The following is a 144,179-nucleotide window of genomic DNA, read 5'->3' as shown; positions in this document are numbered from 1 at the left end:
GGTTCTCATTTGTTGGATGCTTACTGTACACCACACCGTCTTCTGGATATTTGTTCACTCATGTTCACTCAACTGGTCCTCAGAACATCCTTGTAAGTGGGCACTAGTGTGATTTCCATTTTTGTGAATGAAGAAGCTACACACTGAGAAGTTGAGAAGCTTTCCCAGGACAGTGACAGAGACGTCACCAAAAAGGCTGAGACCTGTGGCTCTGAGTGTATAACATATGTTTTTTATTAAAGTACAGTTAATTTACAATGTTGTGTTAGTTTCAAGTATACAGCAAAATGATTCAGTTATGCATATATATATTCTTTTTTCAGATTCATTTCCATTATAGTTTATTACAAGTTATTGAATATAGTTCCCTGTGCTATACAGGAGGTCCTTGTTGGTTATCTGTTTTATGTATAGTAGTGTGTATATGTTAATCCCAAACTCCTAATTTATCTCCTTGCCCCACCTCACTATCCCCTTTGGTAGCCATAGAATATAACATTTTTTAAATTACTTTTATTACAGTAATAATAACTTGCTTATATGAAACAATAAGGTTAATAAAATGCTTTTTATGTTAATAATTGTAGCAGGTAACACAATGCTTACTATACCAAGAGCTGTTCCAAATGCTTTACATATGTTAGCTCTCTTAGCATTCACAACACTAGGAAATGGATTACTGTTATTTAACCCAATTTGTAGATGAGGAAACGCAGGCACAAAGAAAGCTAAGTGACTTCCCAAGGTGTATACATGTCGGGGAGAGGAAAAGGGTCAGGTCACACCAGAAATCTGCATCCAAGAGGAATACTGCCTCTTACTATGAAAAAACTAGTCTTTCTACTTTAAAATGTTAAATGATAAATACATAGTATATATCTGAAAATAATGAAAAAAGGCTAATTATGGGGAAAATAGCTTAGTTCAAATGCTTGTTCATAAATTCATATTTTCAACTAACTCCTTTCAAATGTGTACTAATATTGTTCTCCTTACTGACAATCCTGGCCTGAGTCACTAAGATTTATACAACCGAATTAGGTGCAAAGAAAAATCTGTTGCTTAAAGGCAGAGCCTTAGAAATATTTCTCTATTTGAACTAGATATTAAATAGATCCCTGAAACTTTCATTGCCAATGTGTATAGAACATCATTTCCTTTTAATACTTTGTTTTTACATTATCTGGGCCAAGCAAAATAGTATATTATCTGGATTAAATGTCTTTGAGACATTTATAAGCTTCATCATTTGCAGGGAGATCCATCTTACTAAATTAAAAAATGATATCGAGACACTAAAGTGTTATAATTTTCTACTATTTTACTCTTTTATTATTTCAAATATTTCTATTTTATTGCTTTTCTATTTCAGGTATAAATCTGGTTATGTAAGGATGGTCTTCATAAACTATAACAGAAACCATCTGAATGAACTTATTTACAGAACAAAAACAGACTCAGACTTTGAAAACAAATTTATAGTTACCAAAGGGGAAAGGTGAGGGGGGCCACTAATTAGGAGTTTGGGATTAACATATACACACTACTATATATAAAATAGGTAATCCACAAGGATGTACCATATAGCACAGGGAACTCTACTCAATATTCTGTAATAACCTATATAGGAAAAGAATCTGAAAAAGAATGGATATATGTATATGTGTAACTGAATCCATTTGCTGTATACCTGAAACTAACACAACATTGTAAATCAACTATACTCCAATATAAAATAAAAATTAAATTAAAAAACAGAAATAATCTGGCATCATACCCAGACCTCACTGACATTTCAAGCAATGCGGAAAAATAATATGGCTTAGGTAGTTTGGCTTGAGGCCACAGCTTCTGTAGCTTCTGAATTGTTTAGCAAAAAAATTGAAGTTTGAATTCTCCTCTCCTACATTCTTTCATAAAAGAAGAGAGGGATATTAAATGAGTGATACTAATCAAAGAAAAATATATATTTTCAGAGTTAGTCAACATGCGTCAGAAGTTCAGATACCAGGAGTCTGGAAGAAGTGAGAGGTGAGAGAGTGATCTTCAAACTAAAAGTTGATGTGTGATACCCAAACTCCAGCAAGACTGTGAGGTTCCCACATCCCTGCACATACAGAGCCTGTACACAGCCAAGCTGGCAGAACCAATTTAAAAAGAGAGCGTCAGAGAAAAACTGAAGAAACGAAGCAGTGCCCAAGAGTGAGAGAGGCAGATGCAGGCTAGAATGAGTAATTGTGATTAGCCTCATGGAAAAGCAGATCATCTCTCCTGCAGGTAGATGGACAGTAAGACCAGGGGTCTGCCCCATTCACCTAGAAAGACAAAGTGGCCCTTCCTGAAATTGATAGTATGAGGCTTAGAGATGAGATCACTTAAACCTTATGTAATGTTACCCTATCTGCAGACATGTGCTATTTAGACTTGCAAAACAAGAAACTAAGAATTACTATCTCCAAACAAATAATTTAGGATAGTTAAGCTCCTGGAAATCACATCCTTAGGGGTAGCCCTAAAAAGCCCAGGCAGTGGAAAATGCCCACATTCAAAGGGTCAATGGAAATGAAGAGGTTTTGGATATTCTTGTTGAGGCAAAAATAGAGATCCACAAAAGACCTGGTAACTGGGATTGCAACCATTGAAATGCCTGCATTCTTGAGATAGAACATAGTATACGCAGGTGGATTTTTTTCCCTCAGGTGCAAACACACAGCAGCATAATAAGCTCTGGTGACTTGACATTGACAAACCATGGAATGCAAACAACTTACTTGCATGGACCGGCATCCTGATGAGCCCGAAATCAAGGTTTTCTCTTTTCCATTGATGTCTTTCATTCAGTTACCACACAGTTCCCATCTTTGGAGTTTACCAAGTACTAGGTTTGGGGAACACCATTTTGCTTGGGATAGCTCTTCTCTATGAACTTGGGATTTTAAAAAAATGTTACGGTGGGGTAAGTGTGGGGGCTGAAACTGTGATTATCTCGTGTAGCCTGTTATTTAAACATGAGGCATATGTAACTTTCTGAGATCCTGAAAGAACCACACCCATATCCGCTAAAGACAGTACCTGCTGAAGATTTTTCAGTGGTTCTCAGCCTTGGCTGGCATTAAAATCAACTCAGAGCTTTTAAAAACTGCCAGTTCCACAGCCCAGTGATTATCAGAGTGCGGTTCCCAGACCATTACCAGAATCATCAACATCACCTGGGAACTTGCTACAAAAGCAAACCAGGGTGTAGGGTCCAGCAATCTCTGTTTTACTAAGCCTTCCAGGGGATTCTAAGGCAAACAAAGGTTTGAGAACCACTGCCCTAGCTTATCTCAAGCAAATGAAGTTAGAAATTCTGGAGGAGAAGACTGAACATCAGAGTAAGGACCACTGTATTAAAAAAAACAAAAAACACTAAATCTACTTAAGCAATTGGAGTGAGATTCACCTGGCTGAGACTAAGCAGAAAAATGACTGGGAAATTTGGGGGTTTAATTTAAGAAATTTGGATTATAATTTCTTTGGACTTTCAAAGATCAAGAAAATTTGATTAGGACTTAATTTTTTTTTATTATTTATAACTCACAAAAGCAAAATAATTTGGTTTCAGATTTTAAATCCCTTGGACTTAAGTAATTTGCAACAATTAAAAGAAAAACCTGTTAAGATGAAAGTTCTCAAGCATACACAAAAGTACAGATAATAGTATAACTGACCTGCATATTCCTCCGATTAAACAATTACCAACATTTTAAAAAATATTCTTTTCAACTGATCTTTCTTTTCTTCTTTCTTTCATTCCTCTTTGTTTTGTTTTGGTTTGGTCTGGTTTGGTTTGGTTTGGTTTGGCCAAACCAAACATTTTGTTTTGTTTTGGTTTGTCCAGGGGGCGGGGGGGATGGAGTTGGTGCTATAGTATTTTTGAGAAAATCCCTGGTATTATTTTATTTCAGATCACAGGTACTTCCATAGGTGTCACTTAAAAATAGGAGCATTGTCTTACATAACCACAATCCTATTTTCTTTTGTAACAGAATTAATAATAATTCTTTGGTATTATCTAATACCTTGTTTGTAATAATATTTCCTCAATTTTCTTAAAAATATCTTTTGCAGATTCATTTGAAACAGGAACAAAACAAGGTCCACACATGGCATTTGATGGTTACATTACATTTCTTAGGTCTCTGTTAGTTTAGAACAGTCACCCCTCCCTTTTATATTCATGTCATTGACATATGGATGAAATAAGATGGTTCTTCTGTAGAATGCCCCCCTTCTGAATGTTCCTAATTGCTTCCCCCTGGTGCCATTTAACTTTTCCCCTATTCCTCTTGTCCCATTAAACCGGAAGTTAGATTGATAACCTCAGTTACAGTCAGGTTCAAGCTTTTTTGCAAGAATACTTCATATTTTGGGCTGTGTACAATACTTCATAAAGTCTGCTTGTTTAGCTGTGTTGCTGTTAAGACTAACAAGTAAATTCAAGAGTGGCTGTCTGATCCTTCTATTATAATCATCAACATTCCTCTTGATGTTTTGACATCTATTAATGATTACTGTTTGAATCAGTTATTACTTTAGAAGTCATAAAATGGTGCATCTATTATGCTATCACCCTTCCTATGTTTTCATCTGGAATTCTTCTATAAAACCAACTACTTTTGTTACCGAGTCCAAACTCGTACTGCTCACTGCACCACAGGCCAATAAATCGAGAGACGAGTTGTTGGCGCAAGGAATAGCGACTTTTTGGAAAGCCAGCAGACTGAGAAGATAATGGACTAGTGTCCCAAATACCCATCTTACCCAAGTTAGAATTCAGGCGTCTTTTATACTAAAGAGGGAGCGGGTGTGGCTAGTTGCTGCGAACATTTTGGTGCTGTTCTTGCAGCTGTCCATGTAGGTCTGGTCACAATGTTCCTGTAAACCTCCAACAAGATAATTGTTATTTTCTGTTCTGCAACTTTTTATCACTATATGAATGGAAAAGTGTTTACATTTAAATGTCAGAGTCTTGAGAATGGGCTATCATGTATATTTCAGGCTATAGGCAACATTCTTTTGCAGAGCCAGCATGACTAAGCGCAGGCAGCAGAGCTCAAAGAGATAAAGGAATAGATACAATATGAGTCAGGTTTGTTTTTCTCTGTTACACTCTCATCAACTAAGGCTCTTTAGTTAGCTTGAAATGGTGCACAGAACAAGATGAATGAATGCTTAACTCTTTCTCTCTTTGATAACATTTATCAAAAAGTTTAAGGAACATATCCTTCTACTCAGCAATTATGCCTCTAGAAATTTTTTCTACACATATACAAATCTGGAAAGAAATATGTACAAATATTTTTGATGTGGCATTTTTTTGTAATAGAAAAAATAAAATTCTGAAAATAACCCAAACGTTTCTCAATAAGGGATTGCTTAAATGGATTATGATGTATTTTTGCAAAAGAATAGTATGCAGCCATTAATAAGTGTGCTTCTCTTAGAAAACTAAGGAAAGGAACTTCCTTAAGTTAACAGAATCTGCCTACTGCAAGGCCACAGCAATCATATAATTTCATGAAGAAAATTTAGATATGTTCTGTTTAAAATTGTGACTAAGACACCATCTAGTATCCCATCTATTTGTTAAAATGGTATTAGAAGTCCTGGCCAACATAATGAGACAAGAAAAAGAAATAGTAGGTATAAGAATTGGAAGGAAAGAGACAAAATAACCAATATTGATACAGAGAATCTTATTAGAATAAGGAAGCCAGTTTGCTCAATACAAGGTCAACAAATAAGAATCAACAACATTCCTCTACAGCAGCAATAAACAACTAGAAAATGTACAAGGAAATATGATACCCTAAACAATAACAATAAAACTATAAGATGTCTAGCAAAGAATAAATCTAACAAAGAATATATAGAATTACATGAAGAACAACTTTAAACTCTATTAAGGACTTAGAAAAGGAACAAAATAAATGAAGATATAACCAAGTTCGTCTTGAAAAACATGAGATTGAAAAGATATTTTTCCTTACACACAAGCACATAAAGAAAAATAATCCATAAATTCCTTATGGTCCCAAACAAAATCCAGGTGGACTTTGAGAAAATATGACAAACGAATTCTCAAATTTAAGTGAAGGAATAAACGTTTAAGGATAACTGACACAATTTTGAAAAAAGGAGGGTAAAATTATAACTGATATATTTAGTTGCCTACACAGCAACCATTTCCCCATTCTTTCTTATTAGCAGAGCTCCAACTGTGTTCACCTCCTTCTATGTGACTGAAGGAATGCCCCATTCTCATGTCATTCCTAGGGTACATTGTAAATGGTCTTAGGCAATCACTGTGGTCCCACTCTCTTTGCTTAGATGTGGGCATTTGGTGTGATCTGGCCAATGATGTATGAGGGGGAACCTACTACAGGCCTTGGGTGAAAAGTTTCTTTACTCTTTTTTTTTAAACTGAAGTACAGGTAATTTCTTCACTCTTAAAGAGACAAGAAAAGACAGTCCCTCTTCTAATTCTCTGCTTTGCTATATCAGAATACGTTTCCAGCTACTACTACTGCCATTGTGTAACCTGGAGGGGAAAGCCAACTTGCCAATGATAGCTGAGTAAAGTCTTAGAGATTTCTTATCTCAGGATTTCTGGTTTGCATAACATAATAAATATCTCTCATTGTATAAAAATGGGGTAATATTTTACGTATTAATTCAGAAAGATCATGAAACATATTTTAAGTAGGGAAGTAATCCAAAATAGTACATAGAGTATGATTCTGTTTGTAGAAAACAAAACACATATGTATTATTTACACTGTAATATGCATAGAAAATTTATCCAAGGAAACAAAAGAACCTATTATCGATATTTACCTCTTTTGCATAATATCAGGCTTTTGCTTTATAATACTTTTCTAATGTTTGAATGTTTTTTATCATGAGCATGTATTATTTCTGAAAAAAAAAATGAGATGGAAAGAAGAAAATGGTGATTTGTCAGGTCAGGGAAGAGATAAAAGGAATAGAGCACAGAGCAATGGAAAGAGCTATGAATAAAGAATGAGAAAACAAAGGTACTACCAAATAACAATAAAGTCTGACGTCAACATCTGGATGATGACATAGGTTGGGCTGGGCTCATACTGCTGCTAAGTTTCAGTTTCAGTTTCAGTTATAGTCAAATTCTAGCTGTTGCCCCATGTTCCAGGACAATGAATGGAGAAGAATAAATTCCAGGTGGCAAGGGCTCTTCATATATCTGTTCTCAGCTGGCTGAGGAAGACTTTATGTTCAAAACCTTGACTCATCTCATGGAATACCCACCTGCCTTATCTGCCAAGCAATGGATTTTGTGCTAAAAGAGGCAAGTTTCACAAGTCATTAATTATACCAGATGGTGGTGGAAGACTTAATAGACAACATAAATCTTCTGGGGAAACAAACATCAACCAATCACTTCAGGAAATAGCATCCATCCATACATCAGTACAGACAGTCACTAGTTTTGCCACAGCAGGTATCTATCATGGAAGTTGGTTAGATCATCATAAATTACGTCATCCAGAAATACAGGTAGGAAATTCCTATCTTCATAAAACATCAAATCCCAGAATGATCAATTCTAGGAGAAAAAAATATATATATTATGCCTCTATATTTGAACAGAAATATAACTCAGTGTGATAGAGTCATAGTGCAGCCTGCATGGAACCCTGTGGAAACAGAAAATTGATAAAGAACATACTTGTTACAGTGGCAGGGACCTTGAATCTGTGACAAGGGTTGCTCTTTTGAGTAGAAAATGGTGGTAATGCACCAGCATTGAGGCCAAAGTTCTGTGTTCAATCCCTGGTGGGCCAATTTTCTTTGTTTTCAGTCTACATTGTGCAATTTGCCCTTAAATAGGACCAAAAATGGGGGGCACTGGGAATGTAAGAATCTATCTCTATTACTGGAAAGCTATTCAAATGGCTTACTCTGTAGGTGGCAGGTCAGCAGACTCACCTTTACAACAAGAGAGAACCAATCATTATGAACACAGCAGATACTTGTAACTCATATCAGTGTTGGAAAATGTTAAATATTATTTCAAGAAATATAACTTTTACTTTTGATATGAGATAAGGTACTTTTATTGGGTTGGCCAAAAAGTTCCTTCAGGTTTTTGTTTTTTGTTTTTTTAATTTATTTATTTTTGGCTGTGTTGGGTCTTCGTTTCTGCGCGAGGGCTTTCTCTAGTTGCGGCGAGCGGGGGCCACTCTTCATCGCGGTGCGCGGGCCTCTCACTATCGCGGCCTCTCTTGTTGCGGAGCACAGGCTCCAGACGCGCAGGCTCAGTAGTTGTGGCTCACGGGCCCAGTTGCTCCGCGGCATGTGGGATCTTCCCAGACCAGGGCTCAAACCCGTGTCCCCTGCATTGGCAGGCAGATTCTCAACCACTGCACCACCAGGGAAGCCCCCTTCAGTTTTTAAGTAAAAATAAAAGACACATTTTTCATTTTCACCAAGATTTTTATTGAACAACGTATTTACCGTTTTGTTCCACTACCTTCTGCCATCTTTCAGGCAACTTCATAATTCCATCTTTCCAAAACCTTTTATCTTTTTGAGCAAGAACTGTTCCAGGTGCATTTTACAGTCTTCCAGGGAATTGAAAATTTTTCCATTAAGATAATTTTGTCAAGACCGAAATCAGTGGAAATCCGAAGGTACAATGTCTGGTGCATACAGTGGATGAATCAGAACTTCCCAGCCAAGCTGTAACATTTTTTGCCTGGTCATCAAAAAAACATGCAGTCTTGCATGTTCCCAATGGAAGATTACGCATTTTCAGTTGACTAATTCCAGATGCTTTTTGTCTAGTGCTGTTTCAGCTTTTTGTCTAGTGCTGTTTCTAATTGGGAGCAGTACTTGGTGGAATGAATCATTTGGTTTTCCAGAAGGAGCTCATAATAGAGGACTCCCTTCCAATCCCACCATTTACACAACATCACGTTCTTTGTATAAAGACTGGCTTTTTGTGTAGTTGGTGGTGGTTCATTTCACTTGTCCCATGATCTCTTTCATTCCACATTATTGTACAGTATCCACTTTTCATCGCCCGTCACAATTTGTTTTAAAAATGGAACGTTTTTGTTATGTTTAAGTAGAGAATCTCATGTGGAAACATGGTCAAGAAGGTTTTTTTTGCTTAACTTATGTGGAACCTAAACATCAAAGCGATTAACATAATCAAGCAGGTGAAAATGATTTTCAACACTTGATTTGGATATTTTGAGTATGTCGGCTATCTCTTGTGTGGTATAACATTGACTGTTCTCAGTTAATGTCTCAATTTGATCACTATCAACTTGAACTGCTCTGCCCAATCGTGGAGCATCGTCCAGAGAAAAATCTCCACCACAAAACTTCGCAATCGACTTTTGCCACGTTTGATCAGTCACAGCACCTTCTCCATACACTGAACAAATCTTTTGCGTTTCAGTTGGGTTTTTACTTTTCTTGAAATAATAAAGCATAATATGCTGAAAATGTTGCTTTTTTCTTCCATCTTCAATATTAAAATGGCTACACAAAAATTCACCAATTTTGATGTTTTTTTAAAATTCATACTGATATGACAACTGTCACAATACAATCTAACAAAATTGTTTCCAATGAGGTTAAAGACAACTAAGTGCTACTAGAGCCATGTTATGGAAAAAAAAACGAATGAAGGCTTTGGCCAACCCAATATGTCATGTGGAAACTAGTAACAACTTAACTCACACAGAAAACTGTGTATTCTTTGGAATTTCCCTAGCTCAACATTAAACATTAAAAGAACTCACCATAGTAGCTCATGGAGAAGAAATATATTCTAATGACTTTGCCCTTGATATTACAAAATGTCATTCTGTCAGTACTTTTCCATAACACTTGTCATTACAATATTTTTAGCACTTGACTTTTCCTTTGTGAGTTAAAGAAATAACTATTAAAAAGTTAATAACAGGGCTTCCCTGGTGGTGCAGTGGTTGAGAATCTGCCTGCCAATGCAGGGGACACGGGTTCGAGCCCTGGTCTGGGAAGATCCCACATGCCGCGGAGCAACTGGGCCCGTGAGCCACAACTACTGAGCCTGCGCGTCTGGAGCCTGTGCTCCGCAACAAGAGAGGCCGCGATAGTGAGAGGCCCGCACACCGCGATGAAGAGTGGCCCCCGCTTGCCGCAACTAGAGAAAGCCCTTGCACAGAAACAAGGACCCAATGCAGCCAAAAATAAATAAATTTAAAAAAATAAGTTAATAACAAAAAAATTAATAAAAATAGTAATAGTGTAAATACTATTACCACTAGTATATAAATATCAGTATAATAAAAGTAATAGAATTTATTTATTATCTTTTGTGATGGCTCATTAACTGGGATACCTTGAAAACCTTTGCCAATTTGTCCAAATTGCTACTAATCAAATTTTTCAAATGTAGATGTTTAAATAAAAAAATGAACACTGAATCTAATTAAACTGAAACCTTGATACTTGTATTCTAGTCATAATTTTTGAGAAAAAAAAATTACCTTAGAAAAAATGGATACTTTCTTTAGTCTAAAAAATCTAGCCCCTGGCTGCTTATCAGATGTAGATAGAGAAAATGAAGCATATGGAAAGAGGCAGAAAAAGAGGAATTACTGCTAAATTTCTGGGATGAGCAAGGAAGGTTCTTTCCAGGTGAATCCATGTACCAAGTAGAATAGGCTAACTGCAACAGCAACCCCAGGCCTCAGTGGCTTAACCTTGCAGAAGTTTGTTTACTACCCAGTCCTGCCTGGATTGTGAGCATTATTGCAAGTTTCAGCTAGTCATGTCAAGACCCTGACATTCTTTACCAGGGCCGTTCCCAGGGTTATAGTTACTGTGATCAGCCTTGAAGGGTGAAGTAACGTCTTCCCCATGGGCAAGGACAGGCTTGCTTCTGCTTACAATAAAAGTGGTGAATTCCCCAAGCTCAGTGGTCCTCTCCTGTAGTATAGCCCACTGCATGTGGAGACATCTCTCCTGTGTCCTGAGTTGACTGAATGGAACTTGGGAGACAAGACGAATAGATGCAAACCAACATGAAGCTCTGGCTACCACTTTTGTCAGGAATAATAAAGTCTTCTGTTTCTGACTCAGGAATTTTGTGTCTTCTTCCAAGATCCATGAAACAGTAACAGTAACAGATAACACTTGTTATCTTATGAGTAGAGTAAAATCCCAGATCCTTCATAATTCTTGACAGGTGGAAGTTGGGGCTCTGTTCCACACAATCATTCAGGGATCCAGGCATATACTAGCTATTAGCTCTTCCAGCCAGAGTCCTCACCCACCTATTTGGCATCTAACTGACAGGTGAGGGAAGGACCAAGAGGGACTGTATAGGAGGTTCTAGGGCCCAGGCCTGGAAGCAGCATAAATCACTTCCATCCACATTCCATTGACTCAAGTGTAGTTGTATGACCCCACCTTACTAACAGGAAATTGAGAATTATTTAACTGTGTGCTCAGGAGAAAAGGAAACAGGTCTTGAAAAGGATATAGGGATCTGCTTGTCAGGGTCCACCAGCCTGGAGTGATAATGAAAAATATGAAATCATTTTTGGAATTTTAGAATTTACTCAGTTGGAGTTAGTGCCTGGACCAAATAAGGTTAACAAGTACATCTAGAGCTTTGTTTTTGTGTGTGTGGAGGAATCAGCATTTCTACATTACTGTCAAATGAGGGGAAAAAACAAGAAAGGTGTCGCATTCACTATTTTTCTAGAGAATGAAGAAGGCTTTCCCATCTTGATCTGCAAAGACTTGAAACAAAAGGACAATTAAACTTGCCAATTAAAGATAACTTGGGCTCCCCTAATTTTTAAAAGTCTACTTGGGTTTAACTTCTTTTATTTCATGTAATTGCTCAGGCATTCAGAGTGTCTCCCCTATCAGAGGATGCATGGGTGTGGAGGTGAGGAGAAAAGGATCCTGGGGTCTGAGAATGGGTCCTGCACTGTGCCCCTGGCCCTCCTTGACTTCTCTGAGGCTGTTTCTCATCCTGCCTGGACACTGGGCATTTTTCTGGTATCTTCTGTTAAAAGTCACAGGGAGGAAATCTTGCAGTCTTTTCTCTTTCCTGACCAGATCCTTGTGCTGGTGCCTCCACGATGACTGAACTTGGCCTTGGTTGGAGAGAAGAAAAGTCAACAGAGCTCCCCTCAACTGTTCTAACCTGTCACCTGGATGCACCTTTCTAGTTGCTCTCCTTCTGTAAGGGGACTTGAAATTCCAGCCTGTGCCCAGGAAAATGGAGAGAAAGCCTCCCTCCTCCCATATGCCCAAACCTTGTCTGGTTGTTTTTAACACCTCACTCTCAGGCCTTGACGTGAAGCAAGGAGGAAGAAGTTATAGATCTGACCATGTCCTCTTTGTTTCCTCTTCTCCGTTCACCCCTGGAGATCTCCCATTCTTCCCTATGCGATCAACATCCTTCCTATATCACAGTCTGTCTGCCCCCTCTTCCTGCGATCCCTAGTAAAAGTTGAAGTTCAGACGACAAAGCTTTAAGGAGTTTGCAAATGTAGAAAGGCTCTCTCTCTCTCTCTCTCTACAAAACTTGCTTCTAAGGAGCCTGCTTTTACAAGAGTCCTAAATGCATCTGAGCAATAAAGTGTGTTCTGTCCTTTCTCCGAAGCACTGAAACCCACTGGTTCATTAGGTGGAAAGTCCCAGGACACCACAATTTAAAGGGAAGAAAAATACATCACTTTACTATTTCAAGTGTGTATCTGTTACACTCTCACTCTTGAAGGAAAACAGCTAAAAATATTGATAATGTTTCCTTCCAATACATATTCTTTCAGGACCACTTGTAACAAATATTACCTTGTGGTATTTGGGGCTATCATAACTTTCCATTCCAGGACAACACTCACATCTTGGATGATTTTCAAATCCAATATTACACAATCAACTTCTAGTAATTACTTCTCCAGCTCTTTTTCCCAGACGAGTGTTGAGTAGTATCCATTGTCATGGAGCCACACTGGGAACTTCAACGTGGCTATTTTATTTTTAAAAAGATAACTCTTGTTTCATTCGAGTTTTAACTTGTTCGTGTCAGTATATAATTAAAAGGGGAAGTTTTCTTGTTTACCAGTACAGTTTTTCAATGCAATTTTGAAACAACGTTGCCCTTTGTGCTAGAGGTCTGGCTCTTCAAGTCAGAAAAATTAAAAGCTGTCTCAAGTAGAAAATTAGGAAATAGAATCGCAGAGGTTTGCTATTCTAAACATTCTACTGGAAGAATTGCTCTATGCCAGAACTCAGCCGGGTGGTGTCGCCGAGTACGGAACTGCAGTAAAACGTGTGGCAACCACGGGGCCAGACACGGATTGGGGAGATAAGGAAGAGCTGAGGAGTCCTTTAAACTGGTAAAGACCCCAAACAACATTCTGACTACACCTCTGTCAGATGGACGTTTTCTCAGCCACAGACCATGAGGAATATTTTGTACTTACACATCATGAAAACATTTTCTGACAATTACCGATTGTCAATATCAATGTTCTCATACTTTGAGTTGTTTTTCTTAAAATAGAATAAGCTGTCTTGTGAGTAGTACCACTCTTGTCACAGGAAGTATTTAAACAGAGGCTGTTGAGGCTTATTATTGAAATGTGAAAATAGATTCCCCTTTTCCAAGACCTACAGTCCAAAGAGCAAAAAGACAAAATAAGTCTTTTGGATCTGCGGAAGAAAAATCATGTCATTCAGAAAACAGTTTTGTCCATAAGAATGGGAATATGTTCCATATTAGGAAGTGGTCTTGTTGATTCACTTCTACAATTCTTCCACTTCTTTATTTTTATAACCTCAACAACATAAATATCAAAGCACCTCAGTCTCCACAAGGAGTATCAGCAAGACACGGCTTTATATGTAGCCAGTAAAAGGCCATCGGAAGATTCTTTCCACATTTGCTGAGCATTTGCAGTTATTTCTATTTTAGCAGCTTCCAATAATCTAGAGTGGAATAGAAGAAGATGTGCATCTTTCTTTTTCTAAGGATTATAAATACCTAAAATACCGCTGACTTGGGAGAAGCCCTCAAAACACTCCGACCCTCTCACATGCCCCTCCCCTGGCTCCCACGCCAGCCACCCCCCTGCCCTCCAGCACCTCCTTGATGCCCCTGGGGTAGCAGCAGTAGTTTCTTGTTTTTACTGTCTTTGGGAATCATAAGAAGTACCCAGGGGAGAAGCACTTCCTTGTTCTAGAGTATCACTTGCCCTTTTTGTTCTTCTCTTGTGGCAAAAGAGGAAGTGATATAAAAAAGGTATTAAAAGAAAAACAGAAACAGCTGTCGTCGCTCATATTGGGGAAGTGGATTCAGAGAGTTTTGTCCAGGTTTATTGCAATGTTGTGCTCAGAGAGTTTAAATTGAAATGACAGTTTTGCCACTGTTAGCTGTGTGACTTTGGGGGAAAGAGTTCATTATTCTGTGTTTCATGGAGCCCACAAAATAAAAAATGAGGAGAGTACAATTTGTCCTTCACAGGATTGTTGCATGAAGATTAAAAAGTTAATAGATGTAAAGCTTTCGAAGTAGTATCTGTATATAAGAAGCATGATATAAATGTCAGCTGTTTATACTGTGGTTTGTTCAAGTGGAAATGAAGAACAACACAGATGGAGCTGGTGTCCTACCTTCTCTTATGATTTCAGTGTATTTCTTCCTGTTTGGTCTTCAGGAAAACTACTGGCTCATCCTATTTACCTCGAGGCATTCACACCCCCTTTTGTTGATTGCACTTTCTTTACAGCAACCCATTAGCCAGTTGAGGCAGTGGTTATATAACCCCTTAGCTTCCTCTATACTTGATAGTTTGACATCCCTAAACTATCATATATTTTCATAGCAGATGGTGGATTACAAAATGTATCCCCTAAGCTTACAGCCCACAAATTTAACACCAATGACACTGTATAAGCCAGGAACTGTTGAAATCACAGTCAATAAATAATAACCAGAGGAGTTAATGCTAATAGAATTAGTTTGCCCCCCAAAATATATAAAATAACATAGATTTTATATGTCCAACCTACATGAAGTGACTAAATTCTGAGAAATATTTATATTTTCCTGTAATTGAAAAATAACTTCTACATGAAATGTGATGATGCCCAGTTAGGCAAGATTTTTTTTTTTTAATTGGCCATATATAAGTTCCCAACTTCTTTTATGTCTAGGTAAACCCACTTTTTCAACTAGGTCAGCATTTTCTTTGTTCACGGAAGAGAACTGAAGGCTCCACGTCTCATGGGTTTTCCACACTAACGCTGAGAGGCAGTGACAGACATAATAGCAGCTGAAAAACTGGTTTCCCAATGGGTTGATCAGAGTCTTTAGCTCTTTCTTCACCTGACACTTCATGGGACTGGCCCCTTTGGACTAAGTGCAGGTTCTTCCACATTTGATTGGAGAATATGAGAAAAATACACAAAGTCTTATTGATATGAGCAAATGGATGACTGAGCAATTATAAATATTAAGGGGATATGTGTTATAAGAAGAGTGCCATGGACGCCAAAAGAAGAGAGGCGTTCAAGCAGAGTAGAGTGGTGAGCACTGTCTAGAGCTACAGAGATTTGAACAAGATTGCTGAAGATGCTTTCTAGTCATCTCTTGGATCCATGCTTTAGGTCATCAACCTTGTGAGTGCAGTTTCAGTGGAAAGGTTGAGGTAGAAGTCAGATTTTAGTGCATGGAAGAGTGAATGACAAGTGAGGATGTAAAAAGAGCAAATCATATGCTTTTCTCAAGAACTTTGAATTATAAGATGAATAATTTCTGGGGATCAAAGTACAGCATAGTGATTATAGTCAATGCTGTATTAAATACTTGAAAGCTGCTAAGAGAGGAAATCTTAAATGTTCTCACTGGAAGAAAGAATAGTAATTAGGTAACATGATGAAAGTGTATGCTAACCCCTGGTGGTAATCATTTTGCAATGTATCAAATCAACATGTGCATACCTTAAACTTACCTAATGTTAATGTTATATGTCAGTTGTAGCTCAATAAAGCTGGGAGAAAAAGAACTTTGTTTGACAAAGGAAGCCCCAGTAGCTAAAGCCCGACGTAGGGAAGAGTAGGAACACGTTTATATTTTAAGATCAAGAACAAGCAGAGTGAAAAGCTTGAAAATAAGAGATGGACTAGAATTTGGAGAAGTTTTAGGGGGAAACTGCACAGATGTGACTTAAAACTGAGGTACAGAAACGAGCCTGAAAAAAAGAGACGGGATTTCCCTTCCTCTGACAAAGTAGAGAGGAGGAGACAAGGTTGGAAATAGCTACTGGGAGGAAGGGGAGAGAGAGCAGACCTGAGACTGGATGAGGCCTCCTACACATGGTTTACTGTCAAACAGAGATTGTTCCAGCACCAATTTGCAAGAAAAGGGTAAATGGCTAGAGTGGCCTAGGATTGGGATCTGGTCAGCTGGTGTGGCAAGAAAACAGACTTTGGGCTTGCCCAGCCAAAACCACACAGTCGTGTAATTCCTTGAAAGAAATCTGTGTGTGTGTGGGGGGGGTGGGTGTGTATCTCCCAGTGGTTCTGTTTCTCTAGTAGAACCCTGACTGATACAGACAGTAAGTAGTTTATTCTAGGCACACTGCTGGTAAGTGGTAGAGCCACTATCCTGACCTGGGTGGTTTGGGTCTGGAACCAATGCTCTCAACCTACCACACCACACAGCCCCTCCAGTAAATTCCAGTCATTAGCAGTCTAATTGAATATTCACAATATTCAGGACTTGACTCTGTGGGAGAAAGCAAAGAGAAAGAAAAACAAAACAAACGTGAATGAAAATACAGTCTAAAGGAGATCATTGTGCGTAGGGATATGCAGAATAAAGAGAATAGCAATAGTCCCTATAGTCTCAAAAGAGATTTTGAGTTATGTTAGGGAACAAAAATGAAGAATGCATATTTCCTCAGAAGAAGAGCACTCCATGTGAAGTGTATGACATGTGCAGAAGCCAAAGAAAACCACGTAGAATTTGAACATGATGAGCCTCCAAAATGAAACTCAGTGAGCAAAGAACTTGAAATCTGTATTACTTATCAATTGCTGCATAACAAAGTGAGGGCTGGAATCAGCTTAAAACTCACTCATATGTCTGGCAGTAATGCTGGCTGTTGGGGTTGATGGCTTCTTTATGTGGTCTCCTCACATTTAATCTTCAAACTATGGTGGCTAGGTTGACAGATGAATGGATAAAGAAGATGTGGTTCATGTATACAATGGAATACTACTCAGCCATAAAAAAGAACGAAATAATGCCATTTGCAGCAACATGTATGCAACTAGAGATTATCATACTAAGTGAAGTAAGTCAGAAAGAGAAAGACAAATACCATGATATCACTTATATGTGGAATCTCAAATATGACAAAAATGAACCTATCTACAAAATAGAAACAGACTCACAGACATAGAGAACAGACTTGTGGTTGCCAAGGTGGGGGGGTGGGGAAGGCATAGATGTGAGTTTGGGGTTAGTAGATGCAAACTATTATATACAGAATGAATAAACAATAAGGTCCTACTGTATAGCACAGGGAACTATATTCAATATCCTGAGATAAACCATGTGTGTATGTATTTATAACTGAGTCACTTTTCTGTACAGCAGAAATTAACACAACATTGTAAATCAACTATACTTCAAATAAAAAAAAAAAACATAGTGGCTAGATTCCAAGACCTAGTATTGAGAGAGAGATGGGGCGGGGCGGTGGGGGGGGGACTGACTGTATCACCTTTTTATAATGTAGCCTCAGAAGTTGGCCAACATCTCTTCTACTTTCTTTATTCCTTGGATTCTATTTCCAATTTCAAGCGGAAAAGAATTACCCCATTTCTTGGTGGGGAAAGGCAAAGTTCTGAAAAGCATGTGGAACTGGAGATACAGTCTGCCATACCATAGCTCATGGCAGGAGGTTCCCATTGTGAGCCAGGCCAGTGTCTCTTTGAAAAGCTTACTGGGGGAGGGAGAAGGGTGTATCACCCTCCCTTTTGCTTACAGCGCTTTTATTCAACATTCTTCAGTGGTCTGGCTTTTAAACCAAACCATTTAGCTTCACACCTCAAAACCTCGGAGATTTGTCAAATACACATGAGTACTTTCTGTCGATGTTTTGTCATATCCTCAATAAAGGAGGGGAAAGCTCAGAGCTGAGCAAGTGAGCACAGCCCATTCGGTCAATACCCAGTTCTCAGTGGCTGGAATTGGAGCTAGGATGAGGCAGGTAAGAGTGTTTTCATTCAAATGGAAAAAACAAAAACACTAATTCAAAAAGATACAGGCACCCCAATGTTCTTAGCAGCATCATTTACAGTTGCCAAGATATGGAACCAACCTAAGTGTCCATCAACAGATGAATGGATAAAGATGTGGTACATATACACAATGGAATAGTACTCAGTCATAAAAAAAGAATGAAATTTTGCTATTTGCAGCAACATGGATGGACCTGGAGGGCATAATGCTATGTGAAGTAAGTCAGACAGAGAAAGACAAATACCATATGATATCACCCGCACGCAGAATCTAAAAAATACAACAAACTAATGACTATAAGGAAAAAGAAGCAGACTCACAGATATAGAGAACAAACTAGTAGTTACCAGTGGGGAGAGGGAAAGGAGGGAAGGGCAATATAGGGTTAGGGGAGGAAGAGGTACAAACTATTAGGTATAAAAGTAAGTTACAAGGATATATTGTACAACACAGGGAATGTAGCCAATAATTTATAATAACTATAAATGGAGTATAACCTTTGAAAATAGTGAATCACTATATTGTACACCTGTAACTTGGATAATATTGCAGAGCAACTATACTCCAATTTTTAAAAAATATTGTTTTCATTCAACCTAGAAGATGACTTCCATTCATGGCAGAAGCATAAACAGAATCTGAACACACGTATTAATTATTCTTGCTGTTGAGGGCACGTGAGCCCAGGTTTTCTACTCTCGTTAAGTGGCACCATGATGGAAAGAGCTATTATCACCTTCATACAAGAGAGGCATAAAAACAGGACAGATTTTCCAATCTAAGGATGCGTGACTTTTCACTCTGGTTTGAGGCTGGTGTCTATGATTCACAGGTTTTCCCCTAAACGCAGCTTCTTTACCTTCCACTAATTGAATCCTAGCTCACTGAGTCACTCTGTTCTGCATCTGTACACCTTATGCTACCTTGCTTCCAGAAGGACTGGGCTAAAATTCTTTCTTCTAGTCTGCCTTCTCTAACTGGAGCCACTGATTTTTTAAAACATTTTCATTGGAGTATAGTTGCTTTACAATATTGTGTTACTTTATACTGTACAGCAAAGTGAATCAGCTATACGTATACATATATCCCCTTCTCATTTAGGTCACCACAGAGCACTGAGTAGAGTTCCCTGTGCTATACAGTAGGTTCTCATTAGTTATCTATTTTATTTTTTATTTTTTATTTTTATTTTATTTTTTAATATTTATTTATTTATTTGGTTGCATCCAGTCTTAGTTGCAGCATGTGGGATCTTTCATTGTGGCACACAGGCTCTTTGTTGCAGCACACAGACTTCTCTCTGGTTGTGGCACATGGGCTCCAGAGCACATGGGCTCAGTAGTTGTGGCGTATGGGCTGTCTATTTGTGGTGTGCAGGCTCAGTAGTTGCAGTGCTCGGGCTTAGTTGCCCCACCGCATGTGGGATCTTAGTTCCCCCACCAGGGATCAAACCCACGTCCCTTGCATTGGAAGACGGATTCTTAACCACTAGACCACCAGGGAAGCCCCAATTATCTATTTTATACATAATATCAATAGTGTATATATGTCAATCTCAATCTCCGAATTCATCTCACCCACTCCTTTCCCCCTTGGTATCCATACATTTGTTCTCTACTTCTGTGTCTCTATTTCTGCTTTGTAAATAAGATTGCCTATACCAATTTTTTTCAAATTCCACATATATGCATTAATATACGATATTTGTTTTTCTCTTTCTGACTTACTTCACTCTGTATGACAGTCTCTAGGTCCATCCATATCTCTACAAATGACCAAATTTCATTTCTTTTTATGGCTGAGTAATAAGCCATTGTATATATGTACCACACCTTCTTTATCCATTCCTCTTGATGGACATTTAGGTTGCTTCCATGTCCTGGTTATTGTAAGCAGTGCTGCAATGAGCACTGGGGTTCATGTGCCTTTTTGCCTCTTTGATTTCTTCAGTGATCTCTTGGTTATTTAGTAGTATATTGTTTAGCCTCCATGTGTTTGTGTTTTTTACAGTTTTTTTCCTGTAATTGATTTCTAATCTCACAGCATTGTGGTTGGAAAAGATGCTTGATACTATTTCAATTTTCTTAAATTTACTGAGGCTTGATTTGTGACCCAAGATGTGATCTATCCTGGAGAATGTTCCATGTGCACTTGAGAAGAAAATGTATTCTGCTGCTTTCAGATCGAATGTCCTATAAATATCATTTAAGTCTATCTGCTCTAATGTATCATTTAAGGCTTGTGTTTCCTAATTAATTTTCTGCCCAGATGACCTGTCCATTGGTGTAAGTGGAGTGCTAAGGTCCTCCACTATTATTGTGTTACTGTCAATTTCCCCTTTTATGACTGTTAGCATTTGCCATATGTATTGAGGTGCTCCTATGTTGGGTGCATATATATTGATAATTGTTATATCTTCTTCTTGGATTGATCCGTTGATCACTATGTAGTGTCCTTCCTTGTCACTTATGACAGTCTTTATTTTAAAGTCTATTTTGTCTGATATGAGTATTGCTACTACTCCAGCTTTCTTTTGATTTCCATTTGCATGGAATATCATTTTCCATCCCCTCACTTTCATTCTGTATGTGTCCCTGGGTCTGAAGTGCCACTGACTTTTTCATGTATTTCCTGACAGCAAATAAACATGCTTTTCCCATCTTTTGCTGTACTTTTTCAGTGGCACCAACATGCCACACTGATTCACTCGTTTACATTATCAATTACTTCTACTGAAAATAATTGATATACTTTATATATCAATATCTTAATAATCTAATATCAAGTATAGGAGAGTTTTTAGAAAACTGGTAGAAACTGATAGAAAGTTTCTAGAAACAAAATAGAAATCAAAGAAAAAAGGTAAAGGTACTTTGAAAACTATAAAGCACTGCTATTTAAATAATTACATATATATATGTACACCTATATATATATTTTTTGTAGACCTGTATAAATACTTATGAAACACTGAACAAGAGACATTGTAGCGCCCTTAAAGCAGAGGAAGCTGGGATGTCTGGGAGACAGCGGTAAGAGCTGCCATCGGAGAGGGTGGCAGAGGACAATTCACAAAGAATCTTGCAGGAATTTAATTGCATTCTAAATGAATGAGACTTCAATGCAGAGTGATGGGGTTAATGGAGAGAGCTTGACTTGAAAAGCTCTGTGTTCTAGGTGTCACTAATACAGTCGTGCCTGGTTTGTTGTTATTGTTGAAGTTTTCTCTATGGTTGTTCTGTATGTGATAATATGCCAGGCCTTCCCAGGGTTTTTGAACACTTATACATGAGACGAGTTTTGAATATCCTTCCCTAAAAACTGTAGCAAAGAATAAACTTAATGGACAGCAGACTGGCCTGGGTACAGTAAGTCCCCTACATAGGAACAAGTTCCATTCTGAGAGCAGGTTCATAAGTCCAATTTGTTTGTTAAGTCCAACAAAGTTAGCCTAGGTACCCAACTAACACAATCAGCTATACAGTACTGTACCGTAGTAGGTTTATAATACTTTTCACACAAATAATACATAAAAAACAAACAAACACAAAAAATAAGAAAACATTTTTAATCTTACAGTACAGTACCTTGAAAAGTACAGTAGTACAGTACAACAGCTGGCATACAGGGGCTGGCAGCGAGTGAACAGGCAAGAAGAGTTACTGACTGGAGGAGGGAGAGGAGGTGGGAGATGGTAGAGCTGAAGGATCGTTAGCAATAGGAGACGGAGGGCAAGCTGCAATTTCACTCACGCCTGACTTTGATGGCACAGGGTCTGGTTCCTTGCTGAATTCAATTCTATCTACCCTCTTGAAAAAATGATCCAGTGATGTCTGGGTAGTAGCTCTTTTTTTTTTTTTTCTTCATCATAGATGACACAGTAGCACTGGATTGCATTCTGAACAGCTGCTGCAACCTTCGTGTACCGTTCTACATTTGGGTCCTGTGCCTCAAAACCTAACAGCGCTTCCTCAAATGAAGAAAATCCACTTGCCATTTTCTGCATCATGAATCTCTTCTGTTCTTCAGTTACTTCTTCCTCTTGTCTCTCTTCTTCCTTTCTCTGGGCCTCCAATTCTATCAGGTCTTCAATAGTAAGTTCCTCGTGTTGCACACAAAGAGTTCAGTGAAGTTGTCCTCTTGCAGATCTAGCTCCAGCTCCTCACTGAGGGTCACTAAGTTGCTGAAGACCTCTTTGGACTCCTCATTCACCTTCTCAAATCCACAAAAATCGTGAACAAACAGCAAGCAAAGTTTCTTCCAAACTCCATTCACGGTGATGGCCATAACCTCATGCCAAACAAAGTCAATGTTTTTTATGGCATTGTAGATGTTATAGTCCTTCCAAAACTGTCAAAAGGTTGTTCCTGATTCGTCACTCGCCTTTACTGCCTGATGAAAAGTGTGACATAAATATTTCTTGAAAGTCGCTATAACTCCCTGGTCCACAGGTTGGATGAGGGACATAGTATTCGGTGGCAGATGCACTACTTTGATATTGGGATGAAAGTCATCCTTGAATGGGGAGTGGTCCAGAGCACTGTCGAGCAGCAAAAGAATGTTGAATGGGATGTCCTTCTCCAAGCAATATTTCTCTACCTCTGGGATAAAGTGGTGGAAAAACCAGTACTGGAAAATGGTCTGTGTAACCCAGGTTTTGGGGTTACTCTTCCACTCAACAGGAAGAGAACCCTTGGCTATGATTTTAAGGGTTCTTGTGAACTCTGAAAAACTAAGAGAGGCTTCAGCTTCATATCGCCGGAAGCATTGCCACCAAGCAAGAGCTAGCCTATCCTTTGTTGCTTTATAGCCTGGCAACAACTTTTCCTCCTTACTGATGTAACTTCGGTATGGCATCCTCTTCCAGTACAGTCCTGTCTCAACCACACTGAAAACCTGCTCAGGTAAATACGCGCCTTCATCAATAATTTCTCAAAGCATTTCAGGAAATTCCCAGGCAGCTACCATATCTGCACTCTCTACCTCACCACTTACTTTTATGTTGTAAAGGTTGGCTCTAGCCTTGAACCAATGAAACCAGCCGCATTAAAAAGATGCGCCCTCTGATTCTTTGCCCTGTTTCTTATTCAAGTCTTCATAAAGGCTTTAACTTTCTCTTGAATCAGCATTAAGCTGAGTGGGACTCGATGCTGATGCTGATCCTGCATCCACACACTGAGAAGTTTCTCCATCTCCTCCATCACTTTTCCACGCTTCTTCAATATTACTGTCGACATCATTGGCACAGGAGACTTCACATGTTCCATGATTTTGTCTTCAGAATCGTGCTGATGGTTGAACAATTCTTGCTACAAGCAATGTCTACCTCTTTTCGCCTCGCCCCACTCTCTCAATTATTTTCATTTTTGTTTCCATTGTTATAGCTTGGCGCTTCTTAACAGTACCAGCTACATCACGGCTGCTTTTATGCTTGCTTCCAGACATCCTGGCCTTGAAATAAAGATACTGTACTACTGTGCTCTATACAATACTGTACAGTAAAGTACACAAAAGCACAACCATTTGTAGAGGATGCACGCACGTGACAATGCACGCCAGACACTTGAGCTAACGTACGTGATTGGACATGTGAACGCACATTCGCATCTTTGAAAGTTAGAAACTTGAAGGTTCGTATGTAGAGGACTTACTGTAAACCCAAATTTATCAGGCATATAATTCCATATACTATCCTTTGGGAAGCTTCCATGTATGGGAAGCAGGGCACCTAGAAAAAGCATCCTACCTCATCCTCTCCGAGGTGTGGCCTGCAAACGGATAAGTGGTGTCTTTCACATCCTCAATAGGTAGACACATCTCTTATCACCTCCATTTCAGGCCTTAGCATCTGTACAGAATCATAAAGCAATAAAGACTTATATTTAAACAGTTGTCCCAGAACATAAATCTCTTACCCATCTTCCAATATACTTGTTTATCATGCATTTAATAATGAATTCTGTCAAATTCTTTGCTAATCAAATTTCCCTAATTTGTTTTCTTTTATTTTTTTAAGCTTTACCAAAAAATGTTCAGTGCCTTTATTATTAAAAAAAAAAAAAAAAAAGTTGACCTGGAGTGAAAGATTGTTCAAAATGCTCATAATGTAAATTAGCATAAGGTGGTTTAAAATGTAGCAGGTAATTAGTTTTCTATAATGTAGGATTCTTGAGAGCTAGTCTATAATGAATAATGTACCTGGAAGAGTGTGGCCATTATAGTCTGAACCTCTGGAGCTTTGCAGTTTCAAAGGAGAAAATATATTCTGTATATAGTTACTTGGCATTTTCAGTGGCTACAGAAATACCAATAACTAAATACTTTTGATTATAATATTAAGAAAAAATTTGGCAGGGTACTTAGCAAATTTTAGTAAATGTAATATATTCATAACTGGCAGGATATTATAAGTATTCTTGAAGTGGTCTTTAAATGTTGAGATGGACTTCTTTCTAATCCTTCTTTGATTCTGACCTGGAAGGAGAATTTCAAATTACGCTGAGAAGGAACAAATCCCGCGGCAGTAGGAGGCGTTAGCACCATGCCAAGTATATGAAGGGGTCTGTGAGGCAAGTTTAAGACAGCCTCTTTCTGTGTCTTGTAACCAAAATGGAATGTTTCCTGAGGCATCAAACTACGATAAATTATCTATTCCAGGATGGTAAAAAAAAAAAAAAGGAATGTGCTGATTTTAGTTAATAATGTACTCCTTTGTTCTTCCTCAGTTCTCTGGGGAGTACCTCATAACCTAGGGAAAGAAACAGGCAGGAAGCAATTAATTACAATAGTCGGATACTTTCAGTAAGAGAAGAAACAAAGGAGAAACCAATCCCAGTTTTCCTTATTCTAGTTTCAATCCTCTCACTGACGTGCAGGAGGTCACTGTGTCTAAGATAGGGCCTCCTGAAACATAGCGAGGTATATAGCAAGTTCAAGGCCATAGAGATTAATTGGTGTAGGTAGTCATGTCGGGCAGCGCCTATAGATATTTTTAGCTGGATGTTGTGCATACATACACGGGTTATCTGGTGGTTCATGGAGTTGCTCCCCAAATCTGTAGGCATTGACTTCAGGCTTATGAAGGAACAATTCTGTATTCACAAAGTGTCCATTCAGCCACATCTGGAGATACAAGACTCTGAGGGCTGTGTATGGAGAGAACCAAGACAAAACTTGACAACCAAGATTTTTAAAATTCTGCCCAGTTGGGTCACCTGCAGTTGGGCCAGATAGTCTGCTTACCACAGCTGCAACCTGAGTCCTGCTCTCTGCTTGGCCCTTCCAAGTACTTTCTAACCTTGGCAAAGGGTCCAAAGGTCATCCCTTCCTTACATCCTGAGCCATATAGAGGTTAAGCATACATTTCTTCCTGTCTGTAAATCCTCTCAATGATTAGTTTTTCTCTCTCTGATGGCAGTGCTCTGTGTGCTTTGTACTCACTCACCAGCCACAACCAGGCACATAAAGAAAGGGGCCAGCAAAGTGTGGTGAGAATGCCCACACTCCACAGACCTTATACCTTCTGAGCTGAGCTCTTGCATCTCCCATCAATTATCTGAAAGGACAGATGGGTGGGATTCTTATTGTTTGAACTGGAACCTTGAACCTTTGAAGACCCTGTTGGACAGAGTATTTTTTAATGGTTCACCAACACTATATTGTCTTATACAACTACAGCTACTTACAAAGCACTTACAATTTTTCTTTTAGCAAAAATGATCTTAGAGGGCTTCTAGTCTAACACCTTAATTTTCTAAATGAGAAAAGTAAGGCTCAAGGAATAAACTGGCTTGCCCAAGGACAGAGAGTGTTGACAACAGTCATTTCTTTAAGTATTCAAAAATTATTTATTTATTATCTACAACCCTATTCCTGCAATTCGTGGATGTACAGTTTCTCACATTTTGACATCTCTGAAATCTGGGTGAGTCTTAGAGTTGCTGTCTGCCAGGCATTGACTTCCCACAAGCATCAAAACTTGCAGAGCGAGTATCACCATCTGGGAAGAAAATCACAAAGACAATAATGGAGCAATCTTTTAAGAAATACTGCTTCACTGATGCACTTGATGACACAGACCATGATATTGTATGGAAAAATGTGTGTACTGGCAACTTTCATTGAAAATAAATTTATACTGGAGATTTGGATTCTGAGTGAGAAGTTGTTTCAGGAATAGCTTAACCAAGTTATTTTTGCTACGTATGATAAATGTATGTTCTTTCTAAATAAATCTAAAAGAGCTCTTCAATATATTAAAATTAAAAGCCTAAAGTGACAAGAAGGCATTGTCCCATAGCATAAATGGTGGCATTTTTTTTCAGATGTAAAATGTAAAATGATGGTATATCTTACAGTTGATGTCATGCTAGTCAGTGAGATATGGTATATTCCTGGCTCTCTTCTAGACGCCGGATATTCAACAAAGAAAAAAAGACATAAAGCTTCTGAAGCTTAAATTCCAGGAGGATAATCAAAAGAAACAAACAAGGAAAATATCAAGTAGTGAGTAGTAAGGACTATGTGGAGAATTAGCATTAGGTGATGTTCAAGAGAGAGATTGGGTGGCTTCTTTAAATGATCAAGTTTCTCACCCCATGGAGGTGACTTTAAGCAGAAGAAGTAATGATACTAGGTGGGTGGAAGATCCAGGACTAGAAGAGTCTCCTGAACACCAGCACCTTTGCCAACATACCTCTGCAGGCTGATAGTATAATTACTGTGCCAAAGCCTATTCACAGTTCTTTTTCACTCTGGAGGCACAATTCTTATTTCAAAGTGAATGTGGACTTTAGAGCAAACTACTCCTTCATCTCGTCATTTTAAAAGAACTGTCCTAGATGGCTGGTGTTTTATGTATTAAAATACATTGGGAACTTCCCTGGTGGTCCAGTGGTTAAGACTCCGTACTCCCAATGCAGGGGACCCGGGTTCGATCCCTGGTCGGGGAACTAGATCCCACATGCATGCCGCAACTAAAGGAGCCGCATGCCGCAACTAAGACCTGGCACAGCCAAATAAATAAATAAATATTTTTAAAATAATAATAATTAAAAAATAAACACATTGAACTTTTTATGCAATAAGTGACCTTAGGAGAATGAATCTTGAAAATCCCTGTGAAATGCAGGAAGAAAGGAGGGAAGGAAAGAAGGAAGGAAGAATGGTGGGAGATGGAGAGAGAAAGAGAAAGAAAGAAAAAGAGGGAAGGAAGGAGGAAGGGAGAATAACACACTTAACATCAAATTTCCTGTCAAAACGTTTGCCAAAGCTTTAAATAATTAGACAAAACCGATATCAGAATTGAAGACTATCAATTTGGAGTCTGGACAGAAGAATAATTGACCTCATTGGCTTTTTATTCTTTTCTTGATTGATTGCTGTTTAGATGGTAGGTATTTAAAACCAGAATGTTTATAAAAGAATGACTGAAAGGCTCTTGGCCAGTAATTTAGTTTTAAAATATCAGAGATTCTGAAAACTGAAATCCCAAAAACAAGCCTACAAAAAAACTTGATAAAATAAAAGCTCCTGAAACACTGGGATTAAAAAATAATAAAATGTTAATAAAAAAGACAAGGTAACTCCTAGGATAGATTAAAACTCAGAGAGCATGACACTAAAATGGTAAAAGCTATTAGAGATTTATAAGCACTAAGAGAATTAACTGGTTTTTATCTTAAACAGCTTTATGCTTAAAAGTTTATCTTGAACCCTAAACAATGGCATTTCAATTTTTTTAAAGAAAAAACAAAAGCTTTCATTCATGTTACCTGTAATAAATATTTACTCTGCCCTTATTATGTGCTAAGAACTCTTCGTAATATACCAAGAACTCTTGGTTGGTTGTGGAACTCTTTGTAATATGCCAAGTTCAGCTGACGCAAAATAAAAGCAATTGCAAACAGGTTATTAATAATTTAAGACCTAAAATCTGAGGGATAAAGTGGTACCTATGTCCATCCCATTGAGCATCCAAGAAAATTGGTCTCGAGTTTCCCAACTACAGACATTAAGTGGCAGTCCCTTAGGGTCATGCCTCTGAAACATGATAAGAATAAATATGAAAGAGCTTTCTGGAAAATGCCCAAGGGTACAAATAGCAATCAATCCACTGAACACAGCTGCTCCCCACCTCCTTCCACCCATTACAAATTGATGCTTCAGCTTTTATTTCCATCATTATAACCACTTTGGGGAATGAGATGTTTGTGCCAATGTGTGGAGGACAACCTTACGGGCCAATAAATATTTCTGGGAGCCAATAATGGCTGAGTACTTTATATCAAAGTGGAGGATTAGGAGACTGATCAATTTATATTCTGATGAAGGCCCATCAAACATAACTGAGTGTGTCCAAGCAAACATAGAAAGGATTTTTCCTCAATTTCCTCGATTTCAGAGAGTGAGAAAGAGATGGGAGTGTCTGTAAATAGATCCGTTTCTCTAAATACGCCTAGCAAATACCACCCAAGGCAGACAAGAATAATTCAACTAGATGACTCTGTTGTTAAAACATATATGTGTGCCTTTGTCTTATAAGGTACGAAATAGTTACCTTCATCCATATGCCAAAAAGAATCCTTCTTGTTCCCTCAATCTGAAGTCTAGCAGTTTCCTTGAAAATCTTATCTGGGAGAATAAAATGCTATGTGTGACTGACTGCAATGTAAATGGAGAAAAAGTTTTCTAACCACTCTCTGGGTCATCATTCATTCTAAGCTTCATCTGTCATCTTGTCTACAGATGTACTCAATTCCCTTAATCTCAGATAAATAATTTCCTGTCAAGAAAACATTACTGCTAGGAGTATCAAGTTTTCCAATTAACCTTGTAAATGTAAAGTTACTTCAAAGATCATCACAATGAAAGCGTACATTGATATACTGAAGGAGAATCTTCAACGATATAATATTTTTTGCTGTGGCAGTATACTTTTTGCTAATTGATGTAATTAAATCTCACAGGTAAAAGTTACATCTGTGAGACATTATAAAATGATTCTCTTGTTTAGCAATGAAAAATAAACCAACCTTATCAAAAATTCTGAATCATTTGCAAGAGACATTATCAAGTTCAATAAGTGGATATAGATTTAAATCAGCATTTTGGAAATGTTCTCAATTGATATTAATTCTTTTACAATAATTAATTGATTGCTCAGAAACTGTAAAATTTTGCATTAACAAAGAATTTTTCAAATCCATTATTTTCTTTTTATTTTGAAACTCACAAGACTATTGTGATTTAGGGTACAGATTACTATTCCCATTTTCAAGTGAGATTGTTATGTTAAGTGGCTTTGCCAAAGCCAAACGGTGATAAGTAGAAGATCTGGCATTACTTCTGACCCCTAGTCCAGGATGATTTTCACTATTCTGTTCTCCTAATATCTGTAAAGTTCATTCATTCATTCATGCCTAGGTGTCTGGTGCTCTGCTAGGAACTATGGCACTCTTCTGAGGAAAAAATATTGTGAATCTAGAATTATATAGTCAACTAAACTACATAGTGAAGGTGGAATAAAAACAATTCTGGATACAAATCTTTAGACATACTCAGAACCTGAGTAAACTAAATTCTAATAAATATACTTGCGATGCAAGACGGAAAAGGAACCCAAAAGAAAGGGATGGTACACAGAAAGTAATGCTATGCAGAAATCAGAAAAGTACATTGTTAATCTAAATAAGTACCTACAATACAAAAACAACCACAACACATGGAGGGGGAGTGGCAGCACGTCCAAAGGAGGGCCTCCGGAGTGTGGAGTTCTGGAGTTTGGAGACAAAACTGAGGACTTAAGCCCGGAACACAGCATCTCCTCTGAGAGACTGCTCCAAAGACATATTAATAATTTGAGACCTCTATTTCTGGAAAAAGACTGCCGTGTGGCTGACAGGGTCTTGGTGCTCTGGCCAGGTGTCAGGCTTGTACCTCTGAGGTGGGAGAGCCGAGTTCAGGACATTGGTCCACCAGAGACCTCCCAGCTCCACATAACATCAAATGACAAAATCTCTCCCAGAGACCTCCATCTCAACGCTAAGACCCAGCTCCACTCAATGACCAGCAAGCTACAGTCCTGGACACCCTATGCCAAACAGCTGGCAAGACAGGAACACAGCACCACCCATTAGCAGAGAGGCTGCCTAAAATCATAATAAGGTCACAGACACCCCAAAATACATCACCAGGCATGGTCCTGCCACCAGAAAGACAAGATCCAGCCTCAACCACCATAACACAGGCACTAGTCCCCTCCACCAGGAAGCCTACACAACACTCTGAACCAACCTTAGCCAGTGGGGGCAGACTCCAAAAACAATGGGAACTACGAACTTGTAGCCTGCAAAAAGGACACCCCAAACACAGTAAGTTAAGTAAAATGAGAAGACAGAGAAACACACAGCAGTTGAAGGAGCAAGGCAAAAACCCACCAGACCAAACAAATGAAGAGGAAATAGGCAGTCTACCTGAAAAAGAATTCAGAGTAATGATAGTAAAGCTGATCCAAAATCTTGGAAATAGAATGGAGAAAATACAAGAAAGGTTTAACAAGGACCTAGAGGAACTAAAGAGCAAACAAATAATGCTGAACAACACAATAAATGAAATTTAAAATTCTCTAGAAGGAATCAATAGCAGAATAACTGAGGAAGAACAATGGATAAGTGACCTGGAAGATAAAATAGTGGAAATAACTACCACAGAGCAGAATAAAGAAAAAGAATGAAAACAACTGAGGACAGTCTCAGAGACCTCTGGGACAACATTAAACACACCAACATTCGAATTATAGGGGTCCAAGAAGAAGAAGAGAAAAAGAAAGGGACTAAGAAAATATTTGAAGAGATTATAGTGGAAAACTTCCCTAATATGGGAAAGGAAATAGTCAATCAATTCCAGGAAGCACAGAGAGTCCATTCCAGGACTCTCTGGAATACAAGATATTCCAGATAAAAAATACAAGGAGAAACATGCCAAGACACATATTAATCAAACTATCAAAAATTAAATATAAGGAAAAAATATTAAAAGCAGCAAGGGAAAAACAACAAATAACATACAAGGGAATCCCCATAAGGTTAACAGCTGATCTTTCAGCAGAAACTCTGCAAGCCAGAAGGGAGTGGCAGGACATATTTAAAATGATGAAAGGGAAAAAACTACAACCAAGATTACTCTACCCAGCAAGGATCTCATTCATATTTGACGGAGAAATTAAAACATTTACAGACAAGCAAAAGTTAAGAGAATTCAGCACAACAAAACCAGCTTTATAACAAATGCTAAAGGAACTTCTCTAAGCAGGAAACATAAAAGAAGGAAAAGATCTACAATAACAAATCCAAAACACTTAAGAAAATGGTAATAGGAACATACATATCAATAACTACCTTAAATGTAAATGGATTAAATGTTCCAACAAAAAGACATAGACTGGCTGAATGGATACAAAAACAAACCCATATATATGCTGTCTACAACAGACCCACTTCAGACCTAGGGACACAACACACTGAAAGTGAGGGGATGGAAAAAGATATTCCATGCAAATGGAAATCAAAAGAAAGCTGGAGTAGCAATTCTCATATCAGACAAAATAGACTTTAAAACAAAGACTATTACAAGAGACAAAGAAGGACACTACATAATGATCAAGGGATCAACCCAAGAAGAAGCTATAACAATTGTAAATATTTATGCACCCAACATAGGAGCACCTAAATACATAAGGCAAATGCTAACAGCCATAAAAGGGGAAATTGACAGTAACACAATAATAGTAGGGGACTTTAACACCCTGCTTTCACCAATGGACAGATCATCCAAAACGAAAATAAATAACGAAACACAAGCTTTAAATGATACATTAAACAAGATGGACTTAATTGATATTTACAGGACATTCCATCCAAAAATAACAGAATTCACTTTCTTCTCAAGTGCTCATGGAACATTCTCCAGGATAGATCATATCTTGGGTCACAAATCAAGCCTTGGTAAATTTAAGAAAATTGAAACCATATCAGGTATCTTTTCTGACCACACCGCTATGAGACTAGATATCAATTACAGGAAAAAATCTGTAAAAAATACAAACACATGGAGGCTAAACAATACACTACTTAATAACCAAGAGATCACTGAATAAATCAAAGAGGAAATCAGAAAATACCTAGAAACAAATGACAATGAAAACACGACAACCCGAAACCTATGGGATGCAGCAAAAGCAGTTCTAAGAGGGAAGTTTATAGCAATACAATCCTACCTCAAGAAACAAGAAGCATCTCAAATAAACAACCTAAACTTACACCTAAAGCAATTAGAGAAAGAAGAACAAAAATCCCCAAAGCTAGCAGAAGGAAAGAAATCATAAAGATCAGATCAGAAATAAATGAAAAAGAAATGAAGGAAACAATAGCAAAGATCAATAAAACTAAAAGCTGGTTCTTTAAGAAGATGAACAAAACTGATAAACCATTAGCCAGACTCATCAAGAAAAAAAGGGGGAAGACTCAAATCAAGAGAATTAGAAATGAAAAAGGAGAAGTAACAACTGACCCTGCAGAAATACAAAGGATCATGAGAGATTACTACAAGCAACTCTCTGCCAATAAAATGGACAACTTGGAAGAAATGGACACATTCTTAGAAAAGCACATCCTTCCCATACTGAACCAGGAAGAAATAGAAAATATAAACAGACCAATCACAACCACTGAAATTGAGACTATGTTTAAAATTCTTCCAACAAACAAAATCCCAGGACCAGATGGCTTCTCAGGCAAATTCTACCAAACATTTAGAGAAAGCTAACACCTATCCTTATCAAACTCTTCCAAAATATAGCAGAGGGAGGAACACTCCCAAACTCATTTTACAAGGCCACCATCACCCTGATACCAAAACCAGAGTAAGATGTCACAAAGAAAGGAAACTAAGGGCCAATATATCTGATGAACACAGATGCAAAAATCCTCAACAAAATACTAGCAAACAGAATCCAACAGCACATTAAAAGGATCATACACCATGATCAAGTGGGGTTTATTCCAGGAATGCAAGGATTCTTCACTATATGCAAATCAATCAATGTGATAAACCATATTAACAAATTGAAGGAGACAAGCCATATGATCATCTCAATAGATGCAGAAAATGCTTTTGACAAAATTCAACACTGATTTATGATAAAAACCCTCCAGAAAGTAGGCATAAAGGGAACTTACCTCAACATAATAAAGGCCATATATGACAAATCCACAGCCAACATCATTCTCAATGGTGAAAAACTGAAATCATTTCCTCTAAGATCAGGAACAAGACAAGGTTGCCCACTCTCGCCACTATTATTCAAAACAGTTTTGGAAGTTTTAGCCATGGCAATCAGAGAAGAAAAAGAAATAAATGGAGGTTGCTGGTCGTTGTGGCCGAGAGGTCTGAGGTTGGGCTGAGACGTGGGGAGCAATGGCGACCTTTGTGAGCGAGCTGGAGGTGGCCAAGAAGAACTTGAGTGAGGCCCTGGGGGACAACGTGAAACAATACTGGGCTAACTTAAAGTTGTGGTTCAAGCAGAAGATCAGCAAAGAAGAGTTTGACCTTGAAGCTCATAGACTTCTCACACCGGATAATGTCCATTCTCACAACGATTTCCTCCTGGCTATTCTCACGCGTTGTCAGATTTTGGTGTCTACACCAGAGGGTGCTGGATCTTTACCCTGGACAGGGGGTTCTGCAGCCAAACCTGGAAAACCAAAGGGAAAGAAAAAGCTTTCTTCTGTTCGTCAGAAATTTGATCATAGATTCCAGCCTCAAAATCCTCTCTCGGGAGCCCAGCAGTTTGTGGCCAAGGATCCCCAAGATGATGATGACTTGAAACTTTGTTCCCACACAATGATGCTTCCCACCCGGGGTCAGCTTGAAGGGAGAATGATAGTGACTGCTTACGAGCATGGACTGGACAACGTCACCGAGGAGGCTGTCTCAGCTGTGGTCTATGCGGTGGAGAATCACCTTAAAGATATACTGACATCAGTTGTGTCAAGAAGGAAAGCTTATCGACTACGTGATGGTCATTTTAAATATGCCTTTGGTAGTAATGTGACCCCACAACCATACCTGAAGAATAGTGTAGTAGCTTACAACAACTTAATAGAAAGCCCTCCAGCCTTTTCTGCTCCTTGTGCCGGCCAGAATCCAGCGTCTCACCTGCCCCCTGACGACGCCGAGCAGCAGGCTGCACTCCTGCTGGCGTGCTCGGGGGACACGCTGCCCACATCTTTGCCTCCGGTGAACATGTACGACCTTTTTGAAGCTTTGCAGGTACACAGGGAAGTCATTCCTACACACACTGTATATGCTCTCAACATTGAAAGGATCATTATGAAACTCTGGCATCCAAATCATGAAGAGCTGCAGCAAGACAAAGTCCACTGCCAGCGCTTGGCAGCCAAGGAGGGGCTTTTGCTCTGCTGAATTAGGATTTGAGGGTGTGGGACCCTCTTCAAATTCATTGATTATTGAGAATTGAATGTTTTGGGGGTCCACATTTCAAGACTGAAGTGTGTAGAGTAAACATAACCTTTCCTATGGAAATGTGATAGTACATTTTGTGTTGCTACTGTGAAGCCATTAACAAATCTGATTTTAATAATGACCCATATCTCTGTATGTGTGTGTGTGTGTGTGTTCCCAGTTATGGGAATAGGCACTGAGAAAGTCTGTGCCTGGAATGGTGCTGTTCAGACATCTGAGGCCTAGTATCCTGTGGTCTGCATGTGAGGTAGGTGACATTCTAGAACAAAGAAGCTGTTATAACTTAGTCCCCACGATCAGCAGGACATCTGTGTGTTCAGAGACGTCACGTATTCTGTATCTGGCAAGTCTAAAATTTCTGCTTTCCTCCTGAAGAAAGAACTGTGCTTTTAACACAGTGTTAAAAATTGGTTATCATTTTTAGTGACCAGTTTTATATATATATATATATATATATATATATATATATATATATATATATATATATATATATACACTTTGTGACCAGTTTAATTTTTAACAGGTATAGGTAGTTGCCTAAAGATTCATTACAACTCCATAGAAAATAAGAGTTAGAAATGCTGTGCTATTAGACAAAATAAAGTCCTTTCTTTAAATTAAAAACCAAATCAAAACAATCTTAGAATGTAATTAACCTTATAAAATATCTTCTCATAACTCGTTTCTTTTATAGAGTTGTTATGCCCAAAGACTTTGATTGGCAGGTTCATCTATTAATTATTCCTATAGACTGTTTTAAGAAGTCCATGTAAACATACTGGATTTATACTTGGTAATTCTCCTATTCCTATGAAATACCTTTTTCTATACTTTCAAATGGCAGTGTTATTAATAACTGTTTGTTTCTTTAGAGATATGTTGCTTTTTAGTCAAGAGGTGTTATTGGTGGATACATTAGAATGTACAGATGGGTTTAAGTAGGTCTGAATAATATATGTATAGATATGTATATATGGTTCAATATCTGGATCTGTGTATTTGGTTTTGTACTTTAAATGCAACAAATAAACCTTTTGGGAGAAAAAAAAAAAAAAAAAGAAATAAATGGAATCCAAATCAGAAAAGAAGAAGTAAAACTGTCACTGTTTGCAGATGACATGATACTATACATAGAGAATCCTAAAGATGCTACCAGAAAACTACTAGATTTAATCAATGAATTTGGTAAAGTAGCAGGATACAAAATTAATGCACAGAAATCTCTTGCATTCCTATATACTAATGATGAAAAATCTGAAAGAGAAATTAAGGAAACACTCCCATTTACCATTGCAACAAAAAGAATAATATACTTAAGAATAAACCTACCTAAGGAGACAAAAGACCTGTATGCAGAAAACTATAAGACACTGACGTAAGAAATTAAAGATGATACAAACAGATGGAGAGATATATCATGATCTTGGATTGGAAGAATCAACATTGTGAAAATGACTCTACTACCCAAAGCCATCTACAGATTCAATGCAATCCCTATCAAACTACCACTGGCATTTTTCACAGAACTAGAACAAAACATTTCACAATTTGTATGGAAACACAAAACACCCCAAATAGCCAAAGCAATCTTGAGAACGAAAAACGGAGCTGGAGGAATCAGGCTCCCTGACTTCAGACTATACTACAAAGCTACAGTAATCAAGACAGTATGGTACTGGCACAAAAACAGAAACATAGATCAATGGAACAGGATAGAAAGCCCAGAGATAAACCCATGCACATATGGTCACCTTATCTTTGATAAAGGAGGCAAGCATATACAGTGGAGAAAAGACAGCCTCTTCAATAAGTGGTGCTGGGAAAACTGGACAGGTAAATGTAAAAGTATGAAATTAGAACACTCCTTAATACCATACACAAAAATAAACTCAAATGGATTAAAGACCTAAATGTGACCTACTAGAGAATGGACTTGAGGATATGGGGAGGGGGAAGGGTAAGATGTGACAAAGTGAGAGAGTGGCATGGACATATATACACTACCAAACGTAAAATAGATAGCTAGTGGGAAGCAACCGCATAGCACAGGGAGATCAACTCTGTGTTTTGTGACCGCCTGGTGGGGGTGGGATGTGGAGGGTGGGAGGGAGGGAGATGCAGGAGGGAGGAGATGTGGGAACACATGTATATGTATGACTGATTCACTTTGTTATAGAGCAGAAACTAACACACCATTGTAAAGCAATTATACTCCAATAAAGATGTTTAAAAAAAAAAAAAAGACCTAAATGTAAGGCCAGACACTATAAAACTCTTAGAGGAAAACGTAGGCAGAACGCTCTATGACATAAATCACAGCAAGATCCTTTTTGACCCACCTCCTAGAGAAATGGAAATAAAAACAAAAATAAAAAAATGGGACCTAATGAAACTTAAAAGCTTTTGCACAGCAAAGGAAACCATAAACAAGACGAAAAGACAATCCTCAGAATGGGAGAAAATATTTGCCAATGAAGCAACTGACAAAGGATTAATCTCCAAAATTTACAAGCAGCTCATGCAGCTCAATATCAAGAAAACAAACAACCCAATCCAAAACTGGGCAGAAGACCTAAATAGACATTTTTCCAAAGAAGATATACTGATTGCCAACAAACACATGAAAGGATGCTCAACATCACTAATCATTAGAGAAGTGCAAATCAAAACTACAATGAGGTATCACCTCACACCAGTCAGAATGGCCATCATCAAAAATCTACAAACAGTAAATGCTGGAGAGAGTGTGGAGAAAAGGGAACCCTCTTGCACTGTTGGTGGGAATGTAAATTGATACAGCCACTATGGAGAACAGTATGGTGGTTCCTTAAAAAACTAAAAATAGAAATATCATATGACCCAGCAATTCCACTACTGGGCATATACCCTGAGAAAACCATAATTCAAAAAGAGTCATGTACCACAATGTTCATTGCAGCTCTATTTACAATAGCCAGGACATGGAAGCAACCTAAGTGTCCATCGACAGATGAATGGATAAAGAAGATGTGACACATATACACAATGGAATATTACTCAGCCATAAAAAGAAACGAAATTGAGTTATTTGTAGTGAGGTGGATCGACCTAGAGACTGTCATACAGAGTGAAGTAAGTCAGAAAGAGAAAAGCAAATACCGTATGCTAACACATATATATGGAATCTAAAAAAAAAAAAAAAACTGGTTATGAAGAACCTAGGGGCAGGACAGGAATAAAGATGCAGATGTAGAGAATGGACTTGAGGACACGGGGAGGGGAAAGAGTAAGCTGGGACAAAGTGAGAGAGTGTCATGGACATATATACACTACCAAATGTAATATAGATAGCTAGTGGGAAGCAGCCACATAGCACAGGGAGATCAGCTCAGTGCTTTGTGACCACCTAGAGGGGTGGGATGGAGATGCAAGAGGGAGGAGATATGGGGCTATATGTATATATATAGCTGATTCACTTTGTTATAAAGCAGAAACTAACACACCATTGTAAAGCAATTATACTCCAATAAAGATGTCAAAAAAAAGAAAAACCACAAGTTGTATATATTTTAAAATGTGAGAATTAAAAATCATAGACAACAACATTAACTCTTTGCTTATTTGGGAGAAGGATAGAGACACTTTAAGCTTAGACTTGTTAGAGAAATCACATATTAAGAACATATATGTAGTAGGTTGAATAATGGCCCCCAGAGATAGCCACGTCCTAATCTCCAGACCTGTGAATATTATTTTATATCGCAAAGGGACTTTGCAGATGGGATTAAGGATCTTGAGACTGGAAGATTATCCTGGGTTATCCAGGTGGGTCCTAAATGTAACCACAAGTGTCCACATAAAAGATTTGATGGTAGCACAGCCAGAGGATAATGTGATGACTGAAGCAAGATGCTAAATTTCTGGCTTTGAAGATGGAGGAAGGGGCCACAGCCAAGAAATGTAACGAATGCAGCTCTAGATGCTGAAAAAAAAAGGAAGCAGATTTACGCCCTAGAGCGCTTGGAAGGAGCTCAGCCCTGCCGTCACCTCGACCTCAGCCCAGTGATCCTCTCAGACTTCTGGCCTCCAGAACTGAAGAAGAATAAATGTGTGTTGTTTAAAACCACCTAATCTGTGCTAATTGTTACAGCAGCTGTAGGAAATGGATATATGAAGAATGTGAGGGTAATCACTAAAAGAATAAATATGGAATATATGACTTATTTGGGGAGAATACTTATGCCTCTCCTTCTTCTTCTTCTAGGGGTGATTTTTATTAAAATAATACTCCCGGGCACTTAGGCCACACCTTCTCACTCTTGTCCAGTAGAAACAAAATTACCTCTCTGAATGATGGTTGGGAGAGGCAACTTGTTGGTTCTCAAACTGACCCTGCACACAGAGGGCAAGGAGAGACCAAAGAAAGAGGCAGACCACTCCAGAGTGTTAGGTGGCAGGTGTAATCAGCATGGAACTTATTTACTTAGGAGGCTCATCTTGGGACCACAAGTTGAGTAGATCTCTGCACCCGCCCAACAGAATCTTAAAAGTCTATGCAGAGACGTTAATTGGGTTCAGTCACAGATAGACTCCAGATGGTCTCAACAACACCTCACTCTCTCAAGGCTGCATCCTTGAAAATGGCTTTGGCTGTGGGAAAGGTGGGCAGAACATACATTCCAAGGGGAGGGGAGGGGGAGAGGAGCTTCTGATTGCCCTGGTCCAGCTTGGGGGTCAAACGGTGGTCACATCCTCTTGATGATCTCTTCCAATAACTGAACACTCAGCTCAGTCCTTTCTAATCTCCTACCTGTCTTGGGATCAGCTTATCAGCAGAGACCCATTCTGCTCTGCTCTGCTTTGCTCCTCCATAAGGAAGGGGTCCTGTGGTCCTTCAACACTGTTAGGGACCAGGTAAGTCTGTCTAACGCAGAGATGGTAGACTTAAAGTCACACTCTCCAAAACCGTCATTAGTAATAAAGGTGGCATTTGATCGCCATCTGCCTTCCTCCTGTCCATCTCTCAATTGCTTCTGAACACACATAGAGGAAAGCAGGATATTAAACATTTGCTTTTGAAATCTCAATTATCTAGCTCATAAGGACAAAAAAAGTGAGAGGACTTGATCAATTCAACAGAAAACAGAGAAAGAGAAAAGAAAAAACAAGCAAAGGAATGGTGGACCACACAGAAAAGACACAATCAGAACAAAAATTCACAGAGAATTAAAAATATAATGGGTTGGGGAAAAAGTATATCAGGCAAAATTACCCAAAGAAAATTGGTATATCAGTGTTCATATTGTTCAAAATATAAATGTGATTTTTAAAAAATGCATTAGTGGGAATACACTTCACATTAATAACAGATATTTATATTGGTAAATGATATAAACAACAAAAATGATATGAAAATTTTAAAATATCATGCACCTAAAGTCGTAGCCTCAAAATATAAAAGGTAAAAGTGCCAAAGTTATAAAGACAAATTGGCAACTGCATAATTACAGTGGAAATGTTTAATGCTATGTATCAGTTAGTTATTCCTTCATAAAAATTAACCCCAAAACTCTCTGGCTTAAAATAATTGTCCTTTGCTATTATTCATGAACCTACACTTCAGTTAATTAATTCAAGTGCAGGATGGACCCAGTTAGGATGACTTATCTTTGCTTCACAGAGTTTCTCAGACTAGCCAGGGCCTGTTTGCATGGCAAGGCAGAGGTTCCAGAGAGAAAGCAGAAGCACATAATACATCTGTGATCTAGGCTCAGTGTAGGCAAATCATTACTTCTGCTTTATCCTATTGGCCAGTGCAAGGCAGGAGGCCAGCCCAAACTCAAGATATGGAGAAACAGATTCCACCTCTTGATGGTAGGAGTCACAAAGTCATATACTAAATGCATGGTTACCCAGAGGCCATTATTTAAGGTCATCAATGTAATCAATATGTCACATTCACCTCTCTCAGAAATTGATAGGTCAAGTGGATAAAAATAGCGGTAAGGATGTAGAAGATTTAATAACATAATTAACAAGCTTGATTTTATAGATCCATGATAGATGTTAGATAGATGATACAGAGATACATAACTTGCATGTAACAAATAAATTTTCTTTTCAAGTGCATACAAAACAGTTACACAAACTGAACAGAAAAACAACCAGGGAATTTTCAACAATTTTCAAAGAACTTTTCCTTGAGATCACAGTATTTTATCATAGTGCAACTTAATTAGAAAACAACAAAGTAAAAAACAAAAAAAACATGTATTTGGAAACTAGAAATACACTTCTAAATAATTTATAGACTGATGAAGACATCATAACGGTAATTATAAATATTCAGATTTAAAAATAAGAATACTGCATTAAACTTGTGGGATGATAAAAGAGCAATTGCAGGGGAATTTATAACTTTAGATACACTTATGAGAAACTAAGAATGACAATAAACAAGCTAAGTATTCACCCCAGGAAGCTGATAAAGCCTAAAGGAAGAAAAATGAAATAAAAAAGTAAAATTGATTGCAATCATTCAGAGAATATTCTCAAACCGCAAAGTAATTATGCTAGTTTATTTGAAGGAAGAAATACTATACTATTATTTGATGGTTGACTGTGATAAATTAAAAGTATATATTGAAAAGGCTAAACAACCATCAAAACTTTTTTAAGAAGAGGCATGGTTTATATGTCAATATTGAAGATAAAATGAAATAAAAAAATCAGACCTTGAGGACATTATGCTAAGTGAGATAAGTCAGACAAAAAAAGACAAATATAAATACTGTAAAGTATGTGGAATCTTAAAAAAATCAAACTTGTATAGTATAGTGATTATAGACAACAATACTGTAGTACTGCAAATGTAACACTTGCTAAGAGACTAGATCTTAATTATTCCCACCACAAAAAAGAAATGGTAATTACATGTTGAAATAGAGGTGTTAGTTAACAGTATGGTGCTAATCCTATTGCAATATATAAATGTATCAAATCAACATGTTGTACACCTTAAAGTTACACAAGGTTACATGTCAATTATATCAATAAATCAAATAAATAAATAAATAAATAAATAAATAAATAATTCATATTTTAAAATAAAAAAGCCAAACTCGTAAAAAACAGAGAGCAGAATGGTGGTTACCAGGGCCTGGGATGAAGATGGGGTGGGCATTGGAGGGATGTTGTTTAAGGGTACAAACTTGCAAATAGTAGATAAGTAAGTCTTGGAGCTCTAATGCACAGCATGGTCAACAATACTGTATTACAAGCTTCAAAGTTGCTAAGAGACTAGATCTTGTTATCACCACAAAAAATATAACTGGAAAAATCCCTAAACAACACTCTTTTAAATAACCCATTAGTCCAAGAGGAAGTAAAATGGAAAATTGTAAAATATTTTGAATTTAATGAAAACAACATATCAAAATTTGGGGAGCCTCTTAAAGTAGTGTATATAGAGAAATGTGTCACATTCACTTTTATATATTAGAAAAGAAGAAAGGCCTCAAATCAATGATCTAAGCTTCCACCTTAGAAGAAACTAGAAAAATAAGAGCAAATTAAACCAAAACAAGTGTCAGGAAGGAAATATAAATATAAGAGCAGAGTCAAATAGCATTGACAACAGAGGAAAAAACAATAGAGTAAAATCAGTAAAACCAAAAGTGGGTTCTTTGAAAAAGTCAATTAATGAGATAAACTTCCAGCCAAGTTTATCAAGAAAAGAAGTGAGGAGCCGCAAATTACCAATATCAGGAATTAAAGAGGATACATCACTACAGTTCCCACAGATATTACAAAGATAAATAAGGAGCTAGTATTAACTTTATAGCAATAAACCACAAATCAGAAAAAACAAATTACTTAGACACAAACTACCAACGCTTACACAAGAAGAAAAAGATAACCTGAACAGCCCCATATCTATTAATAAATTCAATAAAATCAATTTATAGTTAAAGATATTCAAACAAAGAAAACTCAAGACTTAGATGGCTTCATAGGCAAATTCTATCACACATTTATGGAAAAAAATAGCATCAATTTTAGACAAACTTCTGGAAAATAAAAAAGGAGGGAACATTTTGTTTAACATTTGAAAATTTGGTTTTAACATTTGAAAATCAATAAGTGTAATTCACCATATCCGCAAACTGAAGAAGAAAATTCATCTGATCATCTCAGTAGATGGAGAATAAGCACTTGATAAAATTCAGAGCATGTTGGAAAAACCCACAGATAACATCATACTTAATAGTGAATGCCTTCCCCCTGAGGTCTGGAACAGGCTAGAATATCCACTCATCACTCTACATTATATTTACTTAATAATTTAATAAGGTAATAATTAATAAGGACAATTTAGTAAGGAACAAGAAAAATAAATATGTTATTTAGATTCAAAGGAATAAATAAAACTGTCCCCATGTACAATCATAAAATGATTGTCTACATAAAAACTCCAAAGAAACACGGGAAAATCTACTAGAATCAATACATGGCTGCAGGATGCAAGATCAATGTAAAAAATCAATTATACTTGTATATACTAAAAATGAATTTTCAACAAAGATGCCATGTAAATCCAATGTAGAAAAGCTAGTCAACATTGTCCATTGCTGGAGCAATTGGACAGCCATATGCAAGCAAATGAATGAATGAATAAATCCTTGACCCCTACCTCACACCATATAAAAACGTAACTTGAAATGATCATGTACCTAAATGTAAAGCCAAACACTGTGAAATTTCTAGAAAATGTTTGTGAGGCTCATCAGGCAAAAATTTCTTAGATAGAACACAGCACAAACCAAAAAAGAAAAAAAAAGAATTAGACTTCATCAAAATTAAACACTTCTTTTCCTCAAAAGATAATGTTTAAAGAGCACAAAATAAGCCACAGACTGAGGGGAGATGTTTGCAAAATACATATTTTAAAAAAAAACCTGACATCTAGAATTTATAGCTCTCACAACTCAATTGACGGCTGCTGAGCACTAGGAACTGAAACTTGGCAGCCTTTCTCGAATGGAGTAGGCATGGAGGAAATTACCTGCTAAAGAATCCTGGAAACCTGTATGGGAGTCTTGGCCGGTTTGGCACCCTTGCTGCAGAAGACCAACATCTTCTACTATGTGGAACCCATTCCAACAGCGACACCATGTGGCAGTGAGAAGCAAATGCAAACCAAAGATGTTCTGGAAGCTGATTGAATATCTGGGCGACTGTGTCAAGCTCTTAGAATTGACGATGACTTCAAAGACTGGAGATTATGGATTTCTGCTAATTATTCAGATGTGTATTGAAAAATTAATTGGAAAGTAAAAGTTACAATTGTACTTTGAGTCTGCGAAGCATTTCATATTAGATGTTACCATAAATGGCATAACTATGGTAACTTGATACTTGAACTATATCTCTACAGTTTAAACTTATGAGAACTTGTATTAGTTTTCCACTGTTACCATAACAAATGGTCACAAACTGAGTGACTTAAGTTTATCTTACAGTTCCACAGGTCATAAGTCTGACGTGGGTCTCACCAGGCTAAAACCAAGCTGTTGGCTTCGGCCCTGTTCCTTTCTAGAGGCTCGAGGGGAGAATCCGTTTCCTCACCCATTTAAGTTGCTGGCAAAATTCAGTTCCTTGCAGTTGTAGAACTGAGAACCCCGTTTCCTTGCTGGCTGTCAGCATCCAGAAGCCACCCACATTCCTTGGTTTGTAGCTCCCTTCTTCCTTCTTGAAAGCCAGCAGGTTGAGTTCACCTCTCATCGAATCTCTCTGACCTACTCTTCTACCCCTCCTTTCCACTTTTAAGGATTCAACTGATTAGATTCGAGGACCCTCGAAGATAACCTTGGATAATTTCCCCATCTCAAGGTCTTTAGCTTTGATCCTAACTTCAAAGTCCCTTTTGTCATGTAAGGTAATAGATTCACAGGCCCTGGAGATTCAGCTTTGAGGCAGGTGGCAGGAGGGCCATTATTCTGCCTACTATAAATATGTATTTTTTAATGTTTAAAAGTCTAATCCTAAAAATGTCTTGACTTTTCTACTGGAGAAAAGTCAAACTTTGTAGGATAGGATTTACCCAATCCTTCCTAATATTTCCTTCAGCCTGGTTCCTTATTCCCCTCCATTCAGCCTATACTAGATTTAACTTGAGGTCAACGAAGGGGTTTTGATAAACCTCCTGAAGTACTGCACAAAATTTTACATGTATGCTTATTTTTCTGGAGACAAGGTACAGAGCTTAGATCAGATTCTCAAAGTACTCGTTGAAAGACCCTCCCCCTGAAAAAAGAAAAAGCTACAAAAGTGTTTGTCAATAAATATGTTGCTTTCGCATAACGTACATTTTCATGCTTCTACATGTTTCTGCATCTCGTTCAGTGAGGCTGGGGGATATCGTGGGAAGATTGTGGGCTTTGAATCTCTCAGGTGTCTGACTCAAGCTAAAACTGGTCAAGTGGTGATGGCATTTATCTAATAACAAATAATGAAGGTAGCAAGTCTGATGAGCAGCCAGCAAGATGAAAGCAATTCAGGACAAGTTGGAAGAACCTGCAAGACAGCCAAAAACTCGAGGGGAGCTCATCTTAACTCAGGGAATCTAAGGAAGGAAAGTCGTACTATCTATAATAAAATTACAAGTTTGGATATGATCAAAGTTGCCATAAGCTACATGGATGGACAGCAAAATCAGGGGAAGTTTTGTCACACATATGGCAGATTATCAATAAGAAGAAGTCAACCCCATAGAACAGAAATCCTATTTTCACAGGAAAGTGTGAACTTAAATAAAAAAGTTTTATTCATAATAGCCAAAAATGTTGTCCAAATGGGGATGCAGATATCTAGAAAGTATTATACTACGTGAAATTTACCAAGCACAAGATCCTATTTACATGGAAGGGGAAGTGAACTGACTGCAAAAGGGAACAGGGTGTGTGCTCTTCGGGGGATGAAATGTACTTTATCTTGGTTACACAACTGAATCTATTTGTCAAAACTTGTACACTTAAATTTTATTGAATGTAAATTATACCTCATTAGCATACTTTAATATGTAAGAAGGATACATACTAGGTTATTAACATGGATTGGGAGGGATGAGATGGGGGAAGAGAAATCTAGGTGAAAAGGTAAAAAATAAAACCACTCTACTTAAAAATTATGTACATGATCCGATTTATGCATTTATGAAAAATTATATGTGTATGCATGAAGAAGCCTGTCAGCTATCGGATGCTGCAATATTGAAATCCAACACTTGCATCCTTGGCATGTTCAAATTTAGGGGTAGATCAGGTGATGGAAGCCAGATGGTGATGGATTACAGCAGAGTAGGAGGTGGAGGAAGTGGGACAGTGAGTCTAGCAAATCTAACAAAGTATTGGTTAAATTGTGTAGTTAAGCTTTGGAGCAGCAATAAAGAATGAAAGAGATACTATGAGGTGTGCTGTTAAATCCCATAACTGGCCTCAATATTTCCAAAAGATTAAGTCCCAGCACGTCTAAAATGATGTTTCTGAGGGAATCCACACACAGGGAACAGCAGCAACTCTTGGGGCATCAGGTAACATCAGCTTTTCTGGAAGGAGCCGATCTTGGCATGGGCTGACTGTACTTCACAGGTAACCCACACTGAGCAAACGGCCAGGGTCTGCAGACAGCAAGCCTGAGTTCTGTAACTCTGGCTTTTCTAGAAATCGGCCTGTGCCCCTGTTGAGTATCCAAATATTCAGACCAAAATGGAGATAACGCCACCCAGCTAGTTTTATGTTTTAAGAATTAGTAATAATGCATATGCACAGGATATGGCACAAAACAGGTACTCAGTTAGTGATAATTACATTATTAATCCCCTGCCAAGAAAGGACTCAGAAACATACTCAGGAATCCCAAAATAGCTGCTGCATGGATGGATGGATGGATGGATGGATGGATGGATGGATGGATGAAACTATGAACAAGTCAGTCAATTCCAGGGACCTGCCTATTTTTCCAGACTGAGCTTAAGTATCATTTCCTTGGGGAAGCTACCTTCATCCCAAGCTACACACATTTTCTCACTTAATAGTGTAGGTTTCCTACCAAAGGTAATGAGAGTAGCACAATTACATATGTATTTTTCCCCCCAAATTAAGAACAGGGCCTTGCATATGGTAGACGCACAACAGATGATTGTTGACTAAAGAAATGAATGGAGATGATCAGATGGAAAGTGATTTCTGACCACTGACAGTGCTACATCAAAGAGACAAAAAAAGAGATTTAGGAATATTCCAGTTTATAAACTTTTTATTTAAAAAATAAAATTATAAACAAAGTACAGAAAAATATTGACACCTGTGATAACAAGGAAATGACTCCTAATCTTTAGGGCAGTTGTTATCCTGGAAGAGCAAAATCATGAGTTTTATAAAGAAATTTTGTTGTGCAAAGGAGGAATGTACTTTTAAAGGTTCATTTGTAATAGGTATTTGGCATTGACAAGAAAAGTATTTCTATCTATATATTCAATATTCTGCAGCATATTTACATTCAAGTTACATTTCCAAACTCTATGCCAAATACAGTCTAACTCACCATCAAAAATCCCTAAGATATTACTAAAATTCTGTTTATTTGGTGGGAGTACAGTATAACTTTATTAGAAAATAATTTTGTTCCTTCTAGATCAACTATATTTTAACTACTTCAACAAAATTCACTGGCCTTTTCTTCCCAGCTGAAGCCAAGCCTCTTCCAGACAAATTAAACACAAATTGAAACTTGGCTAGAAACAGAGTTATATAGTAGTTTTTTTCCTCCTTCCTTATTTAAACTTCCAATGGAAGGACACTGGCTCTGATAAATTACTTTTCTTTTCCAGTAGTTAGGACATATTATGGATACAAGTTGCAGAATTTTAACTTCTTTTTCAAAGATGGCTGAAGCAATTTTCCCTTTCAGTTGTTACCAAATTCCTCATCAAAATAACATATTCAGAAACCCGCATAGCTTTCTGAAAACTTTTCTCCATTTTCCCCATACATTCCTCGAATCAGATTACTTACTCATTAACAATTTGTTCATTTCTTGCTTAGTTTTTCTAAATTACACTAGGATAGCTATCCTAATTTCCTGATAATCTTACCATTTCATTTTCTAAATTATGATTTTATTAAAATCAACATAAATTATACATAGCTTCCATCTTCACTACAGTTCTCAGAGAAATTTATCTGAACTTCCTGGGTGGGGAGGTGGGGGTCAAAGCTCCACAGGGCCTGTCTGTCTAGGCTGGCTGAAATAAAATGTCAAGATTTGAAAATTCTCAGGCCTCCAAGTGATCCCAGACAAATCAAATATACTCAGAATGTATCAATTGTTCCTCAATTCTCTCAAGTTCATTTTTTATGTCTAGTAAGATAAATGAATGACAATACAAAGGAGACCCATGAATGTCATTTAGTGGAGCTCATTCTTTCTAACTGACTTCAGGTTGTAACTTCTCCTCCAGTACATGAGGGCTGGCAGTTGGCAGCAGGTTGCTGAGTTGACACCACTTCTAATTCAGATTCACGAACAAAAACCACTGCATCACCACTTACGTTTATAAGACACTGTGCCTATAAGAACAACAGGACATGTTCAGTCACAGACTCAACAACACGCTCATACTCTTCTGCTACCCTGGGGGCAGTGCCGTAGAGCTGAAAAAGCGTACAACCCAAGAGAAAAATGAGCAAAGGATAAGAAGGCAATTCACAGGAAACAAAGAAACTCATTAATCTAGTTATTCAAGTTTTTAAAGGGATCTTTAACAATTGTAAGTGAGTTATTAACAAACTGATAAAAGAAATTTATTCTAAGATTTAACCTAAGCAACATTCCCTTGTCCTCATTAACAGAATTATATTACTTATCAGAAATAAACAAACAGTGTGGCCCCATCATGATGTACTCTTCACCAGCAGGGCAGTTAGAACTAGACAGCATCACATTCCAAACCAGAGGGCGTCTTTAACTGTCCTCCGTTAGCCATCACTGGATCCCAAAGACCCACCAAGAAGGTGGTGGAAACAGTAATTTAGGAGCAAAACTTCCAGAGGTATTTAAGAATAATAACTAATCACTGGGGATGTGAAAACAGCATCTGACCTATGCAGGACCATGGTTACCAACATATTCATTAAAACATGTTTTAAGCCTCTAGAATCAAAGAGCTTTGAAGAGCAATTCTCTTTTTCAGGGGAGGGTGGGAGGTAAAAAGGCCATGGGATACATTCACAGGTTCCCGCCATCAGAGGTTTTTAACCCCATCTCACCTGGTTTTTATTTGGATTCTCCATGAAGACACACTGCTTCATTATGTAGGAGACAACAGCATTCCCTCCCAGTGCAGCCACGTGAGCTCTCACCATCGCAAACACTTCAGCAATAAAAGCATGGAGAAAACCACTGACACCTCCTTCCTAAATGATGACGCGCAAAAAACCAAACTGGATACATGTGTAAACTAATGTACATCAAACATCAAAGAATACATATTAAAGCATCTTAAGTGATCTTAATATAACGGACGATCATTTTAATTCCCTCCATAATGGGGATTTGTTGCATGAACGAACAAACAAACAAACCTTTACTGAGCACATGTCTATGACAGGCATTACTATCTTCATTTTACAGATGATGAAACTGAAGCTCAGAGAATCTGTGACGTGCCCATGACGAGCCAGGACCACAGAGCTGGCGGACAGATGGCAGAGCAAGAGTTCTAACTGTCCCTCCATCTTCAGCACCTCCCTCTATCAAGTCATTCCCAACATCACTCAAATAAATTGATGGTAAATATAAACAATGAGACTTCCCTGCTATCCGCATCTCCTATCCTGAAAATGAACCAGGTTCCAGTCGCACTTGTCTTCTTCACTTTCTCAAAGGTCTGACATCTTTTCCTGCCTCGGGGTCATTGCACATAAAGGTTCCACACCCAATTTTCCACCAGGGTAATTCTTACTCAATTCTTCAGGTCCTGGTTTACATGTGACTTCCTCAGAGAAACCTTCCTTATCAGATCTAAATTAAGTTCTCCCATTATATTCTCTGACAGGCCCTGTTGTATTTCTTTATATGACTTACTATTACTAGGAGTTACCTATTAATCACATGATTATTTATTTACTGTCCACCATGCCCGAGTTCCACTAGACTAAATCCCATCGGGTCAGGAACTGACTCTGCTGTGCTCACAACTACATACGCTAACACCTACTTCAACAGATGCATGTACTAAGTGGTCCGTACATATTAGTTAGGGAATGAAATCCAATAGTTTGGGGAACTTTTTCAGTGCTCAAAAACAAACAAAACAGAAACCAAAGGCTAAATGAGAGCTTAAAATGCTTTTCAACCTCAGTTTTCCACAAATTTTACTGGATGTTATTTATAGTCTAGGCAGAAATTTCCAACTTTAAACTGGAGGTTAAGGGTAAAATTTAATACACTGTTAGAAGAACCATTAGTCCAGGTCATATCTTTCTGAAAAGCCACAGGATCCTACATAAAGTTTTGTACAGGTATCTCTCTTTATAATTAAGGAATTAAGTGAGTTGTGTCAGCCTGCCTCTGACTCAATCATCACCTGGGACAGTTTTTTCTTTTACTTTTATCAGTTCTCCTCCTCCATCTCAAATCAAGAAATTCTGATAGCAGAGTAACAGAGACTACAGAGGGGTAATTTTTAAAAGATCATATAATTGTAAGCAAATAATTCATCAAGCAATGAATAAATTTGGGATATTATACCATACAGTTAATATTACAAATCTCTGTTGAAAGGAAATCTACTGTGAAGTAACATTTTGCGGTATGGTTGCTTAAGCAGTAGAGAAGGCACTTCGGAAATAACATTTTATGGATTCAATAGTACAATATCCATGTGCTAGTAAGAGCAACCGGAAAAGGTCAATTCACCAATCTATGCCAGCTTCTCACACTCAAATTTCTTTGTCAAACTTAATGGATTTAAAAGTGTCACCTATTTTAATTCTACACTAAAAGGTTTTTGAGAGTATCTTAAGATAGTTTCTTTCCCATCTCAACACAATTAGAATATGATTTTAAAAAGTAGTTTATCTTAAAGGCAACATCTATCTAATTAGTTAATCTGTCAGAAGTCACTCCCTCATTTACACAAAAACAATTATGTTTACTCTGCACCAGGCACTGTGCTAGGTGCAGGAGGGTGAGCATGATATCAAAAATTAATAAGCAGCTGTTATTTCCAAGAAAGTATAGAAACACTGCTAGTGAAGCAATGGGGAAAAAGCATAGTTAAGTCATGTTTATAATGAACACACTTTTTAAAAATACAAACTACCGCTGAAGTAAATTTTGAAGAGTTGATTGGGTTTCACACCTAAATAATTAAAAAATTTCCCCATTCACAATAATTTGCTTAGCAGTCCTGCTCCACAACATAAGACAAATAGAAACATAATCTTTTCTTGAGTTTAAATTCCTCTGTAATGCAAAATATAATAGGCTGATTCTGATTCTTAACTTTGACTACATCAAGTAGAAGATTAGAACTGCTGTTACTTAAAAAACAAATTAAAGTTTAATGATACCCAGCCAGTGTGAGGTAAGAACTTGAACAAACATTTTTACACACTGACGGCGAGAGGAGAGGTAAACAAGCAGCCTCAGTCTTGTTCAGAGGAAGAAAACAATAGAGCTAAATGACATAAACAATCCCCAAGACATCTCTTCATGATACAATCCCTTACTATTTCTAAATGTAAACCCTTAAAAATTGCTATTTAAATATATCTCAGGCAAATATCTACTGAGAAGACTAAGCTGTTCTTTCAGGGCTGTTTTAAACCTCTAATCAAACATGGATACATTTATTTGTTTTAGTTACCACATGATAAGGACCTGGAGTTTCTAATAACAAATGGGATTAAACCCAAAACAACTCTTTCGATGATACTAGCTGCTAGAGACAATCCAGACAGGTTACAAAAAAAGGGTGTGTGTGTGTGTGTGTGTGTGTGTGTGTGTGTGTGTGTGTGTGTGTGTGTGTGTGTGTGTGTGTGTGTGTGTTACTTAAGGGTGTGTGTGTGTGTGTGTGTGTGTGTGTGTGTGTTACTTCTGGCAAATAAACAATCAATTTGAAACTTGTCTGGTTTTGATACTAATATCTTCAACCACAGAAAACGCACAAAAACAATGAAATAACAACTATAAAATTACCTCACGAAGAGAAGTGGTTTCCCGAATAAAAAACATGTTAATTATCCCAAGATATTTCGTTATTTTTGCTCCAGGAATGAAGGAAAGAGGTGTCATCTTAACCACCCCAACTGTAGAATTTGCACAAGGTGGAGAAGAGCGATTCCGGAAATTTCCTTCACCCACTGGACTTGCTTTTTCGACTGTCACAGCTAAAATTGGAGAAAGAAGAGAAAGCATCAAGATCATATGCTGGTGACTCAATTATTCCCTAAGGTTTCCAAATAAGTGGTGACAACATTCAGCTGTCTGTGAGGCTAAGCCATGTCATGAAAGAAATTATCATGCACTGCATGCAATTAAAAATAGAGAGAGAAAGAAAAACATAAGAGGAAATGCTGGAATGGAATCTTTTGGAAGAAAAATGGCATTCCTGCAAAAGAAAATGTTGATGAGGTGGAGCTACACACACAATGATCGTTATAAAAGTGAAGAAAAAGCGGTAGAGCATTAAAAATTATCTGCTGTAGGAACAAATTATTACAAGGAGAGTGTGAAAGTTGTTACATTTCCCAGTGCAGTTTTTTCCATCTTTTTTTCAGACGACTTCATCATTGTCAACTTGTAGATAAACCATATCTTAACTAGTTGTAATAGGTTTCTTTTCCAAACCTTCTCGATCAAACTCGTAATTTAAAAAATTCAACAAATGACCTTGGCTGTCTAAAAGTTGTTTGTTCATAAAATAACAAATAATAGCTACCACTTATCAAATAACTACTATAAACCAGAGATATATACATATATATACACACACACACATATATGTATATATATAATCCTTACAACAACCCAGCAACGTAGGTGTTATTATCTCCATTTTACACATGAGGAAACTGAGGCTCACAAAACTTAAATAACTTGCCCAAGGTCACACAGCTATTAAAATGGCACTACTAGGATTCAAAACCAGATCTGGCTGGTTCCATATCTTGTGATCTTCCCCCTAAAACACAGTTCCTTCCCTTTAATGTAAAATCTTTCACTCAAATACCTCCAAGTCTACCAAAACACATGGAGTATAGATAAAGAACATGTAAGTACTGATCCTGAGTCTAGCAGTGAGATAAGAGTTGACCACTTTCTCTCTGGAAATACCTCATTCTTTTATCACTCTGGATATCGCTCTTGGTAAACTGACAAATATCGTACACTACCTAGTACCTTGGGTCCTGGAAGAGTGTCTCTTCAATAAGAGAGCTCATCATTTCCTTACACTAGATGATATAATATCTATTTATATACTTTCAAGAATACCTTCACGAAAATAAAATACTAAAAACACAACCCTACAGTTAAAGTTAAAAAAATCTAAAGGCCCTTCAATAGCTTTTGCTAAATGACCTTTAGAGTCTGCAGCTTTCACACTCCAATACATGATTGATTGGCAATGTTATTACTGAATAGTCAGGTCTAGCCTTCACCACTGGGAAATCAAGGATATGCTTCTCAGATTGTAACATGGTAGAAACATCCGCCTACTTGTCTTAATTGATCCACGCCTTATGGTCTGAGCTTTCAGTTTAATGAGCTCTATCCAGCTGCTGCATCTGTCTGCAAAGGAACTGTAATCAACTGACGTTGCTGAAAACACAGACAGAAAACAAAAGAAAAAACAAAGAAAAAATATGGATGACGTCTCTTACTCGTCATAACACTCCTTCCGATGACGTAATTTAACTGTAACTTAGGGGAAAAAGTGGTCCTTTTCAAGTCAGGTAAGAGAGATAGTAAAGAGTCAAGCTTTAGACACTGATTTGTCCAAAACCAAGTTCTCGGCTGGCTGAGCATCTTTGGTGATGTCACAGCTGTGTGGTCTCTTAGGGGGAATGGAAGCGGGTCTAACAGAGAGATCAGGGAAAGGACCATACGCTGTGTTTTAACTAACTTCATTTCCCATTCTTTTTACTTCACACTGTTTTAGCTGTTTATATTCAGGGCTTTAATTTACAATCAGAACTTTGTGAATAACTCCTTGCCCTATTTTTACCCTGAAATCAAAAAATAAAAATAATGAGAATCAAATGAAGAATACATGAAAAAAATCACTAGTTAACTTATCTTTTATTAAAATATCTTCTTTCTACCAATAGTAACAGGAAAGCCAAAGGGTCATTGTTGTCAATATTCTATTTCCACATCTGATTTTGGCAACAAAGCTTCTGATAACATGGGGTGAGAGGCAAGTGTGAGCCTAACAAATTCTCATTTTAAAAAGAATAACTTTTACTACTGCTGAGCTAAAAAACAATGTTAAAAAGCTAAAGTCTTATTTTTAGAAAGTGGAACACTATTAAAATGCTAAAAACGTAAATATTCGTTTAATTACTATTTTGTAAGACACATTCTAACTACAATAAAGTCACATTTTGGTGTCTATTCCATCGTCCAGTGCCTTTCTCTGATGTCTGTACGCTTATGAATCACCACACTAGAATTTCACACCTTTGGAGACTATTTGCTTAATTAGACAAACTCACCTCTCTGTGCAGCTGGTATACCTGAGTTAGAACTTGCACTCTCCAGGTGTTCTAATAAGACAATATGAACAACATTAGCTTGGGTGCTAAATATAAGCCAGTATCTCTTCTTTGCTCTTGGTTAATACTCTCTAAAAGCCAGACGAATAGGAGGAAATCTTTATGACTTCATTATAAAAGTAAACCAAATAGAAGTATTTAGGTTTAAAACGCAGTTTCTATTGATATATGAAAACTAGCTCCATTAATAAATACCATGCCAAGAAAGACTACTTGTTACTATAACACAAAAAAAGTTTCAGAAACTCTACACACAAAATATCAACACAGTAACAAATGTTAGTGGGATGGAAGCAGGACATGAGAAAATTGAACAGAGAAAAGGGTCAACCTACTGGGAAGAAAAACTGAAATGAAAAACAGAAGGGAAATGTTTGTGGCGGAAGAGCCAGTAAGATTAAAAATTACAGACAAGGCAATGACCTATGTCTCACCGATAAACACAAACCTCAGCCTGACCCGCCCCCTTCATTCAAGGTCTTCGCTTTCAACAGCTCCTTCTGGAGCTATCCAGACTTTGTGGAACTAAAAGGTGACCGCTCTCCACAGAAATAACTAGGAATCCCAAACTAGAATCCCCTTTACAGTAAGCTCATAAAAGCAGCATCCTGCATTCTCCCTGATAGTTTATATTTTTACTATAGATATTTAAGTCATTGTACAAATTTAAACAGTACTATAAAAAAAAGAAGACTTCATAATCTATTTCTAATGTTCAGGCTCTATCCACACTAGCATTATTTGAACTTTTGTTTCAGAGAATTTCAGAACTGAGAATATAGTGTGGCCAAGATAGAAATAACACATAAAAACACTAAGAATAATTTGGGTCAGCCAGTCTTTTTTAAAATTATAAACTAAGTAAATATATGTATTTTTGTCTCTGCTTAATGTGTTGATCTTTTGGTAATATTCTTAAATTAGCAAAAGTTATACTTTTCAAAAATTGGATTTGTATAGAATGTTTCTGCTAACTGGGTGCAATGGAAGTATCTCCCGCACCCACCCCACCCCCCAATTTTTAAGGCAATGACCACAAGCTAATACTGGAGAGAGTACAGTGGCTGACAATCCTCTTATAATACAGAACTGTCCAGTAAAAGGGATCACTAGGGGAGGTCCACAAAATGACTATGAGATCACGCTGGACGTGCCCTGACCATCAGGCCCTCAGGCTGTAGTTCTAGAGGGAGCATCCTCCTGATTCAGGATCCTGAGGGGCAATGGAAGCCCAGGAAGCGATGGGGCCTACAGGAGGAAGACCAGAACAGAAGTGACATTCAGAGGCTTACCAGATCTCTAGGGACAGCTCAGCCTGGAAACAGACCCAGTGCAGAAGCTGGGACAGTAAATAGCCCACCCCAGGCTCATACATCCCAGGAGGGTCCCAGAGCTCTCGTATGTCCTGTGCAGTATAGCCTCGGTAAGTATAGACACAGAAAATAAACTCGGCATTAGGTATTCTGTGAAAGTTTTTAAAATGTGGGGATGGGAAGGAGGGGGAGGAAACTAAAAGAAAAAGGGAAAATTACTAAAATTATCCTCTATACCTTGATATTATCTTGGTAATATGGAATTCTCTAGTAACAACTGTATATAATTTAATGGCAAGTACCCATGAAAAGAGCTTGAACATGTAGAAGGTATCTGTTCTCATCTCTAAATATGTCAGGTGGAAAAAAACAAAGGTATACAATGATCAGTAGAATATTTGTTTTTAAAAAAGGATAGGGTATCTTTGCAAAGACAGACAATAAGCTGTTAACAGTATCTGCCTCTTGGGAAGGAAAACGAAGGGAGAAGGAAGCTTTATTTTGGACAATGTGATTTTTTTTGTAGTATTTGAATTTTTCACCATGTACACTTAGTAAGTACACTTACTACTTTTCCAAAAAAAATTTTACGAAAGGTAGAGGAGAAACAAGTGAGGGAAAATATTTATTCCCTGCCCTCAAATATGAATGTGTTTGAATTAAAATTTGAAAAGAACAAAACTTTTAAATTAGAGACGTGGAGGGAAAGGCTGAGCGACGAGATTTCTGACCTCACTGAAGGAGAGCAGGTTCATCTCCTAACATGCTTGCCAGGATGCTCATTTTTTCTCTCAGAGAAAAGGCCCAAGAGGAGCTGGTCCTGGCAGCAACTGGACATCAGCACCTCGGACTGGTTTGAACACCTCAAATATCTAATGACCTCAGACTCTCACTCTGCTCCTTCTGATTACAGTTTGGCTTCTCAGGTAATAACAGGCTTTTCCAAAGAGAAGGTACTGCAGATATTAGCTGTCTGGCTCACTGACAAAGCAGTAATTCTGCTTAAGAATAAATAAATCCGTATGCAATCTCTAAGCCAATACTTAAAAAAAGACAACATATTTCATACTCAGGGGTAGAAATCTTATTAAAAGTCCTTTGGGCTTTGTTGAGGAGCTGGCACCCAGTTCTGGCTATTTGCACATCTCTGTGGAAGAGTTTGACACAAATACTTCGTATGCGAGGTCCCCACTGTAGCTGCAAAGATAGTCTACACCAAGCCACCCAGCAGCCCACTTCTCTTACCATTTCCTTTCCCGTTGAATACAATTTTGCTTTTTTAAAAAGTCACCAGTTACTGATAATCCCACTATCCCTCAAAAAACAACCCTAGAAAGTTACTGAGGCAAACAGAACATGCAGATTGTCTATTCTTACTACACTTGAGCAATTTTTAACAGGCCTTAGCGGAGTGGGGAGGGGGATTAACCTAGATTAAAGCAGTTTATTAGTGGAAATGAGCATATAGATGAAAAACAGGAAAAACATGTGGCAAGAATTCCTCCTCCCTCAATTATACACCTGCCCGTGCTTCCGAAGTTTGAGATGCTTCCATTCTCCTAAATAACCAATGACAAAGGTATGGGTTAGCTATGATAAAGCTTTACAATGACTACTCTTCTAAGAACTTACTTTCTACCATTAAAATTTACAGATCACCTTTGCTTTGAATAACTAAAAAGTATTTGAGATAATCTTTTCCAGTCACCCTAAGCAAATTACAAAATTTGAAAAAACTCCTGCAAATTCTGAAAGGATTCTCTGGCAGATTAAAATATATGCCATCTGGAGTCTTTAAACTGTATGCTTTATTTTCCTGTTTAACCATTCTTAGTTTTAAATTATTATGATCAAAATTTGGTTTTATGTCCCTTTAAGCATTTCCATCAATCTATAATGCATTGATCAGCTATGTCTTATAACTATAAAATCTGGCTTAATGACTGAGTTAAACAAATGATGTAAACATTCAATATAAATCTGGTCCATAATGGTCTTTAAATATTGGTGGATTGATAATGAAATTGCCATATTATAGTTAAAAATTACTAAGGCATAGAGAAAGACACAAATTGCTTCGATCTGGATATTCCACTAGTAAAAAAAAAAAAAAATTCAACTACACAGGTACACAGGTAATACACAGGTAATACATACAGTAGATGACAAAAGACAATTAGCTGCCCTATTTGAGTCATTAAAGCTTCCAACCCCGGGTGTACAACATCCTAACTCACTTGCTTTTCTTCTTCAATCCCCATCATTCACTCTTCCTCTCACTCCCATCCTTTGTATCCTTTTTTCCAAACAATCCTTGTTTTGGGTCAGTAACCCAATTCAATTTTCTTTGCTTTTCACTCCCTCTTCCTCTGACTCTGGATTTCACTGCCCTCAAGCTCTTGGAGAAGCTAAGATTCCTTATCTCTACTTCTCCATCAACTCTTTCTTTCCTTCCCACTTCTTGGATGAGGTTTTCACATTTTCCACTCTTTAGTTTCTGTTTTCCTCTCATTCTCCTTCCCCTCAGCACTTTTCTCCTTTCAGGACCCCTCACTCATTGCTGTGGCCACGGATAACATGAAGAACTTTAGCACTTTTTATAGTTGCTACCATTTGGTCACAGTGACAAAATATATCTTAAAAAAATAAGAGAGAAAACAGACATGCAATGAATTCTTAATACATAAAGACATTTTTAGTTAGTATAAAGAATTATATATACTTGTAAGAATTCAGAACCATTAGCTGGCAGGAAAAAGGAAAAGCTAACTTTTGTAGTTCTTATAGATTTATATTTCTAATACAAGTTTAAAATAATGTGAGGCAAGTCATTTAATTTTTAAAAATTAAACTATCTTTTAAAATCAAATTTGGTTTAACAAAAAGTAATTCTGATGGCCTACCATAAAAATAAAGAAAAAAGTTTCAAATGTGTATACTTAATTATGGAGTATAATATATTGAGGGTGTAAGCAAACTTGTTTTCTTTTTTACTGAAATCCAGAATTTGACCTATATTTGCCTTATTCATCAGCAACTGCTCAGTGAAAAGAGAACTTCTCCCAGGCTATAGCTAATGCCACTGAACATGAGGATACCACGTCAGCATAAAGCAAAATGAACACAGAAACAAGGGTGGTATAAAAAGCTTTTCCTCTATACAGTTTCATCCAATAGTATATAAACACTAAAACTGACTTAATTAAACCCTTTTATAGCCTTAAACTCTCAGAATTTTAATGAAAGCAATTATCCTATTATAGATTAGATTTATAAAGTATTTGAGATCTATTTATAGTGGTATATAATTCAAACACATTTGTCTAATATAAGTTCTTAAGTCCCACAATATGGTATCAAATATCTCGAGATTCAGGTCTTTAGACATGTACCTAAAGGAACATGCCAACCTTTTATAAAAATTACATGCATTAATGAAAGAATAGACGAAACAGAAGTGTTTTAATCTTCTGTTCTTCTGTACTGACAAGTACAGGTTTCTGGTAACTGACTGTACTGCTGAACTGAATGAACAAGCATTTTCAGAACTCTAATGAAAAACTGATGAACTCATAAAAGTACTAACAAAAGATCAAGATGAAAAAAAAAATTAATTACATGGGACTGAGTGAACTGATGAGGATGAGTATAATTTTTGTGACTTTCTGTCTGAATTAAAAAACAAAAAATCCCACAAGGACTCAGAGGCAAAGAATATACAAATCAATTTTCACTGCAAACTAAAGGAGCTGTTACAGTGGAGGATTACTGGACTGAATGTCAATATTATGACATAGTATGAGTGTGTTTCGTGTTTGGCAATTGCAATCATTGTTGCTTTTGTTGTGGTCATCCATGTACAATGCTTGGTGTCAGTCTATATATCTCTTGTAAAAAAAAAAAAAATTACATGCATAAAATTTTTAAGATCAATTACAGTTCATGAGAAATATCTTATTGAATTTTTAAAAAATTTTACCCAGATTACATTCACTCAGATTCCCTATTTTTACTATATTTGCTCCATCTTTTTTCATCTTCATTTCATAAACATATATATCATTTCTAAAGCCTCTTAAAAAACCATTTCAGAGTGAAGTGACAGATATTCAGAAAGCTGACATGTAGATATTAATGATGAGGAAAAAACATGAAAGTGGTATAAAAAATTTGCTATAGTCATCTTTTTTCTTAACACAGTTTCATATTTAAAAAAAAGTAATTTATGGTGATGCCACATCATCTCTGTTCCTCATAGTAGTCATCAAAGAATTTTGATGACCTTCACATGATAATGTCCTTTAAGAAATTACTTAGGCTCAGCACGTTTTAATATTTCAAATCAGAAAAATCACGATAACCATCAAGGTAACACCAAATCAACCACAAATTTGAGACATACATCAAACTATTCTATTACCTTGAGAAACAAAATATATAACTAATATAACAAAAGATGGAAGGAAAATAATTAAGCATGGATGGACAATTCAGGCCCAAGCTTACTCTACACTGTCAATTAGGAAACATGTTATTGAAGCATCTTTTCTTCACATAATATTCACTCATTTTCAATAACACAAAAAGATAAGGAAAGGTTTATCTACAAGTGAAAAGATGGAAGTATTAATAAACATACTGTGCATAGCTCTTGAGACTACTCTGTCAACATAAAAGGAAATAAAAAATTTTAATAAATTATCCCATTTGTGATAAGAACATGAAAAATAAATTAGTATTCAAAGTTTTCAGAATTAAAAAAGATAAATCTCGATCAGCTTAGCTAACTGACCTAACAAAACTATAAAAACTATATATTTATTTACTTATCAGTATCAGTAGTTAACTTTTAAACCTCTTGTAGTTGCAGATAAGAAAGTAGCGAAGTTCTCTGAGCACTTATTCCTCACCCTCACCTTTCTCTCTCCCACCTATTTCCTCTAAACTGCTAAGCTTAACTTTTCCCAGATATTTCTATTCTCTATTCAAAGCCTTCCTTCATGTTACAATGTTCAATTACTACATTCATGATATAACACTCTATTATTACACTTTTCAGACCTTTTCAAAACCCATTCTATCCTCAAATTTTCCAAAATACTTTGAGATGACTTTTTCTAATATATACATCATAGCCCATGTTCTCCTGGAAAGACATGAGGAAGCAAAGACAACACATAAGCATGCAACGTAAGCCACAATTTACACGACTTAAAAAAAAATAAACAGATAAACTTTTTAGTGTTCATTGATGATTTTAAAATGTAACATTCAAGGAAAGGCACATAGGTTTATAGTTAAGCACTTAGTATTAAAGTTTTATATATATTAGTATTAGATGTGATATTGATCATTATGAAGCTGACAATGGTGACGATGATGATGATGATTAAGGGTGGCATGATCTGATTCAGTGATTTTCAAACTTTTTGAAACCCTTTCTTCCAACAAAATCATATATAGAAAGCTGATACATAAAGTGTAGTGCATTGAAGCTGCTCTAGTTCAGAGGTAGGGGGTCTAGAGACCTATCTTCTCACCCCCCACACCTTGCCTCCTGGAAGGTCATGAGGCACCTCTGAAGAAACTCTATGGTTTGGAGGAACAGAGTTTAAAAATCATTGGTTTAACTGATTTGAAGTTATTTGGAAAATTAATTAACAGAAGCTCAGTGTGACCTCAGGCATAATTTAGCTTTTATGTTTTTAATAATAGGGACATGTTAATAATTGAAGAACCATAAACTATAGAAACTCAAGAAATCAGAGAATTTTAAAGGCTAGAGAGAATCTTAATCCTTTCACATTTTACAAATGAGGAACTAAGACTTAAGTGGCTTAATTAGAGGTTACCTGGCCCAAGTTCTCACACTTTATCAGTAGCAGAACTGAGAAGAAAAGCCAGGTCTCTTGGTTTATTATTCCACCTATGGCCCCTTTCTATGCTCCTTAAAATAAATTGCAAATATTTTAGGGACTGTTCAGATATGACTTATTCTACTCAAATTCTTCTTTCCTAGTTTTTTAAGTTCACAGTACCATTTGTGCAAAATATACTAATGACTTCAAAAAGCACCAGTTCTCATTACCTTTGAAAATATTTTCAAAGCTATTGCAGAAACTGTAAGTTATCAATATAGATATGGCCAATTTACAGAGTTTAAATCTAATCTTCTGCAGAATTCAGTAGCTATTAACAACATGTAAAGTTGAGCTAACAGGGACCCCAAATCCACAAATAAATATTTGTATAGGTTAGCAATTGATCAAACTTTTTCGCTGTTGCTGATTGGGTTTTTGATTTTGGTTTCCCCCTCACCACCACTGCTGGGTAAGGATAAATGAAGTGATACCTAAAAGTGGTTTGGAACTAACCCTGTGTTAAATATAAGTTTCTGTAGATAGTAGGTGTTTAAAAAAAAATCCTATCTAGTCAGTTCAAGGAAGATTCTAGACTGTTCTGCTTTTTGTTCTGAAAGCTATGTTTAAGTTATAAATCTGAATTCAGATTATCTTTGGATCTGATTTTTCCTCTCTATTCTTTCAAGAAATTCTCTATGGAGTTCTAAATTAGAATTTTAATTTAGACAAAAAGGAAAAAGAACCACAGTTACCATGTTAGAAAGTTCAGAATCTGAAAGTAGCTTCTTTTCAGCTTCAAAATATGAGACAAGATCTATTTATCTACACAGGCCTTGCACTGATTTAGTAAAGACTCTATTGATATACAGGCAATGTGAATATAAAACTATGCTGTATTATAACTAATATGGTATCAGATAAAGTAACTGACAAGTAGAAACCATAAAATAATGTCACTTGTATTATAAAACGGAAAAATTAGAAAAGCCAATTTGGTTTTAAATAACAAATGTATCATTTCTCAGAAAAAAAAATCTAAGAAAAAACACAAACTACATTTATTGTGTATGTAATGCTACAAGATAAGGTACAGTAATTCTGAAATTTTTATAATAAAAATTACACTGAAATCAGAAGAGAAATGGAAAAAACCACCTCCCACTTTTCTCCAAAGATGGTACAGATCTAAGTAGATCTACTGCTACTGAATTAGGGGACAATCATTTTGCATTTGAAAAAATGTTCCTCAAATATAACCAAGACACCCAAAAGACAGAAAGCTCATCTCTTTCTCACTTGTACTAACCTCTACCCAAAACCTCTCCACATAGCTTCTGAAGAAAATAAGTATTGTTTGTCTATGGAAATCTAAAAATTTTTGCAGAAGGTTACTGTTGCTAGAAAAAAATTTACCAGATAGAATATAAATATCAAAATATACCATATGTGAGTATTTTGGGAAATCCAAATCTCTGAAAATAAAACTTTAATACGTTTGAGTTACAAGAATGGAATATCATACAAAAAATTACCTTAATAAGTTATGATGAGTTTACTTGAGAAATTAAAATAAAAGGAACATTACTCTCTCCCCTTTATGAACATGAAGAAACATACAATGAGGAAATGAAGAATAAATCTCCATCTCAAAATTAAGTTAAGATTACCTACAGTGAAGAAGCAAGTGAAAGAATCTAGAAACTAGTATTTGTGCTTGCATTTCCCTTACTTAACCAACCTTTAGCCGGTGGAAAAGGATGAGAAGGAAGTGAATCTGAACAGAGTTCGAGGGGAAACTGCAGAAGTTCTTCATTATCTGTAGAGGCTTGAGAGGCAGGAAAAGCACAAGTTAATTAGTAATGATCTCTTACTAATTTTTAAAAAATTACTGTGGGATAACATATAAATTTCCCCCCAACTCAATTAATTCTGGTTGTTTTGTCCTTGCTTTCTCCCATGGGGGTCCTTCACTTGCAGACATTGAGAGTGGTTGCTATCTTCTCTGGTGGGGCTGTTGTGAGATTTAGAAAGGATAATGTATATAAATCTCTTAGCACAGTGCCTGGCAAAGAATAAGCACTCACTAATGATTATTATTATCCTACTTTTTGTACTATACTAGTTCTATGACACTTAAACCAGTTTTTATCTATCTTTTTTGATAAATATCTGGACATATAATCATTTAATACATCTATCTGACATTAATTCAATGCTATAGATGTCAGATATATTCAACTTAAAAAATTTTAGATTAATCATGAATATTTATTTAGCCAGTAAGTCATTAAACTTTAGAAAGTATACTATTTCCCTTGTCTTTTTTTTCAGAACACACAAATGGTTTCTAAGATTTTGCATTTCTTTGGAATATATTAAGCATGGTACTTCCTTAATTTTACTGGATAAAGAACAACTCTGAGAATTTGCTGAACACTACGGGACCTTTCCTGAGAAAAACCCATGGTGCTTGCTATATCAGTTGGTTCTCAGATGCCTTGAGGACCTCCCCAGAGTTCCTAGGATAGGAGCCTCTAAATTACTGCAGAACTAATGTTATACGCTAACTCTAAAAAACAGCAGCATTTTCTATGTAAATAGCAGCCAACCACGTATTCATGTGTGAAAAATATCATCAGCCATATGCTTATCCACACAGTTATCTTGATAAAGAAAACAGAAAAAGTGACAGTATCTTGTCAAGAAACACGTCATTTATTTATTCTACCTATCCTCTATATTTTATCACTGAACTATAACACAGACAAACATGAACTATGCTCCCATCTACCATAGGTTTACCTCTTTGCAATGACTTCTCAGCATGTGTTTTTGTGGTCTGTAAAGCCTGATTTTTGTCAAAAGTTATTGCAACTGCTGTGACTGTAACCTAGAATCACAGAAACAATATGATTAGCAAAATAATCATTCCCCAAATAAGCTTCTTATAAATCTTTTTCAGTACCACGGAACAACTTATACAAACTGGCTAATTTGCCTTTCCTGGTTAAGATTTTCAATCAGAACTGCACATAAACTCAGACATTCAGACTACAACTAAGCCCAACATGTACACCTAAACGTAGGTATTCCAGAAAGAGCTCAAAAACCCTCTCTAAAAGATGGGGTGTGGAGAAGTCGCACAGAAGCACACCTTCTCGTGTACATACACTGGATCACACATATGAGTCCACCTTCAGATAACTAGAGTTCACAAAAGTGAAACAGACAGACAAGGTCTGACTCATACTAGTACGTTTAAAAATATTTTGAAGTAAAGCAGCTTATACTTCTTTAATTATGGCAAACGTATAATATTAAAACAGACCAAAGTTATAAGTCTTCTTTAATAACAGACTGAACCTTAGTTACCTGAATTAATTCATCTTCAGGGAGAGATACTGTAAAATTTACATGGCAAAGGCAGCAGGGGATCATAGACCGTAGTTTAAAATACAGGCTCTACACAAAAGAAAATATTAGTAATATCATTTCTTTTAATTTAAAAATTTATAAAAACTGATCTTTTAATGTACATTATACTATGGCAAATAAAGTTGAGAAGATTAAAACACTTCTGTTTCGTCTATTCTTTCATTAAGAATACATTTTTAATATCTAAGCAGACAATAATTTAATCATATTTCTAAGTCATAAAAAAAAGCGTTTTTCTAAATTTACAAATATAGATTTTTATGAAGTTTAACGCTATGAAATAACTTAAAATATATTCCTTTTATAGTGTGGCATATTAAGATGGAGAGGACATCTTTAGCATTTTACTTGATGGCAGGTTAAGATTGATAAGTAAATAAAAATAATTCGACCTACAACTGTGTAAGGTATTCCAGACAATATAAACACTTTTCTTCTTTTATTTCATGATACTGAGGAGTTTTAGCTAAAGTATAGTTAGTCAAAAGGTTCCTACCTTGAGCAAGTTTTCACAGAGATCATTAAAATTCTTATTGAGGGCTTGATTAGTTAGATTAAGGCTGCTTAATCGGATTACTCTTACTGATGTGAACATCTAAATATGGGGAGATATAATGGCATGTCATTTCATTATTCTGAACTAAATACTGTAACAGAAAATAAACAATCATAACTACTGTGGTATTTTCTTAAAAGGTAAGATTTTAATTGCAGTAAAGAGGCTGAAAAGAAAACATATATTAAGAAAAAACTTGCTAAAATCACATATGCTATATTTGCTTAAAATTAAGAATAAAAGGTTTACCTGTATTTCAGATGTCCAATTATTTATACCAGGCATAATTTCTGTATTACAACTATAAAAGCCTGTCAAAATAAATTATAGGTAAAACATATGATAACATTTCATTTATTTTTGTGTTAAAGAATAACATTTTTCGGGCTTCCCTGATGACGCAGTGGTTAAGAGTCTGCCTGCCAATGCAGGGGACACGGGTTCGAGCCCTGGTCTGGGAAGATCCCACATGCTGTGGAGCAACTAAGCCCGTGCACCACAACTACTGAGCCTGCCCTTTAGAGCCCGCGAGCAACAACTACTGAGTCCACGTGCCACAACTACTGAAGCCCACGCGCCTAGAGCCCGAGCTCTGCAACAAGAGAAGCCACTGCAATGAGAAGCCCACGCACTGCAACAAAGAGTAGCCCCTGCTCGCTGCAACTAGGGAAAGCCACATGCAGCAACGAAGACCCAATGCAGCCAAAAATGAATAATAAATAAATTAATTTAAAAAAAAAAAGAATAACATTTTTCAATTATTACATGAAGTTCTAACTGTAAGATCCATTCATTCTTTTCTTCTAAAACTCTATACCTCTGGGAAACTTTAGACCATGTTAATAAATTATCATGGTTTTTTTGTAATGCATAAACATAAAAGGATTAAAAATCAGTTCACCTAAGTTCTAATGTATATATTTTTAAACGATGTGTTTTCAATCTTGGAGCAGCAAAGAACATGACAGAAGGTAACACTGATAAAGCCGTTAAAATAAAGTTAGTGCTATAATAATTATGAACCGAAATATTGATATGCAAAACTAGTCTCATCTCCAGGTAATTTTTCTCTGTTCACCTGAAGGAGGCGGAACATCAGTGAGTAGAGAATGTACATCTTCCATAGCATCTGTGTCATCGATCTGAAAATGAAAAGATTGAACCTATCACATAAGTAGTAAATATATAATTGTTTCAAATTTTTAAAAACTGTTTTTATTATTTATTAAATAGAAAACATAAGCGTCAAGGAGAAGTAGGGCCATTTTTCCCTAAGTTAAAATATAAAACTTGAAAAAATTTTTCTACTATCTATAAATTTTTCCACAGTAATTACAAATACTTCTAAAAGAAATATTTTACATTATAAAGTATATTGAGTTTAAAAAAAACGAGTCTTTTCTCAAGTCTTTATGAGGGCATGTTTCAAAAGATTTACAAAGATAACAAGCAATCATTATCTCTATTTATTTACATTAATAAAGTGCAATTAAAAAAAATCTTCTGACTAAATACAGAACTGCTTTAAAATAAAATTACATAGGGATAAATTTAAAGGCATGTCTTAAAAGAATAAGTACAAATTCCATTTTTCCTACATCACAATATTCTGTTGTGAATTATAAGTAATGAACATATCCAACTGGACATATATTGACATTCATCTGTACATTGGGGATCTAAGTCCTGACTTACACCCGAGATGTCAAGAACCACTTTCACTTCCACTTTGCTTTAGCCACTCACAGTCATGGTCATAACTCGACTGTGGTATTCCCCAAAACATTCTACAGATCTCCAGCATTCTCCAACTATAACCCCCATCTCTCTTACTGAATCTACACCTTGCCCTCTTCTGCCCATACTCCAAGCACTTCTGTTCTCTACTTAGCCAGGATCCCTGGATCAGAAAATATGAAAAATGCTCTGGATCAAAGTGAAAATAACCCTCATCTGGAGGGTTTGTTAAACAGATTCCTGGGCCCCACCTTGAAATTTTCATTTACTAGGTCTGAAGTAGGGGCCCCAGAGTTTGCATTTCTTACAAGCTCCCAGGTGTTGCTGATGCCACCATCACAGGGCACTTTGAGTACAACTGCTCTAAACTGTACCCTGGAACTTTTTACTCCTTAACCTTTTACCAACCTCCACTTTTTTTCTCCATTCTCAGACTGTAGAGATTATGAGAAAGAGGCACAAATTCATATAGTTTGAGTTTTCTACAAGGTAACACTCTCACCTCAGTTAAGCCTTGAGCATCTCCCACAGCTGACATCCTGATCACATTCAAGGGCACTATTCTAGACTCTTCAAACCTCCAATCCCATCCCAATACAACTCTATTGTCACCTTCCTGCTTTACTGAGATCCAGGCATCTGATTTTTTCTCTCAACTGGCACCTTACCAGAAAACATTTCTAAGTATCCTCATTTATTTTCCTCTCCTTCAATATCAAAGGAAGATCGTCTATCCTTTCAAAGCTAACCATTCTACAGGGGAGTGCATGGGAAGAAGATCTGTGAGGGCACAGGCTCCATAAACCTTTCATGTCACATTTATTCTCCAAGAAAGTTAGTTCATTCTGGATGCGTTTTTACAATGAAAGTTCAATTACACCCTCTGAATTCAGTAAAAAAACACTACACTCAGAATTCACAGTGCTTATATTATTGTGTTACATGTAAAAATGTTATAATTATAGTAACATGTTATGACATATAAAGCAGGTAATAATTAGAGTAAGTGAAAGAGAGAACCTTCTTATTGAAATTAATCCAAGTTTACAAAAAAAGCTCCAAAAGTTTAATATTTTAATTATATTTCAACCCAAACACTAATTTTTCCAAAACTAATTTTCCAAAACTTTTTTAACTTTTATTTAAACAAAAGATATATTACCAAGTTTGTTGTAATTTCTATAATAAAATATTCTTTTGATATTTTTAACAGTTGTAATGATACAAAAATATCACATCAATTTAGGACCTGACTGTAAAAATATATATCTTATCTTCCAAAATCTTTAAGAAATTAGTCCAATGCAATAATACCTCCAAAACAAATGCATCTTTTTTCCCATGTGAAAGGTCCAATTCTGTAACTTCATCAGAGCTTTCTGATTGAGATCTCAAAAGTCTTGAGCGTTGTCTAGGTTCTGGAATGGGTGATCCTATAATTTCTTCAGATATCTCCTAAAAGAAATATAATTGCTTTATATCATATGACTGTCTTTTTCCGTTTTGGGGTTTTTTTGTAAACTGCAGTCTTTTTTTTTTTTATTGAGGTACAACTGACATGTATGTAACATATTAGTTTCAGGTGTTCAACATAATGATTTGATATTTGTATGCTTCAGTCTGGTTTTACATTTTTATATTAACAGAAAACTACCGGGGGGAAGGGGAGTATGTAAAATGTATTCATAGTCCATATTTAATTATAACCTTTATGACTAATTAACCTTTTATAGAGTACATAGCTATTTCCTTTAACTGATAATAGCAACCTTCATACACTAAACCAGAAACTGTCACAGACACAGCAAGGCAACACTGACATCTAGTGTACAAAGAGGACACTACAATTAGTAGGGAATTGGCGATCCTTCCAGCTCAGAAGGTATTTTCTACTCAGCATTTAAAAGTCCTAATAACCTATAAAGAATTAAAGATTTATGTACCCAAATAAGATTCTAATCTTTTATATCTTATGCAGTGGTAACTTTTCAAAGCCTCACATAGTAAAATGAGGAATATGATATATGTATCTATGTATGTGTATATTTATATAATACACATATTATACATGTATTTGCTATGCAACTTATTTAGTTAAATAAACTTTGATAGTTACAATAATGATCTTTTTGAGGTCAGTATAGGCTACAATCTTATATGGGTTAGTAAGCTTTTACCCATTTTTTAGCCAAAGATCACAGCTAATCAGAGGTTCTAAATATCTGCTGGCCACAAGGAATATCAAGAGAATGTGGGTATGTAAGCACAAATGTAAAAGGCACAGCCTGTTGTTGGTGTAACAGAACTATCTTTAAAAAAAAAGAAAAAGGATTATTTTAAAAAAAGGTTTTTCAAAAATGTTTTCAATGTTCATTGCTAGGGCATACCTTGCATAAAACTGCAACCACAGTTTCGTAACACAGCTACCTCTGCAGCACCTTCGCATCCATTTATCTTACTTACACTCCCCATTAACCTGCCCTAGATAAATCTGACAGGGTACCTATTACAGTGACTACAAAATGAGAAAGAAAAGACTCTGTATTCTTGAACATTTCTACCACAGATAAGCAATCTTTCTTCTTACTAAAAAAGAACATTTTAAGCCATTTCTTTAGTCATTCAACAAGTATTTATCAGGTGGTTACTACCAGGAAGAACTGGTCTAGCCATTAGGAATACAGCCCTGATGGAGCTTCATTCTATTGGGCGTATCAAGTAATAGACAAAAATCAAAAACATATTTCACACACAAAGACACACAGAGATAAGAGAAACAGAAAACAATAAAACACAGAAGGAGGATAGGAAGTACCAAAAATTGACAGGAGAGTTAATTTTTTAAATAGGGTGGTCAAAGTCAGCCTCCCTAAAAAATAAGACATTTGAGCATGGATGTAAAGGGAGGTGAAAGAATGAGCAATGAGGAGAGCAAATCTAGACAGTGGTGGAAAAATCTTTAAGAGAACCTAAAAATATACTAAAATCTAAATAGCAACTTATATATTCACAGTGGAGATTTATTTCACTTACCGGAGGATTGATTTCATATAATTCTTTATTCTTAGCAATCGTGTCATTTATCTTCTTCTGCATATGAGATATATGCTGCTCGTACGAGCCATCATTAGGAGTCTTCCCAGCAATCTGAATACCACCAGGCGTTGGTAAAGCTGCTAAATACACACCTGTGGCTGACTGGTAAAAATAATGGGGAAATAATCAGAAAAAAATATCTAAAGAATAATAGTCCTTAAGTTTTCATATTCAGGAATGTGGTCCTTGCCCTGGAGGAAAAAGATAATTAGCACCAGTGCTTGCATAGGACATATGTGGAAGGGCACAAAAAATCAGAACTGGTAACAGGGGTTGGTTACTTCCAGCAAGAACTGTGGGTAGGTCGGGGACAGCAGTGAAAGGATGATTTACTTTTCACTGCATACCCAACTGGACTTTAAAGTTTTTTGTTATGATTGTAAAAAACTGCACTGAAAAAAACACCTTATAAAAATATGATTGAAAGTTGTTAAAAAGTAAATTTTTCATGAATGAGTAGTTTACATTTAAAGTGGCAAAAGTAAAAGGGAAACATGCAAAGCAAGTAAAGAAACTGAGTTCAGAAAGGATAGGAAACTTAAGATCACACTGTCAATAAATGTGGGGAAGAGACTTGAATCTGTTTCCGACTCCGAATACCAAGAACTTTCCACTATACCATTCTGCCTCCATAATCACCAAGAGAGAAAACTTGATACAGACTTATTTTAAATATTTAATCAAATAACTACTAAATTGTGACTTTGTAACAGTACTACATGCCATTAGTACTGAAAAACTATTAGGGGAAATACAAAACAAGATAAAACACACACACACACACACACACACACACACACACCTATGTGCATTTATGTTTAAATATGCTTCTGTAAGTAAAGCAAAGCAAAAAAAAAAATGTATAAAAGTACAAACATCAAATTGTTAACATCAAAGGAGTGGAATGGAGAAAAGAGAAGACAATTCTTTTAACTCTGGATATTTGCGTATTTTGAATTGTTAGATTTGTTGTTGTTGTTACTGTTATTACACAATTGCCAATTTTGTAAAAGTCTTTCCTAGAAAGGGTATAGTACTCTATGATGAAGTCTGGGCAGCAGATGAAATTGATCCCCAGAAGCTCTTTCTCCTGGGTTGTTCATGTGTCCATGACTGCACTCACCACCCAGTCTCATGCTCAAGCTCAGAACACCTTCTGCGCCATAGTGCCCCATCTCTAACACTTTAACTGCATTCACTAATGAGGCAACAGCCCAGAATGGCTGAGAACACAAACTCCGGAACTAGACAGGCCTGGGTTTGAAATTGAGTTCCGGTACCTACAACCATATCACTTTGGACAAGTCTCAACCTATCACAGCATCCGTGTCCTCATCTTCTAAAGTGAAGATAATATTACATTCTTTCTGGAGCAGCCCAGTGCCGGACACCCAGGAGGCACTCGTCGGGGATTAGCTATCATGGAGGCAACTCTTGGCACCTTGAGATTTAACTGCACAGGCTAAAACAGCACAAAGATTAAAAGCTCAAACAGTTATAATGAGTGTCACTAGTGATCAGGAAGAAAAGATTAGTAAGAATCAGAAAAGGCAGTATTTGAGGCAGGCACTGAAGAATTATACCAGGGTCACAAACTAGTTTCCTGGGGCTCAACCATCAAGTGTTTGCTACAATTGGCACAATGTTCTTTAAACTTCTGAATCTAAACCAAGCTCTTAGTTCCGAAGACACCCACCAATAACTACAGTTCTGTATTCAGCCTGACTACACATTTATGTTATGCCCTCGCTAAGCCTGTGAGTTTTTAGATGGGTGAATTATAACGAACACTCTTTTCCCCAAGTTAATCTAAATATCAAGTATTTTAATATGAATCAGATTACCTTTATTAATCACTGCAAATTCCTCTTGTTAAAAAAGTGAGATTTCCTAATTAATCATCAACACACAATTATCCCCTACATACAGAAATTTGCATATTTGCTTTTATAGAAAGAACAGATGAAGCAGGAAACAATTTAGCATTTTATCTACAAATGCATACTGAGAAAAAGAAAACTAATTCCACAAATTTCTTTTATTTATTTATTTATTTATTTATTTATTTAGGCTGCACTGGGTCTTCATTGCAGCATGCTGACTTCTTAGTTGTGACATGTGGGATCTAGTTCCCCAACCAGGGATCAAACCTGGGCCCCGTGCATTGGGAGTGCAGAGTCTTACCCACTGAAGCACCATGGAAGTCCCCCATAAATTTCTTAAAATTAAATTTCTATGCATGTCTCAGAAAGATGACAGAGAATTCCAATTTGAAAAGTACTGGTGACACAGACAAAAATTCTGGCTGGCAAAGTGTGGAGAATATGAGAGAATTTCCATAAATATTTTGCAGGTATCTAGTTCTCTGGGTCTCAGGCTACTTAAAAAGGCAGTTTTCACTTTCCCCACTGGTAACTTTCTAGTCGGAACTTATTTTCTAATAAGCCAAGGTGAACATGAAGCTGAGATAAAGAGCTTTTCACTGCCTCACAATTTATTAGCGCTTCAGAAACACACGTATTTTATTGCACATTGCACTGCTGAGCACTGGTGCACATTCTCTCATGTATTGATTTTCTCCATTAAAACTAAAGATTCTTGCACAGCAACAGTCAGCTCTACCCACCACCAGAGCCTACCATCAAGCCTCTTAGATAGCCTCAACCACCAGAGGGCAGAGAGCAGAAGCAAGAAAAACTACAATCCTGCAGCCTGTGGACCAAAAACCACAGTTACAGAAAGATACAGAAGATGAAAAGGCAGAGGGCTATGTACCAGATGAAGGAACAAGAAAAAACCCCAGAAAAACAACTAAATGAAGTGGAGATAGGCAACCTTCCAGAGAAAGAATTCAGAATAATGATAGTGAAGATGATCCAAGACCTCGGAATAAGAATGGAGGCAAAGATTGAGAGGATGCAAGAAATGATTAACAAAGACCTAGAAGAATTAAAGAACAAACAAACAGAGATGACCAATACAATAACTGAAATGAAAACTACACTAGAAGGAATCAATAGCAGAATAACTGAGGCAGAAGAACGGATAAGTGACCTGGAAGACAGAATGGTGGAATTCACTGCTGCGGAACAGACTAAAGAAAAAAGAATGAAAAGAAATGAAGACAGCCTAAGAGACCTCTGGGACAACATTAAACGCAACAACATTCGCATTATAGGGGTCCCAGAAGGAGAAGAGAGAGAGAAAGGACCAGAGAAAATATTTGAAGAGATTATAGTCTAAAACTTCCTTAACATGGGAAAGGAAATAGCCACCCAAGTCCAGGAAGCACAGAGAGTCCCATACAGGATAAACCCAAGGAGAAACACGCTGAGACACATAGTAATCAAAGTGGCAAAAATTAAAGACAAAGAAAAAGTATTGAAAGCAGCAAGGGAAAAACGACAAATAACATACAAGGGAACTCCCATAAGGTTAACAGCTGATTTCTCAGCAGAAACTCTGCAAGCCAGAAGGGAGTGGCATGATATACTTAAAGTGATGAAAGGGAAGAACCTACAACCAAGATTACTCTACCCGGCAAGGATCTCATTTAGATTTGATGGAGAAATCAAAAGCTTTACAGACAAGCAAAAGCTAAGAGAATTCAGCACCACCAAATCAGCTCTACAACAAATGCTAAAGGAACTTCTCTAAGTGGGAAACACAAGAGAAGAAAAGGACCTACAAAAACAAACCCAAAACAATTAAGAAAATGGTCATAGGAACATACATATCGATAATTACCTTAAACGTGAATGGATTAAACGCCCCAACCAAAAGACATAGACTGGCTGAATGGATACAAAAACAGGACCCATATATATGCTGTCTACAAGAGACCCACTTTAGACCTAGGGACACATACAGACTGAAAGTTAGGGGATGGAAAAAGATATTCCATGCAAATGGAAATCAAAAGAAAGCTGGAGTAGCTATACTCATATCAGATAAAATAGACTTTAAAATAAAGAATGTTACAAGAGACAATGAAGGACACTACATAATGATCCAGGGATCAATCCAAGAAGAAGATATAACAATTATAAATATATATGCACCCAACATAGGAGCGCCTCAATACATAAGGCAACTGCTAACAGCTATAAAAGAGGAAATCGACAGTAACACAATAATAGTGGGGGACTTTAACACTTCACTTACACCAATGGACAGATCATCCAAAATGAAAATAAATAAGGAAACAGAAGCTTTAAATGACACAATAGACCAGATAGATTTAATTGATATATATAGGACATTCCATCCAAAAGCAGCAGATTACACGTTCTTCTCAAGTGCGCACGGAACATTCTCCAGGATAGATCACATCTTGGGTCTCAAATCAAGCCTCAGTAAATTTAAGAAAATTGAAATCATACCAAGCATCTTTTCTGACCACAGCGCTATGAGATTAGACATGAATTACAGGGAAAAAAACGTAAAAAAGACAAACACATGGAGGCTAAACAATACGTTACTAAATAACCAAGAGATCACTGAAGAAATCAAAGAGGAAATAAAAAAATACCTAGAGACAAATGACAATGAAAACACGACGACCCAAAACCTATGGGATGCAGCAAAAGCGGTTCTAAGAGGGAAGTTTATAACTATACAAGCCTACCTAAAGAAACAAGAAAAATCTCAAGTAAACAATCTAACCTTACACCTAAAGAAACTAGAGAAAGAAGAACAAACAAAACCCAAAGTTAGCAGAAGGAAAGAAATCATAAAGATCAGAGCAGAAATAAATGAAATAGAAACAAAGAAAACAATAGCAAAGATCAATAAAACTAAAAGTTGGTTCTTTGAGAAGATAAACAAAATTGATAAGCCATTAGCCAGACTCATCAAGAAAAAGAGGGAGAGGACTCAAATCAATAAAATCAGAAATGAAAAAGGAGAAGTTACAACAGACACTGCAGAAATACAAAACATCCTAAGAGACTACTATAAGCAACTTTATGCCAATAAAATGGACAACCTGGAAGAAATGGACAAATTCTTAGAAAGGTATAACCTTCCAAGACTGAATCAGGAAGAAACAGAAAATATGAACAGACCAATCACAAGTAATGAAATTGAAACTGTGATTAAAAATCTTCCAACAAACAAAAGTCCAGGACCAGATGGCTTCACAGGTGAATTCTATCAAACATTTAGAGAAGAGCTAACACCCATCCTTCTCAAACTCTTCCAAAAAATTGCAGAGGAAGGAACACTCCCAAACTCATTCTATGAGGCCACCATCACCCTGATACCAAAACCAGACAAAGACACTACAAAAAAAGAAAATTACAGACCAATATCACTGATGAATATAGATGCAAAAATCCTCAACAAAATACTAGCAAACAGAATCCAACAACACATTAAAAGGATCATACACCACGATCAAGTGGGATTTATCCCAGGGATGCAAGGATTCTTCAATATACGCAAATCAATCAATGTGATACACCATATTAACAAACTGAAGAATAAAAACCATATGATCATCTCAATAGATGCAGAAAAAGCTTTTGACAAAATTCAACACCCATTTCTGATAAAAACTCTCCAGAAAGTGGGCATAGAGGGAACCTACCTCAACATAATAAAGGCCATATATGACAAACCCACAGCAAACATCATTCTCAATGGTGAAAAACTGAAAGCATTTCCTCTAAGATCAGGAACGAGACAAGGATGTCCACTCTCACCACTATTATTCAACATAGTTCTGGAAGTCCTAGCCACGGCAATCAGAGAAGAAAAAGAAATAAAAGGAATACAAATTGGAAAAGAGGAAGTAAAACTGTCACTGTTTGCGGATGACATGATACTATACATAGAGAATCCTAAAACTGCCACCAGAAAACTGCTAGAGCTAATTAATGAATATGGTAAAGTTGCAGGATACAAAATTAATGCACAGAAATCTCTTGCATTCCTATACACTAATGATGAAAAATCTGAAAGAGAAATTATGGAAACACTCCCATTTACCATTGCAACAAAAAGAATAAAATACCTAGGAATAAACCTACCTAGGGAGCCAAAAGACCTGTATGCAGAAAACTATAAGACACTGATGAAAGAAATTAAAGATGATACCAACAGATGGAGAGATATACCATGTTCTTGGATTGGAAGAATCAACACTGTGAAAATGAGTATACTACCCAAAGCAATCTACAGATTCAATGCAATCCCTATCAAATTACCAATGGCATTTTTTACGGAGCTAGAACAAATCATCTTAAAATTTGTATGGAGACACAAAAGACCCCGAATAGCCAAAGCAGTCTTGAGGGAAAAAAATGGAGCTGGAGGAATCAGACTCCCTGACTTCAGACTATACTACAAAGCTACAGTAATCAAGACAATATGGTACTGGCACAAAAACAGAAACATAGATCAATGGAACAAGATAGAAAGCCCAGAGATTAACCCACGCACCTATGGTCAACTAATCTATGACAAAGGAGGCAAAGATATACAATGGAGAAAAGACAGTCTCTTCAATAAGTGGTGCTGGGAAAACTGGACAGCTACATGTAAAAGAATGAAATTAGAATACTCCCTAACACCATACACAAAAATAAACTCAAAATGGATTAGAGACCTAAATATAAGACTGGACACTATAAAACTCTTAGAGGAAAACATAGGAAGAACACTCTTTGACATAAATCACAGCAAGATCTTTTTTGATCCACCTCCTAGAGTAATGGAAATAAAAACAAAAATAAACAAGTGGGACCTCATGAAACTTCAAAGCTTTTGCACAGCAAAGGAAACCATAAACAAGACGAAAAGACAACCCTCAGAATGGGAGAAAATATTTGCAAATGAATCAACGGACAAAGGATTAATTTCCAAAATATATAAACAGCTCATTCAGCTCAATATCAAAGAAACAAACACCCCAATCCAAAAATGGGCAGAAGACCTAAATAGACATTTCTCCAAAGAAGACATACAGACGGCCACGAAGCACATGAAAAGCTGCTCAACATCACTAATTATTAGAGAAGTGCAAATCAAAACTACAATGAGGTATCACCTCACTCCTGTTAGAATGGGCATCATCAGAAAATCTACAAACAACAAATGCTGGAGAGGGTGTGGAGAAAAGGGAACCCTCTTGCACTGTTGGTGGGAATGTAAATTGATACAGCCACTATGGAGAACAATATGGAGGTTCCTTAAAAAACTAAAAATAGAATTACCATATGACCCAGCAATCCCACTACTGGGCATATACTCAGAGAAAACCATAATTCAAAAAGACACATGCACCCGAATGTTCATTGCAGCACTATTTACAATAGCCAGGTCATGGAAGCAACCTAAATGCCCATCAACAGACGAATGGATAAAGAAGATGTGGTACATATATACAATGGAATATTACTCAGCCATAAAAAGGAACGAAATTGAGTCATTTGTTGAGACGTGGATGGATCTAGAGACTGTCATACAGAGTGAAGTAAGTCAGAAAGAGAAAAACAAATATCATATATTAATGCATGTATGTGGAACCTAGAAAAATGGTACAGATGAGCCAGTTTGCAGGGCAGAAGTTGAGACACAGATGTAGAGAATGGACATATGGACACCAAGGGGGGAAAACTGCGGTGAGGTGGGGATGGTGGTGTGCTGAATTGGGCGATTGGGATTGACATGTATACACTGATATGTATAAAATTGATGCCTAATAAGAACCTGCAGTATAAAAAAACAAACAAAACAACTAATACTAAACTTTCATTGGGTTATTTGTATGGAAATATGTTAATATAAATGTTTCAGACATTACATGAAATTCCTAAAAATCTTATATTTGTATTTGTATGGAAATATGTATGGAAATATGTTAATATAAATGTTTCAGACATTACATGAAATTTCTAAAAATCTTATATTTGTATTTGTATGGAAATATGTATGGAAATATGTTAATATAAGTGTTTCAGACATTACATGAAATTTCTAAAAATCTTATATGTTCTGGTATAATGTTATAAGTAATAATCCTAGTTATTACTTTAAAATGTATATCTCAGAAATAACTAATTTTCTTGTCAACTGCATTATTATGAACTTTCATCAAATCTTTTACCGTGGTCATTTTTAAGTCTTTTGTCATTTACAGACAGTTCTGGGTGTACTCTGATGATTTTGCAAATATGTTCCTATAAAAGGGTTTCATCTTCAAGAAATTCATGGAAAAGACTCTGACAAGTACAGGTTTATGGTAACTGACTGTACTGCTGAACTGAATGAATAAGCATTTTCAGAACTCTGATGAAAAACTGATGAACTCATAAAAGTGCTAACAAAAGATCAAGATGAAAAAAAAACAATTAATCACATGGGACTGAGTGAACTGATGAGGATGAGTATAATTTTTGTGACTTTCTGTCTGAATTAAAAAAAAAAAAAACCCCACAAGGACTCAGAGGCAAAGAATATACAAATCAATTTTCACTGCAAAGTAAAGGAGCTGTTACAGTGGAGGATTACTGGACTGAATGTCAATATTATAACATAGTATGAGTGTGTTTCATGTTTGGTAATTGTAATCATTGTTGCTTTTGTTGTGGTCATCCATGTACAATGCTTGGTGTCAGTCTATTTATCTCTTGTAAAAATAAAATACAGTGTGTGTGTGTGAAAAAAAAAAAAAAAAAAAAAAAAAAACTAAAGATTCTTTTAGCACAGTGGTCCTCCCCGCTCAGGAGTGATTTTGTCCCCCAAAGGACATCTGGTAACGTCTGGGGACAGTTTTGGTTGTCACACTGTGGGGAAGCTGTTAGCATCTAGTGGACAGAGGCCAGGAATGCTGCTAAACATCCTACAATGAACAAGACAGCTCCATATAACGGAGTTATCCAGCCCCAAATGTCAACAGTGCCAAGAAGGAGAAACCCTGTTTTAGCAACGTACAAACAATAATAAAGTTCAGAACAGTGGTGGCCAACTTACAAAACAAACTATACATGGCAACTCTTAGAAATCTGACCATAGGAATTATGATCAGAATACAAAAATATAATAATAGTATAAATATAAATAAATTTATATAATAGTTTATTAATTTCAAATAATAATCTTATAAATATAAAAACATTTGAAAGCCTATCACTAGATTTTTTTTACTTCTTATAATGTCCCTAAAGCCTTAAAAGCCTTAATGCCAGATCTTTAGATAAGTCTTTTTAGAAGACTCTTTGAATCACATAAAACAATCTACAACTACAGGAATCACAAAACAAAACCAAAACATCGAAACTCACCGCTAAGCCCATCAACATATTTTCACCCACTGAGATCTGAATTCTCAGTCCAAATAAAGCGTTCATTCCTTTGAGTTTTAGTTTATTCATTAGCTGAGTATGCACTTCATATTCCATAAATGGCAACAGATTACTGATAGCTGTGGCATTTGCTTCTGCTTGTGCCTTCTTTTTTAAGCGACACAACCTGTTAAGGAAAATAATTTAGTCAGCGGAGAGTGTTCTTGGTACAATCTTAAGAAATGTCCAATTTTTTTAAAGTTTCTAAAAGTGTGCTTGATAAAACATTTAATTGTTTCAAACGGACTTCTTAAGTTTTATCAATAATCTTTTCTGCCATTTTTTTCACTGTACACACTTTTGCTAAAAGTCCTATTTGAATAAAAAGGAAAAAAATCTCAAAATCTCTAGAAATGAAATAAATACTGATCAAAATCACTAGAGAATATAATTTTGCATCTTAGATTTCATAACTCCCTGTGATCATATAATGGGTGGATAGCAAAGGAAAAAACTTAATTTACTCATTAAAAGAATACAAAGCCTACTTGAGTATACACCATGTGCCAGGCACTGTTCTAGGTGGTGAGCATTGATCAATGAATAAAACACAAAGGCACTGATCAATGAATAAAACACCAAGTCCCTGTTCATGCTTATATTCCAGTGGGGGCAGAGGGGAGGGGAGTAGGAATAAACAAAGGAACAAGGCAACCACAGATAATGCTTAAGAATCCAGTCTGTGCAGAAAATAAACCAGGTGAAGAAAAGTGAGAATAACTCGACATAAGGCCTCACACAGCAGAGATGACACCTGAACTGGGATCTTAAAAGCACGATGGAATTGGGAGTGCTGGAAAAAGACAATGACAGAATGGAGCTGGCATATTAGAAGAACCAAAAGGAGACCACTGCAGGTCAAGTGAAGTGAGCAACGGTGAGGGCAGCACAGATGAGGGTGCAGTTAAGCATGGGCATGAGCATGTTAGGGGCTTCGGGTCATGGTGAGGAGTTTGATTTTATTCTGCCAGCAATGGGAACCCCCACATAGGTTTTAAGTAGTAACACAATCCAAAGTATATTTTAGGACATCGTTTATACTGCTACACAGAGAATGGAGTAAAGGTAAGAGAACTGATGTGGGGATGGCAGACAAGAGGCTTAAATTTAGGTAAGAGACAATGAGAGCCTGAACTAAAAAAGGTAGCTGTGAAGATGAAGGAAAGATCCCCAAACTGGCAAGCCAGGCTATTTAGGCCAACAGTTCTCAAACTCTGCCTTGCATCAGAACCATCTGGAGGGCTTGTTAAAAAACAATTACCATCCCCAGAGTTTCCGATTCAACAGGTCTGGCACGTGACCTGAGAATTTGCATTTCTATACGGTCCCCCAAAGATGGTGATGCTATTGGTCTAGGTACCACACTCTGAGAACTGCTGATGAAGACTAATCCCCTCTTACCTAAAACAGAAAAAAAAAAACTGAATAAACTATATCTTTAAAAATCTTCCTAAAAGCATCACAGGACCAGGGCAAGGAGCAATGCAGGGTACAAACATAAGGAGGTAGCATAAGGAAATTCTTTTGTGGTGGTGGGACAGTTCTGTATCTTGACTGCGGTGGTGGTTTTCACAAATCTATTTGTGGGATAAAACTGCATAGACCTATACATATATACACAAATGAATGCAAGTTTAAAAAAGTGTAAAACTGAATAAGGTCTGTAGCACAGTTAACAGTATTATAACAATGTCAATTTCCTAGTTGATACTATACTACAGCTGTATGAGATGTCACCAATGGGGGAAGCTAGTTGAAGGGTACACAGGACTCTATACAATTTTTGCAACTTTCTGCGAGTCAAAGCAAGTAAAACACAATGAACAATAACCAGCAGAAACAACAGGAAAAAAAAGATTTTAGATATTAAAATCATCAGTTACAGAATCAATCACAGACTATGGTATATGATATATTTGAAAAAGAACAAAATAAAGCTTTTGGGAATAAAAATAGATTATCAAAAATTTTAAAACCCAATTATTAGGTGTAATAGCATATTAAAGACAGCTGAAGAGAAAATTAAAGAATTGAAAGATAAATAAGAAAATATCCAAAATATAACATAAAGAAACAAAAAGATTAAAAAACATAAGACAAGAAAATAACAGACATAGAGGAGGCAGTGAGAAAGTCTAACATACTTTTAATTGGAGTATCAAGAAGAGAGAACAGATGAAACACAGAACTAACCTAAAATTTTTTTTAAATTCATGAAAGACACCAATCTACAGATCCAAGAAGCCCAAGGTATAACAATTAGGATAAAGAGAACTCCATACCTAACACTTCATAGGGAAACTGCAGAAAACCAAAGACAATAAAATAGCTCACACACAGCCTGAGGGGAAAAAATAGACAAAGTTCAAAGGAACAACATTTAGTCTAATAGGTTATTTCTCAACAGTCGCAATGAAAGCCAGAAGGCAGTGGAAGGGTATCTTCAGTGTGCTTAAAGAAAATAACTGCCAGCCCAAAATATCTTTTAAAGATAAAACAGACTCATTTTCAGACAAGTAAAAATAGACAGTTCACCACCAGCAGATCCACCAAAAAAAATACTCAAGGAGATAACTCAAGCAAAAGAAAAACAATCCTAAATGGAAGGTCTAAGATGCAACAGGGAATGAAAGCAAAAGTAAATGGATTAGAAACATACTTTAGAAGAAGATGTAAGATGCCTTTGTAATAGCTTTGATATGGGGAGGTAGAATACCATATCTGGAAGAAAGAACTGGATAGAGCAAGTATCACTTATTAAAACAGAAAAGACCAATATGAAAGAAATGGAGAAAATCAGCAGTTCAATTTGGAACAAGTATGAGATGCCTAAGGAAATGATGTGTAAAGCAGACAGGAAAGTATATGGGTCTGAAACTCAGACGAAAGTTCTGGACTAGAGCTATAAATTTGGGAGTCCTAGACTTACAGACAGCATACAGACTTATAGGAGTTGATGAGTTCAACTAGGGAGAAAGCTTTGAAAGGGGGTCCAAACTCACGGCTCTCAAGGAACAAGAAATGAGGAGGAATCAACAAGGAGACTGAAGACTATACATAAAGGTAGGAAAAAGGAGGAGGTGTGGCATTGTGAAGTCAAAAGTTTCAAGAAGGAGAAAATGATCAAGTGTGTGATTATTGCTGAGATGTTAAGTAAAATGAGGACAGAAATGCTCAATGGATTTGGTAGCCTGGCAGTTGTTGGTGACCTAGATAGCTGCAGCTGTTTCCTGTGTGCCAACCACAATTTAGCATTTCCTATTCCAGTACACTTTAAAAGGAACTCTTAACAGCTAACTGAAGTTGTAAAGGAAACACCACATAGCACTGTTCTTAAGAAGATGAAAAAGTCAATTTCCACAATGTATTAGATATTTAATGTCATTAAAGCATACTGAGTCACACCCCCAGCCTGCAACAGGTTAATTAATAATCCTCATAATAATACACATTTGTACAGAATTTCAATGTCTAAAACTGCTTTTGCATATAAACTTATCTGAGTTTCATAAAGAGGATATTTTTCCTCCATATTTTCCATACAGTAAAGTAAGAGGTTCAGATAGAATTGCCAAGCCTGCCCAGGATCACACAGGTAGGAATGAGCAGATATTTGAAAATACGTCTATTTGACTCCATACCCTATACTCCTCCAAGGACCCCAAATACCGTCTTCACAAACATACCTTGCTTGAATGAGACAACCTTTTCCAATAACTGCTGCATCCATTGGGAGGTCTATAGTTGTAAAGAGAACATCGGGAACTTTTTGTTTCCTGCAGTTATAGCAATATGTGAGATGAGCTGGAAATGGCATATTCAGTTCATCATATGGTATATGGCAAAATCCACAGCCTGCAGGCAAATTTTCTTCTAGCCTATTAAGAATACATTAAGAAAAAAAAAGGTATTCTTGAAAATTCTATGCATTTTTTCAAAAACATATATTACACATCCAGTACTAGTATACAAACTACACCACAACTTCGACCATAGTAAGTACCACTATGACTGATAAGAAATGACCAGGAAATCAGAACCATGCACTGTGCTATGAAAGAAGAGGCTTATACAAGTAGAGTCATTTTGCATCAATTCTTATGTCTGATGACTTATCACCTGACAAAAACCACTATCATTCCAATGGTTTTTCCTTTGGGATACAACATAAAAACAAATGGCTAGACAATAAGCATGACATTTTTCTACTGTGTGACAAAGATAACACAAATAAAATCACAAAATAATTCCTAAGAAAAGAAACTTTTTAACCAACCTAACAATTTGAAAAAAATCTATGGTTAAAAACAAATCTATTTAAGAGGAAAAAATATAAGTTAAAGCTAGGCATACTCTAAAGTTTCTAATTTATGATGTCTGTTTTAGCATTTCTGCAAAACCAAAACACCTGTGTTTCAGAAATGAATATCCATCATACATAAAGCACAAATGAACAACCCACAACCTCCCCATTCATTGTAAAATGTCTGTTGTACTGTGCTGTTTATGAAATCATTTTAGAATGATTAAGTATTTATTCAGTCATTAAATATGAGGAAATGAGGAGAACAGGAAGGGAAACAGAGGGAAGCTCCATGGAGAAGTCCCAGCTTTCACAGAGCCACATCTTCTATGGCTCTGGTAAGATGTGGGTTCTCAAATCCCTTTCATCTAAAGCAACCCTTTAAAAGTTGAAATTTGGCAGGTAGACACATTAAAAAGGGAAAAGAAAACTCATACAACACCTACCAGGAGTCAGGCTTTCTGCAGATTCTTTGTGTACATTATTTCACTGAATTTTCACAATAACCCTCTAAATCAAATTAAGTTTCTCCCAGATATTATTCTTTTATTGTTGAGATGGCATTCTCGCCTATTAGAAGTAACAGGGGAATCAGACAGATCTGGGCAGAGCTGTGTGGCGCTGAGCAAGTCATTTAACCTCTCAGAGCTTCCTCTATAAAACTGCAACAACAATATCTACCTAGAAAGGGTCTTTTTTGTTTTTTTGAAGATTAAGTAAGAAAACTATAGCTAAATACTCACCCCCCTGTAATATAACACCCAACAGAGGGCAACAAAAACTAGTTCCACTTGGCCTGAAACCAAGCTGAGATATTAAGTAACTTGCTCAGTCACACTAAGTGCTAAGTAGCAGACCTCAGATTTTTATGCCAGTTTGTTTGAATCCAAAGCCCATGTGTTAAAAGGGGACACAGAAAGATGAAAACTGGGGCAATTTTTATTAACTAAACACCTCACAGAAATTTGAACATAAGTGGTGTAACATCATAAGGCATAAAAAATAAAAGTGCTAAAATTTATGAAAGCATTTGAAATATGAAATGTACAAAAGGCATTATCTTTGAATACTCATACCCTAGGGAATTATTTTCTTCCTTCTACTCTCCTACATTTTTCAAATTTTCTCTAGTAAGCACTAATAATTTCATAGCAGAAAGAAAAAGACATTTTCCTCTTTTACAAATAGGGATGGTATCTGTTGCATCAGACTGCCATTCAAGAGAGCTCACTGTGTCCATCCAAGCCACAATACCGAAACAACCAAGCCGGATGGGAAAGGTTGTTTGTTTAATTAGGCTTCTATCTAGTGAAGAATGGAATCTATTGCCACAGGTGAGAACTATATGACAGCACTGGGACAACTCAATGGCAATGTCAGTTTTCTCAAAGGAATATTCCAATTGCTCAATATACTTCAAAATGTTCCACCTCCACTTTCCTATTTACCATGACTTTTAATGCTCAGAAATATATTATGGTCAAAATTCATTTTTAATACTGACAAAAGAAGAAACTGACCAAGGTCTTCTGTGTGCCTACCAGAGCTAGCATACCTTTCTTTGCTATACAGAGACTTGCAAATTGATACTAAATTTGATCACATACAGAATTTTTTTTTGCTTTCTTCCTTAATATACACTAATACATTAATACTGGGGGAAAATAAATATGCATAGTGTAGGGCAAGGTGTATTTAAAATTTATATTATTTGGGAAAACTCTGGTACCAAACTAATAGTTTTTTGTATATATATTTGATAACTTCATCGTTTTATGGAAAATACTTATGACATTTATGGACGCTAACAGATTAAAGGGACCAATAATCAAATAAAACAAAAAGTAATCTCATTTTACCTAATGCTTTCATTTTTACTTTCTCTTTCACATATATTAAAGTTATATTTCATGAAGCTTTTATAACATAATTGAAGCTTTTATATGTAATTTTCCGATAACATAGTGTTTTGAATGTTTTGTAAATTAAGAATTTTATGAAAATTGTTTCATGACCTTTTCCTGTTTTGGAGGTAAGAGAAAGGAAAAGGAAAGGAAGAGAAAACTCAAATAAAATAAATTATTTCTACACTGTAGCAAACAAAAAAATGTATACTTGAAATCCTTCGATTGGTAATCATATGTGTCATTTAGCAAGATATGAGAAATAATGATGTGTCATACAGTGCAGAACCCAACACTTCTTTGTTGCTATGGATTAAGTAAAAATCAGTAAAGTGCCTGGTTCTGATTTCAAAACTGCACGCCTGTAACCCACCCTCATAGAGAAGGACTAGCCCAGCTCTGAGAGGAAGAAAGTCAACCTCTCCCTTCTCTGCCCTTAAGGAAAATAAGCCAGGCTGTCATGACAACCTCTGTTCCAAACAGCCCTCCACGGTGCCATCCTGCAGAAATCTAGGGTTCAGTACAGCTGCTGTGCCGGATGCAGATAAAATACAGACCTCTTCACTACAAAAGAAAAAAACATAAACAAGTTAACATTTTCAGGGAATCTAACTTTGGAAAATGTTAAATATCAAAGTGATTACAAGGGTGACAATTTAAATTTAAAGTTAGACTCTACTAAATATTAATATCACAGGATTACCTCCTAAACCTAGAATAGAAAACAGAAGTAATGTTGTTAAAATGGAAAAGATAAGAATTCTTTCTTATTTAAAAATTGTAAAAGATAAAGCATAATATTAATGACAATTGATTCATTTTATTTGTTTTTTGTTTGTTTTTTATTTTTTTATTTTTTCATGGAAAGGCATTTTATTTTAAATATAGCAGTGTGACTCCTTTAAAATATGGTAAAGCTGATAAAGAATAAAGCTGGAATGCTTCAAAATAAAGGTAGTAATAAACTATATTGCTGAATCCAGTAATAACCCATCAAACTGTATTAAAATACTCTTTTAAGTGTATACTGAATTTTATTAAAATTATTCTAAAAGCACAACTATGTAAATATCTATATTGTTATAGCTTAATTCAAACTTAATAATAAAAAGATATCTGAAACAAATAAAATACAAAATAAACTAAACAGAGCTTATGCTACATCATTATATGTATGATAAAAACTGATTTTCAAAAGAATTCTTTGAAACTCTTTGATTACATACCACCCAGCTTGAAAAAAAATTAAACAATCAACATAATTATTGAATGAGATCACCCAAAGCTAATGAGAAAAGTAGCAGCCTAGGGACGAAATGCTGGAAACAAAGAGTAAATGGACCAGAAGAAAGGATATAAAAGAAATGGTCACTTGATCTGTAAGAGGCCAGGCTTACAATGTTTAAGTGGGCACTGAGAACGTCAGAAAAAGTAACGGGGAGCCACAGAAGGCGCCAAATCAAGGAGCTACAAGAGCAGGCGTGCATTTCAAGGTATGCGTTTCAGGGAACTGAATCCAATAATAGTAAGTAGGATGGGTTAGAACAGAAAAAACTAGTAAAGACAGGATTTAAAGACAAAGATATTTTGAGGTCTAGAGGGAAAAGAGAAGTTTGTATCAGGTGAACACAAACTTCTAATAATTAATTGAACTCATTTCTATAGGCTCCTGCAACTGTGATTTATCTCCAGCCACTGATCTACACCTCTGGCCTTCTCCACATGCTAGTCTTTTCGCCTTAAAGACCCTCCCTATGCCTTTTCTCTTCACTGATATAACTCATGCTCATCTCCCAAGATTCAGTTCAAGCTTCAGTTACTTCATTAACACTTTCTTCCAATCCTACTTCTAACCTCCAGCCTTCTGAGATCCTAAAGCATCCTAGGATGTCTCTATCATAAAATATATTATACTTGTCATAATTCTCCAGGAGAATGTGAATCTGGTGGCAAGAACTATGTCTTTTAAAACCATATCCCTAAGACCGGAGAGTGCATGACACGAAATCCATGAATAAGCAAGACTACCTACTGGGGAGTAAGACAGGATAAGCATAACAAAGTTAGTAGTTTAACAAAAGTAGAACAGCTACTATGGGAATACAGCAGTTCAAGGGTATAATACGTGGTCTGCAAAGGAAAAGAAAGGGTCCTCAGAAGATGAAATAGCATGGCTCTGTAACATCCTCATTTACTACAGTCTAATCATTTTTTCTCCAACAAAAATGATCGCCACCACCACAAGAGAGTTATCCATGTAATAGCTAGCAGTAAGAATTATCCAACACAAGGTGGAAAAATAAGACAGCAGAAGGTCAAACAGTTTCTAGATGATATCCACTACAAACTTCTGAACGAGTGGAAAGTAGGGTTCAAGGATGGCAGATAGCAAGTAAAGTCAGAACCTATGTAAGGAACTGGGAAAACTCTTGGTTAGGATAAGGGTCAAAACAAACTAGGTGTAAATGAGCAAATGGGATGGGTGGAAAAATATTAAGTTGTGATCCAAGAGGGAAATTTTATGGTTTCAAATTTTTAAAGAGAAGCAGTTTCAAGCCACAATGAGGTCCAAAATAAGGCTGAAAGTCAGGTGGGGATAGAGGATTTGAGAATGAGAAAGTACAATGCCAGGCTGTTAGAAGGGAGATAACCTTAACTGGAGGAGATGGGCCAAGCAGTAATGAACAAGGCAGAAGAAAGTTTTGGAGGTAGAAAATTCTGAACTGTGGAATGGCATGGACTTTAAAGGAGGAGAGGCTCTCCAAATGAAAGGTAGGAGAAAAGTGGATTGAGAACTAAGAGTATGGAAGTCCCTTCCTAACTGGGTAGAGTTAGAAAGGATGATTTGTTGGCAGGAGAAAGTTAAGTTACAGTTAGTAAAAGAAGGCAGAAAGAGTTTACAATGAACTTTAAAGACACATGGCAAGTTCATTTACAATAGATCAAGGGTTCCAAAATCCCAGAGGAGTTAGTGGAGTCACAAACTGGAGTAAAGTAGGCCTAGAGTTAATACTTGCTATGTGCCAGTATTATATTCTCATTTAATCCCTCAATAACCTTAACTGATAGGCAGTTATTATCTCCACTTCAGTGTGCGAACTGAAGCTCACAGGAGTAGAGTAACTTTCCCAAAGTTTCACATTAATTAAGTAGTAAAAATGGCGTATGAACCTCGGTGTGATGTACTCTAAAAAAGCCCATGCTCCTGGACCACTCCACTATTCTTCTTTTCTCTGTATCTGCATAAAGCTTCCCCCCTTTCAGATGACAATCTGTAACTTACAGCATCTAGAAAATCAAGTTGTTTTCATTTACCAAATGCTAGTTGATTCACTGTAGCCCACTACAGCATGACAGCCTAATGCTTTGGCATGTGATTTTATTTCTTGTCTGATTTCTGCCCACCACGCATCTCGAGTTTCTGGTTCATCTGAAAAATAAATTTTAAATCAGTTCACTACTCAATAGCACATTGTCTATTTGAACAAGAAATGTTTAAAATAAGCATACTCTGGAAGGCAAAGAAGTACTATTCTACAACAGTTTTTAAAACTTCACATCTTTAAAATGCTACTTCTCAAAAAGCTTATTAACATTTTAATTTAATGCTATTTCTCAAAAAGTTTAACATTTTAAACTCGATTGCTAGAAGATAAACCACCTAGTTCTATTTGCTTTATTACTTTAAGGGACATCTATAGGGATGTATTTTATTAGATACAACTTGAAAGGTAGACCCAGAGTTTCCAGATTCCAATCTTAACCTAAAAGGACATCCTATGTCTCACCTCACTGAGTGGATACCTTATGAGTCATATCCATAAATTTAACTTAAATTCTGATTTCATTTCCTGGTACCTATTTTTTATAATGCGCTATATCCTGGGTTCTTTCCAAGGCAAAGATTTGTCAATGTTAAAAAGCAGAAAGCCATCTGTAGCCATTCTTCTAAAGAGATGTGGGTCCTGAAGCAAAGTGGCAAGAAATAAAGGGACTGGCCAATGCAAAATAAGGAAAGCAAATACATTTAAAAGATTAATACAAAGAATCTGGTTAATGTATATAAGGACAAATTTCGGATAGAACACTGTAACTCCATAAATGGCTCTGTCATTAAGAAAATGCTTTAGAATCACAGAATTGCATTTTATTACCATAGAGGAGTCCAATATTGCTTGTAATGGAGCATTATAGATGGAGCATCTGTCACACATACTTCCTAATCACTTGCATTTAGCTACTGGTGAACAGCAGCTGCATATATAGTAACTTTTTAAGTGCAAAGATGTTAAAAACAGAAACGGTCTGTAATCAGCATATCCTAATTTGTTTCTTTTTGTGGCAATTCCGTTTGGGAAAAATTTGGAATAGAAAAAACAACTCTAAATAATATGCTAAGTTCTTACTGTAAATTTTCCACATAAAAGGCACTATTAAGACTGAAAATCAAACAATCCAAAAGCCTTCTTTCTTGAATTTCAGTACTTATGCAGTTTTCAAATACATTTTTCAAAATAAGTAGAATAAGTAGAATCATACTCACTAGTGAAATACTGAAGACAGCAAAGTAAAGAAAGGTTAAAAGGCTTGGTATAGCTCACATTCCTATGATCTCCTCCGCAGGGAGGAGATCAGCAAAGGGGAGAAATGAGGAGATAAAAGCCAGAACTACAAATGATGCCAGCCAGTTCTTGATTTAACGTTTTGGATCCAATACAGAGCTACCCTAAAACTTTCTTTCAGAAGAAAAGAAAGAAATGCAAACTCCAGGAAACTCAGGAAAAGATCAGAGTACGAGATAAAATAAAGAAGGAAAAGAAACAGAAAATAATACAATATGGTGTTAGCAATCAATATTATGAATTAAGAAATGTGTGAGACAATTAGGTGGCCCTATTTTGCACATACACTACTATGTTAAAGAACTTCTTCATATTCCTAAATGACATGGAGACGTCAACAGCACAAATATACTTTCAAATCCATTCTTTTTAGGACATACATGTTTCCAGACCAATTTGGATATCTATTTAACATCATCCTTTCCTAATAGGGAAATTTTATATCGTAAGACGAACTATTATTCAAGTAGTTGCTCAATCTATCAAAGTACTTATGATTCTTTGAAAATAGATATCACAAATAAGAGAAATATATCTCAGTTTAGAAAATAATTATTTTCCTGAAAAACTATGTAAAATAAAAAGTCTAACTTTTCTAAAATTTAACAGTAGAACGTGCTATTTACTTTTTAAATCATTCTGGAAGTTTACAATATTACTTGCTAAACCAAATAATCGTATACTACGTTTTTAGATTTCTCACATTAGGTTTGCCTACATCTTGCTGCAAGTAATACGTGGTAGCTTTTCTGTTTTAAAAATGAATTTTACAGGAAGTAATCCACAATATTGTTGTTTAAATTAATGAAAAATGGAGGAAGTTACTTATTTTAAGTTCAAGATCTATTTATTTAGAAAGGCCAGCATGCCTAAATGGAAAAATATGTACTAATAATTACTATGAGATACATGTAACCACATAGAATACAAAGTTTATTTACATCGAACTTACCTTGGTATAATACATAAAATAATCAGATAATTAAACCAAACACTATGAAAGAATAAGTGGCTGATTTAAAAAAAAACAAAACAACAAAAAAAAACAAACAAGAAAAAATGCTGAATGCAGCGCAAGTAGAGCATTCATTCTCTTCTGACAAGTTCACAAGCAGCCTTTATTTTGACACATGAGCCACACAATTACACATGGGGATGCCACTGTTGTACTTAATAAAGTATTTACAAGCTTAATAAAAGCTAAAGAGTTACATAACAGGGGGGCTAAGGAAGCAAATGGCATATGTCCACACTCCAAAGAATTTCTTAAATTTGGTTTTTGGCTAAAGCAAAAGCTCAAAGAACGAAGGGTTTTGCAAAGCAGATTCAGCAGACAAGAGCCAGAAACAGTGGATGTTTTGGCGCATGCTTGGATCAGGTGACAGTACAGACTGAAAACTATGGCAGCTCACTGAAATGGTTACAGAAAGTAATGGCCCTAGATTCTAGGTGAAAGCAAGGCAAGCATACAGTAGGGAGCACTTAATCACAAACTAGTAATTGGATTAACAATAATTACCTACAACTGTAAGCAAGAAGTCAAAGGAACTTTTTGGCTATTAAATTTAGGGGTTAATTAAGATAAAATTAGGATAAATCAATTTATTTAATATTACAGAAAAATTAAATTTATCTTCAAAGCCTATTTTATACTTAATGCCAGAGATGAGCCAGAGAAAATTCAAGTAGTAATCATAACTCAGCCTAACTTATTACCACTGAAAATTCAGAAATATCATAGTATTTAATCCCTATTAATGGAATTTTTAAAGCTTAGAAATAGCTAATTACATTTCTTACAGGAAACACACTAGTGAATTTGAAGTGTTTTATTCACCCTACAAAAGTAAAAACTAAGGATTTACCATACTTATATGAAAGGCAAAACAAAGAATCTGGCTTAAAAATTTACTGGCAACTATACATGCCATACATGAAACGATACAATCTGGTCACTTGAAGGATATACAGCTGAGATGCGAGGGTTGCAAATAAACATTTCAGAGATGTCAAGAAAAAAATATTTTCACTTTAAATACCATGCTCCTCCCAATAATCTATAGAATTATTTATAATTATAAAAAGATGATCACTTTAGGAGATATTAAAAGTTATTTATTTATTCAAACTATATTTCATACTACTTTATGTTTTTCTTCTAAGGGTCAAAACTCTTCATTGCTAATATCACAAATCTTTTACTATATCCTTTTAATTGTAGGCATGAACTGAGCTCTAGATCAATACCTCACTGATGCCTTTTTTAGGGGTAATGTCTTCACGCCTGGGTTGACACCACAGTCAATTCATTTTACTACTGTTACTTGTCTAGAGCATGGCCATAGCTTGATATCTTGCCATCGTTTTAGCATTTTATCTTGTTTTTGAAGTACAGGTGACACTGGTAAAGATTCCTAAAATGACAGTAATAGTTTACATCTCAAAAAGTAAAGAAGTGAACAACTCAACATAACATGCTTTTATAAAACTGAATCCCTTTGAGATTTTAGGCAATTACACACTTGCAACTAAGAAATGCTGACTACCTAAAGTGTTCAATTTAGTTCTATTTTTACATAGCTCTAGAAGAGAATAACTCTGTCCTTGGGAATCTTTTAATCTAGTTGAAAGAAAAACAGGAAATGGATAGTTACTCAATCTAATTTTTAAATAAGCAAGAGAAGATGAAGTGTTAGGTAGGATTTTCAGTACAATGATAGTGTATCTTGTTAATGGACAGCGCAAAAAGCTACATTCTCAAATACCTGAAATGAATATTCCAACCCAAAACAACCTTTTGAAGAAGATATATTTCCCCTAATGAAATAGAAATTAGAGAGTGCAGGTTCAAGGGAGTATACAACCTTAAACTGGGTGGTGATTCAGTACAGACTAAAAAGAAGAGTCTCATTATAGAAGAAGTGATGTGCAAAGTCAGAGCAAACTTCAAGACATAGTAATTTAGAATGTTAGGATGGTGGCTGGGATACAATCCATGTTGCATCAAACTGGAGTCTTAACTATTTGTAAAAAAAAAAAGTCAAATACGTAATCTACTCCTTGATTGTGAAATTTCACTCTTTATATATAATGTAACTGGCGATCAGTTACATTATTTTATACAGAGAGAGAATGATATATTACATTTACATGTTACATTATAATAATGTAACGGAATATCCAGTTACACGTTACATATACATATATATGAAAAGAGTGAAATTTCACACTTAAGGAGATTACCCACCTGATTTTTTTTTTTTAACAGACAGATAGTAAAGAATGAAAAGTAATGAATATCGTTACATTATGTATAGGGAGAAAATTATGTATTACAGTTATATGTCACATTATAAAGAAAAGCTCACATATCACGCATGCTATATTTATGTCTTCTTGAACTCTATATATCTATTTCCTGAAAACCTTATTAAAATACTGAAAACCAAAAGCTGCTTAACTACTTTAGGCTTAGTTCGCACAGCTGCTCATGAGTGTCTCTCAGACGTAGAAAAATAATAATTGCTGAGATCATCAGCAGAATTCAAGTTCCAAGAAAGCCTATCTTCATTTAACTAACACACGCACACACACACACACACACACACACACACACACACACACACACAGAGAGCAAAATAATATAAGAAAAAGCCTAGACCAGGTATGTAAAAAGGATGAGGATTTACACTGGATGAACACTGGTGTTCCCACTCCCCAGCACTGTGCTCAAGACATGGTGGGCACTCCACAAACAACCACTGAAGAAATATCTGCATGATCAGACTGATATGTATATTCTATAAATATTTCCTTATATATCAGCTGACTCATATTTTGTTAAAATTAAATATTTTTAAAGCAGTAACTATACTTTTCTTAGGTTTTAACTATTAATTTTTGTCCCCAAAATAAAGTGAAATTTCTAAACAACTACAGTTCTAAAAACTAACAAAAAAGAGTAATATTTTCTAAATTCAGACTACTAATCTAGAGCTTGTATTATCACTAGTCAAAGTTCATTTACTATAAGACTGAGAAAATCTTCAGTCTAATATGTCTTAAAATCTACAATCTGTCTAAAACTTTAAAAAAAAGAAAACTTTTTAGAATATTCTCAGAAACAAAAGGAAAGTTACTTAGTTTCAAACACCTTGTTTTACTAACTCAGGACTTAAAAACACTCTTAAAAATATTGTCTAAGTTTATAAGCTATTTCAAACTAGTACTTTTCAAACCACATTATATAACTACTTTATATTTCCTCTTGTCACTTCCTGAAAAAATTATCTAAGCTGACATGCATCCTACACAAGAAAGAATAACAAACTTTCCTCAACTCACTGAGACTATTACTAATTAAGAAACATGTATGTGTGAGCTATTCAGAAATACTTTTAGTGGTAAACTCAGAAGAAAAAAAAAGATCATAGCCATCTGAGAAACAATAAGCTAGGGCTATGAAAATTTACTCTTAAAAGTTTACAACTGAACTTTCAAATAGACTTGAGTTTCCACATGCCCCCTGGGATGTCAGACTTGTAGACATGTGGAATAACCATCATCTATCTTTCTCTCTCAGCTGAAAGTTGCCAAGAGCCTGTTTCACTCACCACATCCTACTAATCATGAAATCCTGTGGATTTTACATTATAAATAGTTCGTGAATTTATGGTTACGAGTGTAAGTCCTGAAGCCAAAGTAGTCAGGTTGAAACTGTGGCTCAGTCACTTTCTATTTTACTTTGGGGAAACTTCTACGTTTCATATTGCTCATCTACAAAATAGGAATAATGCCTATGTCAGGGTTGTGTTTTGAGGATTAAATGACTTACTACCATAAAGCACTTAGAAGAGTATGTAGTACATAGTAAGTGCGCTATAAACCTTTAGCTCTCCCATTACCACCAAATCCTAGGTCACTTATCTGGCCAGTACCACTGCATCTACTAACTGGGCTCCCTGTCTCTAGTCTTGCTGCTTTTAAATCCATTCTCCAACCTCTAGTCAATGATTTAATGCAAATGTGGCCATGGGCTACCCTGTCTTATTCCTATGCACCTCCTGTTCCTGGCGTGTCACATACAGATCTGCAAATGTTACATCCTCCTTCCTAGCAGCAAGATTCATCTTGTCTTTCTCAAAGTCTGTTACCAGGCCAAAAAAATAAGAAACAAGGTAAGAAAAGGTAATAATTTTTAAATAAATTCTCAGATACTGAGTTCCCTTCTTCCTGCTCTATAAAAATATTTTCTATCACTTGTAGTTAACACAAACTAAGACAACAAAGCAGGAGAAAAGGGGGCAGGAAAAAAAAAAGGTAAACTAACCAAGACATTCTGTATTAATGGCAAAAAACTTAAAATAAGTATGAAGTAGCTATGTAATAAACATCATCGAATGAGTAATGGCTAGGATACTGTTTTGCAAATGCTTGAAGTTTCAGAACTACATTCAAAGAATGTATTAACATGGCTCCAAATACACTGTCTGAAATATAAATCTGCGTGAATCTCCCATATACCATCCAACACTGAGCTCAAGAATTACCACCTCTATAAGCTTCCCTGCCACATAGAGTTAATCCTGCCTTCCTCTTTAACTCTGTATCTTGTGTCACTCCATAACACACAGTAAGCCATTTACATATTCTTCTATCCTCCCAGAATATGAGCTTTCTGAAAATAGGAGGACTGGCACCTTTGCACACCTATTATCTAGTGAACTCCATGGCACAAAATAAGTTCTAATAAATATGTGCATGATATATCGTATTTCATGAAATACTATTGTATGATATAAAATGTTTTCCTATATCTTTCCACATTTTAATGTTTTTGAAATAGGAATGTCTAATAATGAGTAAGTATGTTTGACTACCATGTGTTCCCTTCTTTTTTCTCTTGGAAGGCATCTAACACCTGGTATTCAGAGAGTCCAGAAAATACAATATTGATGAACAGTTTCTAGCATTAATAGAAACTGTATCAACAACTACTTTTCTTACTGATGTGGTCAATTCTTGATTTTCTATGGTAATACAGGACAGGAGTGGCTAAATATTCCCTAATGATGGAGAAAAATATATAAATGATTTGAATATATTTACCAAATAAATCACTTTTTTTCAGAATTATCAAGTTATTTTTCTGAAACTAGTATCCGAAAAAACCTGGTTTCTGAATATGTGCCAACTATTATCAAAATATTCTAACACCTCAATTAGAATCAAAATATTCTAACACCTCAATCCAAAGCATACAACTATGAGCACATTAAACTAAAAGCGTCATCTTTTAATATGCTATAACATATCCACCTTTTCTTTCATATATTTACTACTGGACTTTATTTTAAATGATGGCAAGATATACTGCTTCCTCAACCATGTTTTTCCTTGCCAAATTCTGTAATTCTGCTTACATGGGACAAAGTCTTTATTATGTCTACAAGATTTAACTTTTGCCTTTTCCACTTTTCCAAAACTGTTCTATCATTTAATACATCTCTCATTCTAAACATCTTTGCCCTCACAAGGTTTCAGGCTCCTTAAACTATTAATGATTGATGCCCTCAATGTCCTGTTCTTATGTAATTAGCCTTTTTCTCTGCCCACTACCCTGATCTGCCTATGTTTTAAAAATATATTCTTATTTTTATTAAATGAATCCAGCAGGGTATTTTTAATTTCTCACTAAAAATCAAGTATAAAGCATGACATTACAAATGATTAATTCTAATCAATGTGATAACATGCTGGCAAAAACTTGGATAGGAAATAGAGGTAATTTCCCCAAAGGTTTACCAATTGATGTCGGTCTAAATCTGCAAAGGTTGGACTTGATCAGACTGTGTACTAGACTGACTTTGGGTAAATCTACATGATGAACATGAGTTACTTCACAGTCAAACATGCACTACTTACATCAGAACTTACATCCTGGACCCCTAAGAACAAAAAAAGTTTACAATATTGAAAAGATTATGGGATATTATCTCAAATGCTAAGCCTCCTGGTGTTTCTGTTTTTGTTTTTCTGTAAATAGATGTACTTTCTGACACAATTAACTGAAAAAGTTCTACAGGAAAATACCAGTTTCTGATACTAAATCAAAATGGCTCTATTATTTAATTTAAATCTAAAATAGAAATAACATAAAAATGTAGATATTTATATTAAGAGAACATGCTTTTATCAAAAAGAAAAATTGGCTTTGACTCTAAACCACATCATCAGCTGTAAAGCTATCTTAGTTTAGTTTCTTTAAAAGCTACAAACTATATCCATATGTAAAATTACTTAAAAAGAAAAAATGTATTCTCATGTCAAAGGGGAAGGAGGAAAGCTTATGAAAGCTGTTAATCCCCCCAAAATCTGCTCTTACCAAATTTTGGAACACTCTAGAATTATAAATAAAAATGCTAAGTTATACTTTTATAATATTTATAGAACACTAAATATAATCAAATCTCAATTGAAGTTTAAATATACTTTACAATTATTAAGCTAGTCATTGAATACTTATAATATATATTTAGCAATTAATATTTCCTTAATCACAAAGCTAATGCCAGTGTCATTTACTTGATATGAAAAAACTGTCCAAAATGTAATAAATATAATTTAAAATTATCATTCTGAAAGTTAATCACCTAACAGAAGTCATTCATAATTTATGGTATTTCTATGGTTTTGATTAACTCATTTTAGTTAACACATATTTATGTTTGCCATTTCCATGGAGATTACAAAACTTATCACATATGTATTGCAAAATGTATCTGTATAACTGAATTGACATTAAGCCTATTTAATCTAGAACATTTCTAAAAACTTCACTGAGCTGCCATAATTTTTGTCAGCATATGTAGTACTGAATGACCATTAAAATACCTGAATTGAAACTATTCCAGTCTAGCAGTTTGTAAGATCTTGTGTTACCCATAATTCCGACAAAGGCTGAGTTCAAAACAGCAAATTAGTAGATCAGTTTTAGGTGCAGAATAGTAGGAAAAAACCAAAAAACACTACAAATAAGAACACAATTGACAACACCACTTGACAGGAACTAGAAAGACACAGACAGCAGAGTTAATAAGAAGTAGAAATAGATAGAGAAGAAGGAACATGCTATCATAATCTAACATTAACTAAAGTCTGATTAAAGATAATTACCTTTTCAAAACCACCCCATTCTTTCCCTTATTGTATGACCCTGTTTGCTTAATATTTAAAAAGAGGCAGTTCTAAAAGAAATAACTCCAAAATAACAACCCATAGAGTTAGTAGGTGGTTGTGATTTTAAAATAAGACTTTTCCTTTTACACTCAGTGTGAAAAGAAAATTTCCCATATTCACTAGTCAAAAAATAGCTGCAAGATTCATCTGAGAGTCCAATACAGCACTTTTAACATTAGCACATGCACCTCACCCATCATAATTTTCTCTCGGCAGAGTAACTCAGTGTCATAAAAGCAATACATCATCATTATGGTAGATGCTAACTGAGTTTTGTTTTGTTTTAACATTCAGTTCTTTTTAAAATTAAAATTTTTTCATAAATAATTATTTAAGGGGCCTGGAGATTAAGAAAATGTTAAGCAAATGTTCCTTTGTAATGCATACTACACATACAAAAAAAACAATCCAAAGAATGTGATAACTATATCAAAATAATATAATAACTCGACCATTAGACTAGGTAATTGATTTGTGTTTAACTGAAAATAAAACAAAGCTGAAATACAACTTATATAACATTAAAGTATTTATATATATATGCCCACAATCTTCTGGGAAATAAAACATTAGTAACTGAGAATTTCTCCATGTGAATTGAAAAAATATTCTGAGAGAGAAGGAAAGGAAGAGAACGGATGAGCTGTAGTTACAGTACACAAAACATATTCTGTAATAAGGAAGATTTGTGCTTTCTTCCCTGGGTCTGGATTCTTACATTCCTTACACAGCTAGAATAAACTGGCAAGTATGGAAAACCCCCAAAAGCAGTTGTTGTTGTTTTTAAGTAATGCCATGTAAAATATGGCTCTCTACTTAAACTTAGTTAAGTAAACTTCATTTGTTCTCCCAGACTCTACAGCTTACTCAGAGTACGTGGAAGCAACGATGACATCAAAATGTTTTCAATAAACAGAAGACATCAATAAACACCAACAACTGAATATATTCCTGAATTTTTGGAGCTATTAGATCCATGGGTGGGTGCCATCTATCAAAATATTTGAGTCAAGGGTCCACAGAAACACAGGTAACTGGACTTGGGTCACCCAGTTAATGTCAAGTATTAACTCAGTATTTCCCTGCACTTTCCAAATAATTCAAGTTCCTAAACACATAGATATGAAACTTGGCATAGTCCTCAAGGTCACTCAATCCAGTAAACTGGCCTCAGTCTAAACGTGCCTTTTAATTATTGCAGAATATGCAAATACTACATGAAGATAAGATCTTAGATTGACCCAAAAAGTAAGGAACAGGGAAAAAAAAAATAAACCAGAGAAGAAAAAGAGAAGACTGGTGCTTAAAAGATGTATTTGCTCAGCTTTAGAGTTAAATAATCCTAGCTAGTCTTGCTTTTCTGAAATCCTGTGCAGGGTCTAGAAAAATTCCATTCTGCTTAACTCAAATGACATCAAACCATGGGACACAGATTAAATTTCTTAAAAATCTAAAAGAATGGTAATGCTCTGTATCCTCAAAATTACTATTTGTGTTTTGCATACAATAATTTCAAAGCATTTTTCTCTTTTATATAGCTGTCGGTACGAGCCCCAGGAAGAGGTTACTGGAAGTGACAATTTAAAATTTTCAAAAACATATCTGTATATGTGCCAAGTAAGAATATTAATATAACTTCAGGTTTAAGGTATGTCATCAAAATAATAAGTGATTTGAGCAAGTTATTGGGCATCTAGTCAATGAGAGATGCGAGAACAGATTACATAGGAAAGTTCCTACCATACTTATCATGCTTATTTTAGGTTTAGAAAAATCATCAAAGCATTTTTAATCCAAGGGCTTGAAATTACTAGGACTTCCATGCCTCTTCTCTTTTATAATCAAGACCCCATGTTTTAAAGAAGTGAGCTATTATTTTTTCTTGTTCACTTATATGGAACAAATAGCTACATAAAAGAAACCAAGGACCCAAAGAGAATAGTTGCCTTTTTTAAACTCTTAGGTACTCTACACAATGTTTACAATTACATTTTAAAAGAATACTTCTTTTATGAATAAGGAAATTACTCAAAATCCATAAAGAGTTATTGCTAGTGAAAAGAATTAACATCTTAAGCTAATGGCCACAATGATCAAATTGTAAAATTGGTTATCTGCATGGGTCAAAGAAAATAGCTGACTCAAAAGTGACTTAAGGATTCCCTCAAAGTGCTACACCTTGGCCAAAGATGAATCAAGATTTGTTCTGTATACAAAAGTAACTAAAATATATACTTCTACTTAGTTTAATTATTTTTAATTAAGATTACTGCAAATATTTTAGAGCAACGTGCATCAGTTCATACTTTCTTTGTCATTTTTCTTTCTGGATAGATTTGGCTTAAAAAATTATAAAAATCAAAAAAAAAATTATAAATATCAATGTTAATAATCACAATGTAAGTAAATGAAACATCGAAAACAAACTTCTAAAGAACATACCAGGATTGTGGATACGATCCAAAAGCTTCACAGAGCGTGCACTAACAACTCCCCCGACATGCACGAGGAATCCAGGAGGAAACGCCGTCAAGGTAAAAAATGGAAATTCCTAGTAGAAAGAACGGGGGAAGAAAACAACTGACCATGTGTGAAGTACAAAAAATGTGCTTGTTAAAAAGCTTGTCATAAGGAAATGAATTCTAGCCCTTACAAAAGGCTACCAATTATGCATTACAGATGCTTTGTAATTAAAAGTTTTCTTGGATGTTAGAGTTCCGAATCCATTTTCCCACGTATGTTATACAAAGTCCGAACACTCTTTTTATGAATTCTAAATGAGAAAAAAAACGTTCTCAGAGTTCCAAATTAAGATATTTGAACACGGGACTTCCGTGGCGGTCCAGTGGTTAGGACTCCTCACTCTCACTGCTGAGGGCCCGGGTTCAATCCCTCGTCAGGGAACTAAGATCCCACAAGCCGCATGGCGTGGCCCAAAAAAAACAAAAAGGATATTTGAACACACTCTTCCTTCCTCTCAATCTCCTATTCTGATGCAAAGTGGCAATGAGACGGGGGCGGGGAGGGGGGGGGACCTGCCTGCCCCGCTACCCCACATCTACTTCTCAGTGGGCGTAGACTCTCCCTCAACACACATACCCTATCCCGGGCGACTGGTAAAGACTCTGAAGGTCTGGGGCAGGAGATGGAAAAGAATGGGGGACTCAGGGAGGAGGAGACAGAGATGAGCAGAGCAGGTTAAGAGCTACATAGAAAGGTGAAGAGAAGAGCCAATGTCAAGTTCAGGTGGGCAGAGAATCATTGTGTGAGATTATTTACTCTATCAACATGGGGGCAGCAGGAAAAAAATGTAAAAACATAAATGCGTATTAAGAAAGGGGAGAGGTATGCAGATGACAGCAAGGGGGGCAATAAAATTCTACAAGTTCTTTTAGGCTTTATTCTCTCCTTCTCTCTCAAGGATATCAAACTTGTCAATTTAGAGACAAAGAGAAGCATGCAAGAGAGAAATGGTAAAGCAGAGAAAGGAAATTCATTGAAACAACACCCAGAAAGAAAGGGGAGTTCCTGTGGTTGCCCAAATACAGAAGCCCCTCACGTTGCACAAATTGGATGCAAGTAAGGGAAACTTAATATCCAACCTGTCTAGCTGCAAGATTACTGCAGCTCACTTAACCAGAAGTCACATACCAGTAGCCTCAGCTATTCAGAACGTAACTGAGAACTGGATAATAAGCAAATCAGGGCTCTCAACAGTCAAAACAACTGTTACAGTTCCAAGTACTAAACTTCAGGTACTTCATTCATAAGAGATCCCCACAGACCATATTCATACGATGATATACAGTAATTATAAATGTATAATGTTAGGAACATTATATATTCTAAAATCTACTGGTATCTTTTTTTCTGGACCCACAGCAGATTAAATGCAGCAAATAAAAGCTGGGAGATAAAGAGATACAGAATACTACTAGAAGCAGGCACATTAAACACAGCAAGATTACTGACTGGCTGCTTAAAGCATGGAGAATACGAACTGGCCAAAGCATAATTCACACAGCATAGCAACTTGGAGCCATTTACCACAGAGGCAAACAGTCCTGCACACCTCAATAACCCATGAGATACAGTATTAAAAAATGTGTGTGTGCGTGTGTGTATACATATACACACAGACATATTTAGAAATAAATTCATTAGAATTTAAAAGTAATCTTGAACAAGGGCAAGAAAAACCTAGGCTATATAAAAAAGGAGTAAAAAAAACAGTCAATGGAAGTGGACAGGTTTGGCCCAGCTGATAGGAAGAGGAAAAGGAAGAGAAGGGAGACGACGGGAGGAGAATTTTACTTAAAAGTATTATAAAATGGTTAGTCAAGATAGCTCCTTATTTCCATCTAAATTTTTTAAAATATAAGTTTTAAATGAGAAATGTACAGGTAAGCTTATGTTACTGGAAACTTTAGTATTTTACCTAATAAGTTAGATCTTTTAAGATTTTTCAATTTTAAGAATACGGAGGTTTTTAAATTTCCTCAAACTACTGTGGCCAAGTATAAAAAAGCACTTTACACTTAATCTTGATACTTAACATTTTAAATATTCTGGGTAAGAGACACTGAAAATGAAAATTTTGTAAGCTAAATGGAAAACAGTACTTCCACCGAAAACTGAGAAATAAGTTAGGTAAATTCCATGCTGGAAACCATCTGCATATAAGATTTCAGATAAGTATGAAAAAAATGAACCTAAATGATTTCTCTATTCAGGATTCTTTGACTCTCCTCCCCAGATTTCAGAAGATGGGATAAAGGGACAGGACGGAAAGCATCACTCTAGAGCCGGTCACAGCAGAAAATGTAGGGGAATGGCTGCCCAAAGAGGCGGAGACCCACCCTACCAACTTAAACTCTGTCCTAACTGTCCCTAGTTCATCCAGCACACTCCCTCAGTTTAACACACAAAATTTAACCTACAATTAAAATGGCATCGTTAATCAACCTAAACTAGCATCTTCAGACAATTCTCTCATAAGAGCTACTGCCAGTATCTCAGCTGACTGTTAAATACCTATCCTCCCACTACCATCACCAGTGACTACTATGGAGCACTTAGAGCGTGCCAGTCCTATGCACAGTAGCTTAAAACTATGCTTCACAATCTTTCCCACACCCTGAGACGGAGGTACTATCATCTCCGTGTTTCAGGTCAAAAACTGAGATGAAGAGGGCCTAGGTTCTCTCTGAACCACAGATTTTATCACCTGGCTTCTTGCCATTTCTGGTTAAAACACTGAGTTAAAGAATTGATTTTAATCTCTAGTCTGTTACTATACCTGATGAATCTATAGGTTCTCTTTCACTGAAAAGGACAGCTTCCTTAAGATCAGCCCAAGCACACCCTGCTTTCAGTGTCCAGATGGGAATGCCAGGTACTACAGAAGACATTTTCTCTGGAAAGCCCTTATATTAAAAATATCCTGGACTTCCCTGGTAGCGCAGTGGTTAAGAATCCGCCTGCCAATGCAAGGGACACGGGTTCGAGTCCTGGTCCGGGAAGATCCCACATGCCACAGAGCAACTAAGCCCCTGTGCCACAACTACTGAGCCTGTGCTCTAGAGCCCGCGAGCCACAACTACTGAGCCTGCGTGCCACAACTACTGAGCCTGCGTGCCACAACTACTGAAGCCCGCGTGCCTAGAGCCCATGCTCCGCAACAAGAGAAGCCATCGCAATGATAAGCCCACGCACCGCAACCAAGAGTAGCCCCCGCTCACTGCAACTAGAGAAAGCCCGTGTGCAGCAACGAAGACCCAACACAGCCAAAAATAAATTAAATAAATAAATAAATACATTAAAAAAAAAAAAATCTTGCCCTGTGGAGCCTAGATAAGACTTCATATGTTGATACTTTGACATAAGCCAAGTACATGCAGCATAAATCATTTAATAGCATGTGCTCAAAGACAGGCTAGTTGAAAATTCTGAGAACAAAAAATGGATTTTTTTTTTTAAGATTTAAATAGGATTTTTCTTAGAAGATATTTAAGCAATTTGTTTTGAAATCAGAGATTCTTTTTATTATCTCAAGACACCAGAGTAAACTTTCTAGATATAAAACTCCATGCCAGGTTCCTACTATGATTTATTATATTATTTTATCCCCACTTCTAAAAAGATAATTTGTCAAAAGACTTTGCTTTATATCTAAGTTTCCCAAAGTTAAGGAAAGTTTCTTTCTTTAAATGGAAGACTCCATGGTAAAATATATTTGGGAAATACTAGGTTAAACTAAGTCAATTAGGTTTCTTTATTGAAGAAAAATATACATCCCGGAATCAAAAAGTAACTTCATTTTTCTTACAAGTGAAAAAAAAAATCATAATGAAAAAATAAATCTATTTGCTTTACAGCAAATAGTTCATAGGCAGAACCTAAATCTAAGTAAAAGTTTTATCTCTATTTCTCATCTCCCAGTAATCTGATACCTATTACCAAGATCTTGTCAACTTATTTTTTAATGCTTTTGTGAGAGAAAAAAAATAATAACGCTTTTATTTTTGAGAACTGCTACTTGAATAACTCATAAAATAAAAGATGATGGACAAATAAAGCTTCTCTTTTCCATAAGAAAAAAAAAGTCATATAATTTATTAAAGGTAGCAAGGGGTAGAAATGAGTATTTTAAAATGAATATATAAAATGATAAGTAGATCATGTGTTCAACTTGATCGAGTGTTCAACTTGGCAGAGTTAAGGCATATCTGTACACATACAGGGAGAATTCTTCATACTTCTGTACATATTTTTCCCATACTAATGGCAACCACAGGTAAGTGGGAAAGCCAAACAAGATAATGCTTTTTCTATTTATTACGTACACAGGGTAGAGAGCGAGGCTCACAAATTCAAGTAACTGCCACTGCAAGGTTCGGTAATGTAAATATATTGCCAACTGAGGTTTTATAAAGTTGTAAGTGAAAACTGTAGTTCTCCACACCTTTGCTGTTAATGCCACGAGGATTATCTAGTAATGTATGCCCAATGTGTTAATGTGTCCAAAATTTTAAGAATTTTTGAAAGCATATTTGAAAACATAAATATTACCCAAACTAAATCCAAAACAATTTTCATTGATTAGTATTTTTTTTTCTTTTAAAGCTAGGTGCTCTTCAAACTTCTTAGTACAGAGAGTAAAGTCATGGGCTTAACATACAAGCAAAATCTCATTATAGCAAATGTCAAGGCAACTCAAGTTTTTCTGTTCCTGTGATTTCTAGAATGGTAATTAGATTACAGGAAATATTCCTAGTGTACGGGACTCGAGAGAGTGTAAAACTGGGAGTGGGGAGGCGGTAAGAGCTCTCTGGCCTAAAAACTGTAAGTGACACACACACCTTTACCTGACCCTCTTCCCCATTGTTAGTCTATGTTTGGTTTCAATGCACAGTCTGAATGTTTAGGTGGGCTACTTGATGGCAGTAGTTGGTATGCCTGCAAGATGTGAGAGTAGCTGAAAGGCAACTGCTGCCTGACAGAGCATAAGGCAAAGAACTAGGTATTGCTAAAGTCCCATCGCTCTGTTTGTTCAGCTCTGCTATCTCCAGCCTCGTCTAAAAGGCAAACAGTGCGTACACATACTTTCAGCACCAGGAAAGAAAGTCTAAAAAAATTACTTATTGTACTATTTATAATAATAGGATCTGAAAAACATTCTTCTCAAAAGTCAACCTCTAGAAAAGAAATACCTTTGGTTTATAAAATATATCCTTTTACAGGCATTCACTATGTTTCATCTTTTTTTAATTTAATGCTAGTATAAAATGGAACATGTAAAAGAAAATTCTGTAAACGCTTATAACTTCCAAATCAGACATAATGAAAGCTATGGAACTATGCCTTAAAATAATTGACATGACATATAAAATCATGCACTGTATTAGTTAAGCAGAAAAAAAAATGAGCCTCATAGTGTTATTAAATTAAAAAAAAAAACTTTGCATTATGAAAAGAAAAAAAGCTGGCAACATTTGTTAACAGCTTAAATAAAATTTAAATGATCAAGATTAAAACTACAAAAGCTACCGATACACGAAATAGGCTCTCACACAGGTTCAGAAACATACCCGCCTTCTACAGAACCTATGAGGTGATCCTCCCTTAGCAATGAAGTTTATACAAAAAAATAAAAAGAGAAAATCATCCCAAAACTTTAACTATTCATTGTTCCATACAACATATTTAATAAAACAAATTTATAGTAATTAAAAGTGATGTATTCACATACTGAACAACCACATTATATATGTTAATCTGTAGAAATATGGAATCTGCATTTCTTAACCCCAAAGACATTGGCCAGTGATAAAAATCATCTCAGAAAATAAATATATTAATATACTAAAGAATTATTTTTAATATAACATCAATAAAATTTTTTCTAGGAAATTACCTATTTTCCTTTACATATTATAACTTTAATGTAAAATCAGAAATGATTTCATCAGTCAATGGATATTTCCAAATAGATTATTTCTAATATAATATTGGAAGACAAAACAAAAATATTTATAGAATTATTCCAAATTAAAAGTAATTATTCATAAATGAATTACTCTGATACCTTAAATATATTTTGGATTGAAATTATAGTATTATAGATACGTGACCAAAACTAATTTATAAAAATAAGTTATAAGTACATGGAAGCATGATAATAAAATCATATTAACAGTGTAAGAATAAAGAATGTTGAGTGACTCTTACCCTCTGTTCCAATGCTGACTGAGTCTGTTGTCTTAAAAGAGCTTTAAAGGGCCCCCCTTCTTTTCCAGCACTACCACTTCCCATTCCTACAGAACATCAGTACATAAATAACAACCAAAAAACAACTAGAGAAACAGACAGTTTAATTGCATTTATCTTCATAAATATCATGAGTCAAAATCTGTTAAAACCAATCCAAACATTTAAAGTATTTGTGATGGCAACTAAGCACATATTTTACTTTTTTTATTCACAAAGTTTTCTTTAGAAGCAAGATGCCAAAGTCCTACTGATCACAGCAAGCTTTGGACTTAATTGTTCTAAAAATCATTTATAAAATTATATTAAGGTGATAAATTTTTATATAATATTCAATTTTAAAAGTTGAATCTTCTAATAAAAAATAATCAATATAATACCAATTATTTATACCATGCTAACAATTTAAGAGTACTAAAAGAAATAAGAGAAAATTAAATGTGTGTTTAAAAGTAAATATACAGAGAGAAAAAGCACTAATTGGGCTTATTTAAAATATTCCAAAATTCTCTAAAGAGCATGAATTTCAGGCAATTTTGAAATACAGTCAATCTATTTTCTGATAATTTCCCATTCCTAAACATAACATTCATGACAAAACAGTATTAATATTCATATCATAGTTTTCAACACTTGTTTGCAAAAATTAACATAGTTTTTTTAAAAAACCAGAGACATATAATAGACACCTCACAAATGTACACAGTCATGGATGAAAGAATTACATTTCCCAAGCTCTTAGATGTATTCTTTTAAAGGCTTAATTTTAAATTTCTTTCCCTATCTTAGTTTATTCTTTTGATAATACTAATAGACCAATTATGGTCAAAGAATTATAGAAAGCAGGGGACAGGTGAGAAGCCAGTACTCTACAAACTAGAGTTAATAGTTTAGTCCCACCTTTTAAAACTGAAGATACATGCAGGCAGATTTACTACGATGACTTAAAAAAGGAACTAATTTACTTTTATATTTTTAGCTGTTCTTGGATAAGGAAACAAAAGTTAGCATGTGTATAGTCCCATTCTGTTCTTTAAAAATAAAAAAGAAATGTATTTTTCTTGTAGTAACCTAAACATAATTTTTAGAGACTATACAATACTAAACACAGAAATGAAACTAAGATCTTTATATGAAGCATATTGAAAGCCATAAAATAAAACGTAATTTTGTAGAGATAAATGAAATATCAGAAAATAGAGCAGAATAACTTGAAAATTAATGCAATGGACAGAAAAAAAAGGAAAATGAAAGAATACCACCAAAATGAGACTTAAACTGATTCAAACAGAATAATTTACTAATGTAACCATATGGTTTAGCAACATGATGGTATAGGTCCAACATGAATGGAGTTGGTGTGAAGGGAAAGAAAGTAAAGCATCTAAAACAGAAACTCTGGTAATGAGAATCCAATAATTATTGGAAATATGCAGATCTATGTGTCCTTAGACATATAATCTTTTAATACATAAAATTCTTTTAGTAGAATATTCATAATTATCCATCAAGTAATCCTCAATCATGTCCTCATAATAATTCTAACCATTAAACTCTGCCAATAAGAAAAATAAGTACATCCTGTGTAAAACACCCAATACTTCTATATGGTATGAAATAATTAATTTTTTTCAAAGATGATTTAAAATAAAGGGATTAAAAAGCTGACATAATATGATCCTACCAGAAGCAGCCAGGAACAGCTCTTCACTGAAAGAAACACTTTTCCTCAGAACTGGGCTGACAAGGCTAGAAGGATGAGGGGGGAGGCTAGATTCCGAGAGGAGAAGACAGGACTTTTTAAGATGAAGGGAACCACAAGAGAGAGGGGGGGAGCTGGGACACAGGTAAATCCTAGCCCCCTGTGGGTAAGGTGCTGTGGAGGAAAGTAGCAGAGAAAAGTTGCAGGTTCAGAAGATGACCAGAAAATGCAGGATAAGGAAAGCAATGATGAAGCAAAACATAACAGTAGAAATGAACTGTAAAATGCATACACAAATCAAGTAAGCATATGAAGTCATCAGCAAGATCATCTATTCAACATAATATAAATAAAAGGCAGAGTCTAAAACCCAACAAAACCTTTACAAACTCTGCCCTCATTAAAATTTTTTAAATCACTAACATAGGATTTTATGCCATTCTAATTACTTTTAGCTGACTTTCCTGCCATTTTTTGCTTAAGACTGTGTAAAGCTAAAATGTACCACATTTTTTAAAGCCAGAAATTTGTTGTCTCAAATATAAAAACTTATTTAAAGTGGTCAAAGTATAGTTCTTCAAATGTTATTAACTAAAACATACCACTTATGAGTATTTGAATTGAATACCCATTCAAAAAAAATCAACACTTGCTACCACATAAAGCAGATAGTCGCCATTATTAAGTTTAAATAAATAAAATATTAACTTTTTTCTGTCCATCTTTGAGATGTACATTAATGATTTTCTTTTTCCTCTAAAATTTTAAATACACAGTCCTATCACAGTACTGTTTATATTTACAAAGATTTGAGTACCTAAGAGCCAAAGAAATACCCTCTGGATCACAAAAAACATACATGGCAAAAAGCCTGACCAAAAAAGTAAAAACTGGCTTGAGTCAGGTGTCACATCAATATCCTAACACCAGCATTCTAAAATTCCACTCCTACTAGTTGAATACTTGAAAAAAAAAAAATGAAAATAAAACCTTGTAAAATGTCAAAAATTAGACTCTACAAAAATATTTAAATCAATATGGAATTTTTTAAAAACCCATCTGAAGACCCATCTGAAGGTGGGTGAGAGCTTTAACTACAAACAGAAAAACAACTTTCTCAGTCTAAGTTTTATTAACTTTATTCCGTTCTCTTTTTGGCTCTCCAATTTACCTATAATAAATCAATCATAAACAACTAATCTATCATGAAATACATGCTGAACTACAGCTCTAGAAATTTTAGAACATTCATAATTTTGCCACTTTAAATCTCCATGAGAAATAGGAATGCTCCTCAGGAGTATTCAAAGATTTTTTTGGGACCCATGATAAGGCCAAACAACTAAAAACTGTTAATATCCTATAAATATGCAACTGAGGTACTGAATAGTTATAGGAAAACAAAATGATTAATTTAGCAACAGTTTATAAATATTGAAATACATGAGAATAATACCTCTTTTGTAAGTTAATTTTTAAAAACTAAAAATCTGGAGCTAGAAAATAAAATGCAAAAAAGTTTTCATTGATAGTACAATTGATTGCCTACTAGAAAGCTAAGGGAAGAGAAGTCTCGTTCAGTTAATTTATTACTTGACAATCTTCTTTAGACTTGGCTTTTCTGGAGAATGAAAAAAAAGAAACAGAAAGACCAAGGAAATACTTTCAAAATGTGTCTGTAGTATGGCAAAAAAAAGGAAGATAAGAAATACTGAAAAGTGACCTGGAATACACAAATAAACAAACAACCAGTGGACAAAGCCTCAAAAATATTTTAAGAAAACTTACTCTTCAAATGCTATCCTAGGTCTTTATTGTTTTCATTGTTATGAATTTCAAGGCCAGAATCTCAGTCTTTATTTAAAAACAAAACAAAACAAAAAAACCCACTTCACTACAATTTCAATGGTTCAGTTTTTATGACAGAAATATGGTGAAGATGCCATATTCCAAAGCATCCATTACTATCAAATATCACATTATTTTAAGTTGTTATTTATAATTATACATGTAAAAATAAAGCAATTATTTTCAAAGAATTAGGTGTTAATAATTATCTCCTTTACATTTTGTGACTATATTTATAAAAATAGATATTATGTCTATAGGATTTTTTAAAATGCCCTTTCTTTACTTTGGAAGTAGTGCTGGTTCTTTTCATTGTTTTCATAAAATCTGGGGTCATTTTCTAAATCTCTTGTCTAACACAAAAATAAAGTTATTAAAGATGATAAATTAAAAATAATGCAAATAAACTAGGCAAAATGTTTTCATCAATCTGGCAAGGAAACTCCCAGACAAAAATGCTATTTGCAAAAATTGCAAACTATTAACTTTTAAATGTTTTATTTATTTTTTATTTTTCTTAAGAATAATAATGCAATGATTTAAATAAGCTAATTCTATTTTAAGGAGTAAGAAACTAATTTGATTTTTTAATCAGTTTTTATCATAAAACATATTCACAAAAACTCAGAGATTAAAAAATACAGATAGGAGAGGGAAAAATTATAAATTTCATACACTGGCAAATATGCAAGAATAAGTAAAGCAAAAATGCTATTTTCTAACCTAGAGAGTAAGACTAGCAAAACCAAATATTTTAAATAATAAGCCAATAAACAGATATATGTACTCCAAAATAACCATATCAGCTATAAGATTTTTTTCATAATAAAATCTTAGAATTAAATTCCAAAATAGAAACAATGAATTCAAAAGTGCTTATACTGCATGAGGAATTGGATTGCAAGCTACTAGTATTACTTTCTATCCAAATGCTTTACGATGTTATTCCTCTTAATTTGAGCATGAAATGGAAAATGACTACATGCAAAAATAAATCCTGGCCTTCTTATCTACACTATGATTAAATCAACAAAATGTCACTCTCTGAACAGGATAACTTCTGAACTACACAAAATTTTCACATTTTAATTGTAGTAACTGAAAATGATCAGTATTCACATTATCTTTTAACTTAAATGCCAAAAACAGGAAGAAAGGCTTGGATGGAAAGCTAATAAGGAACATAAACAAATCTGGGAAAAAAAGAAAAAGAGAAAAAGTGAGTGGAAGTGCCTTACCAGTTTTGGGTGTCAAACTCAAATCTGTGTCAGAAGAAGAGGACTGCCGACTGTAGGACTTGGAAGGTGAAAAGGAATAAGTTTGGTTTTTCAGAGGGGTTGAGGGTCCTGATGAGTGAGTGTTGGGATTGGGATCTTCATTGAAGGGAATCCTGCCAGAAGAAGGTGGAGAAATATTAAGTAATCATGTGCCAAAGGACTTGACGGAGGCAGCATGATCTAAACACCAGGAAAGTATTGGGGCAGGGCCAGCAGTCATTTCTTAAGTGTGGAGCTGGGTATGAGGCCAAAGACATCCAATTGCTGTTTAACCATTCATCATTCTCCAGATAAGTAATTATCTGCATTGAAACAGTTAATAAGCCAAGTAAAAAAGCCAAAAAGCATGAAATGGCAGACTAAGGGGGTAAAAAAACATTAAAAGAAATAAACAAAAAGAATAAATACATGAATAAAAATATTTTCAAACAAACAATGCTTTTTTAAATTACAAAAGAAAAAATGATGACTGCAAATGGTGTGTGTAAATATTCACAATATTTTTTATATTTGCACACACAGGTATCTTGAAAAGAAAAACATGTTTCCTTATCCTATAGCATCAAGAGTGCCACAGCTAAAAACACAGCAGAGTGGAAAATCAGTATAGGCTACACAGAAACATTGCATTTTATGCAGAAGAGTCGCTTACCTGTTTTCCAACAGCTCTCTTCCACAGAATGAAACAGACCCTACTGTAACAAGTTTTGTATATAAAGAAAATAAGCAAATCAGAAGCTTTGGCAGCTATTTCACTTAGAGTCCAATCATCAATTTTATTTCTAACCAACTGCAGAAATAATGGCAAAAACACATACTGGAGGATTCTCCTAAAAACTCACAGTATACATATACAAGATAGGGTTCTTCGAGGGTCTATGGAAGAGACTTTGGAAGCTGGAAGAACACTTTCACTTCCATGTAGTTAGAGCCTCTGCGGCGGCTAAATACAGGATTTCTTCAGTGCCGCTGGACTACGAGTGAGAAAAGGAGGAAGCAAAGACTCGTGGTACCTGCCTATGCTACCTGCCTGCCTGCCCTCTGCAGCCACTCTGCCCGTGGCCTGCTTCCCCAGCTCTGGAGTCTGAGCAGTCTCGTACCAGTATAGATGAGAGTGGGAACAGACACAGAGAAGTTCTGAGTAAGTCGTGAGCCAGTAGCAGTGTGAATTGGGCTGTTGTGAGTCGAGCGGCATCCATGGCTTGGAGGATGAACCAGCGGAGACCTGAGGGAATTTGTGGTCAAAGTGGAAGAAAAGAAAACAATACATACAAGAGATAGCAAAGTTATGTTAAAATAATTTCAAAGGAGCTTTTAGTTAGGGTAGAGGAATTATTTTTTAATCCCCAGCATGCACAAAACAAGTTGAGATAAAAAAGAGCTAAATATTAATTTGTTAAGAAATAGTTACAAAGAATCAGATTAATAAATTAGGAATGTGAATAAGAAAAATCGCAAGCAGAACTGCCAGTGGAATTAAATAAGAAAAAGATTAAAATTTGGATTTTCAGTTACTTTAAAATGTTTGCTATTATCTTGATCACAACAGAGCTTACTAAACATTATTTCAGGAAGAAAACACACATAAAAATGAAAAGCCAAATATGATGCTCTTATACTACTTTGAGAGTGAGATATGAATAACTGCTGATATAATTAATTATATTTTTCTACAAAGGAAGTTTAACTAACAGAACTGTTTCTGTCTAGCATATCAAGACAGAGTTACATAAGAATATGAAAAATGACAGCATAAAGAGAAATGAGTGAATTGAATGAATGAGTAGATCCAATTATTCCATATTTCAGCACCCCAAGTATATAGCTTAAAACCATGTTACACTGGGGACAAAACAAAGCAAAGGGACACCACTTTAAAAAAAAAAACATTAATTAAGCAATATAATGACTTTTGTGTAGCTTTCAAACAGAATAGATTATTAAACTTAAACAGAATTTAGTTAAACTACATTCTAAATTGAAATTGTGTTAAGATATCAACTAATATCCTGCAATAGATCACATCTATGCACGTGTAAAGGATACTTAGACCAGATATACAGATATATATTCATCTATAGCACTTAAAATTTTCACAAAGAAATTCAGCTGAAAGAGCATAGTTATAGTGGATGGGGGAAAAAAAGGTATATTATATAATTAAGAATCCTGGACTTCATATTAGCAACTATTTCATTGTGCAATGCCTTCCCTTACACACAATGAGGGGAAATGAATTAAGTGACTACACTCTGAAAAACTACCATACTCCCATATTTTAGAATTCAAATTAAAAGTAATCGAGAGCCCAACTTTTCCTAGCCTTTTTTCCTTTTCCGCTGCCCAGTGAACATTCCCAATAATCACAATTTATCAAGATCCAAACATGAGTTTTCGTTAACTGGCAATAATGGTCTTTTAAAGACCATCTACTTTCTGAAAATATCACTGCTTTTACTATAGGACAAATGTTTCTGCTCTTGTTGCTAATTTAAATTTTTAAAGTGTTTAACTGGTAAAAATCAAATATCTCATTGGTGACCAATTTCTACACAAGCAACTGGGTGAGGTTTTACTTTTGTTTTTTCTTTCTCTGTTGAAGTAAGTGGCTACTGGAGTTAAAAAGTCTAAGAATCAGTGCCGTACAGAGGAGAAACTATGACTAATGTCTCCTAGAAAGTACTTTTTTTTTAAAGTAGAGAATCAATAAACCATATTTAGATGCACTGTCTACCATCAAGATAGTTCAGCTAGGAAACACCAAAGAGCTTTATACTCCGTAATACACTAAATACCTAAAAGGAAAACACAAACTGATGGAGCAGAACACACCATTAATAAAAGTAAAATAAAATGAACATCATTAAATGTTCAAATTATGACATCAAATTAAAATCCAAGCACAATGGAGAGAGCGTCACCATAACGTATTCTTTGAGTCCTACTTCATATCACTCTCCTTGCATGAACGGTTGCCTTACAAGAATACCCTAGTGGTATTTCTAACGTTAAATCTATTCAGGCAAGAACATAATCCAAACTACCTTTATCAAATCCCTGTCTAGAATCAACAATGTTAAAATTAAATACCAAAATAATTATAATCAGGTGACTCATAAAACAATTTTAAACTAGCGCCCGAATTGATTCATTAACAAAAATACAACGAAGCTGGTTGAAATAAAGCAGCCTGAGGTTTTTGTTTTTGTTTTTTTAAATAACATGACTTATGCAGTAAGATGCCATTAGAAAATCTTAATGAAGCCACTTAAGTTCTTCATGGTGTGAATAATTGACAATTTAAGGCAAATGGCTACAACAAAATTAGAAAAAGAAAACTTAGACAAGCTCAGATTTACATTAATGGAGCTCTTCCTGAATGAAGGCGAAATGTATTCCCCTACCATCCATATATCACTTTAAGGCACCAACAGGTACTGCAGCTTTCTTTCCACTAAGTAATTCAGTGAAAAGAGGAAAACTTCAAACATCACAGTTGCAAAGGCCAGGCCCCTTCAGGCAGTACAGATAAAGCTGGAGGGTGGCAGAAGGAAGAGGGACCCAGATCTTTACTTAAATTTGCTACGAAAAGAGAAAAAAAATCTAAATCCCTCAAAAAGTTATACCTGCACTCTGACTTCACCTGTAGCAAAAAGCAGTTTGTATCTTTTTTAAGACAGATTTTAAATGGAAGATAAAGCAAATTCACTCAATAAATCATTTAAAACAATTATTTCACTTATCAATGTATTTCCAAATAAAATTAGGCAATGTATGTAATACTGTGCTCCCTCTTGTGACTAAAATTTAACCCAAATAACTAAAGGCCAGCAGAAAGGAATAATTAAACAAAAAGAAAACGTTGAGATAAAGAATCTCACTTTTACATAGACTGTTTGAAAAAACAAATTGTGATTGCTTTCTAGGCAACCTCTCTTGACTACTGCTGAAATGGGAACCATTTTGGGTTTTCTGACTACAGAACTCTGACCTCCTGATGACAAAAGACAGAGGTCAGCACACTATACAGTACAGGCCAAATCCATCCTGCCATCTGTTTCAAAAATAAATAAGTTTTATTGGAACAAAGACACACTCATTTATTTGCATACTATTGACGGCTGCTTTCATGCAACATCTGCAGAGTTGAGTCCTTGCTATTTCCATTCTGGTCATTTACCAAAAAAGTTTGTTGACCCTTGATCTAGAAGAATCTCTAGAGCGATGGTTCTCAATGGAAGTGCTATTGGCATTTAGTATGGAACAAGTCTCTGTTGTACAGAGTTGTCCCTAGCTGTGCGGGACAGTCAGCATTTCTGGTCCCCAAAAGAATCATCCCCCTCACCCCAGGCATTATGACAGAAAATTTTCATTTCAAGCATTCTTTGTTGATAGCACCACCAACACCATGTTGAGAATCTCTGCCTTAGGCACAAATTATGACACATTAGCCAAATGGAGCCAACAGAAGTGTTCTGTTGGATCACAAATACTTTTTAAAAAAATGTAAGAGTTTAAATTCCTTTAGACCAAGATCAGCAAACTCGTTTTTTCTTTTTTTGGTTAACAAACATAAAAACTATATGGCCAGTGCTTGAAACATTAACTATCTGGCCTTCCACAGAAAAAGTTTGCCAACATCTGTTTTATGCAGTCCCCAGTATTTTCCATTATACCCAACTGTTTTATTTATATAAACTGCTTGGCCTCTGTAGACACTGGAGTTTGAGACTCCTGCAAAGGTCAATCTTTCCTGCTTTCTATACTGTGTTGCGAATAATAGGCACAATTGGATTATCAGATATAGGGTATTAAGCATTCCCCAGACAACAAGTAAAAGTCTTCAGAATGCATAAACATTCATTTTGTGCTTTAGATATACAGTGTCTAAAGATGTGGAACAAGTTTAATTTTACATTACTTAATTTGAATTTCATGACAGTATAAATAAAATATTAGGAATATCTAAATAGTTTTAAGCTTCAAATTTTGATAGTCATCTCTGATAAGAAAACTGCTGCAGGAAAAAATGTATGTTGAACAATTCTACTAAAATGTTTCAAATCAAATGAAAATATGTAGGCAAAAGATAAAAAGCTCCATAAGAACAATTCATCGATTCATACTTACTCCTTCATTTCTTTGGACGGGGAATTACATGCAGGAAGGAATGCTGCTGGGCTACTTAATTTATCCAGTGTACACGCTGTTCCTATGGCTCGTACCACTAACCCAGATTCGCCTTCCAGATCAAAACACTGTAAGTACCCAACAACTGCATTTCCTCTCATTTCAAGTACTTTCAAGCCAATCTTCCTCTGCAGTTCACCTACGAAAAAAGGAAAAAAACACAGTCGGCCTCTTATCTGCATGTTGCATAATACAAAGCTGGACATGGTGGTAAGAGGAAAGAGTCCAGAAAATCATAGATTATTTAATATATTAAGTGTAACATTATGTTAAATATAAATATAACATTTTTATGTATTTATAAATATTAAATATAATTAACATGTTAATATAAGTATAAATATTTCTATTTTCTATTTAAATACATATATTTATTATAAATATAACATTTGTACTTATTAAATATAAATATAACATATTTATTATCTGATATATCTGTGTGAGTGTGTGAGTGTGTATGTATGTATGCGTGAGTGTATATATACACTCAATAATATATATATTATTGTACATAATAAATACAAACTTTAGATGGAAATAAGTTCTTCAGAGGAAAATAAAGTAATGGGGTAAGAGTGGCAGGGGAGTAGGGGTAAAAGGAGGTACAAGTTGTCAGAGAAGGACTATGAAAAGGCAACATTTAAACAAAACACCTTAGAGAGATTACCTAAGCTCTGACTACAAATACACACTCCAAGGAGGAAAACTAGAACTCAGTGTCCTACCTCCTTGTTCAGGGCACTTTCCACTATGCCACTTCATAAGCACAATTTCCTTTTACTACTTAGTTAAGAAGTAACTATAAGCTTCTGATTCAGATTTCGTCTTGTTATAAGATGGCAATGCACACGTGTTCAGGAGGACGGGACCAGGGATAGGGAATCAGTCAGTTAACGATTCATAGTCTTCACTGTAAAGTTTTAGTAGCATGTCAAAAGGAAGTGAAGAATTTTGGAGGATTAAGTCAATCAGCCATGAAGTTATTATTATTATTTTTTAAATACCTGACATTAAAGAAATGAGTCTCTGTCTGGCCTCATTTGATGCCCTTGGTGTGCGAATTCGATCAATCCATTGATATTCTGGGTCTTCGTTGACCACAAGTTCTTCTACAAATCCGTGAATTATTACAGCTCTATAGCACTTTGGAATAGATGTCGCTGTTAAAAAAATTATCTATTATGCTTCTATTTATCACAAGGCTAAATTTAACTTTTTAAAAATGTACAACTAAGTTCTCACCTTTTGGACACATAGTACAAGAACATCTTTTACTGTGATAACCTCAATGCAATCATAATAATACTTTCAATCAAACAGTCTTCTAAGTTCCATTTTATTCTTAGAAATAATCATTTTCCTTCATGAGGCCTCTCGTCTTTCTCAAGCAAGCATAGTAGATATAAACTGTATTTTTATAATTTAGAAAACAGCTACAGACCATCTTAAATAGCGTTCAATACAAAGTGTAAAAAAGTCAAAATTAAAGTGAGCTAGCTGATATTACATAAAAAATCAGAAAGCAGATAATGAATATCAAAACACTCTAATTATTGGAAACCCTTTGAAAAAGTTCTGCACACCACATACTGCAGCCTTAAAAACCAAACCATTACCTTTCTGACATAATCTGAGAAGTCATACAGGCCTGCAGTTTCTAATAATCCATGGTTATAAGGCCAATTGGTTCAGTAGTCACTGTACTACTTAACAGACTCATTCAATACATAGAACAACAAACGTCACTGGATTTATTAAAAAGGGGAGAATGTGAGAACATCTATACCAAACTATATTCATGCCTTGAAACTAACTCAACTACCTAGGAGTTTTCAACCCTATTAGTCCAGGCTGGCTATGAATTGCCCAGATCTGTTGAATTGTGACCTGTATTTCATGGCATCCGCAGGGCTCCATACCTGTAGATGCTTATGTCACTGTGGATAGTACCACAGTGCCGCCTCTAGTGCTCCACTCCTATCTTTCAGCATCCTATACCAGCATAAAATGCCACTGGCTTTTTCTTTTTTTGACAGTTATTCAAAGCTTAATTATAGTCAGATCTTTCACACATTTGACAAAAGTAATTTGTTCTGACTTTTGAAAGAAATGTAATAGGCAATAAAATATTAAACTTTATAAAGTAAGACAAATACGTGAAAATTATTTTAACCTTTTGTTGACCTACTGGTACAAGAGTAAAACCTACATTAGATGAGTAGCTTGCAATCTTCTCTATAAATTACTGTCCAGTAATTATGTTTTTTAAATAATTCTGCTTTTTAAAGCCATTTGAGACTTCTGCAAGATATACACGTCCATCCACCACAAATGGCTCCACGTCTGTATTGCCTGGTTTTGAAGAGCCCATTTGAATTAAGTCTGAATACGCCACACGTGTAGCCTCATCAAATTTGTTTCCCAAATGTAGACATTAATGGGATGTTTTCATTGGCTGAGAAAGTGTGACAAGTCCTCTCCCTCTATGTTGTCGCTAACCTCTGACAACCGGCTGACATCAAAGTAGCATAGGCTACTGTTCGGATACAGTGTATCACCTGTTTCACATCACAATGTTTTATATTATGCAGACACATACCTAGTTTAACAATGCAGTGATTTTCTCTCAACATGTGGCCTAAATGAATTGTGGACTCTTTCTGTACAGGTCCGTTTGGGTTTATTCCCTTCATTGTTGGGTTTTGAGTTAGGACTGTAGCAAATGCACAGTTCACCTACAAATGTACACTTTGCATTCCCATATCTAATTTCTCTAAGGATGAATTATTTGTTGCATTGCAGGAAAAATAATTCCACCTTTATTTTCAATCTTGTTTCTAGTCATTCTTAAGTACTTCAGAGCTGTAATCTTACGTAGTGCTTTAACAATCAATTCTCCACCTCAGACCCAATATCACTAAACATAAGGTTTATGTAAATACTGTCTCATTAATATATGGATTCTTCTTTAAAAATTCTGAAAAAGATCCCAAAATCTTCACCTGTTCCTCTTTCTACTGGAGTTAAGTGACTGTAACCAGCAATGATTAATGGGATTCCTTCTCATCACGTTCTTGTGGGCAGAGGCTGGCACAGAGACTCGAGAAGGGGGCATGTGGGGAACAGCCAGAGGCAGCCTCCCTGTGGGCCACAGTGTCACTGTCATGATGACCGCATGCACACACATGCCCCACTGGATTTTTCTAAAAAAACTTTCTATGAATTTGTGAAAAATTAGATATCATTTACTTTAAAATCAGATGAACAGTTCCCAGAGCTACAGTAATTACTTCTGAAAAATTCGCAATTTTCTCTTTGGCATTAAGACCAAGGTATAATAGGTTTTCCATTAGACTTCTGAAACATTAATTTGATTTCTCATTTAACAATTATTAAATTTCCTGTCAAATGAGTAATAAAATATTTTTACTTACTGCAAAAGAATTTGACTCCGCATGACGACTGCCTAAATCGATTTAAATCATTGAAGAGGTCTACTTTGACAACTACATTGATTTCCCCACGGATACCTATAATTTCAAAAGGAAAAACAAGTTTCTACCTTAAGAAAATAAAGTATAATTAAATAATCAGGCAAATAATTAATGATTTAAAAATAACATATCATAACAGCAATGCTAACTTTGTTTCCTAATTATTTTCATTCTATAGATGCTCTAATTTATTTAAGTAAATCCTGTTTTCCAATTTATTTTACCATTTTAAACATCAATAAATAATAGAGAATATGAATAATGTCACAATACACATAAATCTCGTCAAACATCTTATCTTCTTATACTAAACTACTATCAATGGAATTGCCAGGTCAAAAATGTAAAATAGACAGAAAAATGCAAGACTGTAGGCAGAAGCATCTGCCAGTTCCTTATGCCCATAATGGTCCATCTGCCATTTTAAAGAGATGACATATTTTTAGGCTAGTGGTTCTCAGACTTTTTGATTGCAGGACCCCTCTACAATCTCAAAAATTATTGATCTCAAAGAGTCTTTCTCTATGTGGGTCAAAACCTTCAATATTTACCATATTATAAATTTAAATTGAGAATTCAGACAAATATTTACTTATTACTTCATTTAAAGTAGTAGTAAATCGATTTATGTCAAAATAAACATTTTTTATAAAAATAACTAATTTGAAAAACAAAAATATTTTAGTGATAAGAGTGGCATTACATTACATTTTTGCCAATCTCTATAGTGTGTAGCTTAATGAAATAGATTCTAATTTCTGCTCTACATTCAATGTGTGGTAACATCATACATCATAAAACCTCTGAAAACTCCACTGTACAACTTGTAAGAAAGTGAGACTAAAAATGGCAAATGACATATAAGTATTGTCCTGAAAACAGTTCTCATCTCACTTCACAGAGCCTGTGCAAGTATCTCATGGACCCACAGATGTCCCCAGACCATACTTTGAGAACTTTGCTTTAGGCAACAAAAAGCCTTTGAAGAATTTTCTTTCCTTTCAAGAATTTCTAAGCAGAAAAGTTTCAAGATTATTCATTTTAAAATGTGTTTTAGAAACACAGTAGCAATATTAGATGATTTTCAAATGATGCATTTGCTTACTATATTGTACAAATTTCGCAGGCATTATTTCAAATTATTGTCAGAAAAGTTACAGTCCTACCAACAATACACACCACCACATGTCTACTAAAAGAGAACACATCTTTGGAAGATACGTATTTTAAAAATGCCAGGCACAGCACAAAAGTCTTTAAGGATAAATTAAAAGACTGTGACTTATTTTCTTAAAATGAACTGCTTACCATGAATGGTATCATAAATTGGAAACCATCCTGAGATGACCGTTGCAGCCTCACTGTAGAGTAAAGGATCAATGTCAATGTACACTTTACCAATGGCATCATTTGCACTATATGTATCATGGTCAAGAACTGTGATCTGGAGAGGTTCATCTTGTAAATCTTCATCATCCACCTAAAAAAGTATATCTTAAAAATTAAATCTTATAATTTAAAAATCTTCACTACCATAAATGTATACATATACCAAATGTAAAAGATTACTTATTTCCAGGAAAAGAAATCTTATAGATTTATCTCTAAGCAAAGGTAGAGAGATTAGTCATTAGGGAAATGCAAATCAAAACCGATTAGATAACGCCTCACATCTACATTCTTTGTATTAAACTGGTCATCAAGTCTGGTGAAGTCAACCTCCGAAACCTAAATACCATCTTCAGGTGGTTTAAATATGAGACAGTTCAAAGTAAAAGAATGCAGATGGTCCTTAGCCATAGGAAGTCAAACTCACCTCATGCATAATAAAAATGCACATTAAAATTATACTGTGAATACCACTTCAGACCTACTAGGATGGGTTACATTTTTTTAAAAAATAAAATAAAATAACAAGTATTGACAAGGATATGGAAAAACCAAAACTCTCATACATGCTGGTAGGAATGTAAGATGGTGCAACCACTGTGGAAAAGTTTGGCAGTTCCTTAAAAAGCTAAACACAGAAATTACCATGTGACTCAGCCATTCCACTTCTAGGTATAGACCCAAAAGAACTGAAAACAGGGAGTCAAACAGATACTGGTACACCAATGTTCACTGCAGCATTATTCACCACAGCCAAAAGGCAGAAACAAACCCAAGTGTGCATCAACAGATAGATAAACAAAATATGGTATATTCATACAATGGAATATTATTTGGCCATAAAAAGGAATGAAATTCTGATACATGCTACACAACACGGATGAACCTTGAAAACATTATGCTAAGTAAAAGACGCCATACACAAGAGGACAAATACTTATGATTCTACTTATATGAAATGCTTATATAGGCAAATTCAGAGTCAGAAAGTAGATTAGAGGTTATGAGGGGCTGGAGAGAGGAGGGCATGGGGAGTCGTTGCTGAATGAGTATTTTCTCTTTGGAGTGATGAAAAAATTTTGGAAATAGTGGTGATGGTTGCACAACATTTATGCATGTGAATGCAGTTAATGCTACTGTATTGTACACTTAAAAATGGCTAAAATGGCAATATTTATGATATGTATTTTTAACACAATTCAAAAAAATGTTTAATCTGTACATTATTCTTAAGTGATTTTTGGTATATGCTAAAATCCAGAGAAAATTACTATATAATAATATAATACCTTTTTAATCTGGGTTCTCCTATTCATATATGATATTTTCTGAACTGTAACATAATTTTTTGAAAACTCAGTATTCTTAGGAAATATTTTTATGGTGTAGGAAAACTACTATACCTGAAATAAAACGTAGTCCAATCATTCCTGGGAAAAAAGGGTCACCTCAAAAATACACATGCAAAAATGCTGACATTTAAAAACTTACCTCAAATTTAAACCATTCTGAGTTCCACTGAGGGTTGAGGGACTTGAGATACACATCTGTTTTAAAGGTGGTATTACCAAATTTTACCTAAAAACAAGTAAGAATAGTTCAAATAAAAATATAAAAAATGTGAATAAAATTAAAATTTAACATCAGCTAAAGAATAGGAGGATTAACCATGCAGGGGAAAAAAAAGACAACTGTCCCCTGAGACAAAAGGAAAGAAAGTATGGATGGGTCCAGGCAAGTTTATAAACTACACCTGGAACAAGGGATCACCCACTGTTCTGCTTGACTAGCTCTACAGGGAAATTAAAATCAGACCATTATGTCAGCATGGAGAAAGTAATCACATGGCCTTCACTAAACAGGAGCTCAGACAAAAGGGGAAAGTCTTAAGGGTGGAGGACCAGCAAAATATAATCAGAAGGTAGAAAGGACAGCTGACTCTTACCATCTCATCAAGGGAATCCAGAACTACAGCCCATTATTATAAGAACTTAGTAACATATCCTCATATTTTCTCACTTCCTCAGTATTTGTTACTTTTTAAATCCTTACCTGTGCATACACAGTGATCAGCAATAAACTATGGTCATTAAGGGTTTTATGTTTCTATCTTCAGGGACAATAAAAGGGGTTGGAATGGGGAGACTACCCTTTCATAGCCAGTCTTGGCAGACACTAAATCAAAATGCAAGCGTAAATTAGAAGGAAAGGAAGAAGGCAGAAAGGAGGCTAAATCCCTGGGACTTGCTACTAAGAAAGAATGGAGATTGTGAAACCTCAGGCTGGACTTGAGAAGCGGTCAGGAAGCTTAAGAGCAAAACAGTTAAGAAACTACTTCCTAGATTGTCTCACCTTTCCTAAATTTGATCTCTCTAAGCTCTTCCCTAATTCTATCAGTTATCACCATGAAGTATCTTTTCTAACCTCAAAATTCACTAAAGGTTTATCCCTATACCCAGTAAAGAGTTTTGCATGTTGTAGACACTTAGGAAATGCTGGTTCAATCAGATAATCTATGAAATCTCCTTTCCTTCTTGACCTACAACCCTACTATTGGTATTATAATACTTGTAGATATTAATGTTTAATCAGTCCAGAAAATGTTCTAAAAGCAAAATACCCAAACCTATAGTTATTATCTTCTGTACATTTTTCTAGTTATTTTATCATGCAATTTGAATTATCAAGGAATGATACCAACCATTTGGTACCTAGGCAGTTTGGTCAGAGGGTTGAAAAGGTTTAAGAAATTACATAAAAATAATGAGTTCCTGCATGGTAAGGAATACGATAAAGTCAAAGATAAATAAGAAACTGAGAAAAAGGATTTGGCAAATATGTCACAAACAGCTAATTTCTTCAATTTCTAACAAGTTCCTACAAAGCAATAAGAAAAAGATCAACAAACCAACCAAACAAAGGAAATTCAAAGAAATGGAAATATAGATGTCTTTTAAGTATATCAAGAGCTGAAAACCTCATTCATACTAAGAGAAATCAAACTAAACCGACATTTTTACTACTCAGGTTGGCAAAGATCAAAAAGTTTGAAAACACAGTGTGAATGAGGCACTCTCATACTCTGTTGCTGTGAATGCAAATTAGAACAATCTTCACAAAGTGCAGTCTGACAACACTTATCAAAATTGTAAATACCTACACCCTTTATATTCATACATAGGTGCGCAATGACATATATAAGCAGCATTATAGTAGCAAAAGATTGGAAATAACCTAGAAGTCCATCAATCAGGAACTGGCTAAATTAAGTATGGGAAAGCCACACAATGCAGTGCTATACAGAAGATCGAAGCAGTTCTCCGTGCACTAGTATGGAACAATGTCCAAGATACATCCCTCTACTGCAGAGCAGTGTGTACGGCATTCTTTGTGGAGGGAAAAAAATGACAAAATGTTATAAGGCATATGATATATGCCTATATATGCACAGATTATTTCTGGAAGGATATACAACAAATGTTAACAGCGGCCACTAAACGAAACAAGACAGATCGGTTAAAGGAAAGGCGATGAGAGGCTGACTCATTCTGTACCTTTTGAATTTTGAGCCATTGCACATATATTACCTATTTTTTAAATGCATTATTTAAAATTCAAAAACATCAAAAATTAAAATAAAATGCAAATGGCAAAAACTGTTTTGATTCAGTTATAAAATTCTGGATTCACTGCCGGGAATTTATCCTGAAGTACTTTCACATATGGCCCCTTCCCAAAAGATATATAAAAACCTAGTGCCAACAAGAAAATGACTAAATAAATCACATGCTCCCTACTAAAGAATGGAGTTGATTACATGTACTGTCAGGGGACGATGTCAATGGCATAATAACTGAAAAAACCAAGTAGTAGAATATAAAAAGTATGATTACATTTGTTTTCAAAAATATGATATGTAAAAGTTTTTTGTTTTTTTTAAAGCAGGGGAGAAGGAGTAGATGAATACATGCCAAAGAAGTGACAGCAATTACCTCTGAAGAAGGGACTGATAAGGGTGTAGACAACACAGTATAGTGCTGGAAGTAAGAAGTAAGGGGCTTTCAAGTTTTACTTGAGTATTTGAATCTTTTCTAACAGGAGCTATTCATGTACGGTCATCCCTCAGTACCCACGGGTATTGGTTCCAGGACTCCTCCCACCCACCCCCCCACCCCACAGATACCCAAATCTGTGGATGCTCAAGTCCCTCATATAAAATGGCACGGTACCTGCACATAACCTATGCACAACCCCCCATACACTTTAAATCATCTCTTTAGTACCTAACACAATGTAAATGCTATGTAAACAGTTGTAAATTCCATGTGAATACTACGTAAATAGCGGCCACACACAACAAATTCCAGTTTTGCTTTTTGGAACTTTCTGGAATTTTTTTCCAAATATTTCCTACCTGCAGTTGGTTGAATCCGAGGAAGTGGAACCCAGGGATACGAAGGGCCAACTGTATTACTTGCATAATTTTTTTTTTTTTTTTTTACTTTTAAATCACAAATGTTAAAGAAATGAAACAAGGAAAAAGAAACCTGGGAAGAAATCTGCTCATTTACTTATCTAGTTTTCATTACATTTCAATATTCAAAATATCAAAGAAATACTTATCGTTTAATTTACCTAAATACTGCTTTATTTGCAGTAAAATGTCGTTAGGATTCATAAAAGCATTCAAAACCATTCAAAAGCCAAATGTACTTAAGGATTTTGGCTCAATTGCCAAAAACAGCGTATCATTTCTTAAGCTATGATTTCAGAGCCCTCTTCGGTTTTGTCCCATTATAATGTAGTGCTATACTGTGATTTTTTTTTTTTTTTTTTTGGTCAACTGTCCGTTCTAGATATAGTAAAAATCTGATAGTCCCCACACTATACTAAACAAACAAGCAAAAGACAAGATTTTAGAAGAAGAAAAAGGCTAGAGTGTATGTTCTGTCAACATGGTGGTGATTCCCCTTCTACTAAAGAAGAATCAGAGTTCATTTGGCCTTATTTAATTGGAAGGAGATTTTATTATTCAGCAATTAAATGAATGCCTTACAATTTAGTTAAAGAACATCAGGGATTTTAACAAGATTCCCTAGTAAGGTAAACACATTCTCTTTCCCCACTCATTAGCTAAATTACCTTGAGAAAGTTATTTAACCTGTTATTTAAAGCTGCTTCCTCCTCTGAAAAGGGGAGTTGCTGTAAGCATTAAACAGGATAATGTATGTAGAGACTTAGCAAAATGTCTGGTAGAAAATGCTCATTAAATATTAATTTCTTTTCCTATCCCTGTTCCCTCAAAGGCTCCTGGATAAACAAAATGATAATGTAGTTTAGCGGAACAGTTTATAACATGCACATTAATATTGGGATATATTTTGATTAATACTCCCCTTGTACAGAATCCCATCCTGTTCATCCTGGAGATTCCCACAATGATCATCCTTAAGTACTACTCGGTCTTCACTGGCTTCCTAAACTCCTCACATCATATATAGTAGAAATTCCCTCAACCCCAACGCAATCAGGACCAATATCTGATTACTCAATCAAATGATCTGGTTAGATCAGATAATCATTAAAAATGATACAAACAGTAAACATTTTCAAATAAAACATATAAATAAATATTCATTCCTCTATCTTTTATCGTAAGACTGAAGCCTCTTCTTTCAGTAAGGGTCCACTGTTGACAGTTCTGTGTCATCTTTTTTGCATAAACCACACTCATAACATATCATCTGTGTTTGCCAGTCTGGGTTTCTTTAAAATGTGGTAAAACTTAAAATCACTGGTAAAATAACTATGGATAGAGAATCCTAGATTCTTTACAATCTTCATCTAATTCAAGAGCAATTTTTAGCAACTGTATCCATAATGCTTTACACAGCATTATCAACTTCATTATCCCACTTATTTCACTGATTTGTATAAGATTTAAATAAATAACAATAACAAATAGTGTTGGCATAAATAGGTTAGGGAATAAACGCAACTGCCTCTTAGTAAAGCATATCAGCCAACTGATGGGAGAAGCAGGCACACTGGAGTATAATCTAACCGTATGGGGTATTCAAGAATGTGTTTACGGCAGAAATGCAGAGCACTGGGCACTGTAACGAGGCAGTTAGTAGAAACTGGTTAAGAGAGCATCTGCTGTACAGACTTCTCACCATCACTTTCAGACCACTTAGTAATCGGCATCCTCTCTACCCAGCCAAATTTTATTTCCCACTTCTATTTAACAAGAACCCTCCCTTCAATTACATGTGCTATATTCCCTCCTTTTGCTTTTATCGTTTATCCTCTTCATCCAAAAAAATGCCCCCTTTTCCTCTCTGCCTATGGAAATGGCACCACCTTTCAAGCCCAGCACAAAGATTTCTCATCACCAGCTCGGGCTTCATTATGTCCCTTTCCTACGAGCTTATATGGTACTTAGAGTCCATATCACAAAATTTATCCCTTTATTATATTGTAATCCTTCATTATCCCCTTTTTCCTGCATTAATCTTTCCCTTTCTGCTGGGTTATTCCTATTAGCACACAAGTATGTTCGAATATCTTCCAACTTATTTTTTTTTAAGTACTAAAAGCTGCATACTCCCCCCAAATACCACACTATTTCTCCTCTCCCTTCACAGCCATATTTCCTGAAACAATTGCCTATTCATGCCTCTCCTACTTGCTTACTCCCGTGTACTTTAACCCTCTAAATCACTACAGTATGGGCTTCCGCCCTTGTCACTCCTCAAGCCAGGACCCTTAACATCCTTATGCTGTCCAATCCAGTGATTTCTCTGTCCCCTTACTTGACCTCTCAGTGCCATTTGACAGTTGAGGACTTCCTCTTTCTAGAAACTTCCTCTCTTGCCTTCTGAGACATTACTTTCTAGATTTTTCTCCCACCCACTGGCTAACAATCTCAGTTTCCTTCCCCTAGTCCTCCACCTCTAATAAATTCTTAATGTCATGTTCATTCAAGGATCCATCCCTCTTCTCGCTCCCTCTTCTCTCCCCTAAGTCAATGGTTTGCAAAAGGGACAGAACCAACTTCTAAAGAAACTTTGCAAATTTAGGAACAAATAATTTCTAAATTTCAAAAATTTCATTTTTGGGACGAATAATAGTATTTAGTAAGGAAGGCCAGAGATGCTGTCCTGCAATTCAAGAGACAATCCCCAACAATGAAGACTTGTCTCATGTCATGACTTTCAAATATCCACACCAGATAGCCACATGGGCGAAAAACCTACCTAGACCCTAACTCAGGTTTATAGATAGAATATTATGATGGGTTTTAATACACTTTAACTGTCAAGAAAATGCAACCACTGTGAAAATTAATGGACAACTCTCTTTCCCATGAGTTGACTATAGCGTATTTTGGGAAATCAGATAACCAATGGAAGTGAAGGCCCATCTGAGATGCCAAAACTACACAACTGTCTCACTCTGTGAGAGGAGCAGTCATGTTCACGTGATTTTACATGGAGGTGAGGTACTTCCTATCCTGAATTCTGCTTTATTTTCTCCACATGGGAAGCTTCTCACCATCTAGCATACTTTATCTCTTACTTAACTATTTTTTTGATTAACTCCTTCCTCCCACTAGAACCTAAGTTCCGTGACTACAGAAACTTTCATTTTGCTCACTGCTCTATCCCCAGCATGCTGTACAACAGCCAGTATAGTATCTGATATATACAAAGGCTCAGTAAATATCATGGGCGCAACCTGATTACTTCATGTCTTCTGTGGTCATTAACAAGCACTTCCATATTGAAACACATTAAAAAATACTTTTATTTCTCTATCATATTACAGTTAGAGCATTATATTGATTTTTTTTAAACTGTGGGCATAGATAGGTTATATTAGCTATAGATATCATGCCAAGATAGTAGAGGGAAGATTTCAAAATACCTGCTATATAAAGGCAGGACCGGGTCTCACAGAGTTGAGAAGCACTGGCCTGTGTGAGCTTATTTTTAACTCATACCTCTCTTCGAAACACCATACTCACAAATCCAACTTTCTCCTTGACAACTCCAATTAAAGGAACCAAAGACATCTCAAATTTAACATGCCCAAATGGAAGTTGATTCTCAACCCACTCAATCTCCCTCAACCCTATGGAGACTGAGAAAATTGCCCCAGTGACTCCAGAAAGCTAGGAATCACCTTTCAGTCTCCCTTTCCCTGATCCCTACTCCAGTCTACCAACAAATCCTCTACTGTCTATCTTCAAAGCATATCTGGAATCCATCCACTTCTACTAGCAAAACCATCACCTTGACCCTCACTGCCTCTTTTTTGAACTATAATGGAATCTCCTAACTAGTTGCCTGCTTCAGCTCTTTCCCCTCTGCAGTCCATTCTCCAAACAGCAACAAGAGTGCTCATCTCAACAAGTGCTTCTTCCCTCTGAACTGAGAATAAAATCCAACCTTCAGTCATGGCCTCTAGGATCCTGCACAACTGGCTCCCTGATTAACTCTCCAATGTTACCTTACAGCACTCTCCCCTTCACTTACTACACGCCAGCACACACATCTTCCTTCACTTCCTAAAACAAAGCAAACCCTCAGGATCTTCCCTCTGCTGAGACTCTCCTATCCTCCAGCCTCTTTTGCCCGGCCCCTCCCCTACACAGACAGACAGACACACACACACACACACACACAAACACACTGTGAGCAGCTAGCTCCTTCTCGTCCACAGGTCTCTGCCTAACTGGCACCTCCTCGGAGGCCTCCCCTGATAATTCAACCTAAAGTTCCTGAGATTCTCTTTCTATCGTTTTCTTTCATGGCACTCATCACAACTTGTAATTATAAATGTACTCTTGGGACTTCCCTGGTGGCGCAGTGGTTAAGAATCCACCTGCCAATGCAGGGGAAACGGGTTCGATCCCTGGTCCAGGAAGATCCCAGGTGCTGCGGAGCAACTAAGCCCGTGCGCCACAACTGCTGAGCCCTGCACTCTATAGAGCCCACGAGCCACAACTACTGATAGTGAAGCCCGCGCTCCCTAGAGCCCATGCTCCGCAACAAGAGAAGCCACTGCAGTAAGAAACCCGTGCACCACGATGAAGAGCAGCCCCCGCTCGCCACAACTAGAGAAAGCCCGTGCACAGCAACGAAGACCCAACACAGCCAATAAATAAAAAATAAAAATATAAATAAATAAATGTACTCTTTCTTTACTTTTTAATGTCTGGCTCTCCCACCAAAATATAAACTCCGTAAAAACAGGAACCAAGTCTATTTTGTTCACCATCACATATGCATCAGCTAGATTGGTGACTAGCATGGGGCTTGGCAAAGAGCAGACACTCAGTAACTATTTGTTGAAAGAAGGAATTAATGAGTCACCCTTGAATCCAACCCCTCCCTCACCAGCAAAAGCCATTTGTTACCAAGGCCTGAGAATTTTACCTAAGAAATGTCCCTCAAATCTTTCCCCTTTAATCCATTCCCACTGCCATTCTAAACGTGCACATATTGTCTGGGTAATTTTACCACCTTCTTAACTGATCTCCTTGCCTCATCTCTCATCTATCCAGTCCATCGATAACATCACCATTCAAGTCATTCTACAAAGAAACAACCTAATCCAAACATGATCTTACTTCATTTCTGCTTGAAGAACTTCCCCCGTTTACCCTCTATTTACAAAAAACACACTAATCCAAACATGATCTTACTTCATTTCTGCTTGAAGAACTTCCCCCCTTTACCCTCTATTTACAAAAAACACAGAAAAGGGCGCTGGCGCCAACCTACCTTCCCAGCCTTATCCCTCACAACCTCCACTACGCACACATCCACTTTGACTCCAGACACATCCCAAACTAAGATGGTTTCCTAACACACCGTGTATCCCACTCTGTGCCTCCGATGTTCCCTCTGCTTGGTAAAATCCTGGGTACCCTACAAGGCCCAGTTCAAATGTCACTTTTTTTAGGAACCCTCCCTAAACCTTCAGAGACAGAATTAAGCTTCCACAGTCTGCAGAAACACTCATCATCTTGCCTGGAGAGTCAGTATTTGCACTGTGGATTAACAGACCACTAGGCTTTGGAGATTTACAAGGTTAAGGCACCTTGGGCAAATTATTTACTGTTCCTAGGCTTTTTTTTTAAGTTATAAAATATTTTTAATTGTGAAAACAGTCAATAGAGGTTGACAACGCAAATGTTATCTCAAAACATTTTCCCGTGGTTCCTGAATTTGCTAGGTTCCTATGTACCAGCAAGTCCCCATAGCAGTTCTCAGGTTTCATGGTTCCTTTCAGATATGTTTTGATTGATTACATGTATATACTGCTTGGAAACAAAAGTCCATGTGATATTAAAACAAACAAACAGGGGCTTCCCTGGTGGCGCAGTGGTTGAGAGTCTGCCTGCCAATGCAGGGGACACAGGTTCGAGCCCTGGTCTGGGAAGATCCCACATGCCGCGGAGCAACTAAGCCCGTGTGCCACAACTACTGAGCTTGCGCGTCTGGAGCCTGTGCTCCGCAACAAGAGAGACCGCGATAGTGAGAGGCCCGCGCACCGCGATGAAGAGTGGCCCCGCTTGCCGCAACTAGAGAAAGCCCTCGCACAGAAACAAAGACCCAACACAGCCAAAAATAAATTAATTAATTAATTAATTAATTAATTTTAAATAAAACAAAAAAAGTCTTCTGTGTACCCACTGTACCTCTTGGGTACCTTGATGACAAAATTTAAAAAAAAACAAACAAAAAACTTGTGTCTTTCAGGTACTTCAATTACAATATGGGAAAATAATACAATAGCAGGACTGTTATAAGGACTAAGAATTGAAAAAAACTTAGCACAGACCTGGCAATAATGAGACTCACTACGTATTAGCTATTATTTATTAACCTAAACTGTGTGGGTCAGTCTCTGAGATACCGGAAAGCAAAGACTAGGCTTTGGCAATCTGTGTATCCCCATGACCTATCATCTGGCCCAAGAACACACCCAGTAACTGTTTCTCACATAAAAATGAAGTTGAGCTTGAGAACTGCAATGGCAATGTCTGATTAGGTCAGAGAATCTTTAGGGAACATCAACAGTATTTTATATTGATATGGAATCAGGCTGTATATTATCATGTATCTATCAACTCTAAGCATTAATAGCCCAAACGATTATCGTTCTAATGCTCTGGCTCACCGTGACAATTTTTATTACAATCTTACTTGGCTTCTTTCTCTGGATTATTACTTTCCGGGGCCTGTGCTAATTAGCATGAGTTTTAAACTAATCATTAGATTTAAAAAGCAATTTTGCAATTTAAATCCATGGCACTTAATTGGCTTCCTACCACAAGGCACTAAATTACCCTGAAACAGCTCCTCGACCTACCATTCTATACGAGAGAATTAAAGTGTTGTACTTGGGTCTTAGAACTTACATTGATGATTCAGAAAATAATATGTTAAAGAGGAGATCGCCTTGCAGCTCCCCCAGTGCCCATAATGGACCGTATCTACATTCTTAAACATCATCTCCATCACTGTAGCATTAAAAGCTAGCTACCCTCCCCCCACCAAAGAAGGGTGTGTGTGTGTGTGTGTGTGTGTGTCTGTGTGTGTGTGTGTGTTTCAGTGGCCGCGTGGTCACACCTCGGGATGCCCTGACTGGCAGGTGGCCTGTTAGGAGTCCTGACATCAGGGTCACCCTGCAGGCAGAGCAGTAAAAGCCTCCCCGCGCGGCAGAGCGCGCCGCGGACGCCTGCGAGCAGTTGCTCCCGTCACATGGGCTACAGTCTCGGCAGGCAGCCCTCCAGGGAGGGCTGGACAAGCACGGCACCCAGCAGGGCGGTCGACAGGGGAATGGGCTGAGAGGCTGCGGGCAACGTGGCTAAGATCCTTCACAGGGCTCGGCGCTCCCTGTGTTTGGAGGGGCAGGACCTTGCACCAACCTCCACGAAGGCATCAGTCAGGTCACTAGCTCGGTCCATCACCGGCAAATGGCGCCCGGCCACGATTTTCACCTTCAGCTTCCCAGGCATCGTCTCGGCTTCGGCCTCTCCTTGGGCTCCTGCAGAAATAAACAAGCGAGTCTGCGCCGAGCGCCCAGCGGGGCGGGGGAGGGACTGGGCCGCGCGGGGTAACTGACAGCGGAGGGCGCGCGGGGGCGCGCCGCGCCGCCGGCCGCCACTTACTCTCGGAAGAAAAAGGGAGCCGTCCTGCGCGGGAACTGAGGCCTCATTCCGGAGAGGCAGCCGGAGGAGTGGCCCCGGTGGAGGCTTCTGACCCGGCTCCACAGCGCTGGCAAGAGAAGAAGCCAGTCAACATCCCATTGAGCCGCAACCGCCCCTACGAGTGTTTCTCCTCCCCCCAAAATGGCGGCTCCCAGGGCGGGGAGGAGGCATCGATCGCTCGGCGCTCGGCCCACTTCTCAGGGGAGGCACTAAATTCGCCGAGAGCAGATGAAGGAGGCGGGACGGACTTCGAGGAAGCTGGTAGGCAGGGAAACGGGTCGAGCCCCGCATCATCCACCGAGCCTGGGGCTGTAGGTCGGCGCCCTGCTGCTTCCCGGGAAGAAAACCGGCCCACCCTCTAGGAACGAAGCGCAGCTGCGGCTCGGTAACTTCTGCAATGCATTTCCAAAAGGCTGGGACAGAAGGAGCAGCAGCGGAGACTGCTAGAGGAGCGATTTCAGTCTGCCTTTAACGACCCACTAGTAGTTCGTGAAATCAGCTTAACTGGTTTCCACCTGGAAAGGGAACAGTTTTTCTTATATCTGAAACAGAGTGAAAAATTTAAGGAACCTCTCGGATGTCGCGTAATTATTCTGCAGTTAACACTCTGTTCAGTCATGTACACGTGTACTAGGTGACAGATGTTAAGGTAGATCTTGGGGGAAAAAAAAAAAACAAAAAATTTCGAAATCCAAAGCCACTGCTTGAAAGAAATTGCCCTGCACTCTTAGATCATCTCAATGTGGTTATTAAACATCTGCAAACCTAAAGATAAGACCTACAATGCTGGCAGTAGTTCAGGACCTCCTACCATAGGAAATTGTGTTCGACTAATTGGACCAGATAAGCTTGATTAAACATCTTGAAGAATCGACCCAATTGTATATATACATAAACATGCTAAAATGAGGCCTAATTTATAAGCTCAGACCATCAGAAAAAGATTAGGGAAGTTGAAACACACACACGCAGGAGGTAACACAAATCACTCCATACCATGCATCAAAAGTAGCAATAACAATACAGGCCATATCAAATACTAAAGTCAGCATTAACTATTCCAGTAAAAAGATTATACCACTGGATTCATCAGGAGTGGAAAATTCCCAAATGAAGATATCAGGATGATATTTTTAACTTTAAAACTACTCAAAAATAAAGGCATCCAAATTGGAAGGAAAGAAGTAAAACTGTCGCTATTTACAGATGACATGATACTGTATAAAGAAAGACTCCACGGAAAAATAGTTAGAACTAATAAATGAATTCACTATAGTTGCAGGATACAAAATCAATGTATAGAAACCTGTTGCTTTCTTTAAACTAATAACCAACTATCAGAAGGAGAAATTAAGAAAACAATCCCATTTATAATTGTATCAAAAAGAATAAAATACCTAGGAATAAATTAATACAAGGTGATAGACTTGTATACTGAAAACTATAAGACATTGGTGAAAGAAATAAGACACAAAATATTGAAAAATATTCCATGCTCATGGATTGGAAGAATTAATATTGTTGAAATGTCCATATTATCCAAAGCTTTCTACAGATTCAATGCAATCCCTATCAAAAATTATAATGCCATTTTTCAAGGACTAGAACAAACAATACTAAAATTTGTATGAAACCACAGAAGACCACAAATGGCCAAAGCAATCCTGAGAAAGAAGAACAAAACTGGAGGTATCACAGTCCATGATTTCAAACTATACTGCAAAGCTATAGTATCAAAACAGTATGATATTGTCAGAAAAATAGGCACACAGATAAGTGGAACAGAATAGGGAACCCAGAAATAGACCCACAAATATATGGTCAATTAAATAACAACAAGGGAGCCAAGAATATACAGTGGGAAACTGGATAGCTACATGCAAAAGAATGAAACTAGACTACTATCTTATACCATAGGCAAAAATTAACTCAAAATGGATTAAAGACTTGAATGTAAGACCTGAAACCATAAAACTCCTAGAAGAAAACATAGGCAGTAAGATCCTTGACATTGGTCTTGGCATTGAAATTTTGGACTGACTCCAAAAGCAAAGGTAACCAAAGCAAAAATCAGTGGGACTACATCAGACTTAAAAGCTTCTGCATAGCAAAGGAAACCATCAACAAAATTAAAAGACAACTTACTGAATGGGAATACAAATCATATATCTGATAAGGAGTTAATACCCAAAATGTATAAAGAATTAAAACAACTCAATAGCAAAAAATCAAACAATCTGATTTTAAAATGGGCTGAGGATCTAAATAGACATTTTTCTAGAGAAGACATACAGATGGCCAACAGGCACATGAAAAGATGTTCAGCATCACTAATTATCATGGAAATGCAAATCAAAACTGCAATGAGATATCAACTCACACCCATTAGGATGACTACTATCAAAAAGAAAGTTTAACAAATGTTGGAAAGGATGTGGAGAAAAGAGAACACTTGTACATTGTTGGTGGGAGTGTAAATTGGTGCAGCCACTATGGAAAACATTATGGAGGTTCCTCAAAAAATTAAAAATAGAACTACTATATGGTCCAGCTCTTCCACTTGTTGGTATTTGCTGAACACAAAATCACTAATTTGAAAAGATGTATGCATTTGAATTGCAACATTATTTACAAAATAGCCAAGATATGGAAGCAACCTAAGTGTCCCTTGATAGATGAATGGATAAAGAAGATGTGGTGTATGTATATACAGTGGAATACTACTTAGCCATAAAGAAAAACAAGGAAATCTTGCCATTTGTGACAACATGGATGGAACTTGAGGGTATCATGATAAGTGAAATAAGTCAGAGAAAGACAAATACCATATGATTTCACTTATATGTGGAATCTAAAGAAGAAAACAGACGAACAGACAAAACAAAACTAAACTCATAGATACAGAGAAAAGATTGGTGGTTACCAGAGAAGAAGACAGTTGGGGGTGGGCAAAATGGGTGAAAGTGGTCAATTGTATGGGTGGTAACTAGACTTACTGTGTTGATCACTTTGTGGTGTATACATATATCAAATTATTATATCGTACACCTGAAATTAATGTAATGTTACATACCGATCTTACCTCAATAAAAAAAAAAATTACTCAACAGGTTAAATTAAGTACTCTAGGCAGTGGTGACCCAGAATTATCTTTTTAAAGCAAAAATTTCTTCTACAGAAGGAATATTGCTTACATAAGTGAGAAGTTGAACTACCTCAAAATAAAAATCTAAAAGAGAAACCACTGACTTTTTGGACTAGAGAAACCTTTATCCATCCAAACTATGACAAAAGGATAGAGACCACATGCAATGCAAATTTCCTTAGATCTACCTGCAGTTTTTTTATGGAGTCTAACTCTACCCTTAAAAATGCCCTTACCATACTCTCAAGGTCAGCTATAGTACATGATCAGCTAATCCTAGTGTGTTTTGTTTTGTTTTAGTGGTAGAGGTGAAAGAGCTTTTTTTACTGAAATCAAAGCATTGCCATACTACCAGTTTTTCTTTTTAAATACCAAAAAATATAAAGAGAAGAATTAGAAAACTGAAGTTTAGCAACAATCTTAATGGAAAATAACGCATTGTGTTACAAGATGTTGTAATGTAAAAAAAAAAAAAATTGCAAATTGCACAGTTAGAGGTTAGCAGTTCAGCCTCCTAATTAGTAGCCTGAGAGGTACTCGTACATAGCTGTTGCCTTAGGCTTCATCAACAGGAGATTATAATTAAGATGCTTCCTGAAGATTTTTTTTTTTTGGTGGAATTAAGCCTGACTTCAGTTTGTCTTCTAATAATTGCACCAGTTTCTTTTCATTAGTGCTGGGCACAAGGCTGAATTTCCTGACAAATCCATCATGATCTGGTTCCTGATTACCTTCTTTAGCTTCATACCTTGCCACACTTCTTGCATTTTAGATCCTACAGTAAAAACAAGAGCTAATGTATATTGAACATTTACTGTGTACCAGCTGCTGAATTCGGTGCATCTCAGCTTTTATGCCTCCCTAAAAATCTGACATAGGAATTATCAGCTTTCATTTTATAGATGAGGAAGTTGAGGCTTGGCAAAGGTATGGTCATTACCCAAAGTCACAGAGCTGGTAATTTTGGAGGCAGGATTTATATCTAGACAATGCCATTCCAAGAACCCATATTCTTTAAAGGCTGTATGCAGTTTTCCAGTAAATGATGCTTTTCTCTCTGCCTGGAATACCTTTCTCATAGTCATCCGAGAAAACACTTAAGAATTCATAACTCAGTTTAAACGTGACTTCAAATGTCTTCCCTGTTCTCCATAATAAACATACTATGCTACCACTGTGCCTAGCACATGTGTTATTGCACTGTCCTTATACATAATTATTTAGTTGTCTCTCCCCTATTCAACTTTGAGCACCTTGAGGGGAAGGACTGCTTTCTACTCTCTCATCTCGCAATTCTCAGTTCCCTGCCCTGTGCCCCTCATGTGATCAACAAATGTTTGTGGAATTAAGTTTACATAACATTTAACACATATACTATTACTACTTCGCTCTCTCTTCTTTCCTGGCTTCCTAAAACCTGTTAATCTCTCTCTATCCCCTCAAAGTTCAGCTTCTCAAGGGTTGTCTCTATTTCGTGTCCTCTCTTCACCTCCCAGGCACTCCTAAAACTATTTCTATCTGGCTTTAGCTACCACCGCTATACCAATACAGCTTTCACTTAAGGCCATCAATAAACTTTGCTCGCTAAATCCAGTGGACAGTTTGCATTTTACATGACTCTCCATAGCATTTGACAGTTGATCACGTTCCCCTTGAAACAGTCTCCCAAGCTTCTCTTACCTATTCTGCTATATACATCTGTCTTCCCAGCCTGCTCTCTGTCCTTGACAAATAACATGTTTCTCTCAGAGTCCCGTTCTTGCTCCGCTTCTGACTATACTCTCTCCCTAGGTGATCTCATTCATGTTCATAATTTCCATTTCTATCTGTTTGGCTAAGGATTCTCACATTTTTATCTTTAGCCCACAACTTTCTTCTGGGATCTGGACCCACATATACAACTGCCTAGTTCCTATTTCCATTTGGAATATCAAAGCGACCTTAGACTCAACATATCCAAAACGGAATTTATTTTCTTTACCTGTCACACAGCTGCAGCAACAGCAGTTACAACAACAGCAGCAAAATAAAAGGCCCAGTTCTCCTCCACTATGGTCCCCATCTCAAACGGTAGCGTAACCAGATGCCTAGTCAAGTGCTCAAACCAGAGACTCACTGGTTTAAGACTGAGGGTAGATACAAATGACAACTTGAACTCGGTTCAGTTACTTTTGCAGTGATTTACTTCTTTTTTTTAATAGTCATCTTTTATTTATTTATTTTTATAATTATTTTTGGCTGTGTTGGGTCTTCGTTTCTGTGCAAGGGCTTTCTCCAGTTGCGGCAAGCGGGGGCCGCTCTTCATCGCGGTGCGCGGGCCTCTCACTATCGCGGCCTCTCTTGTTGCGGAGCACGGGCTCCAGACGCGCAGGCTCAGTAATTGTGGCTCACGGGCCCAGTCGCTCCGCGGCATGTGGGAATCTTCCCAGACCAGGGCTCGAACCCGTGTCCTCTGCATTAGCAGGCAGATTCTCAACCACTGCGCCACCAGGGAAGCCCCTGATTTACTTCTAAAGCAGCAAATCAGCTGCATAAAGGATAAAAATGAGCCAAATAGGCAGCTAGGTAGACTCATCTTCCCATTGGTTTCCTTGAATCTCATAAAGCCAAGCCCAGTGGATGGTGGGCATCCTCCCCACATTGAGTAAGATGTTCTCCAGCTTCTTAAAGTGACACACATTGCTTTGTGTCAGTAACCAACAATGCACTCAGCGAGCCATGTCACCCAAGTGTAATAAGCAGGCTAAAGGCCTTGACTTTCTTATCGTGCCAGCACCAGGACAAGCTCCCTTTATTATTAGTGTCTGTACTGCAAAGCTGAGAGATTTTCCATTTATGTGTATTTAAGGTCTATCTGGAAAAGTCTAGCCACAGTTGACAATTACCTTTGACTTTTCCTCTTCCTTATCCTTGACATCCAGTGAATCACCAAGTCCTATGGTTTATAACTCCTAAACATCTCTCAAATCCATCTACTTTCCTCCATTGTTTATCACCTGGATGACTGGTATCCCACTTCCACTCTTGGCTTTCCTCTAATCCATTCACCGTGAAGCAGCCAAAGTGATGTTTTTAAATAGTGAATATATTTTCATCACTCTATTTTAGGGGAATTTTTTGCCAAAGACCAGGTGACGCCCCTTAATTCTTGTCAGACGCTTTTCTTCATAAGAAAGTAAAAATGTTCAGAACTTAAAGAGAAGGGCATCAGTCCAAAGTGGGTTTTTTATTCAATTTTTGCCTTGCTGGGTTTGTTTAAAGTCAAACCATGATTCTCCACCTGTGTTAACCTATCACCTAGTGCTAGATTGTTCCATTTCAAGGGGATTGTTTTTCAAATGAATTGTTTCATTTCAGTATATACAAACTGAAATAGATCCCAATTCACCTCAGTTCATTACAAGTTATAAACCTGACCCTTAAAAGTTTTAACTCAACACTATATTTACATGATTTTTCCTTTGCCAGTTAGGTGGCACTAAGAGAGTTTTTAGGATACTATAGGCCAGGCGTCCCCACCCCCCGGGCTGCAGACCGGTACCAGTCCGAGGTCTGTTAGGAACCGGGCCGCACAGCGGGAGGTGAGCGGCAGGCCAGCGAGCGAAGCTTCATATGCCGCTCCCCATTGCTCCCCATTGCTCGCATTACCGCCTGAACAATCCCCCCCATCGCTTACATTACAGCCTGAACCATCCCACCCCGCCACCCCCTGTCCGTGGAAAAACTGTCTTCCACGAAACCGGTCCCTGGTGCCAAAAAAGTTGGGGACCGCTGCTATAGGCCATTATCTTCACAAAGACACTGTCCAATAATGTATCCAATGTACCTTGAAAAGTAAAGCTAGAGATATATATTTACTAAACGTGTCTTGAGCAAGATTCAGCTTCCAAGCTGAACTCACTGTGGACTATTTAGAGGAGGGATGCTAACAAGTGGGGCAGTTAGTAATTACTGCAATTGATGGGAAGAAGAGAAGTGAGCCGAATCTATGGCTGGTGTCCCTGTACAGCCCACTGTGATACGATGCCTATGCAGTCTGTTCCAGACAGTTGCATAAGGGATTTCTAGACCTGCTGTAGGTTGAGCTGCTTCCCACAGGAGGGAGTAGCTTCACACATTACAGGCACCATCCATGCAGACAGCTACTTCAATTCAGATGCGGCCAGTTGAAATTTTAGCAATACCTATGGGAACCATATTGGAACGAGAAAAGTCAACTACATGTCTTTTAATATTAAGGATGTTGGGATTTGAATAAATATTCCAAGTATAAATTCAGCTACATACCTTGGGACCCTTGCTACTACTTAACCTCTGTGGCTTGTCTTGCCTCCAACTTGGGTAAAGAAATTGACCCACTGCCACCACCCCCAGCCAAGGGAAGCTTGCTCAAACACCCCCTGACATATACTACCCCTCAGTGTCTATCTACTGCTACCAAGATAAAAATGAAAATTTCTAATCTGTACTGAAAATTTTTGTATAATCTACCCCTTGCCAACTTTATTAGCTTTATTTTCATGACTCTCCCACTGACCTATTCCAACTACATTGGTCCCCTTTCAGCTGCAAAACAATGCCGTGTTCCATTTCTTAATGACTGATGTTGGGATAACTGAATAGCTGTATGGAAAAGGAAAAATTGTACATGTTCCTCACATAATAATAGTTGGAACTTGTATCACAAAGGAGCACTATCCCTGATGTATAAAGAACGTCTAAAAGAGCTTTTGAAAAATGATTAAGAAATAGAAACAGATGGTTCACAGAAAAAAAAAATCACATGATCCTTGACCATATAGAAAGCTACTCATAATAAAAAAAAGATGCAAATTAATACCATTATGAGTTGCCATTTCTTGCATATCAGGTGGAGAAAAACCCACAAGCTTGACAACATACTCTGTTGGCAAGGCTGTGGGGAAACAGATATTACCATACATTGCTGGTGGGAATGCAAAATTACATAACCCACATGGAGGAGAACGTGGTGATATTCAGGACAAGTACAAATGGATTTGTGTTGACCCAAAACTCTCACTTCCAGAAACCTATCCCAAAGAAACACTAACAAAAACACAGAAAGTTGAATGCACAGGCTATAAATGATAGCACTCTTTGTAACAGCAAAAGACTAAGAACAACATATATGCCCATCATGAAAAGACAGGCTGAATAAACTACTATGTTATTTTGCATATATAAATAGTACACAACTGTAAAATGAATAAAGACAGTATCTGTATACTACTGTGGAGTAATTGCCAGGATATACCGGCTAAGCGTGAAAAACAAGCATGTTTAGAAAACAAACATGTTTAGGAAAAAAAATAAAACACCAGGTGTCTTTTATCTAAGGAAGGGAAGGAATAATAATATAGAGAAATGTATTCACATATATTATTTTTAAACGAAGAATAAGTGAAAACTAATAAAAATAGTTAGCCATGAGGGGATAGAGAAGACAGGGTGTGTGAGATAGGAAAGAAGCTAATCTTTTCACAAAAGTACTTTGTTTTGTAACATAGACTTTGGAAATATGTAAGTTTAAAGCAAAGTAAAATTTAAAAAATAATTGAAATCAAAATAAAATAAATAAACCTAATTATGTAGAAAGATGGCAGATTAATCACATAGAAAAAAATTATTCCAAATGTCTTTACAACATAAGAATTTATCTATATATCCCTACTGAGAAGTATCCTAAGGACAAAAATAACTGCAAAGAAATCTTAATCTGTTTTCTGTGATCAAATTGTTAGTAATAATATTGGTGTTGTATACATGTATGTAATATACATACATTTATTCTTGGACCACATCAATGTATGTATACTTTTATTGGAACATTTCAAATTTGTAAAAGTCATAGTGATATTTACAACAATAGAATAAAAAGCCTCATTGTTCCCTTTGGAGAATGCTAGGAAACCAACACATAATTCTGAAGACAGAAACTAAACAAAGAATGAATGAAGCATTTATCTTGCCTTTCCTAGAAGAACTGCAC

The 144,179-nt window shown here is 36.2% G+C and overlaps 1 protein-coding gene and 1 pseudogene across 26 annotated transcripts; one reads left to right on the top strand and one right to left on the bottom strand.

The window, feature by feature from the left end:
• Window positions 1-33,780: 33,780 nt before the first annotated feature.
• LOC309641123 (transcriptional adapter 1 pseudogene) lies at window positions 33,781-35,940 on the top strand (annotated as a pseudogene). The gene has a single exon. The product of its transcript is annotated as a transcriptional adapter 1 pseudogene (transcript).
• An 11,233-nt stretch (window positions 35,941-47,173) lies between these two features.
• C2CD5 (C2 calcium dependent domain containing 5) lies at window positions 47,174-141,794 on the bottom strand. Of its 25 annotated transcripts, none has more exons than XM_082419616.1 (31): window positions 134,986-141,787; window positions 134,743-134,861; window positions 124,290-124,376; window positions 122,718-122,889; window positions 121,350-121,445; window positions 118,920-119,075; window positions 117,856-118,054; window positions 113,826-113,950; window positions 113,378-113,420; window positions 112,687-112,838; window positions 109,583-109,774; window positions 107,860-107,945; window positions 107,220-107,252; window positions 101,572-101,680; window positions 89,585-89,699; window positions 86,738-86,833; window positions 83,749-83,940; window positions 80,003-80,189; window positions 70,653-70,817; window positions 68,934-69,074; window positions 66,961-67,024; window positions 66,132-66,193; window positions 65,823-65,921; window positions 65,264-65,353; window positions 64,694-64,781; window positions 63,630-63,716; window positions 54,658-54,708; window positions 53,660-53,761; window positions 52,139-52,329; window positions 49,204-49,350; window positions 47,174-48,504 (listed from the first exon to the last, which is right to left on the bottom strand). In XM_082419616.1, exons 2-31 carry the CDS (start codon window positions 134,830-134,832, stop codon window positions 48,373-48,375), a joined length of 3,549 nt encoding a protein of 1,182 aa, XP_082275742.1. In that variant the 5' UTR covers window positions 134,833-134,861; window positions 134,986-141,787; the 3' UTR covers window positions 47,174-48,372. The 25 variants fall into 25 exon arrangements, 24 of the variants coding, with proteins under 24 accessions (XP_082275742.1, XP_082275752.1, XP_082275760.1 ...); XM_082419626.1 differs by having other exon boundaries at window positions 53,660-53,731; XR_014252326.1 differs by having other exon boundaries at window positions 48,374-48,504; window positions 49,204-49,307; window positions 134,986-141,794.
• Between the last annotated feature and the right edge of the window lie 2,385 nt (window positions 141,795-144,179).

The sequence above is a fragment of the Balaenoptera physalus genome, assembly GCF_965194825.1.
Source record: "Balaenoptera physalus genome assembly, chromosome: 13".
Classification (NCBI taxonomy): Eukaryota; Metazoa; Chordata; class Mammalia; order Artiodactyla; family Balaenopteridae; genus Balaenoptera; species Balaenoptera physalus.
This window is presented reverse-complemented; position numbering and strand designations above follow the sequence as displayed.

Bases quoted from the DNA above. Each gene is read 5' to 3' on its own strand.
- C2CD5 (XM_082419616.1), bottom strand. From the start codon at position 134,832: ATGCCTGGGAAGCTGAAGGTGAAAATCGTGGCCGGGCGCCATTTGCCG. The intron at 122,890-124,289 runs GTAAGTTTTTAA...ATACTTTTTTAG, and splicing joins CAGAATGGTTTAAATTTGAG to GTGGATGATGAAGATTTACA. The intron at 101,681-107,219 runs GTATGTTTCTGA...TCTTTCTACTAG, and splicing joins ATAGGTTCTGTAGAAGGCGG to GAATTTCCATTTTTTACCTT.